A 121,896-nucleotide genomic window follows, 5' to 3' on the forward strand; every position below is an offset into this window, starting at 1 on the left:
GCTGATCCATCAAGTGCAGGGTCTGCAAAATATCTCAAACACTGATCTTAGGAGCAGTTTAGGGAGGGTCAGAATCTTGTGGCCTCCAGCTGCATGACTCCTAAACCATAATTTCTAATCTTGTGGCTACTATTAGTCCTATAAAGGCAATCTAGTCCCCAGGCAAGAAGGAGGTCTGCTTTGAGAAAGGGCTGTTACCATCTTTGCTTAAACTATAAACTATAAAGTGTCCCCCAAAGTTAGTTCAGCCTATGCCAGGAATGAACAAGGATAGCTTGGAGGTTAGAAGCAAAATGGAGTTGGTTAAGTTAGATCTCTTTCACTGTCTCAGTCATAATTTTGCAAAGGCAGTTTCAATCGCTCCCTTTGGATTTTATAATACCTTAATCTTAAGATCAACAGCCACCTTTTGGCTGTTAGGTTCAACCTCTTCCAATTACAGTTTTTAAGATTAATGTTAATAAAGGTGTGGGTAAAAAAGCACATTCACTGCATGTGAGGATATAAATTATCATTGCCTTTGGGGAAGGCGATTGTATTTCATTCATAAAAAATTAAAATAAAAGCCAGGCATGGTGGCTCACCCCTGTAATTCCAGCACTTTGGGAGACTGAGGCAGGTGGATCACTTGAGGTCAGTAGTTTGAGACCAGCCTGGCCAACATGGTGAAATCCTGTCTCTACTAAAAATACAAAAATTAACTGTGTTTGGTGGCTCATGCCTGTAGTCTCAGTTCCTTGGGAGGCTGAGGCAGGAGAATTGGTTGAACCCAGGAAGCACAGGTTACAGTGAGCTGAGATCATGCCACTGTGCTCCAGCCTGGGCAACAGAGCAAGACTCCATCTCAAACAAACAAATAAACAACAAACAAAACCATGGAAACTTTGACCAAGAAAATTTACTTTATGAATTCAACTTACGTATATTCTTTTTAATGTCTGTAAAGATGTATATATGTAAAAGATGTACAATTTTACATTGTTTATAAAAGATTAGGAAAACCCAGAATACTTAAGAAAATGATGATACTATGCTTATGCAATGTCATTCTATGCAAGTGATATGGTTTTGCTGTGTCCCCATCCAAATCTCGATTTGAATTTTATCTCCCAGAATTCCCACATGTTGCGGGAGGTACCCAGGGGGAGGTAATTGAATCATGGGGGCCAGTCTTTCCTGTGCTATTCTGGTGATAGTGAATAAGTCTCACAAAATCTGATGGGTTGATCAGTGGTTTCCACTTTTGCTTCCTCCTCATTTTCTCTTGTTGCCACCATGTAAGAAGTGCCTTTCACCTCCCACCATGTGGAACTGTAAGTCTAATTAAACCACTTTTTCTTCCCAGTCTCTAGTATGTCTTTATCAGCAGCATGAAAACAGACCAATACAGTAAATTGGTACCGGGAGTGGGGCATTGCTGAAAAGATATCCGAAAGTGTGGAAGCAACCTTGGAACTGGGTAACAGACAGAGACTGGAACAGTTTGGAGGGCTCAGAAGAAGACAGGAAAATGTGGGAAAGTTTGGAACTTCCTAGAGACTTGTTGAATGGCTTTGCCCGAAATGCTGATAGTGCTATGGACAATAAAATCCAAGCTGAAGTGGTCTCAGATGGAGATGAAGAACTTGTTGGGAACTGGAGCGAAGGTGACTCTTGTTATGTTTTAGCAAGGATACTGGTGGCATTTTGCCCCTGCCCTAGAGATTTGTGCAACTTTGAACTTGAAAGAGATAAATTAGGGTAGCTGGTGGAAGAAATTTCTAAGCAGCAAAGCATTCAAGAGGTGACCTGGATGTTGTTCAAGGCATTCAGTTTTATAAGGGAACCAGAGCATAAAAATTTGGAAAATTTGCAGACTCTGTGATAGAAAAGAAAAACCCATTCTCTGGGGAGAAATTCAGGCCAGCTGCAGAAATTTGCATAAGTAACAAGGAGCCTAATGTTAATCCCCAAGACCATGGGGAAAATTTCTCCAGGCCATGTTAGAGACCTTCACAGCAGTCCCTCCCATCACAGGCCTGGAGGCCCAGGAAGAAAAAGTGGTTTTGTGGGCCATGCCCAGGGTCCTCATGCTGTGTGCAGCCTTGGGAGTTGGTGCCCTATGACCCAGCTGCTCCAGCTGTGGCTGAAAGGGGTCAATGTACAGCTTGGGCTGTGGCTTCAGAGGGTGGAAGCCCTAAGCCTAGGCAGCTTCCATGTGGTGTTGAGCCTGCGGGTGCACAGAAGTCAAGAATTGAGGTTTGGGAACCTCTACCTAGATTTCAGAAGATGTATGGAAACACCTGGATGCCCAGGCAAAAGTTTTCTGTTGGGGTGGGGCCCTCATGGAGAACTTCTGCTAGGGTAGTGCAGAAGGAAAATGTAGGGTTGGAACCCCCACACAGAGTCTCTACTGGGACACTGCCTAGTAGAGCTATGAAAAGAAGGCCACCATCCTCCAGACCCCTGTTGATGTTAGATCCACCAACAGCTTCCACTGGGAAAGCCACAGACACTCAATGCCAGCCCATGAAAGCAGCTGGGAGGGAGGCTGTATCCTGCAAAACCACAGGGGCAGAGCTGCCCAAGACTATGGAAACCCATCTCTTGCATCAGTGTGAGCTAGATATGAGACCTGGAGTCAAAGGAGATCATTTTGGAGCTTTCAAATTTGACTGCCCCTCTGGATTTTGGACTTGCATGGACCCTGTAACCCCATTGTTTTGGCCAATTTCTCCCATTTGGAACTGCTGTATTTACCCAATACGTGTACCCTCATTGTATCTAGGAAGTAGTTAGCTTTCTTTACAGGCCCCTAGGCAGAAGGGACTTGCTTTGTCTCGGATGAGACTTTGGACTGTGGACTTTTGGATTAATACTGAAATGAGTTAAGACTTTGGGGAACTGTTGGAAAGGCGTGATTGGTTTTGAAATGTGAGGATGTGAGATTTGGAGGGCCAGGGGTGGAATTATATGGTTTGCCTCTGTCCACACCCAAATTTCAGCTTGAGTTGTATCTCCCAGAATTCCCACGTGTTGTGGGATTGACCCAGGGTTGATAATTGAATCATGGGGGTTGGTCTTTCCGGTGCTATTCTTGTGATAGTGAATAAGTCTCACAAGATCTGACGGTTTTATCAGGGGTTTCTGCATTTGCTTTTTCCTCATTTTCTCTTGTTGCCACTATGGAAGAAGTGCCTTTTATCTCCTGCCATGTGGAACTGTAAGTCCAGTTAAACCTCATTTTCTTCCCAGTCTTTGGTATGTCTTTATCAGCAGCATGAAAACAGACTAATACAACAAGTGACTTAATAAATGGTATAAGCATGCTGGTAATAATAATTGATATTATAAGAGCTTTGTAATGTGTTTTAAATATTGGTCTGAAACTGTGAAATATTATACAAAATAAGTACCGTTTTTATATTTCTTACTAGCAGATATTTATGCAGTAAAAACTGCATTTTGGTTTCTGCTGCTAGAAGAGAGATGCACTCAGATTTTTAAAAATGGAACATGAGGCAGTAAAATATAATCTTAGCTTTATAATCTATGATACAATAAATAAGATAAAAATAACTTGAGTATAAGTTGTACTGTGTAGTTTCTACTTAATAAAAATGTGAACTAACAAAAAGAAAAATTTAGTGCTCCGTGAAATGCATGCTATGAGGCTGAATCTACTGTACAATGTCTTTTTACTTATATTCATTACTTTATGAATAAAATTTTAAATAGTTATGATAATGATGACTGATCTAATTTATTGAGTATTTTCTACATGCCAAGTGTTGTCATAAGTGCTTAACAGGTAATGTCACTTGATCCTCTCTATGATTCTGGAAAGACTTGTAAAGGTAATATTCCTATGTGATGAAATTGAGAGTAAGGGAGGTTAAGTGAGTTGCTAAAGATCACACAGCCTGAGTGGTCAACTCAGGACTTACGCCCAAATATTCTGAATTTATATGAAACGTTTTTTCGATTATACCAGAATGGGTCAAAAGGGAAAAAATAGTGCAAATGCCTATATTAGAATGTCTGGTAATGTATATGAAGTACTTAACTCACTGTCTGGCACACAGTAAGTACTGAGTAAATGTTGAGTCTTCTTCCTTCTTCCTTTCTCCCATTATCCTTCTCCTTCTCCTTTTTCTCCTTCTCCTTCTCCTTCTTCTTTTGGAAACAGAGTCTTGCTCTGTTGCTCAGGCTGGAATGCTGTGGCATGATCTCGGCTCACTGCAACCTCCACCTCCTGGGTTCAAGCAATTCTCTTGCCTCAGCCTCCCTAGTAGCTCAGATGACAGGTGCCCACCCCCGCACCTGGCTAATTTTTGTATTTTTAGTAGAGACAGAGTTTGACCATGTTAGCCAAGCTTGTCTTGAACTCATGACCTCAGGTGATCAACCCACCTTGGCCTCCCAAAGTTCTCGGATTACAGACATGAGCCACCATGCCTGGTCCTCTTCTTCCTATTATGTTGAAAGAGAATAAGAGTAGGTCTTTTTCTAGTGATGTCGACAAGAATCTTTTCCACTCAGCCCTTTCACTGAAAATCCTGAAGGGCATTTTCATGTTTTCACACGAATATGCAGTGTAAGTCCCAGGAGAGCAGGAACTTTGTCTGTTCTGCTCACTGCTATATTCCTGAGGCCTGGACAAGAGCCTTGCTCACATTAGGTGCTCAGTAAACATTTGACAACTAGATTGAGAAACCATAACATTTTCCTGTTTCTTTTTTCATCTTTTTGACTGTGACCTTATTGACCTATTCTAGGTCTGCTATTTTGCAAACTTTGTGTGCTTTAGAGTAGTACTTTTCAAGTTGCAGTGGTGGATGAAACCTCCTCGGCACTTGGATGGAGTACACAATGCTTTATGTCTCTGTTTTAGTTATTTCTTTATTACTAAAAAAAATTTTTGGCCTGGTGTGGTGGCTCACTTCTGTAATTCCAGCACTCTGGGATGCTGAGGTGGGTGGATCACTTGAGGTCAGGAGTTCAAGACCAGCCTGGTCAACACGGTGAAACCCCATTTTTACTAAGAATACAAAGATTAGCTCAGTGTGGTGGTGGGTGCCTGTAATCCCAGCTACTTGGAGAGGCTGAGGTGGGAGGATCACTTGGACCCAGGAGATGGAAGCTGCAGTGAGCCCATTGTACCATCGCACTCCAACCTGGGTGACAGAGCAAGGCCCCGTCAAAAAATTTTTTGGGGGGGTTGTTATTCTATCAAGTTCTTTTTTTTTTTTTTTTTTTGAGATGGAGTTTCACTGTTGTTGCCCAGGCTGAGTGCAGTGGCTGACCCTCGCTCACTGCAACCTCTGCCTCCTGGGTTCAAGTGCTTCTCCTGCCTCACCTCCTGAGCAGCTGGGATTACAGACGTGTGCCACCATGCCCGGCTAATGCTGTATTTATAGCAGATGGGGTTTTACCTTGTTGCTGATCTCGAACTCCTGACCTCAAGTCATCCACCCACCTTGGCCTCTCAAAGTGCTGGGATTACAGGTGTGAGCTACCATGCCCAGCCAGGTTTTTTTTTTTTTTTTTTGGGACAAAGTCTTGCTCTTGTTGCCCAGGATGGGGTGCAATGGCATGATCTTGACTCACTGCAGCCTCCACCTCCCGGGTTCAAGCAATTCTCCTGCCTCAACCTACCGAGTAGCTGGGATTACCGGTACCTGCCACCATACCTGGCTAATTTTTGTATTTTAAGTAGAGACAGGGTTTCAACATGTTGGCCAGGCTGTTCTTGAACTCCTGACCTCAGTTGATCTGCCCGCCTCGGCCTCCCAAAGTGCTGAGATTACAGGTGTGAGCTACCACGCCTGGCCTTCTGGCCTGTTTTTAGACAAGGTCTCACTCTGTCACTCAGGCTGGAGTGCAGTGGCATGACGATCAGGGATCACTGCAGCCTCAAACTTCCAGGCTCAAGTCATCCTCCTGCCTAAGCCTTCTAAGACTTGGGACCACAGGCACATACCACCATGCCTGGCTAATTTTTAAAATTTTTTTGCAGAGATGGGTTCTCCCTATGTTGCCCAGGCTGGTCTCTAACTCCTGGGCTCAACCAATCCTCCTGCCTCTGCCTCTTAAAGTTTTGGGATTACAAGCGTGAGCCACCATACCTGGCCTTGCCTTGTGCCTTTGGACAGGAGTCAGCAGCAATCTGTTTGCTCCTAGTAATCGGTTGCATCTGACAGAGCAGCTTAACCCAGTTAATTGAACCACTGGAGTCTTGGAGACAGCAGTGGTGGTGATGTTGCAGCCTAGAAACCCTTTGCAAAGTAGATGACCAGTTCAGTCACAGCAGCAGAGTGAACTGTAGGAGAAGGTGAGGTCAGAGTGGAAATTTTGAGAGCCAGAGGTGTTGGCATTACTTGCTTGGCCTTGCCACAGCTGAGACTGAAAGACGAATACACTGCTTAATTGCTTTCCTGTCTTTCCCTTATTCCCTGATATAATTTGGATGTTTGTCCCTTTCAAATCTCAGGTTGAAATGTGATCACCAATGTTGGAGGTGGGGGGCCTAGTAGCGGATATTTTGGTCATGGGGGCAGATCCCTCATGAATGGCTTGGTGCCCTTCCTGTAGTAATAAGTGAGTTTTCACACTGTCAGTTCACACGAGAACTGGTTGTTAAACAAAAGAGCATGGCACCTCACCTCTCTCTCTTGCTCCCTCTCTTGCCATGTGACACACTGGCTCCCCTTGACTTCCCCCATGAGTAAAAGTTTTCTAAGCCTTCACCAGAAGAAGAGCAGATGCTGGCACCATGCTTCTTGTACAGCTTGCAGAAGCATGAGCCAAATAAATCTCTTTTCTTAAATAAATTACTCAGCCTCAGGTATTCCCTTATAGCAATGCAAAACAGATGAACACACCCCTCTTTTCTCTTTTCTTCCACATGATCAGTACTCTTTTCTAGTATAATACTTTTAAGTTGCCCAGACTGGAGATGAATTGTTTGAAGCAAAGAATAAATTGTTGAGGCTATAATGCCAGACCTCACGAGAGAGAATAGTTAAGTCAGGGGTATCTGGAAAATATGCCTGAAAGTGCATGAAAATTTACATGGAAGAACTTTTTGGTTGAAAGAGAAGCAAAAAAAGGGAGGGCAGGGGACAGAGGCTGGGTCACAGGTAAGTCTTTTCAATGAACTTGTGTTACCAATAACTCATGAGAAACACTGCTTTAATGTATCCCAGAATAATCAGGCTCAATAGCACCTTTCATTGCCTAAGAGCTTGATTCATCAGTGGCATTCCTCTCATGATGTTTTTGAAGGTTGCTCTCAGATGAAATATAAAATGCTTAAGAAACCCAATTTTAGTTATAGGCAGTGTCATATTTTTTGTATTCTTGCTAAAGGGACTTAGGGTGAATAGAGGGTCAATTTTATCTTTTTGCACTAGAAGGGCACACAGGCAATTACTCAGCAGAGTATTTACTAGTTATGAGAGTGAAAAAAGTTCCCTTGGTGTAAGGTATGAGGAATTTATTGGATTAGATCATATAATAAGCTTTCTTGGAACGGGCCTCATCAATATATTTTATAGCGCTTTACTGGGATCATTCATCAATAATGTATCAAGCTCTAGGTAAAACTTTTCCTAGTTAGAAACTCTCTGGCTGAAGTTGCAGCCCTGAAATCTGGGATTGTGTCTATGAATGTTAGTCAATGTGCAAAATGCTATGAGCACCTACTATGGGCCCAAAGGCAAAGCATAATTGAGTCTTAAAATGCAGCTTGTTTGGAGGAATGCTTACAAATGTTTGCTGGAGGAAGGGCCACATAATTTCCCTGCCATGCAAAATGAATTGTGAAGGGAGTGGGGATGCAATCTCATGTGGTGCAGGGCTGTTCCTGAGCAGAGGTTTTAAGATGGATGAAGGCTGGCTTTTCAGGTTTGTGAATGGACAGGATGGAATCTGGTATACAAATGGAGGAATTTGCCTCAGCAAGGAGCACGTGGAGTTCACCCACAGTGACAAAAGGTAAGGCAGAGTATTTTGGGCACAGATGTTGGTGGGTGGATTGATAGGAATGTGTATAAATACTCTTGCAATGGATTCCATTTTATCAATGAAATAAGAAAGTTATTGGCTAAGAATGAATATGAGACAGTAGATATTAGAAGTATGAGGGAAAAATGAAGTGTGAAATAGTTATCCACAGTCTTTCAGTGTAAGAATTCTTAGATTCTTTCAGTCTAAGCTATACTCATCAACTTTCCCCATCACATTCACCTATCCCTGGCATCCAAATTATCAACATTATATAGAAACCAGTGAAGAACGATTCACGATGATGAACAAGAGAAGAATATCACAGGGCACAGACATGCAATGATTAAGCTCAGTACCGATTCTACTAAGTCCCATGGGACTGAGAGGGCGCTCTGTTCCTGTCACCTAAAGTCTTGGTAGCATCAATTAACCCATCTTCATGCCCATCCCAGTGCCCCCCAAAGACATCAGCTTGATTACATGGGTAGGAGTAGGGGCAGAGGCATTTTCCTGTCTGGAATGCCTGCCCAAGAGTATTGTTTTTTTTTTTCAGACAGGGTCTCACTCTGTCACCCAGGCTGGAGTACAGTGGTGCAATCTCAGTTCACCGCAACCTCTGCTCTCAGGTTCAAGCGATTTTCGCGCCTCAGCCTCCTGAGTAGCTGGGACCACTGACATGCGCTACCACACATAGCTAATTTTTGTATTTTTAATAGAGACAGGGTTTCACCTTGTTGGCCAGGTTGGTCTCGAACTCCTGACCTCAAGTGATCTGCCCACCTTAGCCTCCCAAACGGCTGGGATTACAGCATGAGCCACCATGTCCGACCCTGCCCAAGAGTATCCTTAACCAATTTGCTCTGATAAGTACCCCAGGAATTCTGAAGATGGAAAAGATGCAGTTTGAGTCCAGACTCGTCTTCCTTCCATTCAGGGCCTCTCAAGGAGAAACATGAGACAGAATTTCTAGCTACTGAGTTAGGAACACAGAGAAGTAATTCACTGTAACAGGAAGAAAGGCAGGGTGCATTGATTCAGTGGGAGTAGGTGCAAGTTTTTTCAGTTTGTTTTGCTTAATGAAGTAGGAAAAAAGATTATTACCAGAAAGTGGGCTTATGGGAATAGGTTTAGAGAAGAAAGTGTGAAATAATCATAGTGAATGGCTCGGTGGACTAGGCAAAGTGGTGTGATTCCCACTTGAAGGTCCACTTGAAGTTCATAATCATGAATTTAAAGTAAGACCAATCACAGAGTATAGTCAGCAAACAGGTGGACTGTATTGAAATAGGGTTGTGATTTAGACGTACTGCATTTTGACATGTTAGTTAGCATGGTAGAGATAAATGAGGGGGTGGAATGAGGATAATTAACACGAGTAGGTTAGACTGAAAGAATCCAAGGATGCTTAGACTGAAAAACTTATGGCTGTTTCATGCTTTTCTTCTCTTCTCATAACTTCAAACTCTCTCTCTCTCTCTCTCTCACACACACACACACACACACACACACACACAAAGACATAAATACAGGGAGTTTGCATATACAAATTATGTGTAAGAGGAGAAATAAAAGCATATATTTGTATTTTTTTTCTTTTCTTATTTTTTTTTAGATGGAGTTTTGCTCTTGTTGCCCAGGCTGGAGTGCAATGGCGTGATCTCGTCTCACTGCAACCTCTGTCTCCTGGGTTCAAGTGATTCTCCTGCCTCGGCCTCCTGAGTAACTGGGATTACAGGCATGCACCACCATGCCCAATTAATTTTGTATTTTTAATAGAGACGGGGTTTCACCATGTTGGTTGAGCTGGTTGTAAACTCCTGACCTCATGATCTGCCCTCCTCGGCCTCCCGAAGGCATGAGCCACTGTGCCTGGCCTTGTATTTTCTTATATTTGTATGAAAGGAACACTGAAAGCGTGCCCCAAAACGAACACAAGTGTTTACTAATGAGAAGATAGGGAGGAGGATAGAGATGGGCAGAAATGGAGTCCTTTCAATCCTTTGCAAACCCTTCTAAAAAACAGAAGAGGAAAGAACATATTCCAACTCATTCTACGAAGCCCATATTACCTTGAAACCAAAAGCAGAAAAATATATCGGAAGAAAAGAGAACTACAGACCAATATTCCATATTAGTATAGACATAACATTCCTCAAAATACTAGCAAACGGAATCAAACAGTGTATAAAAAGGATTATACACCATGGCCAAATGAGGATTTATTTTAGGAATGTCATGTTGTTTCAACATGAACACCAATCAATGTAATGCACCATATTGAGAATAAGGGACAAAAAACACATGATATCTGAATAGATGCATACAAAATTTTGACAAAATCCAACAGCCTTTCATGACACAAACATTCAACAAAATAGAAATAGAAGGGAACTTTCTCAACATTATAAAGGGTGTCTATGAATAACTCATATCTAAAATTATACTTAATGGTGAAGAACTTAAAGCTTTCCTTCTAAGATGAAGAACAAGACAAAGATGTCTTGTTTCAATTTTTATCTATATAATATTGTACTGTAGTTTCTAAACAAAGTTGTTAGGGCAGAGAGAAAGAGACAGAGAGAGAGAAAGAGAGAGACAGAGAGAGAGAGGAGAGAGAGAGAGAGAGACATCCAGATTGGAGAGGAAGAAGTAAAATTATTTCTACTTGCAGATAACATGATTTTAAATATAAAATTATAAGGAATTCACACACAAAATACTATTACATCTAACAAACCAGTTCATCTAGGTTGTGGGATACAATGTCCACATACAAAAATCAGCTTTATTTCTGTACACTATTAATTAACAATCTGATGAAGTTTCCCTCTGTCTCCCAGGCTGGAATGCAGTGTTACAATCTCGGCTTACTGCAAGTTCCACCTCCTGGGCTCAAGCAATTCTCATGCCTCAGTCTCCTGAGTAGCTGAGATTACAGGCATCTGTCACCACATCTGGCTAATTTTTGTTTTTTTAGTAGAGATGGGGTTTCACCATGTTGGCCAGGCTGGTCTCAAACTCCTGACCTCAAGTGATTTGCCTGTCTCGGCCTCTCAAAGTGCTGGGATTACAGGCATGAGCCACTGTGCCTGGCCAGAAAAAAATTTAAATTCCATCTATAATAGCATAAAACAGAATAGAATAAAATGTTTGGGAATAAATTTAGCCAAACATCTCAAAATTTATACATTACAAATTTTAAAACGTTGCTGAAAGAAATTAAAGAAGTCTTAAATAAATAAAAAGACATATCATGTTCAAGGATTGAAAGACCTAATATTGTTAGAATGGTAATACTACCCAATGCAACCTAAAGATTCAATGCAATTCCTATCAAAATCAAAATGGTGTTTGTTGCAGAAATGAAATAACTGATCCTAAAATTCATATGGAATTGTAAGTAACCCCAAATAGCCAAAACAAACTTTAAAAAGAAGTATGAGTTAAAAGATTCATACTTCTTGATTTCAGACTCTATTACATAATTGAAGTAATTGAAATAGTGTGGTACTAGCATAAGGATAGACATTTAGATAAATGGAATAAAATTAAGGGTCTAGGAATAAACCCATATTCTTATAGTCAATTGATTTTTGATAAAGGTGCCAAGAATATTCAATGGGTAAATAAAAGTCTTTTCAATAGATGGTGCTGGGATAACTGGAGATCCACATGCAAAAGAAAGAAGTTGGACCCCCTATCTCACAACTTACGCAAAATGAACTCAAAATGGATGAAAGACCAGAAAAGAGCTATAAAACTCTTTGGAAAAAAAAAGGATTAAATCTTCATGACCTTTGATTTGTCAATACATTTTTAGATATGACAACAAAAGCATAAGCACCCACAGACAAATTAGATAAATTGAACTTTATCAAAATTAAAAACTTCAGTCCGTCAAAAGTCTATTAAAACTTTTCTCATCAGAAAGTGAAAAAAGAGCCCCCAGAATGAGAGAAAATACAAGCGTATTTCATTTTATTGTGCTTTGCTTTATTGTGCTTTGCAGATATTGCAAAAATATTATTTATTTAAATTTATTTATTTATTTATTTAAATTTATTAAAAAAAATAAATTGAAGGTTTGTGCTAAATTCTGTGTTAAGCAAATCTATCAGTACCGATTTTCCAATGGCACATATTCACTTCAGTAGCATTTTTTAGCAATAAATTATTATTATTATTATTATTATTATTATTATTATTATTGAGATGGGATATCACTCTGTCACCCAGGCTGGATTGCAGTGGTATGATCTTGACTCAGTGCAACATCCACCTCCTGGGTTCAAGACATTCTCATATCTCAGCCTCCCAAGTAGCTGGGATTACAGGCATATGCCAGCATGCTCAGCTAATTTTTGTATTTTTAGTAGAGATGGGGTTTCACCATATTTCCCAGGGTGGTTTTGAACCCCTGGCCTCAAGTGATCTGCCCACCTTGGCCTCCCAAAGTGCTGGGATTATAGGCATGAGCCACTGTATGTGGCTGAGAGTTTGATTGTTACATGCTTTGGGATAGTCTTATTTGAGTTGAATCTGTTTGATATTCTCAGATCTTCTTGTGCCCGGATATTTTTATCTTCTTCAAGTTTTGGAAAGTTTTCTGTTATTATTTCTTTGAATAAGATTTCTATCCCTCGCTCTTGTTGAGCTCTGGATTTGTTCATTTAAGGTAATTATCTGTGTCTTGTAGGTGGTCTTTTTTCATTTTTGTACTTTTTTCTTCTTCTTCTCTGACTGTCTATTTTCAAATAGCTGGTCTTTGAGCTCATTAGTTTTTTTTTCCTCTGCTTAATCCATTCAGCTCTTGAGAGTCTTCAATGAGTTCTTCAGTTTAACAAATGTATTTCTCAGTTCCAAGATTTCTGTTGGATTTTTTTCGTTACTTCAATATCTTTGTTAAATTTCTCTGATAAATTTCTGAATTGCTTTTCTGTATTATTTTGGAGATCACTGAGTTTCCTTAAAAGTGTTGTTGAATTCTTGGTCAGGGAGCTCACAAATTGCCATTTCATTAGGGTCAATCACTGGATTTTTGCTTTGTCCTTTCGGGGATGGTTGTAGTTCCCTGTTCACTGTTGTTTCTCATGGGTATACATTTATGTCTTTGCATTGAAGAATTTATTTATTCCAGTGTACTCTCTCTGGCTGGTTTTGGTTTTTATTGGATGTATTTTCTTAGCAAATTGTTACTACTTGGTCACTGCCTTTTTTCAGCTTTAAGTGGCACCTTAAGGCCAGGTTCTCCTTGGCTCTAGAAAATGACTGAAGTGTTACCTATCCCAAAGGAACTGTCTTGGTCATGTAGGTAAGCTTACTAGGGGTATGCCCAAGGGGACCTATGAAACATACTTCCTACAGTGTGGTGCTGCTGAATACCCACTCTAATTTGGCATTTCCTTTGGCCAAGTCATAGAGCAGAGTTTCCAGGGCTGGGGATGCTAGTCTTGCCTCTACTTTTTGTTGCTGCCCATCCTTAGGTATATTTCTCCCTTTGGAGAGCTACAATGCTTCTCATGGGTTAAGGCAAGGACAGGTCTCCTCCCAGAAAATCTAAAATGTTGGAAAAGCTGGTTGACCACTTCAATCTCAGTTTTTCTAGTGTAGAAACCATGCTTTGGGGGGAAGATGTTTTTATGCACTTGTTGTTGGGCAGAATGGGGTGGGCCTTGCAGATGAGGAAGAATCATCTCCTACGACCTGCTCAGATTTTCTTTTTTTTTCATTTCTCTGTAGCCCCAGGATCTGTCTCATTCTCATATTTAAGTTCTGGATTGTTGCTGGCGAAAATCTTAGTGCTCTACATTTGTTTTAAGTTTTCTGTGGGGAGTAGTGAAGCCAGTTTACTTCTACACCACTATTTTAAAACCTTCTTCCTGACTTATTCACAAATGAGGTAGCCTCTTCTTCATCCTGCATTGGGCTACATGTTTTGAGATACTTTTTGTTTGTTTGTTTGTTTGTTTTTTGATAATAAAGCATTTATTAACATAATTTGTTTCATCTTTTGCTTAATCAAAGTTATAGTATACATAAGTGTTAACTGGACCTTCTGATTAATGTGAGCCATACCATCACTATTACAATGCTAGTTGATGTAATCTTCAATCCAAAGAAAAGAGTTTTGATACTTTAATAGGCTTCTGCACTCTCATTTTGGATCATGTAAATTTAAAAACAGCCCTAGGTACACAATGACTATCTTCACAAACTCTTATGAATCTAATTTCATATAGTTGGCAATTATCCTGGTAGTAATTACAGTTGGGTTCTTTCTGGACTCCTGGACTAAGTGTTTGTTAGTTGATTTAATTGTGTATTATTGAAGGCGTATCTTTGGATAAACTGTTTTTTTGTTTGTTTGTTTGTTTGTTTGTTTTTCAGAGACAAAAGTCTTGCTCTGTCACCCAGGCTGGAGTACAGTGGCATGATCATAGCTCACTGCAGCCTCAAACTCCTGGGCTCAAGCTATCCTCCCACCACATCTCCCAAGTAAGTAGGATTATAGGCATGCACCACCACTATATCTGACTTTTTAATTTTTTTTACTTTTTGTAGAGATGAGGTCTCACTATGCTGTGCAGGCTAGTGTCAAACTCCTGGCCTTAAGCTATCCTCCTGTCTGGGTTTCCCAAAATGCTGGCATTATAAGCATAAACCACTGTGTTTGACTAATAAACTGGTTTGAGACGGAAGGAGTGAAGATGGCTGAAGAGGAGCAGCTCCGGTCTGCAGCTCCCAGCATGATCAATGCAGAAGATGGGTGATTTCTGCATTTCCAACTGAGGTACCTGGTTCATCTCATTGGGCCTGTTTCGACAGTGAGTGCAGCACACAGAGGGTGAGCTGAAGTGGGGCGGGGCATCGTCTCACCTGGGAAGTGCAAGAGGTCGGGGGATTTCCCTTTCCTAGCCAAGGGAAGCCGTGACACACTACCTGGAAAAATGGGACACTCCCACCCAAATACTGTGCTTTTCCCGAGGTCTTAGCAACCGGCAGACAGGAGATTCTCTCCCGTGCCTGGCTCAGCCGGTCCCATGCCCATGGAGCCTTGCTCACTGCTAGCGCAGCAGTCTGAGATCAAACTGTGAGGTGGCAGCCTGGCTGGGGGAGGGGCGTCTGCCATTGCTGAGGCTTGAGTAGGTAAACAAAGGGGCCAGGAAGCTCGAACAGGGTGGAGCCCACCACAGTTCAACAAGGCCTACTGCTTCGAGACTCCACCTCTGTGGGCAGGGCATAACTGAACAAAAGGCAGCAGACAACTTCTGCAGACAAATGTCCCTGTTTGACAGTTCTGAAGAGAGCAGTGGATCTCCCAGCACAGCATTTGAGCTCTGCGAACGGACAGACTGCCTCCTCAAGTGTTTCCCTGACCCCCATGTAGCCTAACTGGGAGACACCTCCCAGTAGGAGCTGACAGACACCTCATATAGGCAGCTGCCCCTCTAGGACGAAGCTACCAGAGGAAGGACCCGGCAGCAGTATTTGCTGTTCTGCAATATTTGCTGTTTTGCAGCCTCCACTGGTGCTACCCAGGCAAACAGAGTCTGGAGTGGACCTCCAGCAAACTCCAACAGACCTGGAGCTGAGGGACCTGAATGTTAGAAGGAAAACTAACAAACAGGAAGGAATAGCATCAAAATCAACAAAAAGGTCATCTACACCAAAATCCCATCTGTAGGTCACCAACATCAAAGACCAAAGGTAGATAAAACCACAAAGATGGGGAGAAAAGCTGAAAAATTCTAAAAATCAGAGTGCCTCTTCTCCTCCAGAGGATCACAGCTCCTCACCAGCAATGAAACCAAGCTGGATGGAGAATGAATTTGATGAGTTGACAGAAGTAGGCTTCAGATGGTTGGTAATAACAAACTTCTCCGAGCTAAAGGAGGATGTTTGAACCCATCGCAAGGAAAATAAAAACCTTGAAAAAAGGTTAGACAAATGGCTAACTACATTAAATAGTGTAGAGAAGATCCTAAATAACATGATGGAGCTGAAAACCATGGCATGAGAACTTTGTGACACACACATAAGCTTCAATAGCCAATTCGATCAAGTGGAAAAAAGGGTATCAGCGATTGAAGATCAAATTAATGAAATAAAGTGAGAAGACAAGGTTAGAGAAAAAAGAGTAAAAATAAGTGAACTAAGCCTTCAAGAAATATGGGACTATGTGAAAAGACCAAATCTACATTTGATTGGTATACCTGAAAGTGATGGGGAGAATGGAACCAAGTTGGAAAACACTCTTCAGGATATTATCCAGGAGAACTTCCCCAACCTAGCAAGGCAGGCCAACATTCAAATATAGAGAACACCACAAATATACTCCTTAAGAATAGGAACCCCAAGACACATCGTTGTCAGATTCACCAAGGTTGAAATGAAGTAAAAAGTGTTAAGGGCAGCCAGAGAGAAAGGTCAAGTTACCCACAAAGGGAAGCCCATCAGAATAACAGCGGATCTCTCGGCAGAAACTCAACAAACCAGAAGAGAGTGGGGACCAATATTCAACATTCTTAAAGAAAAGAATTTTCAACCCAGAATTTCATATCCAGCCAAACTAAGCTTCATAAGTGAAGGAGAAATAAAATCCTTTACAGACAAGCAAATGCTGAGAGATTTTGTCACCACCAGGCCTGCCTTACAAGAGGTCCTGAAGGGCGCTTTGCAGATGCTGCCACCCAGGAAAGTCCTGTACTACTAGCCATGGTCAACCCTACTGTGTTCTTCGACATTGCCGTCGACGGCGAGCCCTTGGGCTGCGTCTCCTTCGAGCTGTTTGCAGACAAGTTTCCAAAGACAGCAGAAAATTTTCGTGCTCTGAGCACTGGAGAGAAAGGATTTGGTTATAAGGGTTCCTACTTTCACAGAATTATTCCAGGGTTTATGTGTCAGGGTAGTGACTTCACATGCCATAATGGCACTGGTGGCAAGTGCATCTATGGGGAGAAATTTGAAGATGAGAACTTCATCCTAAAGCATACAGGTCCTGGCATCTTGTCCATGGCAAATGCTGGACCCAACACAAATGGTTCCCAGTTTTTCATCTGCACTGCCAAGACTGAGTGGTTGGATGGCAAGCATGTGGTCTTTGGCAAAGTGAAAGAAGGCATGAATATTGTGGAGGCCATGGAGCACTTTGGTCCAGGAATGGCAAGACCAGCAAGAAGATCACCATTGCTGACTGTGGACAACTTGAATAAGTTTGACTTGTGTTTTATCTTAACCACCAGACCATTCCTTCTGTAGCTCAGGAGAGCCCCCCTCCACCCCATTTGCTCGCAGTATCCTAGAATCTTTGTGCTCTCACTGCAGTTCCCTTTGGGTTCCATGTTTTCCTTGTTCTCTCCCATGCCTAGCTGGATTGCAGAATTAAGTTTATGATTATTGAAATAAAAACTAAATAACAATTGTCAAAAAAAAAAAAAAAGAGGTCCTGAAGGAAGCACTAAACATGGAAAGGAACAACTGGTACCAGCCACTGTGAAAACATGCCAAATTGTAAAGACCATTGATGCTAAGAAGAAACTGCATCAATTAATGGGCAAAATAACCAGCTAACATCATAATGATAGGATCAAATTCACATATAACAATATTAACCTTAAATGTAATGGGCTAAATGCCCCAGTTAAAAGGCACAGACTGGCAAACTGGATAAAGAGTCAAGATCCATTAGTGTGCTGTTTTCGGGAGACCCATCTCATGTGTAAAGATGCACATAGGCTCAAAATAAAGGGATGGAGGAAGATCTACCAAGCAAATGGAAAGCAAAAAAAAGCAGGGGTTGCAATCCTAGTCTCTGATAAAACAGACTTTAAACCAACAAAGATCAAAAGAGACAAAGAAGGCCATTACATAATGGTAAAGGGATCAATTCAACAAGAAGAGCTAACTATCCTAAATATATATGCACCCAATACAAGAGCACCCAGATTCATAAAGCAAGTCCTTAGAGACCTTCAAAGAGACTTAGACTCCCACACAATAATAATGGGAGACTTTAACACCTCACTGTCAATATTAGACAGATCAATGAGACACAATGTCAACAAGGTTATCTAGGACTTGAACTCAGCTCTGCACCAAGCAGACCTAATAGATATCTCAGAACTCTCCACCACAAATCAACAGAATATACATTCTTCTCAGCACCACATCACACTTATTCTAAAATTGACCACATAATTGGAAGTAAAGCACTCCTCAGTGAATGTAAAAGAACAGAAATCACAACAAACTGTCTTTCAGACCACAGTGCAATCAAATTAGAACTCCGGATTAAGAAACTCACTCAAATGCAAAAACTGGAAGCATTCCCTTTGAAAACAGGCAGTAGACAAGGATGACCTCTCTCACCACTTGTATTCAACACAGTGTTGGAAGTTCTGGCCAGGGTAATCAGTCAAGGGAAAGAAATAAAGAGTATTCAATTAGGAAATGAGGAAGTCAAATTGTCCCTGTTTGCAGATGACACAATTGTATATTTAGAAAATCCCATCATCTCAGCCCAAAATCTCCTTAAGCTGATAAGCAACTTCAGCAAAGTCTCAGGATACAAAATCAATGTGCAAAAATCACAAGCATTCCTATACACCATTAATAGACAAACAGCCAAATCATGAATGAACTTCCATTCACAATTGCTTCAAAGAGAATAAAATACCTAGGAATCCAACTTACAAGGGATGTGAAGGATCTCTTCAAGGAGAACTACAAACTACTGCTCAATGACTTAAAAGAGGACACAAACAATTGGAAGAATATGCCATGCTCATGGATAAGAAGAGAGTCAATATCGTGAAAATGGCCATACTGCCCAAACTAATTTATAGATCCAATGCCATCCCCATTAAGCTACCAATGACTTTCTTGACAGAATTGGAAAAAAATACTTTAAAGTTCATATGGAACCAAAAAAGAGCCCACATTGCCAAGACAATCCCAAGCAAAAAGAACAAAGCTGGAGGCATCATGCTACCTGACCTCACACTATACTACAAGGCTACAGCAACCAAAACAGCACGGTACTGGTACCAAAACAGGTATATAGACAAATGGAACAGAACAGAGGCCTCAGAAATAACACTACACATCTACAACCATCTGATCTTTGGCAAACTTGACAAAAACAAGAAATGGGGAAAGAATTCCCTATTTAATAAATGGTGCTGTGAAAACTGGCTAGCTGTATGTAGAAATCCGAAACTGGATCCCTTCCTTACACCTTATACAAAAACTAATTCAAGATGGATTAAAGACTTAAATATTAGACCTGAAGCCATAAAAACCCTAGAAGAAAACCTAGGCAATACCATTCAGGACATAGGCATAGGCAAGGACCTCATGACTAAAACACCAAAAGCAATGGCAACAAAAGTCAAAATTGACAAATGGGATCTAATTCAACTAAAGAACTTCTGCACAGCAAAAGAAACTACCATCAGAGTGAACAGGCAACCTACAGAATGGGAGAACATTTTTGCCATCTACCCAGCTGATAAAGGGCTAATACCCAGAACCTAGAAAGAACTCAAACAAATTTAAGAGAAAAAAACAAACAACCCCATCAAAAAGTGGGCAAAGGATTTGAACAGACACTTCTCAAAAGAAGACATTTATGCAGCCAACAGACACATGAAAAAATGCTCATCATCACTGGCCATGAGAGAACTGCAAATCAAAACCACAATGAGATACCATCTCACCCCAGTTAGAATGACAATCATTAAAATCAGGAAACAACAGATGTTGGAGAGGATGTGGAGAAATAGGAAAGCTTTTACACTATTGGTAGGGGGTGTAAATTAGTTCAACCATTGTGGAAGACAGTGTGGCGATTCCTCAAGGATCTAGAACTGGAATTACCATTTGCCCCAGCAATCCCATTACTGGGTATATACCCAAAAGATTATAAATCATGCTACCATAAAGACACATGCACATGTATGTTTATTGCGGCAATATTCTTAACAGAAAAAACTTGGAACCAACCCAAATGTTCATCAATGATAGACTGGATTAAGAAAATATAGCACATATACACCATGGAATGCTATGCAGTCATAAAAAGGGATGAGTTCTTGTCCTTTGCAGGGACATGGATGAAGCTGCAAACCATCATTCTCAGCAAACTATCATAAGGACAGAAAACCAAACACCGTATGTTCTCGCTAATAGGTGGGAATTGAACAAGGAGATCACTTGGACACAGGGCAGGGAACATCACACACCAGGGCCTGTTGGGGGGTAGGGGCTGGAGAAGGGATAGCATTAGGAGAAATACCTAATGTAAATGATGAGTTGATGGGTGCAGCAAACCAACATGGAACATGTATACCTGTGTATCAAACCTGAACGTTGTGCACATGTACCCTAGAACTTAATGTATAATAAAAAAAAAAACTGTTTTGATAAAATTTTGTCTTTGGCTCACATTTACTCATGCATATTTAAAAGAAACTCATTTATTGTTCATGAGTGTGGAGCCTATATGTGCTCAGGATGATGTAGTATGTTTTTTATATATCTTGAATCTCATCAATCCTATAAAAAGTTTCATTATCCTTTTTTATGTAAGAAAATTGAGGCTTATGAGGATAATACAGATAGCAGATTGTGAACTCTAAATTTGAGACAAGATTTGTTTGATGCCTTTTTTGGCAAGCCACAATTTCTTTCCAGAAACAGGCCCACATCAGTAGAAGATGAAAAGGAGCAAGAAGAGAATGGAACCAATTTCTTTGTGAGTCTGGGTAATTTATTAAATTTCATGTATATTTAATTACATAGGAGCAGTGATGTTTACTCATATGCTCACTTTGAGAGCTTGCATTTGGAAACTTGGTCACATAAATATCAAAGAAATAGACTGGTGGTGCACTAAAGTAAAGATATATGAATCACTATATCTACCTTCCAGACCATCCTTTTGGTCCCAGTGACCATGAAGCATTTTAGTAAGATTGCTGTTTCTTTTAGTGCTATGTGTATCCCTACAGTATCCCATGATTCATTCAAATAAACAAATAAGCAAACAAACAATCAAAGGACAAAGAATATATTAGGATGCTTATTTTTTTTTTTTTTTTTTTTTGAGGTGGAGTCTCACTCTGTCGCTCAGGGTGGAGTGCAGTGATGTGATCTCGTCTCACTGCAACTTCCACCTCCTGAGTTTAAGAGATTCTCCTGCCTCAGCTTCCCAAGTAGCTGGGACTAAAGGTGTGCACCACCATGCCTGGCTAATTTTTTTTTTTTTTTTTTTTGTATTTTTAGTGGAAATGGGGTTTCACCATGTTAGCCAGGCTAGTCTCAAACTCCTGACCTCAAGTGATCCACTTGCCTTGGCCTCCCAAAGTGCTGGGATTACAGGCGTGAGCTACCACATCCAGCCATGATGCTTATTCTTTTGTACTTTGAATTATAAAATAATAAAAGCTAACAAAATAAAATTAAATAATTTTATTTTTTAAAAATCAGAAATACATTCATTAATGTATTAAAACTATAAAATAGTGTAAAGTAAAAGTCTTAGTCCCATCTCTTTTTCTATTCATTCTGTTTTCATCTCTTCACCTAGTTTCCTTCCCACATTAATCCTCAGATAAGAACTTTTATTAGTTTCTTTGTGTATCCTATGAGAGTTTTTTTCATGCAAATACAAACAAATAGAATATATACTCTTATTCTTCTCCCTTCTTTTAACCCCCAAATACCATACTGTTCTGTACCGTTTTTTTCACCTCTATATTTTGTAGATCTTTTCATATCAGTGCATAGAGTGTTTCTTCCATTTTTTTAGCTGAATAATATTCCATTTAATACTTGTACATGCTGTGGTTGGGCGCACTGGCTCACCAGCTTGTAATCCTAGCAGTTTGGGAGGCCAAGGCAGGTGGATTGCCTGAGCTCAGGAGTACAAGACCAGCCTGGGCGACATGGTGAAACCTTGTCTCTACTAAAAATACAAAAAAAATTAGCCTGGCATGGTGGCACACGCCTGTAGTCCCAACTACTCAGGAGGTTGAGGCGTAAGAATAGCTTGAACCTGGAGTGGAGGTTACAGTGAGCCAAGATGGTGCCACTGCACTCCAACCTTGGCAACAAAGCAAAAAAAAAAAAAAAGTGTGTACATGCTATACATTATTTAACCAATCCATCATTGATGACTCTTTGGATTGTTTCACTTTTTAAAAATTTTTTATTTTTTTGAGATGGAGACTCACTCTGTCACCCAGGCTGAAGTGCAGTGGTGCAATCTCAGCTCACTGCAACCTCCACCTCCCAGGTTTAAGCGATTCTACTGCCTCAGCCTCTCAAGTAGCTGGTACTACGATGCACGCCACCATGCCCGACTTATATTTGTATTTGTATTTTTAGTAGAGACAGGGTTTTACTATGTTGGTTAGGCTGGTCTTGAGCTCCTGACCTCAGGTGATCCACCCACCTTGGCCTCGCAAAGTGGTGAGAGTTTTACAGGTGTGAGTCACTGCACCCAGCCCTTTTTTTTTTTTTTTTTTTTTTTGAGACAGAGTCTTGCTCTATCGCCCAGGCTGGGGTACAGTGGCCAGATCCCAGCTCACTGCAAGCTCCGCCTCCCGGGTTCACGCCATTCTCCTGCCTCAGCCTCCCGAGTAGCTGGGACTACAGGCGCCCACCACCTCGCCCGGCTAGTTTTTTGTATTTTTTAGTAGAGATGGGGTTTCACCATGTTAGCCAGGATGGTCTCGATCTCCGCCCGTCTCGGCCTCCCAAAGTGCTGGGATTACAGGCTTGAGCCACCGCGCCCGGCTGCATTTTTTTTTTTTTTGAGCCATGTTCTCACTTTGTTGTCTAGGCTGGAATGCAGTGGTACGATCATGGCTTACTGATGCCTCAACCTCTTGGGCTCATGTGACCCTCCCACCTCAGCCTCCTGAGTAGCTGGGACCAGAGGCATGCAAACACCATGCATGGATAATTTTTAAAATTTTCTTGTAGATGTGGGGTCTTGCCATGTTGCTCAGGGTGGTCTTGAATTCCTGGCCTCAAGTAATCCTGCTGTCTTGGCCTCCTAAAATGCTGGGATTATAGGAGCAAGCCACTGTGCCCAGCTGGATTGTTTATAATAATTTGCATACTAGTTCATATTTATTGGACTAAGCTTACTATATTCTGGGCATGATGCTAATTGTTGTATTTGGACTATCTCATTTAATATAATAACCCTAGGGGTTAGATAATATGATTTTCACCTTTCAGATAAGAAAACAGAACGTCAGAGAGGTTAACAAACCTGCCCAAGATTTGAAACCGGATTATCTGTTTTCAAAGCACATATTTGTATAAATGAAACACAAATTAGAGGCCCACAGTACTTTGGAAGGCCAAGGCAAGAGGTTCACTTGAATTCAGCAGTGTGAGACCAACCTGGGCAACATGATGAAACCCTAGCTCTACAAAACATACAAAAATTAGCTGAACATGGTAGCATGTGCCTGTGGTCCCTGCTACTCAAGAGGTGGCTAAGGTGGGAGGATCACCTGAGCTCAGGAGGTTGAGGCTGCAGTGAGCTGTGGTCACATCACTGCACTCCAGCCTGGGTGACAGAGTGAGACCCTGTCTCAAAAAAAATAAAAATAATAATAATAATAAAAAAACCAAACAAGGGAAATATAAATTAGTACTCTTTTTGCTTTTAGAAAAATTTTCCTCCTAAGAAGTTTCTAGTTAGATATTCATGACTATTCTTCTCTGGTTACTAAGATTTTTTCACAAACATTTTAAGAGGTTGCACAATTCAGGATTTTACTTTTTTTTTTTTTGAGACGGAGTCCCTCTCTGTCACCCAGGCTGGAGTGCAGTGGTATGATTTTGGCTTACTGCAACCTCCGTCTCCAGAGTTCAAGCAGTTCTCCTGCCTCAGCCTCCTGAGTATCTCGAACTCCTGACCTTGTGATCCACCCGCCTAGGATTTTACTTTTTTTAACCACATTATTTATTCTTTCTTGGCCTGTGGAATATTTAGTGATGAATCTGATATTAAAACATATCTGTTTTAAGATCATTTAAAGAGTTAAAGCTTAAAACTATGGGGTGGCCTGACATTTTCTGAGTGATTGATTTTTATTTTATGTCTATTGCATGCTGAGCTCTTGGTCTGAAAACAAAAACAACTTTCTATTTAGGCATCACAAGTTTGAAGTGTAGATCAAATAAATGACCTTGTCCTTTTTCACCCTTCCTCCACAGGACTTTACATAAGGCAGTTACAGAACCACTGAAATCTTTGTATTTTATGTCTTCCTTCTCAGAGCTGTTTGACTTAATTCAAATTTAAGCCAAATGAAATGTATCTTGTACTTGCAGGCTACTGCTACAATGTGCATTGCAATAACTGAAAAACCCAGATGCCATTCAGAAACTCAAACAAATCTGGGCCTTCTCCTAAATTTAGCAAATGCCTGTCGCTATTAAAAACCATAACGACAAAACTTCTTATCTCGTCGTGATTGTAATTTGATTCTTGCCATCTGCAGCCATCAGGGTCACCAGGGCAAAGGCTTGCCCAGTGTGGAAAAGCAGAATGGCACCTGTCCAGAAGTCTGTCCAGAAGGGAAGTGTGAAACCTTGTATTTCCTAAATATTTAAACCTTAAACAACTTTCTTATGAAGAACTGGATACCAACAGAGAGTATTAATCTAGTAGCCTCACTTTAAATTAATGCACAAATCACAGCATTTAATGCAGTGCTTCCAGCAGAGACAGACAGCAACTTATTATGTGTAATGATAAAGCATTTAATAATCATCATTTTACTGAAATCTTTCTTTGAATAAGGCATTGCTTGGCAGCCATTTTTCATTCTCAAACTGTTCACAGTGTGACATTTTAAATGGAAAAAGCAATACCACCTGGAGTACTTATTAGCTTAGCAAGCACTTGCCTGGGAGCCTAGGAAGATTCACTGTGTTTCACTCCCTCCTGAGTGGTTTAACTCCAGAGCTTAACAGTGTTCTCTGACTCCAGGGCCTGGAGCAGTCTGCCACTAGGGGATGCTCTTGCTTCTTCACTCCAACTCCCCGCAGGTTCAATTCTGACCTTATCAGCCTCAATACAAGAGAGGAGGAAAAAGGAGGCTTTTACTTTTCCCCAGTGAGTTTGTTCCTCTGAAACCCCCAGAGTCAGCTAAATCTGTTGGAACAATTCAGAGCAAAATGAAATGACTAGTAAATGAAATAGCTTCGTTAAAATGTTTTCAAATATCTCCCTGTGGTGGACCAGAATTGCTTCCTGATATAATCGGTGGCCTAATAGTTTCATTAGGGTTTGGGGATGTTAACAGTGTTTGAGGAGCTGCCAAGGGAGGTGAGGGCAAATGGGGAAGAGCTGGTGTCACAGGAGGTGAGGAGAGGGCTGTGCCCTTACTGACCCTTCCCCAGTCTGGCAGAAATCTGCTTTACCCCTCTACTGACTTAGCTTTGGCTTAGACACCATTTATTTGCCAAAGCATGCCCATATACCAGTTTTGGGGTTTGTTAGAAATAAAAGTCCAGGGGTTCACATGAACTTGAGAAATTCTGGGTTGAAAAAGTTAAAAAAGTTTTACTTGTTACAGATCTTTCAGAACATTTAATATACAATGCACTGTGCTTTGCAAATCCAAGACTGGGCATTTGCTGGGAGTAACTGTTGACTGGGCTCTTCATCTTGAAATTCTCCTGACTTGGCTTGATGTTGCATTGTTTTGGTTTTGCTTCTTTCTCTGTAACCTCTCCTTTTTGGCATTTTTTTTTCTTCCTACTCCCTGAACAGAGGTATTTCTTGTGGTTTTATGGTTCATTATGTTCAATCTCTAGAAGATTCGCCCAAGTCCATGATTTTAGTTATGTACTTCCATGCTAGGGGCTCTACCCAGGTACCCCTCCAAGAGACATAGGTGAAGCCTATCTCTTCCCAAAGAGACCTATATTTTCAGTTATATGTTGGATGCTTTCCCCAAAGTAAAAATGTCCCCTCTCCAAAACCATCTCTTCCTTTTTGACTTTCAATTTTCTTCCTCCTTTACATTTTTCTTAAATTCTTTCAATTCTCTGAATCAATCAGACTTGAAAGCATATTTAATTACTAAACCCTGTGAATTCTTCTGGCTCTTTTGTCTATCCTCCTTTTTTTTTTTTTCCTGAGACAGAGTGTTGCTGTGTTGCCCAGGCTGGAGTGCAGTAGCGCCATCTTGGCTCACTGCAATGTTTGCCTCCCAGGTTCAAGTGATTCTCCTGCCTCAGCCTCCCAAGTAGCTGGAATTGCGGTTGCCCGCCACCATGTTTGGCTAATTTTTGTATTTTTAGTAGAGGCGGGATTTCACCATGTTGGCCAGGCTGGTCTTGAGCTCCTGACCTCCAGTGATTCACCTTCTTCGGCCACCCAAAATGCTGAGATTACAGGTGTGAGCCACCGTGCCCAGCCCCTTCTTTTTTTGTTGTTTCTGTTTTTGTTTTTGAGACAAGGCCTCGCTCTGTCACCAAGGCTGGAGTGCAGTGACCTGATCGCAGCTTACTGCAGCCTCAACCTTCTGGGCTACAGTGATCCTTCCACCTCAGCTTTCTGAGTAGTTGAGAGTACAGGCATGTGCCATCATGCCTAGCTAATTTTTGTATTGTTTGTAGACACAGCTGTGTCTATCCCTTCTTAAATGAGGCCTTGATCCCCTTGTCTAAACTACTGAAATAAATTCCAAGTCATGCTTCCTGCTTCCTTTCCTTACCTATTCTATGTAGGCTGCACACAGCTACTGTTTCAATCAATCTAAAGCACTGCTTTGATTCTTTCTTAAAAACTTCCAGTGGGTGAGTTCTCAGTGACTCATTGTGTGAATAAAGTCCGTACAACTTATGCCGGCAGTGAAACTTCCCACAGTATTGCTCCCACGTGCATTTAAAGCCTTTGTGCTAATGGTTCCTCTATTATAATTGCAGACAGAAGAAATGCTCTTATGACATTACAGATGTGAAGGTAGGAGTGTGCAAGGCATTTGGGGAAAGGAAGTTTCTGTAACCCTTTCAGAATCGAATAATCTATGGGATACCTGAGCCGAACAATTCAAGTTCTAAATTACTACAAATAAATCCACATCATCCTCTAGATTAAGGATATTCTGTAAATGGGCTAATATGGTCCTTTATAGCATGTAAAGAATAAAAATAAGGAAGGATATAGCTTAAGGCTTCTACCTGTCAAAGCTGATAGCCTATCATATTACACATTTTACAAAATATTGATCAAATTCAGAATGAAAAAATTCATACATGCATGTGTACATAAATAAAAAGCTACTGTAGAAGATGCTGTTGGTACCCTACCCATATTCCTTCATTGCTCGCCTCTAAATGACAAAGGTAAACACCTGCAAATATTGCAAATGCTGCAATTCCCTGCTTCAAAACCTTTATTTATGGCTGTAGATGTGTGCTTAGCTTGCCCCCAGGGCAAGCTGGTAGTGCCAGAGAGCCAATGGGTTCAGAAGCTACCTTAATCAACGATGGGTTTCCTTACCCCTTAATTGGACTAACTCTTTTTTTTTTTTTTTTTTTTTTTTTTTTGAGACAGGCTCGCACTCTGTCGCCCAGGCTGAAGTGCATTGGTGCAATCTCACTTCACTGCAGCCTCTGCCTGCTGGGTTCTGGTGATTCTCGTGCCTCAGCCTCCCGAGTAGTTGGGATTATAGGCATGAACCACGACGACTGGCTTTTTTTTTTTTTTTTTGGTATTTTTAGTAGAGATGGGGTTTCACCATCATGGCTAGGCTGGTCTTGAACTCCTGACCTCAAGTGATCCACCCACCTCAGCCTCCCAAAGTGCTGGGATCACAGGTATGAACCACCACACCCGGCTGGACTAACTCTTAATTGCAGAGTTGGTCTGCTATGTCTTTCAGAGTTCCTAATCAGAACTGAACTCAAATTGCCCACTGGAGTCTCTTGCTTGATAAAACACCCTTTATTGACTTTCTTTTCTCCCCATCTCACTTTCCCACCTCTAGCAGTACTTTCTAGGATTGTCTCTTAAAACAAAAACAAAAACAAAAACAAATTACTTGCAATTGAATTCTTGTCTCTAAATCTACTTCTGGGGGAACCCAAACTAAGACAGCCAATGGACATGAAATTGCATATTGAGAATTTAAGATGAGTCTATGGAGTTTATGCAGTTGGAGCTGAATAAAAAATATTTCTTCCAGGAGTCAGGATCTTTGTCTCTGTGACGAAATTTCTTCCACACAAATCACTAAAGGTTTGAACAAAAGATGCGGAAGCTTTGTCTCTGGAAACCACCATTAATTTATGAGGGGAGGATAGGGGTTGTCTCTATTATTCCAGCGCTTTGGATATAGGAAGAAAAAAAATCATTAAAACTAGAAAATCTTCACTAACGGAATGTTTACTTATAAAAATTATTCTTAACTTAAATTTTCTTTCCCACTTAACACTTATTCTACCTCACTGATAATGCACTAGCAGCTAGTGTTAGAATATTTGGTCCAACAATACAAATAAAACTGTAGCTCATTTTTTTTTTTTTTTGAGATGGAATCTCACTCTGTCACCCAGGCTGGAGTGCAATGGCACGATCTCGGCTTACTGCAACCTCCACCTCCTGGGTTCAAGCAATTCTTCTGTCTCAGCCTCCTGAGTAGTTGGGACTACAGGTGCGTGCCACCAAGCCCGGCTAATTTTTTTGTGTTTTTAGTAGAGACGGGGTTTCACCATATTGTCCAGGCTGGTCTCGAACTCCTGACCTCATGATTTGCCTACCTTGGCCTCCTAAAGTGCTGGGATTACAGGCATGAGCCATTGTGGTCGACCAACTGTACCTCAATTTCAATAGGAAATCTGAAATCTTGCAAAATATACAGCATTGTATCAAATGTATGAAGGTGATGTTGGGGACCTTCTAGAATCAATGCAAAGCTATGGACAAATGAAGACTTGGTAGACTAAGACAACATAAAAAGCGAAGGAGAAAAAATGGATGTGGATGATGACCCTGAGAAGAACTTTCCAACACAGTGATCTGATTAGCAAAGGATTAAGTGAAATTCTTGAGAAAATTAGTGATGTCCTCGAATATGTTTGCAAAAATTGATGCTCTTTGTGGTTATTCTGTGAAAGTTAAGCATGAAGGGATGACTATTAGGTTGTGTTAGGCTGTACTTTGGGGAAAAATTCTACTCCAGAACATTCCATTTACCTTTTGAGTGACAGAACTGCATTTAGATATTTTCGCTCACAAAATATTTAATCTCGAAGTCTGGCGTGTAATACCCTTTAAGAGAATCATGAAAACATCCACGTAGTTTGGTAGATTGAAACAAGAAGGAGGCTCATCCCTTGCCTTACACAAAGTCTCCTTTGGTTGAAAATCACTTAAACATTGAACTGAGAACATTTGCTGTGTTTCCTGATTTATAGATATGTTTCTAAGAAACATATCTGTAACTTCCAAACAGTCCCAGCTGGCGTAGCTAAGGCTGTGTAATTGATAAGATGCATCTGGCTTCAAAGCACAGATTAAGTACAAGGGCAGGCTCTTGCTGTCGCTGGAGAATCCGGTTGGGGTAGGAGCTACATCTCAGGACCACTTGCTCTATATATGAGTGCCAAGATAATCTAGAGCAGGGAGAGGCAGAGAGGCAGGCAGCCTGCTGGGTTCTTCCTGCTGTTGAAAACTTACCTGGCCTTTACAGAGGAAATTTTCCCCCTCTCTTCTGCCCTGAATGTTTTCCCAAACATGAAGGTAAGAGAATAATTTCATTACTTTTGTAAGTGAAGCTATCTTTTCAAATGAACAGGGGTAATATAAATGTAATTTAAGTGAGGAGGGGTAATACTTAACTGAAAGACATCAAGTAAGTAGAAGGCCAGAGAAAAATACAGAAGAAAAAGATCTGGGGGTGATTTTTAGAAATCCTTATTTAAACATATTTAACAGTTCAGCCAAAGTGAATTCCTTTTTCTTATCTTGTGGTTAAATTATAGGTCCAGAGGTCTGGGAATCAGGAATTGGAGGCAACGTTTCTGAAAGTCCCGACAAAATCATAAAGAAATACAATAGTACTATTGTTATTTCTTGGGAAAAACTTTCCTCTGGTGTGTTTTTTTTTTTTTTTTTTTTGCTTGTTTGGATTTGGAGCCATGCAATAGGGTCCTGCAATTTATCTAAGAGCTAATAGAAAAGTAAATTTGCAGACTTGGAACTTGAGAATTTGAAATATTGGATGAAAGAGTCAGCATCGTGAGAATAGAAGACACGAGTAGATGGAGTAAAACTAAAGGTCTACCAAGTATACATGTTGGCCCAATGCAAAAAGGCCAAATATTAAAAAACAAAACAAAACAAAACAAAACACAACCAAAAAAACTATTCAACTAAAGACAAGACCAAAGACAGAAATCACTATCATAGGCTAAATCTCTGGAATGCAAAAATAAGTTGAGATTGCTATTAAAATTTTATTATTGTAAATTTTGGTATTTAAACTTCAAAAATGTTGCATTGTGAGGAATAATTTGACAGCTCTGTCAGTGGCTAGATTGCTTCCATAGTCACTGTATTGTCCATTGCAGCACCGAATCCAAGCTCGCTCATTATTGGGGTTAGAGGAGGAGCAAGATATGGGTCTTGATTAACCCATGCCTTCTGTGAAATTAAATAATTAAAAATTAAACACAAATCACAAAGTTAATATGTTTAAAGTTATGATGGGCAGTCTTAAAAAAGAATGAAATCATGTCCTTTGCAGCAACATGGATGCAGTTAGAGGTCATTATCCCAAGAAAATTAACACAGGAACAGACAACCAAATACCACATGTTCTTAATTTTAAGTGGGAGCTAAATATTGGGTACTTATGGACATAAAGATGGCAACACTACACACTGCACTCCAGCCTGGGCAATAGGGTGAGACTCTGTTTTGAAAAACAAACAAACAAACAAACAAACAAAAAAAGAATATGATGTTCTTCTGAAAGTCATCTAGCCAAAATGTTTTTTCCTAATATTTGTGTTAACTGTTAATCTTTTACTGTATTTTACAATGAGAAATCTTAATAATTGATTTGTGCTTAAAAACATGTTCACAATCATTGATTATTATAATATTTTACTGCTGTAATAATAAATACACTTTATCCTTTAATTGGTTAACAAAATATCAACAAATAAAGCAATCAATTTTTAAAAAATTTTACATATAGGGGCTTTCCAGCAAAAATTGGGAAGCCTGCTAGACAAATTCTAAAAGAGCTGTAACACTAAAGCGATTATTTCACTCCAAGTTGCATGCAGAATTCTTACCTGTACTTGAAAGTGGACATTCATATTTTACAGTAAACCTGAAGGACATGCTTTGGGGATATGTGACAAAGAAGGACACTTGTGAAAGCCTTGGGCTATCAAGAAGCTAGATATGGTTTTTATGTCAGACCTTTTAAAAGGAAGCAATATTTTGGCTCCACAGTCCCTGTGTGAACTAAATTCAGAGAGACAGTCACAGGATTCCCTTTTGTTCTCTCTGTGTTCTTGGATAGGAAATAACTTGGGTCTGAGGCGTTTGAGAAGATGTCAAGGCCAAGGAACTTCCCTCGGAGCTGGTTGTGGCCAGCCGTTTGTTCTGTCCGTCCAGGACTGAGCTTAGCGTGGGACCTGTGAACCTAGGGAATGGTCATCACAGTGCCTAAGCACAGTGATATAGTCAAGCCCAGTAATGTCTCAAATCAGGATTGTAGCTGGGACATATTCAAAGAAGGAGGTAGAGCTAATGCTCATTCAGTCATGAAAAAGAGGAGAATATGGTTCAGGGGAATAGAGTTCCAGCTTAGCTACATTGACACAGAACAAAAATACCATACACCTTTTCTTTTTCTTTTTTTTTTTTTTTTGAGACAAACTCTCACTCTGTCGCCCAGGCTGGAGTGCAGTGGCATGATCTCAGCTCACTGCAACCTCCGCCTCCTGGGTTCAGGTGATTCTCCTGCCTTGGCCTCCCGAGTAGCTGGGAATACAGGTGTGAGTCACCATGCCTGGCTAATTTTTGTATTTTTTTTAGTAAAGATGGGGTTTCACCATATTGGCCAGACTGGTCTTGAACTCCTGACCTTGTGATCCACCCACCTCAGCCTTCCAAAGTGCTGGGATTATAGGCGTGAGCCACCACACTTGGCCCTATAAACCTTTTCAACCAAGCAATTCTTTTATGGAGTCAGTTCAGATGTATGTCTATTACTGTCATTCATGTGATTTATTTGTGTTTCTTCTATCTCTCTTGTTCATTTATAAGGTATTCTTTACAAAGGTAAGGAAGCATAACTGCTTCCTTTCAGAGACCAGGCTAGCAAAATTTCAAGAAATGCTTTTGGCTAATAGATTCACTTTGTATAACTCATTAACAGAACTGGTCTTGTAATAAGCAGACTTTGATGGGTTATAATGAGTATGTATATGAAGAATGTGATGGCAAAGGCATCCATGATGATAAAAAGCATATTTCCTAAACTTTCATTGAAATTCTTTATTTTAAAAAGTGCTTTTAAATGTGAGACAAGATCTTGCTCTATTGCCCTGGCTGGAATGTAGTGGTGCAATCATGGCTCACTGCAGCCACTACATCCTGGGCTCAAGTGATCCTTCCACCTTAGTCTTCCGAGTAGCTGGGACTACAGGTGCCTGCCACCATGCCTGGCTAATTTTTGTATTTTTTGTAGAGATGAGGTCTCACTATGTTGCCCAGGCTGGCCTCAAACTCCTGGGCTCAAGTGATCCTCCCACCTTGTCCTCTCCAAATGCCAGGATTACAGGCATGAGCCACCAAACCTGGCTGAAATTATTTTAAAACACCTGTGACAGAATGTTAGAAATAATTATTTTTGGTATCCACATTTTGGCTGAGAGTCAAAGGCCAAGAACAAGACTCAATATTTTTTGAAATTTTATTCTATTTTTGAAATTTTATTCATTTAGTTATTTTATTTGTATACATTTAAGGGGTACAAGTGCAATTTCGTTACATGGATATATTGGGCAGCATTGAAGTCTGGGCTTTCAGTGTATCTGTCTCCCAAATAATGTACATTGTACCCATTAAGTAATTTCTCATCACTCTTCCCTTTCTATCCCCAACTCTTCTGGGTCTCCAATGTCTATTATTCCATACTTTTTGTCCATGTGTAAACATTATTTAGCTCCTACTTGTAAGTGAGAATATGAGGTACTTGATTTTATGTTTCTGAGTTGTTCCATTTAATATAATGGCTCCATTTCCATCCATGCTGCTGCAAAAGACATGGTTTCATTCTTTTTTAAAAAATTGAACAGTATTTCATTGTGTATATACCGCATGTTCTTTATCCAATCATCTGTGGATGGACACTTAGGTTGCTTCCATATCTTTGCTATTGTGAATAGTAGTGAGATAAACATATGAGTACAGGTATCTTTCTGATATAATGATTTCTCTTCCTTTGGGTAGATACCCAGTAGTGGGATTGATGGATCCGATGGTAGTTCAATTTTAGTTCTTTGAGAAATCTCCATACTGTTTTTTATGGAAGTTGTACTAATTTACATTACCACCAATAGTATATATTGGTGGGAATATATACTATTCCCTATTCCCACTTATCTCTGCATTCCTACCAACATCTGTTATTTTTTGACATTTTTAAAGAGAGATGGGGTCTTGCTCTGTTATCCAGGCTGAAGAGTAATGGTGCAATCATAGCTCACTGCACCCTTGAATTCCTGGGCTCAAGTGATCCTCCTGACTCAGCCTCCTGAGTGGCTGACTGGCACTATTTGGTCATGTGCCACCATGCCCACATAATTTTTTTTTTGAGATGGAGTCTTGCTCTGTCTCCCAGGCTGGAGTGCAGTGGCACAATCTCAACTCACTGTAACCTCCGCCTCCTGGGTTCAAGCGATTCTCCTGCCTCAGCCTCTCACATAGCTGAGACTACAGGTGTGTGCCACTGTGCTGCCATGTCTGGTTAATTTTTTGTATTTTTAATGGAGACGGGGTTTTACTGTGTTAGTCAGGATGGTCTCGATCTCCTGACCTCATGATCTGCCCACCTCTGCCTACCAAAGTGCTGGGATTACCAGTGTGAACCATCGCACCCAGCTGCCCAAATAATTTTTTAAGAATTATTTTATGTAGAGACAGAGTCTTACTATGTTGCCTAGGTTGATCTCAAACTTCTGGCTTCAAGCAATCCTCCTGCCTTGGCCTCCCAAAGTGTTGGGATTATAGGTGTGAGCCATCACATTCAGCCAATTTTTTCACTTTTTAATAGTAGCCATTCTGACTGTGTAAGATGATATCTCCTTGTGGTTTTAATTTAAGTCTCTGATGATTAGTGATGTTGAGCACATTTTCATATGCTTGTGAGCCATTTGTATATCTTCCTTTGAAAAATGTCTATTCATGTCTTTTGCCCACTTTTTAATGTTTTCATTGTTGTTGTTGTTATCATTGTTTGAGTTTCTTGTAGATTCTGGATATTAGTCCTCTGTCAGATGCATAATTTACAGATATTTTCTCCCATTCTGTAGGTTGTCTGTTCACTCTGTTGATTATTTCTTTTGTTGTAGACAAGCTTTTAATTTTAATTAAGTTCCATTTGTCTAATCTTGTTTTTGTTGCTTGTGCTTTTGAGGTCTTAGTTATGAATTCCTGGCCTATACTAATGTCCAGAAGAGTTTTCCCTAGGTTTTCTTCTAGTGTTGTTATAGTTTCAGGTCTTACATTTAAGTTTTCAATCCATGTTGAGTTGATTTTTGTATAAGGTGAGAGAAAAGAGGATCTTCACATTTTTTTTTTTTTTTAACAAATCTACTTTAATTCTAAAAGAAATTAATCTAGAACTGTCAGTAATACATAACATACTTTTATGTTTCTTTTATAGGTATCTATCTAATAAAAGTTTATTTGTATATAGACAATGCATAATAACTCTATCTTAGATATGAATCCTAACAGGATGAAAATATTTTCTTGCAACTTACTTTATGCTATGAAGGGTGTGAACTTTTATGTCTCTAGGCAAGTTAATGACAGTGCCCTCTCTCAAAACTTTTCATAAATTAATAATTACCTAATTTCATTTAAAAAATGGTTTCAGCAAATGTAAACAGAAAGTCCGTTATTTGTCCATTCATAATATGAGAAAAAAAAAGATGATACGATCCTCTACAGAAAAAGTGGGTTTGAGAACAGTTCTGTTAGTATTTCACATGGTAAAAGTATCCAAAGGTCTAATGAGCAGCCCTCTCTTGCTCAGGGAAAAACAATGATACGATGTGTTTCTCTTCCAAATTGCTTAGTAACTCCAAGTGATTTTCAAATTTGAGCGAATTACTGGCACTGAGTTCATCAAATTTAGATCTGTCGAGACCGGATNNNNATCACGTAGCCTTCGTTCAGTTACGTATTGCCAGATTTGGGTTGTCAGAGACACTGCCTGTGAGAGTGCTTGTCTGCAGGATGAAGCAACCCCAAGAAATAGCATTAGTTTGGAAAGGACCCCCAGGAAGCAGGCATGGGTGAGAATCGAAAGTGATTAACAAAGGGATGAATCATTTGTGCCAGAGTACAGTGGCTACAGAGTAGTAGGAAGACATCCAAAGAATCACAAAAACACTGCGAGAGGTAAAGAATCAGCAGTCAAATGTCTAACATTGATTTACTATCACCAGACTCCAACTGGATCAGTCAAGCACGACTCTGTTTTACTCTTGTCTCTCTCATTCCTGTTGGTCTGATTTTGGAGAGGACAGAGGCAGCCTGGGGAGGTGGGGAAGAGGAATAAGGTGGTGCAGTTTTGAAGTGGACTCCACTCCTCCCTCATTACAAGCATCCAGAAACTGAAAGTAAGAGAGAGATTTAAAATTGGAGGATAAATTGAAGTTTGTATATTATAATAGATTGTTTTCTGAAAACATGACTAGTGGTTAATACCTAATAATGACTAGTAAAGCTGTGAGATAGGCTTTCCCAGGGACAAGAAAAAAAATGAGCTGACACAGCACAGAGGAAAGCCACATTGTAGAAAAAGAAAAAAAAAACCCCACATAGCTTATAATTTAAAACAAAAAAACTTAAAAATTATATGCTCTACGTGTTTGTTGAAGTCAGAAAAGTATTCATAATCTCACCCAAATAACCTCTCCCAGCATTGTTCACAGTTTCCCAACTCCTTGGCAGCTTTTCACCCTTTCAGATATGCTAATCAGCACAATAAGCTTAAACATTTTTAGAACTATAACAGCCAGAAACAGGCAGGTAGAATTTTACAAGTGAGAAGAAGATACCTAATAAGAGAATGGGTTATCTAAGAAGATAGTGGAAATATCCAGAAAATAATGTTAAAAAGACTTTTCATAGGTACATTGAGAAAAAGAGTTTTGGGGAGTTCAAGAAGAAGAGAGAAAATATTGGACTATTAAAATGTGACATGATTTTAAAGTCCTTTATCCAGAGTTATAAATTGGATGCATTTGATATTCTTAGAGAATCAGTAAAGATGTGAATTGCATTTTCTCCATCACCTTCAGCTGTCAGTTAAAGTAGGAAAATACATACAGCTAAAGTAGGAAAATATATAAAAGAAACTACTTATAATTTGACAACCAGAAATAAACTGTTATGCTTTATTATTTTTGTTTGTAGATTTTGTTTTTCAATGCACATTTGATTTTTCAAACAAAACGTGATCACATTTTATGTGCAATTTTGTAACCTATCAGATCCTCAATATTTAGGCTTGTGCTATCACATAAAGATGATTATAAAAGGCCTTAGGAGTGTTTTATTTTAAACACCAAAGGGACCACCCACAGTACTAAGGAATAACTTGAGAGTCACCACCCCCTGCCTAGCGCTGTGCTTCAACCTTGGTTACCGACTTAGGAAGCTTGGTTTCTTTTTAAAATCAGCCATTCACACTGCTGCTTCTTTCAGGTTTTCTCTCCTCTTGGTATCCTCCGGAGTGCTGTAGTCAGAGAGAACGGGAGTGGAATAAGAGATTAAAAGATGATGGGACCTTAAGGAAATGCTTGAAACCATTTAAGTCTGCTGAATATTTTCAATTTGTGTGTCCATGGCATCACCCAACCCTTACTTGTCTTTACAGAATTCAATGGTAGGAGATAGAGTTTGATAGGATTATACCAAATTTTTATTTTAAAAAAAAACATTTATTTATCTTTGTAATTTATTTCTTTCTTTTAACTGACAAATAAAAATTGTATGATTTATCATGCACAACATGATGTTATAAAATATGTATATATTGTAGAATGGTTCAATTGAGCTAATTAACCATATGCATTACCTCCCATACTTATCATTCGTAGGGAGAATACTTAAAATCTACTCTCTTAGGAGTTTTTAAGAATATAATACATTGGTTCTAGAGCAGCCTGGCCAACATAGTGAAACCCCGTCTCTACTAAAAATACAAAAATTACCCAGGCATGGTGACGCTCACCTGTAATCCCAGCTACTTGGGAAGCTGAGGCAAGAGAATCACTTGAACCCGGGAGGCAGAGGTTGCAGTGAGCTGAGACTGCACCAATGCACTCCAGCCTGGGTGACAGAGCAAGACTCCATCTCAAAAAAAGAAAAATAAAAAGCAAATAATACATTGGTATTAATTAAGTCACCATTTTGTATGCTAGATCTCTTGAACTTATTCCTTCTGTGTAACTGAAGTTTTGTATCCTTTGACCAACATCTGTTTAACAATCCCCACCCTGACCCCACAGCTTTTGGTAACCATTTTACTCTTTACTTATTAGAGGTCAACATTTTTAGATTCCAAATATAAGTGAGATCATTCAGTATTTTTCTTTCTGTGCTTGTTTTATTTCACTTAACATAATGTTATCTGGGTTAATCCATGTTGTCACAAATGACAGAATTTTCTTCTTTTTTAAAGGCCAAGTACTATTTCATTGTGTCTCTTTACCACATTTTCTTTATCCCCTTATCCTTTGATGGACACTTAGGTTGGTTCTGTATCTTTGCTATTGTGACTAATGCATCAATGAACATGGGAGTGCACATTGCTCTTTGATATACTGATTTCATTTACTTCGGATACATACTCTGTAGGGGACTGCTGAATCATATGCTGGTTCTATTTTTAATTTTTTGAAGATCCTTCAAACTTCTATTTGAAATAGAAACTGAAAAGACAAGCAGAGTCACTTAGCCTTCTCCCTGGTTCTTTCACTTTTTATACACCCAAGTCACAAATCTTGACTTGTACAAATGTATTAGTTTTCAAATCATTTAAGAAATGTAAGCTAAAGAAAAAACTATTAATGACAACTATAGTAACACTAAAATAACTTATCAAAGGATATACATGATGTAAATTCTGACATCAAAAAATATGAACTGTTTGATGAGAGAGTAACAATGTAGAGTTGTATGCAAAGTTAAGTTGTAATCACTTTGAAATAGGTGTTGTGATTAAAAGACGTTCTCTGGAAGCCTCATGATAAGCACAAAGCAAAAATCTTCAGTAGAAGCACAAAACAGAAACAGTATTCAAAGAATACCAGGACTGAAAACCGCGAAACCACAAAAACAGCAAGAAAGAAAGAAAGAAAAATGTATCTTCCAGCCTGGGCAACATAGGGTGGCCCTATCTCTACAATAATTTTTAAAAAATTAGCTGGATGTGGTGGCACATGCCTGTGGTCCCAGCTACTCACAAAGGCTGAGGTGGGAGCATCGTTTGAGCCTGGGAGGTCGAAGGTGCAGTGAGCTGTAATCACACTACTGCACTCCAGCCTGGGCAACAGAGGCCCTATCTCCAAAAAAAGAGTATGTACAAAACAACAACAGCAACAACAACAACAACAACAAAATAACAAAATGGCAGTAGTAAGTCCTTATCTATCAATAATTACCTTGAATGTAAATGAATTAAGTTCTCTAATGAAAAGACATAGAGTAAGTGAATGAATAAAAAACAAGACCCAACTATATGTTACCCATAGGAAACTCACCTCACTTTTAAGGGCACACAGACTGAAAGTTAGGCGATGGAAAAAAAGATATTCCACATCAATAGAAACCAAAAGAGAGCAGGGGTAACTATACTTATATAAGATAAAATAGACTTAAAGTCAAAAACTGTAAAAAAGAAATAAGAAGGACATTATATGATGATAAAGGAGTCAACTCATCAAGAGGGTATAACAATTGTAAATATATATGTACCCAACCTCAGAGAACCTAAATATATGAAATAAATATTAAGGATATGATGGAAGAGACAGATTGCAATACAATGATAGTAGGGTATTTCAATACCCCACTTTCAGCAATGAAAGATAATCCAGAAAATTAGTGAGAAAACATTGGATTTGAATAACACGTTAGACCTAATGAATCTAACACACACAAACACACACACACACACAGAGAGAGAGAGAGAGAGAGAGAGAACATTCCATCCAACAGCAACAGAATACACATTCTTCTCAAGTGCACGCGGAACTTTCTCCAGGACAGATAACATGTTAGGGCAAAAAAACAAGCATCAGCAAATTTAAGAAGACTGAAATTATATCAAGTATCTCTTTTTTTTTTTTTTTGAATTGGAGTCTTGCTCTGTCACCCAGGCTGGAGTGCAGTGGTGCAATATCAACTCACTACAACCTCCGCCTCCCAGGCTCAAGTGATTCTCCCACCTCATCCTCCCGGGTAGCTGGGACTACAGGCGTGAGCCACCACATCCAGCTAATTTTTGTATTTTTAGTAGAGACAGGGTTTCACCACGTTGGCCAGGCTGGTCTCAAACTCCTGACCTCAAGGGATCTGCCTACCTTGGCCTCCCAAAGTGCTGGGATTACAGGTGTCAGCCAAGATGAAAGGGAATAAAGATTTAAAATAAATAAGCTAATGTCATACCTCAAGGAAACAGAAAAAGAAGAATAAACTAAACCAAAATTAGTGTAAGAAAGGAAAAAATAAAAATTAGAGCAGAAATAAATGAAATAGAGACTAGAAAAACAGTACAAAAAGATAGATAAAATAAGTTCTTTTTTGGAAAGATGAACAAATTTGACAAACTAGATTAATTTAAAAAAAGAGAGGATTCATAATACCACAAAAATACAAAAGATCATCAGAGACTATCATGAATAATTATACACCAACAAATTGGATAACTAAGAAGAAGTGCTTAAATTCTTCTATCCATTTAGGTCCTTTAAGTGTTTCTGTAAAGTGTTGTTCAAGTTTAATGTTTTCTTATTAATTTTCTGTCTGGATGATCTTCCAGCATTGAAAGTGAGGTATTGAAGTTTTCTACTGTTATTATATTGCAATCCATCAGATCCTGTGGATCTGAAGAAAGAGATGGGTTGCAATATAATATTTATATTTTGTATAAATATAAATATTTGTTTTATGTGTTTAGGTGCTCCAGAGCATACAATATACAAAGACTGAATCATAAAAAAATAGAAAATCTGAACAGAACAATAATGAGTAAAAAGATGGAATCTGTAATCAAAGATCTTCCATTAAAAAAAAAAAAAAAAAAAAAAAAAAGCCCAGGACCTGATGGCTTCATGGCTGAATTCTACCAAACATTTATTTTTTATTTTTCCTCACTGTCACCATTTTTATTCAGCATAATACTGAAAGTCCTAACCACAGCAATTGGGCAAGAGAACAAAATAAATGGTATTCAAATTTAAAGAGAAGAGGTCAAGTTGTTTTTGCTTTTAAACAACATGACCTTATATTTAGGAAAAACTGTAGGCTGGGCGTGGTGGCTCACACCTGTAATCCCAGCATTTTGGGAGGCCAAGGTGGGTGGATCACCTGAGGTCAGGAGTTTGAGACCAGCCTGTCCAACATGGGAAAACCCCATCTCTACTAAAAATATAAAAATTCACTGGGTGTGGTGGTGCACACCTATAATCTCAGCTACTTGGGAGACTGAGGCAGGAGAATTGCTTGAACTTGGGAGGCTGAGTTTGCAGTGAGCCCAGATCGCGCCACTGTACTCCAGCCTGGGCGACAGAGCAAGACTCTGTCTCCAAAAAAAAAAAAAAAAAAAATAAGTAAAGACTACACTAAATACATCTTAGCAGTGATAAATGAATTCAGTAAATTTGCAGGCTACAAAATCAACATGCAAAAATTAGTAGCATTCCTACAGGTTAACAGAGATGATTCTGAAAAGAAAATCAAGAAAGAAATCCCATTTATAAAAGCTACAAAATAAAATACCAAGGAATAAATTTAATCAAAGAAGTTAAAGATTCTACAAAGAATACTATAAAACACTGACGAAAGTAATTTAAGAGAACATAAAAAAGGAAAGATATCCCATGCTCTTGGATTGGAAAAATTAATATCATTAAAATATCCATGCTCCCCTAGTGATCTACAGATTCAATGCAATCTCTATCAAGATATCAGTGAAATTATTCACATATATAGAAAAAATTCTAAACATTTATAAAACAGCAAAAGACCCCAAGTAGCTAAACAAATCCTGAATAATAACAATGCTAGAGGTACTACACTACCTGCTTTTAAATTATACTACAAAGATACAACAAAAGTAGTCTGTAAAAAAATAATAGTTTATACAAAAACAAGTAGTATGCTAACAAAAATAGCATACTAGTGTCCTAAAAACAGACACATAGATGACTGGATCAGGATAGAGAACCAAGAAATAGATTTGTGTACTTACAGCCAACTCATTTCTGAAAAAAGTGGTAAGAACATACATTGGGGCCAGGTGTGGTGGCTTATGCTTGTAATCCCAGCACTTTGGAAGGCCAAGGTGGCTGAATCACAAGGTTGCGAGTTCGAGACCAGCCTGACCAACGTAGTGAAACCCCGTCTCTACTAAAAAAATACAAAGATTAGCTGAGTGTGGTAGCGCATGCCTGTAATCCCAGCTCCTCAGGATACTGAGGCAGGAGAATGGCTTGAACCTGAGAGGCAGAAGTTGCAGAGAACTGAAAACATGCCATTGCACTCCAGCCTGGGCAACAGAGCAACTTTGTCTCAAAACATACAAACAAACAAAAAAACAAAACAACAACAACAAAAAACCAAAAATACATTGGGGACCACGCGCGGTGGCTTGTGCCTATAATTCCAGCATTTTGGGAGGCCAAGGTGGGTAGATCATGAGGTCAGGAGTTCAAGACCAGTCTGGCCAACATAGTGAAACCCCATCTCTACTAAAAATACAAAAATTAGCCAGGTATGGTGGCACATGCCTGTAGTCCAGCTACTTGGGAGGCTGAGGCAGGAGAATTGCTTGAACCCAGGAGGCGGAGGTTGCAGTGAGCTGCGGCCATGCCACTGTGCTCTAGCCTGGGTGACAGAGTGAGACTCTGTCTCAAAAAAAAAAAAAAGCAGGCCAGGCATGGTGGCTCAGAGTTGTAATCCCAGCACTTTGGGAGGCTGAGGTGGGCAGATCACGAGGTTAGGAGTTTGAGACCAGCCTGATTAACATGGTGAAACCCCGTCTCTACTAAAAATACAAAAATTTAGCTTGACGTGTTGGTACATGCCTGTAATAATTTCAGCTACTCAGGAGGCTGAGGCAGGAGAATCGCTTGGACCCAGGAGGCAGAGGTTGTAGTGAGCCGAGATTGCACTACTGCACTCCAGCCTGGGCAACAGAGTGAGACTCTGTCAAAAAAAAAAAAAAAAGAAAAAAGAAAAGAAACACTGGGGAGAGGATAATCTCTTTAAGAAATGCTGTTGGGAAAACTGGGTATTTATAAGAATAAAACTAGATTCCTATCTTCTGCCATATACAAAAATAACTCAAATGAATTAGACTTAAATGTAAAATGTGAAATTATGAAGCTACTAGAAGAAAACATAGGGAAACATCATAGATCGATGGTTCAGGCAATGTTTTTTGGGGTAAGATCTCAAAAACACAGAAAACAAAAGCAAAAATGGACAAATGGGATTATATCAAGCTAAAAAGCTTCTACAAAGCAGAACACTCAAAACAGTAAAGAGAGACAACCTGTGGAAATAGAGAAAATATTTGTAAGCTATTCATCTGACAAGGGATTAAGAATCAAAATATATAGGGAAGTAACTCAGTAGTATATATTAATACTAATCTGATTAACAATGGGCAAATGCCCTGAATAGACATTTTTCAAAAGAAGACATACAAATGGCTAACAGGTATATGAAAAAATGCTCAATATCACTAATTGTATTAGGCCGTTATTTGTGTTGCTGTAAAGAAATACCTGAGACTGGGTAATTTATAAATAAAAGAGGTTTATTTGCCTCATGGTTCTGCAGGCTGCATAAACGTGGCATCAACATCAGCTCAGCTTTTGGTGAGGCACTCAGGGAGATTTTACTCATGGCGGAAGTGAAGCAAGAGCAGGCGTGTCACATGGCAATAGTGAGAGCAAGAATGAGTGAGGGGACCAGGTACAGTGGCTCATGCCTGTAATCCCAACACTTTGGGAGACCGAGGCGGGCAGATCACATGAGGTCAGGAGTTCAAGACCAACCTGTCCAACATGGCAAAACCCTATCTCTACTAAAAATACAAAAATTAGCCAGGCCTGGTAGCAGGTGCCTGTAATTGCAGCTACTCAGGAGGCTGAGGCAGGAGAATCACTTGAACCCAGGAGGTGGAGGTTGCAGTGAGCAGAGATTGTGCCACTGCACTCCAGCCTGGGCAACAGAGCAAGACTGTCCAAAAAAAAATAAAGAATGAGTGAGGGGGAAAATGTCATACACTTTTAAATAATCAGATCTTAACGAGACTCACTATTGCAAGGGTGACGCCAAAGGGATGGTGCTAAACCATTTATGAGAAATCCACCCCTCCCAACAAGCCCCACCTCCAACACGGGGATTACATTTCAACATGAGATTTGAAAGGGACATCTAAAGTATATCTTTCCACCCCTGGGCCCCTGAATCTCATGTCCTTCTCACACTAAAATAGATACCTGCCCAATAGTCCCCCAAAGCCTTAACTCATCTCAGCATTAACTGAAAAGTCACAAGTCTCAAGAACAAGGTTCAATCTAGAGGTAAGTTTCTTCTACCTATAAGGTTGTAAAATCAAAAAAAGTTACTTACTTCCAAGATATAATTGGGGTACAGGCATTGGGTAAATGCTCCTTTCCCAAAGAAGAGAAATCAGCCAATAGAAAGAAGCTACATGCCCCATGCAAGTCTGAAACACAACAGAGCAGTCATTAAGTCTTCAAGCTCCAAATAATCTCCTTTGACTCCAGGTTCCACATCCAGGACACACTACTGTGAGGGGTGGGCTCCACTTCACCTCTTAGGCAGCTTTACTTCTGTGGCTTTGCAGGTTTCAGCCACTATAGTTGCTCTCATGGGTTGGAATTGAGTGCCTGAAGCTTTTCCAAGCTCAATATGTAAGCTACTGGTGGATCTGCCATTCTGGGGTCTGGAGGACAGTGGCCCCCTTTCCACTAATTCACTAGGCCGTACTCCAGTGGGGACTGTGTGTGGGGGTTCCAACCCCACATTTCCCCTCTTTACTGCCCTTGTAGAGGTTCTCTGTGAGGGTTCCACCCCTAAGCAGACTTCTGCCCGAGCAACCAGGCTTCCTCATACATCCTCTGAAATGTAGGTGGAGGCTGCCAAGCCTCCTTCACTCTTGCACTATGTGTGCCTATGAGCTTAACACCACACGGAAGCTGCCAAGGCTTACAGTTTGTACTTGTTGAAGCAGCAACCCAAGTATCTGGGGTTCACTGGGCTAAGGCTGGAGCTTGGAGAGTGGCCTGCATGCAGGGAGCAGTGTCTTAAGGCTGTGCAGGGAAGCAAGACCCTGAACCTGGCCCCTGAAGTCATTCTTTCCTCCTAAACCTCCTGACCTGTGATGGGAGGGGCAGCCTCAAAGATCTCTAAAATGCCTTTGAGGTCTTTTCTCCATTGTCTTGGCTATTAACACTTGGCTCCCTTTTAGTCGTGCAAATCTTTCTAGCAAGTGGTTGCTCCAAAAACCCCCTTGAATTCCTCTCCTGATGATGCTTTTTCTTTCTCTGCCGCATGGCCAAGCTGCAGATTTTTCAAACTTTTATACTGCGCTTACCTTTCCTATATGAATTCCAACTTTAAATCATTTCTTTGCTCCTAAATCTGGCATAGGCTGTTAGAAGCAGCCAGACCACATCTTGAAACTTGCTGCTTAGAAACTTGTTCTACTAGATACCCTAAGTTATCACTCTTAAGTTCAAACTTCTACAGATCCTTAGGGCATAAACAGAATACAGCCGAGTTTTTGCTAAGACATAACCAGGTGACTTTTGCTCTAATTCCCAATAAGTTTCTCATTTCCATCTGAAACTTCATCAGCCTAGACTTCAGTGTCTCTATCACTATCAGCATTTTGGTTACAATCATTTAACCAGTCTGTAAGAAGTTTCAAGCTTTCTTTAATTTTTCTGTCTTCTTTGGAGCCCTTCAAACTCTTCAAACCTCTGCTCATTACCCAGTTCCAAAGCTGCTTTCACACTGTTAGGTGTCTTTATAGCAATGCCCCAATTCTCAGTACCAGTTTTCTGGATTAGCCTGTTCTTTGTGTTGCTATAGAGAAATATCTGAGGCTGGGTAATTTATAAAGAAAAGAGGTTTAATTAGGTCATGGTTCTGTAGGCTGTACAAGGATGACATCAACATTTACTCAGTTTCTGGTGAAGCCTGCAGGGAGCTTTTACTCATGGCAGAAGGCAAAGTGGGAACAGGCATGTCGCATGGCAAGGGTGAGTGCAAGAGATAACCCAGACATTCAAAGTAGAGCTAATACTAATCCTTCTCAAACCCTTCCAAAAAATTGAAGAGGAGGGAATACTTTCACATTCTTTTTATGAGGCCAGTGTTATCCTGATACCAAAGCCAAAGAAGTACGTTACAAAAAGAGAAAACTACATGCCAACATTCTTGATAAACATAGTTAATATAGATACAAAAATCTCAACAAAATAGTCGCAAACTGAACAACACATTAAAAGGATCATCTACCATGACCAAATGGGATTTATTCCTGCAATGCAAGGATGGTTCAACATACACAAATCAATAAATATGTTGTATGAGTTTAACAGAATGACAAAAACTATATGATCATCTCATTAGATGCAGAAAAACGTTTGACAGAATTCAACAACATTTCACGATAAAGACTCTCACCAAGTTAGGTACAGAAGAAAAGTACCTTGACACAATAAAGGCCATATATGAGAAGCCCACAGCTAACATTATACCCAACAGTGAAAAATTGAAAGCCTTTCAGTTAAGCTTTGGATCAAGACAAAAAGGCCCACTTTTGCCACTTTTATTCAACATAGTATTGGAAATTCTTGCCAGAGTAATTAGGCAAGAAAAAGAAATAAAAGGCATCAAAATAGAAAGGAAGAAGTGAAAATGTCTGTGTTTGCTGGTGTCACAATCTAATATGTAGCAAACCCTACATACTCCACCAGAAAACTGTTAGAAATAATAAATGAATATAGTAAAATTGTAGAATATAAAATAAACACTAAAAAGTACATTTCTATAAACTAACAACAAACTATATGAGAAAGAAATTAAGAAAACAATCCCATTTTCAATAACTACAAAAAATATTTAGAAATAAATTTAACCAAGCAAGTTAAAGACCTGTACATTGCAAATTACAAAACACTGATGAGAAATTGAAGAAGACATAAACCAATGGAAAGATATCCCTTGTTCATGGATTACAAGAAAATATTGCTAAAATGTCCATACTACCCACAGTGATCTAGAGTTTTAGTGAAATCTTTAACAAAATTCTAACATCATTTTTCAAAGAAATAGAAAAAATATCTTAAAGTTTCTATGGAACTGCAAAAAACCCCAAATAGCTAAGGCAATCATGGGCAAAAAGAACAAAGCTGGAGGTATTACTTTCCCTGATTTTAAACTATACTACAAAGCTATAGTAATTAAAACATCATGATCCTGGCAAAACCATATACCCATCAACCAGTGGAACAGAATAGAGAACCCAGAAATGCACCCCACATGTATGGTCAATTGATTTTTTTACAAAGGTGCCAAGAATACACAATGGGGAAAGGATAGTCTCTTTAGTAAATGGTGTTGGGAAAACTGGATATCCACATGCAGAAGAATTAAATTGGACCCTTATCTAGCATCATATATAAAAATCTACTCAAAATGGGATGAAACCTTAAGCATAAGACCAGAAACTGAAAAATTGCTTGAAAAAAATCTAAGGGAAAAACTGTATTGTTCTAGGTAGGGTTTTTTTTGGATCTGAATCCAAAAGTGCAGGCAACAAATGCAAAAATAGACAAATGGGATTATAACAAACTAAAAGCTTCTGCATAGCAAAGGAGACAATCACCAGTTTTCAGAGACAACCTGCAAATTGGGAGAAAATATTTGTAAGTCATGCAGTCAATAAGGGGCTAATATCAAAAATATATATGGAGCTCAAACAACTCAATAACAAGAAGACAAAAAACCCAATAAATTATCGGCAAAGTACCAGGAAAGGGAGATGGAAGTGAAGCAAAAATAAAAAATGGACAAGAGACCTGAGTAAACATTTCTGAAGGGAAGACATGCAAATGACCAACAGATATGTTTAAAAAGTGCTCAACATTGCTAATCATTAGAGAAATACAAGTTAAAATCACATTGAGTTATCATCTCACACCCGTCAGAATGGCTACTATCAAAAAGACAAAAGGCAACAAACATTGGTATGGATGTGGAAAAAAGGGAATCCCTGTACACTTCTACACTTGGTAGGAATGTAAATTAGTACAACTATTATGGAAAACTGCATGGAGGTTTCTCATAAAACTTAAGAAAATTATCATATGATCTAGCAATTCTACTTTTGGGTATTTACAAAAGTAAATGTTCATTGCAGCACTACTCACAATAGCTGAGTTATAGAATCAACCTAAGTGTCCCTCAACAGATGAATAGATAAAGAAAATGTGGTGTGTGTACACAATGGAATAGTATTTAGCCTTAAAAAGGAGGAAATTCTGTCATTTATGACAACATAGATGGAATTGGAAAACATTATGTTAAGTTAAATAAACCAGGCACAGAAAGACAAATAGCACGTGTTCTTACTTATATAATGTAAAACAATCGAACTCGTAGAAGCAAAGTAGAATGGTGGTTACAGAGACTGGGATAATAGGGCAATAAAGGTCAAAGGGTACACAATCTCAGTTAGCAGAAATATATTTTGAATTCTATTGTACAGTGTGGTGAATGTAGTTAATATTGGTGTATCATACATTTCAAAATTGCCAAGAGTAAATTTCAAATATCTTTACCACAAAAAATGTTGAATATTTTAGGTGATAGAGATGTTAACTGGCTTGATTAAATTATTTCACACTATATTTAGAAATCATAATATCACTTTGTACCTCATAAATTTACACAATTATAAATTGTCAATTTGTAGTTATAAAAAGAAGTGCAAGCTAAAGTAATACTTTATTGTTTTTCTTCTCCAGGCGATAAGCTTATTCATTTTGGTGGGATTTATAGGAGAGTTCCAAATTTTTTCAAGGTGAGGACTTTTTGGGTTGTGTGTAAAAATCATTAAATTAAAAAAAAGTTTTAGAAATTCTTTAGTCTAATTTTGACATTGCAGTTTGAATCTGTGTATCCCTCTAACATATTTTCTCTTTCCATATTTTTATAAAAGACAATGGTAACAAAAGTGTGTTTTAAAAATTATTCTTCTTTTACTTAATCTTTCTCCCTGTAAAATGGAAGACTAAAAGTATAAGTTTTTTGTACCAGTGCTGTGGTTTTATCTGTAATGCAGATAATCACAGTGGACTTATATATCTTAGAGCAATATTTGGTCTTTAAATGTAACCCTTGCAAAACATCCTCTGGATTTTAAAGGTTGAGAGTTTTTTAAGAAAATAGTCTTGTCAGTTCTTGAGGCCTGGAGAAAACCCTGTATCGTTTATCCAAGGCTTTGTTATTCTCTCACTGTGTCAGATTGACAAGACAGAGCCAGGTCAGTTCACTTTATGGAACGATCAGAAAATGTGTCAGGGGCTGTGCTAGGTAATGGGGATACCGCAAGGAGCAAGAAGGCACTGGGAGCATGCTGAGTGATTCGTATCTTGAACCAGTTCATGGCAATATGAATGTGCTAAGGGCTCGGACAGAGGCCTGCTCAGGGTGATGTGGGAGCATAGCAGGAAGGTCAAGCAAACTTCCTCTCCTAAGCCTCCATGTTTGGGGAAGCCTTCTGCATTTCCCCAGGACAGAGACTAGAAAAATAACAATAAGTTCAGATTGTTCAAGGTTGTCAAAAGTATTCAGGTATTTTGATCATTGGTACCCTATGAAAACCACAGGTTGGCAAGATTGGCCCTGTGAAAGCATCCGAGGCACACACTACAGAATGAGAGTCATTACTTTCAGAGTAACCTGACCCTCTTAAGACATGCAAGAATCATCTTGACTCGGGATATCGCCCAGCCGAGGAATGTGCTGGGAATCCAGAATTCAGGAATACTAGTTCTTTTATCCTTCATAGAGCATCATTTTAGGCAAGGCTTCCTTAGTCTCTTAAAGCTGACTCGGGTAGTCTTTTCCATATGACACAGCCAGAATGTGAGCATTGTATGGGAGTCAACTCTCCATTTGTACATGTACTTTATTTTAGTGGAGCTGTTTAAGCTCAAATTGCCCTCCTTGGTTGTGTGCTTGAGAAGTGGCCTAAATGAACAGGGGATGCCTTTAAATAAATTCCTGTCCATTCAGCCTCTGCCAATTTTTAGTTTTCCACTTCTCATGGGGACTTTTTGTAGTTTCTTGTCTCTCAGTTAAGTGTTTCTGGATAACTCTTCAACTCATCATTCAGAATCTCTTCAAAGGCCATAAAACCTTCCTCCCTTCAAAGGTCATAAAACATATTTACATATGTTTTCACCTACCCTCCCAACTCAAACTCTCCCTTATCTATATTCCCGTAACACATTATATTGAATGCATTTCTGTTCTGAAATCCATCAAATGAGATATATTGTACTACGATTATTTGTTTATACATCTGTGTCTCTGTCCTTCCTTCTATCAATAGTCAATGACCTACCTCTTTTTTTACAATTAAATTAAATTTTATTTTTTATTTTTTTCTGAGATAGAGTCATGCTCTGTCACCCAGGCTGAAGTGCAGTGGTGCAGTCTCAGCTCACTGCAACCTCTGCCTCCCAGGTTCAAGCAATTCTCCTGTCTCACTTCCCAAGTAGCTGGGATTACAGGCATGCACCACAATGCCCGGCTAATTTTTGTGTTTTTAGTAGAGACGGAGTTTCACCATCATAGCCCAACTGGTCTCAAATTCCTGACCTCAAGTGATCTGCATGCCTTGGTCTCCCAAAGTGCTAGGATTACAGGCATGAGCTACCATGCCCGGCCAATGACCTACCTCTTTTATTATTTCTACAACTCTAGTGTCTTTAGAATCTGGCATATAATAGATTTTTTTTTTTTTTTTTTTTTTTTTTTGAGACGGAGCCTCCCTCTGTCACCCAGGCTGGAGTCCAGTGGTGCAATCTCTGCTCACTGCAGCATCTGCCTCCTGGGTTCCAGTGATTTCTTTTGCCTCATCCTCTTGGGTAGCTGGTATTACAGGCACGCGCCACCCTACCTGGCTAATTTTTTTGTATTTTTAGTAGAGATGGGGTTTCACCATGTAGGCCAGCCTGGTCTTGAACTCCTGACCTCAGGGGATCTGCCTGCCTCAGCCTCCCAAAGTGCTTGGATTACAGGTTTGAGCCACTGTGCCAGCATAATAGATGTTTAGTAAGTGTTAATCTCTAAGTCAGTGGGGCTCCCTCCATTTTTATATATTTTAGGATGCTTTTAGTGTCTCTTAGGAAAAATATTTGAGGCAACATTTAACTATTTTTGACTGTTTTCACTATTCTTTGTGTTCCCTTGTGTATCTTTCTACTTGCTTTATGATGGACAATTTGACACTGTGGCAGTGCCTCCTCTCCAGTCAACTGTCAGTGGGACTCCTATGCCCCTTGGTCAGAATGCAATGGCTGTACCAAGACTCAGGTAGGAACACGCAAAACTTTGTATTTGATTATTTATGTGCAGAAATACTTAGGCATGGCCAAAATGGTATTATCTTTTGAATGTTCATTAAATAGTGTCAATGTTTTTTGAAAACCATGTTAGTAATTTTGAGGGGAGAAAAGTATGATTTGTTTAATAATTAATATTGTAATAAAGTAACTTGTATATTCATTTTTCTTGAAGGACTTTTCTAGATCTTATCTTGGAGCTAGAAATGTAGATAGGCTAAAAGTTCAAGGCAATTTACTAACTCTTTAACTATGAGAGAAATAGGAATAGCAGAACGAAATTTTTAGATAATTTAAAATGTTTCATATTCACTGAATTCAACTTTTCTTCTCATCTCAAACACACACTAGCAAATAGCAAAATGGCTGCTTGATTTTACTTCACAAATAGCGAACAACCATGAAAAAAAATTTTGCAAAATATCTTAAAACTTAATTGCTAAGTAATACAAGTACAATGTTGAACTTAATCTGAGTATTATAAAAAGCTTCTAAAAATGTTTGTATTCCTTATAAAATGTTCATTGGAGAAAATACAGAAAATTATAAAGAAATAAAGCATTATTCATAATTCTGCCTTTTTCTTTCTTTCTTTCTTTTTTTTTTTTTTGAGTTGGAGTCTCGCTCTGTCCCCAGGCTGGAGGGCAGTGGTGCGATGTTGGCTCACTGCAACCCCCGCCTCCCAGGTTCAAGTGATTATCCTGCCTCAGTCTCCCAAGTAGCTGGGACTACAGGCGCGTGCCACTACACCCGGCTAATTTTTTGTATTTTTAGTAGAGACAGGGTTTCACCATCTTGGCCAGGATGGTCTCCATATCCTGACCTTGTGATCAGCCCGCCTCAGCCTCCCAAAATGCTGGGATTATAGGCCTGAGCCACTGCACCCGGCCAATTCTACCATTTAGAAGAAACAAATTATATAACAGCATTTGGTATTTATTCCCTCAGCTCTGTGTACTTTTTCTCTGTGTATGCTTATAATTTAAAAAAATGAGATTATTTTATCATAGCTTTGTGTTCTGCTATTTTAATTTAACATTATACTATCAGCAAAATAATTTATAACAGCAGTATTACATTCCATGATATGAATATAGCCTTCTTATTTTTCCACTTTTTTATTGTTTGATTTATTTATTTATCTTTTTTATTGTTTGATATTTAAATTGTTTCCATTTTTGTTATAAAGAAAACTTTAATAAACATTTTGAATGTAGATATCTGTCCTCTTTTCTCACATTTTTCTGAGAATAGTCCTAGAAATAAAATGTTCATCTTAAACTTTCTGAACATTTGAAGAGTTAAATATTCTAGAAATAGTCCAGTTTGGGTAAAAATATATATTTTAAAATCACTTCTAATTAATAAAATTACAGAATCATACCACAGAAGATAATGATTATTTTGAAGCATCATCATTATTATCAGGTATTTATTTAGTACCTACATGGTGGTATTTTCAAAACAAATTGCCTGAATAAAGCATTTGGCTTCTAGCAACTATAATACATAACAGCTCTGATTACAGGCAAACAGGTACATGAATAACAAGCAAAGGTCAAAGAAACATCAAACACGTTAAATATTTTTATCATTTAAAAAGAAGAAAGAACACTAAACAGAAGCAGAGAGATAGAGGGTGTTTTTCATACAAGCAATTTTTTTCTTTGAGTGAAGGTGCGATGGGTACATCCTAGATTATAAAAACAAACTTTTCATTCAGAGAGAGACAAGCGAAAATGAGAAAGGGCTTGTAGGGTCAGACTTTGACAGGTGAGAATGAGACTGTGGAGAGTGGCTGCCATCAAGGGCTCCCTGGTAATATGGAGAAGAAAAACACTTTCTTATGCAAACAATGCCATCTGTGCTCTGGAACTTCACAAAGGACACTGTTAAGTCACACATGAGCGGCATCTTCATCACTTACAAAGAGACTAAAAACGGTATCAAGAAACCTTACCGAGTTCTGTTCCCACTCATATTCCTCTGTGGCTCCTTTGCTTAAACAAATGAAAGGCACTAGAGCCATGCTAGGGCTGGTGTGTACCTGCTCAGAGTTAAAATTAAGCCACTGTGACCCCTCATGATAAGGAATTCCCACTTCTAACCCAATTTAGGATGGATGAATAAGTTCGACATTGATAGGTACAGCAACTCTTCCCTGCTGATCTTCACTCAAGGTTTAAATCCTCAGGATGCTCAGTTTTGGTTCCATTTTTGTTTTGTTTTGTTTTTTTAATGGAGAAGAGGTGAGTACAGGAAGAGGCCTGGAAGATGCTCACTGATTGCCAGGGGTAGCTCTTTCTTTTTGTTTAAACATTAGATACATGTCTTCGTAGTGAATGAGGATTAAATAAACCTTAGTATGCATTAGTTCTAAGTTTCTCATTTAGTTTGATAATTTCTTCAGTTTTCCTATATTCTTTTCCCTCAAGAGGTTTGTATTTTACATATTCCTTTGTAGACGTAGCTTCATCTTTGGATTACTTAGGTTTCTGTTTTGTAAATTTGACTTCCATATTCATGTACTTCTCTCTGAATTGTTTTGTTTGCCTTTCTTCCTGAAGAAGGCTTACAGTTTAGCTGAAAGGAATTGCCATTACTCTTCTGAAGGTTTCCCTAACTCTGCTCCGTCTTAACTCTTTCCCAGTACCCTTATCCTCTCTCCAGAAAAAGTCATTTCACTTTCTCTAATGAACTCTTGGAACACAGATTTGGTAAATATATTAATCATTCTATGCTCTAATCTATTTGCTTATGTGTCTACCCTCTAAGCTTTACTCAGGTTACTTTCTTTTTTCTTTTCTTTTTCTTTTTTTTTTGAGACAGCATCTCACTTTGTCGCCCAGGCTTGAGTGCAGTGGTGTGATCTCAGCTCACTGCAATCGGGTTACTTTCTTAAAGATTCACTAACATGTTTTTGTTTTTTCTTTTTTTTTTTTTTTTTTTTTTTGCATTTAATCCTGAAAGTCAATATATGCCTGGGAGCTCTCTATAAATAATAGCCAAAATATTGCTGAACTCAAGGACAAGTACATCTGTGGATTCATTGATTTTTGAGGTTTTATTTCTGTAGAACACCAGAACAAATTTCCAGACATTGTTTGTCTAATTGTATTACTTTCTCTCAGATTTTATTACTCAGATAAAGGAAACTAGAGATATCTTTGAAAACAAACAAACAAACAAACCACTGCCTGCTTTGTGTTTAGACGCGCAGGCGGTCAGTTGCTGTGTATGGGCAGTATGGGGGCCAACCTTGTGTTGGAAATGCTTTTGAAACACAGTCCTGTGAACCTACAAGAGGATGTCCAACAGAAGAGGGATGTGGAGAGCGTTTCAGGTGTTTTTCAGGTAATTTGTTTTCCATAGGCTCAGCATGCAGATTGTAAATTCAAATGTTATTTGGTGAACTTGCTTATTATATATTTGTTAAATTTTACTGAATTTATATTGGCCTAAAATTAATTCCCCCAAATATCATCAGGATTTTTGTTGGTATGTTAATCACACACTCAGCTATCATTTTTTCAAATGCAAGGGGAAGCATCTGGTAATAAACACAGGAATGCTCTTTGTCTCTTTGAATGGAGCTCTGGCTACTGACAGACCCAAATAGTTCTTGACAGTGTATTTTGAGTAAAGATGCAGAGTGAGTCTTGTACGTACATTGAGATTAGACAAAAACAATGTTACTGCCTAAATTATTATATCTACAAGAAAAGCTACCCTAATGAACGGGTTAAGGAGCAATACAGTTCTCTCTTATGCATGGGGTAATTGAAACATAGTTTTGGCATTGAATATTATTTGACCAATACTCTATGTTGTATTTATGCAGTCAGATTAATGTAATAACATTAGTAAACATTTATGATTCTTGTTTCAAATAGTAGTGAGGGTTGTATATACAAGTGAAACACATGCCTCTTCCCTCACAAATGTTAAAGTTTTATGGGCAGAATAATACATAAATAATCCCTGTGTTAGAAGTGCTCCTCAATGATACCTGTTGAACGCTTATTTTACTTTCAAAATCCAAATTAGATAACAAATCCTTCAGGAAGCCTGCCCTAAATCCCCAACTGATAGAAGTAATTAACCAATCACTTCCGTATGTTCCTTATGCGTATTGTACCATCTGTCATTTGGATTATTTGTTGGCCTGAATGTGTCTCATGGTGAACTGTGAACTCCTTGAAGACATGAATTATATTTCTTTCATGTTGGCTTCTGGAGTCCCTGGTACATAATACGTTCTCAACAAATGTTTGCTGCATTGGATTGAGTGGCAGTATAGCAGGGCACATGTCCTATAAGGACAGCTGTGCACCAAACATCCTATGAGGACATAGAGGAAGAACATGTATCAGGGCCTGTGAGGCAGGGATGGCTTTCAAGAGGAGATAATGTTTAATTTGATTCTTGAAGGACAAGTAAGAGATAGGTAGAGAAAACCCTTCTAGGCAGAGAGAACTAACTAAGTGCAAGATCACTGGAGATGACAGAAAGCTTAGCTTTTTATTCATGCAGGTAGTCCGGTATGACTAGCGTATAAGAAGCTAGTAGGAGAACGGCTGGAGATGATGCTGGGGAGGTAGACCGGAACTGGATCATCTGGTACTCTCCAGTGCTTCCTTGGTATAGATTTATTGCTATCATAACGATTATGATCTATGTCTTTGTAGTATTTCCTATTAGATTGTAAAGTATATGAAAAGTCTGGCAAAGGCCATTTTTATTCATGTTTGTATCCCAGCCCCTATTGCGCTAAAGAAATATTGAATTTTAACCTTTTGATAAAATTGTCCTGCTCTTAAAGCTTATAAATTTAAATTACCAAGAAAAACTCAACTTCATCATCTTAGAATGACAGAAACAAACTGAAAGTTGAAGGTCAGGAAGTCAGTCTATCTTCCCAGTAGTTGGAATTATATACTTTAGACAAGCTGCTTGATGATTATGTGTGAGATCCTGAAATTCTGAATTCAGATCCTATTTTCAATTTTGTGTCTAATTGAGTTAAGAACCATTTCCGTGTGCCACAAAATGGAGACAAAATAATCACTAGTCCTTTCCTGGACAGTCTGAGGATTTATCTCCCATTTACATTGGCATATCAGTGCAGTGTTGCAGGTGGCAGGAAAACCCCTTTTGGTCCTGGGTAGTGTTTCTCGTCTTCCCTCTTTTACATTTGCGCATGGATTTTTCTTGTGTTCAGGTCAGTGCATCAGCAAATCGTTGGTCTGCAATGGGGATTCTGACTGTGATGAAGACAGTGCTGACGAAGACAGATGTGAGGACTCAGAAAGGAGACCTTCCTGTGATATCGATAAACCTCCCCCTAACATAGAACTTACTGGAAATGGGTAAGGTGCTGGGCAGTCTCCTGAGTACATCAACGAATTACAGTTTTAAATTTTGTTTTATTTTATGGTTTGGTAAGTCTAAGAACAAGTCTTCTAATAGGCAAGATTCTTCATTGTCTCAGAGCTCTTTGCCACATCCTGAGACAGTATTTTTGTTCACACATGTGTACCTATAGATACATGTGGCGAGATGTAGAGTGACCCCTTGTCCTGGGATGGTCCTGGTTTTAGCACTGAAATTCTAATTCTGAGACACCCCTCAGGCCCAGGGAAACCTGGACAGTTGGTCACTTCATGGGGATTGGAAGGGGGAGAGAGAGAGAGAGAGAGAGAAAAGACTGATTCAATAATGTGGGACTATTCAAGAGAATGAAGAGACAATAGAATGAGAACAGGATGAGAAGAGAGACAGAAGCAAGTGTGTTGTAATACCCAGGCTGAACAGCAATTGTCTAAACTAGTCAAGAAACTTTGTTTCCAACTGAAGATTGGAAAATACTGTGTTTATCTTATCAAAGAGAATTCCGAAGAAGTTTTAAGGGTCATATAACTTGTTAAGGTTTTGAGACCTAAAAATAGCTTATTTTAGAGTGAAAGAAGTAATTTTTCTGAAATATTTTAAAATTTATTAACAGAGAAATAGGGTAAAATTATTTGAAAGAGTATACCATTCAGTATGCTAAGAGGCAATTACTTAAAATTTATTACAGAGCGCTCTCCCTTCTTAAGAGTAACCTTAATTGTATTGGTTTTATCTGCAGATTCAATTCAAAACCAGCTGTTGCCATAGATACAAAAGAGCCATGTGTTTCCCCAATATGTTCTTAGATGGAAAGAATGTTGGACTTTCCGAGCTATTAGTTTTAGTGATTATACCAATCTGGGGAAGCTGGATAATGCTTAGTATGCATTAGGATGCTGTGCTCTTCATTTGAGCTCTCTCAAAGAAGTATTTAACTGTAATGCATTTTAAGAATTTCTAGAGTTCTCTAATAAATTTTTTTTTTTTCCACCAAGTGGTATTTCTGTTTTTTAATGGCTTTTTATCTCCTCCTTCTCCTCCTCCTCCTTTTAACAGTTACAATGAACTCACTGGCCAGTTTAGGAACAGAGTCATCAATACCAAAAGTTTTGGTGGTCAATGTAGAAAGGTGTTTAGTGGGGATGGAAAAGATTTCTACAGGCTGAGTGGAAATATCCTCTCCTATACATTCCAGGTACTTACGACGTTATTGATTTCTAATCTGGAATTGTCAGAGAGCATTATTTATATGATATTGACTTTTAGGTATATGTTGAGAATTTACTTATAGTCTAATGTGTGGTCAATTTTTATAAATGTTTTATGTTGACTTAAAAAGTATACACAGTGTTTTTGCTTTGGGGTACAGGGCAACGATACTTTTAACATGTGTCATTCAAACTGACATATCCTTATACCTCATTTTCAACTTCATGTTCTATATGGGCCCAAGACCTTATTGTCTGTGCCAGTGCAGGCATTAAAACTTAAGGCCCCATCCATGACTGGTAATGATAGTCTCCTGACACTGCTACAGTGTCAGCTCACTTAAAATGCTTTTATTTTAAAATTGTGGACTATTTCATATATACAAATGAGTGTGGATAACATATATGTGTAATTTGAAGAAAACTGCCCTTATATGCCCACCATCTGCCTTAAGTGACTTAAAGGCACCTTTACGCCCCTCTCTGATCACATCCCTCTCACTCCTCAGGCAACCACTGTCTTATATTTTGTATTAATTATCCTTGTTTTTTCTATAAATGTTTATTCTTTATATGTCTTGGTCCCTAAATACAAATTTGTGATTTAGTTTTGCCTATTTTTTCCATTTGTATTAACAGAATCATATCTATTCTTCTGTAACTTTTTTCACTAAAAGTTATGGTTTTGAGATTTACTCATGCTATTGCAGGTGGCATTTTTATTGCTGTTTCCAATTTTTTCCTGTGAAAATGTCTTGAACATTCTTGTGCCTGAGTCCCATACAAATGAACTAGAGCTTCTCCAGGGCATACACCTGCAACTCAAATTGCTACCTCATAGGATATATATGTATTAAATTTTACTAGGTAAAATATGCAAAATGGCTGGATCATTTCATTCGCCAGCAGTGGGGATGAGTGGCTTCCACTTCACATTCTTGCCAACAGTGATATTGCCTAACATTTTAATTTTGCTTATGATCGCAGATCTCCTCTGGCTCCAGGCTTCTGTTTCTCAAAAGCTATTTCTGTCATACACACCTAAACTCACCTATGAGTAGGTTTTGATCAAAGCAAAACGTACTCATGCAAAACAGTTATGGCTTTAGGAAACTTTACAGAAGATTTAGAAGGAAGATAGAGGAGAGATTTTCTGTTGCAGTAATGCAAATATGTTGAAGCAATAGCAGTTGGCATCTTCTATCTTAAAACAATGTTCCAGAGCCTTAGCACAATGAAATTTCTGGTCTCATTGGGTGTTAGCTTCTTTCTTGCTCTTGTCTTTCAAGATCTCCTCTCTCATTCCTTTTTCTTCCTTTGTCTCCAAACTCCAAAAATGTCTAATTCAGGTTTTAATATTGATTACTTCTAAATTTGTAAACCCAAACTACTGAAATGTTCAGACAAAAGGGCCTTTTGCTTACCCAAATTAACCTTCTCCAGAAAGCAGCTTTGATTATAAATAGCAAACATACCATCTTCCAATTTACCATAGAAAAAGTTAGTTGCATTTAAGAGTTGTGGAGTAATATAAATGAAAAGTAAAACAGATCTGAAAAATAATTGTAGCTACCAGTTTTTGAATACCTACTGTGGCATCTGCATTATTTTAGGTGATTAGCATAGGTTTAATTCTCACAGAAGCTTTGGAAAGTAAGCAATATTTTACTATTTTATATATGTAGAAACTGAGGCTCAAGAGGACTTCAACTGACATAGTCGAAGTCACCAAATTAAAAAATTGTAGAGCTTAGATCTAGTCTGTCAGATTTCACAGCCTTTTATTTTTCCATTACATTTTACTCGCCCCATGTATTTCGTTTAATTTCTTTTCCAACTCTATTCAACATGGCATATAACATGTATTACAATTTAACCTTTGGCCAGAAAGGAGAATGTAAAATAGGCATATACAGATAATTTTTTCTCACTCTATTCCTTAGAGAATGTGTTTCTAATTCTTTCATAATTATAATGTGGAGACTTGCGTGTATATTTTTAAAAGGGTCAAATTTAGAAAGCTACAGAGCAGAGAAAATAATAAGAAAGAGTGTTTCTGACTTCGTTGCAAGGTAGACAGGCAGGAAGTCTGCATTTCTGAAGAAGAGGGATAATTTAATAACAACGTGATCCTGACATTCATTTTCTTCAGCAGAACTTGGTCTTTAGATTGACATCTGAAATGCCTTCCCCATTACTGAATGTGAAGGTGTGTGTCAGAGTAGAGGGAAATTATAGCCTGTTAAAGAGTGAGGAACAGAGATGTTTTGAGGAGTCAGTCTGAGGGAAGTGAAGTGGAAGCAATAGGCAGTGAGTCAGTCATGCAAATGCTAAACCCAGGTGTGGACGCAGAGGTGGTGAATGTCCTCCATGGTTCAAATAAATTCATCTTGGGTCCACTGGGTATTCAGCTCTCTTTGAGGTGGAAAGTGATTTTTGACTTATTGGAACATAACTATTAGTAAATAAACATAAAATAGAATAAACAAACATAAATAAACATAGAATAAATAAACATAAAATAGAATCGGCCATTCTCTCTTATAATCCCTGTTTTGGTTTCTAGCATTGTGGTTTATCCAGGGCAAACCCAATTTCTTGTTGAGTAAGCTACTTAACTTTGATCTTGTGCACATTTTCTGTCTACTTGTATTTTTTATACAACAAGGAAGGCATTTGTGGCTTGGGAAGGTTCCCCTCTGGCTAGTTCAGCCTGAGAGATGGCAGAAAGACTGTTGTGTGTATTCTCAGTGTGGGATGAGTTGCAGAAGGGAATGGATTATGATCCAGGTGGAGAAACTTCATGGCTTCTTCTGTGTTTGGTCTTGAATATACTTCACTTTATATTTTGAAGAGAAATCCTAAGTGCATATCAAATGAAAAACAAAAACAAATTCTAAAGCCAATTTTAATGAATGCTACATTATCTAAGACTTTGCTTCCTCTATTGATATGAGGACTAGATACCTGAGATTTCTAAGTCTACCTTGTTAGCTAGGAATAATTTAAATGATAGTTAAAAATATCTCACATATAAGAACCCTTTATATACTAAGCACTGTTTCAAGAGCTTTACATGGATCTGTTTTCCTTAGAATAACCTAAGGAGGAAGTTACTGGCATCTCATTTTACAAATGAGAAAACAGAGGCAAAAAAGCTAAATAGCTTATCTACAGTATAGAAGATGACAAAGGTGGGGTTTGAACTTTAGAATTCTGGCTCCAAATCCCCTCTTAGCAGACATTATACTTATAAGCATTTTATATAGTATGTATATGTATGTATGTACGGTGAATATCTCTATCTACATGTGTATCGTGTCTCATTCTATATGTGGGTGGGAGAGAGAGAGAAAATGAAAAAACAGGAGGGCAAGAGGAACACTTTTTTTTTTTTTTGAGAGGGAGTCTCACACACCCATTTCCCCAGGCTGGAGTGCAGTCATGTGATCTTGGCTCACTGCAACCTCTGCCTCTTGTGTTCAAGCGATTCTCATGCCTCAGCCTCGCAAGTAGCTGAGATTACAGGTGTGTATCACCATGCCTGGCTAATTTTTGTATTTTTAGTAGATACAGGGTTTCGTCATGTCAGTCAGTCTGATTTCGAACTCCTGTCCTCAAGTGATCCACCCATCTTGGCCTCCCAAAGTGCTGAGATTACAAGCGTGAGCCACTGACCCTGGCCCGAGGAGCGCTTTTGAATAACTGAATGAAGTTCAAACTGGCTGGATTACAGAGTGAAGTGTGAAGAGTTGTAAGAAATGAGGTTATAAGTGATCAGGAAAGTAAATAAAAAAGACTTTTTTTCTGGTTAGTTAAGGAGTTTGGATTAAAAAAGTCATTAGAGAGTTTAAGAAGGGTTGCTACTTATATGAACAGTGGAGAATAGATTGGAAGGTGGCCAAAGGGGGGAAAGAAACCTGGTTAGAAAACTGTTGTAATAATCCCTGAGGGACATAATAGCGGCCTGAGAAAACTTGGTGAGTTGCTGAATGTGGGTTATGATGGAGAATGAGCAGTCTGGGATATGAATGGGTTTCTGGGTTTCTGACTTGGACTAATGGCCAGACGAAAATACAACCCTCTGAGATGGGTAAAGAGTCATTTGCAGGGAGAAGACAAATTCAGTTTAGTTATCTAAAGTATGTCCAAGTGCTCAGGAGAAAGTGTTTGAGCTGGAAATATACATTTGGTGATTATTAGTATAGGAATGGTAATTGAAGGCACAGAGTAGAGAACACTGTTGCTCTTGGAATCAGCATAGAAGAGTAATAGAAACAGATGCATAGAGGAGTCTTAGAAGGAATAGCCACAGAGAAAAAAAGAAAACTAGAAAGCCAACAGAAGAGAGTATTTCCGATAGGAGAGAGTGGTCAACAGTGCCAAATATTGTTGAGAGAAGTGTTCACTGTCTGGTGAAATAAGGAAGGTGCCAGCAGCATTGTTGGAATTCAGACCATTGTAGGTGGAAGAGGGAATGGGAGGTGAAGAATTTAAGATAATTAATTATAGTCAACTCATTTAAAGTATTGAGATGGGAAAGTAGGAAAGTAGGAAAGAAGGACTGTATAGTAACAGGTAAAGCCTTTCTTATTTTAGTTGGTTGTGTTAGAACATGTATAAGTTTTGACAAAAAGGAGCAAGTAGAGCAGGAAAAATGGAAGCTGTCGGAGAGGGAATGATCAATCCATGTAATCCACCCTTTGAAGAGGTCAGAGAGGCTGCAATACAGAGAAGAGACAGAAAATTTAGCCCCAGACAAGGGGAGGGACACCTATGGAGAAAAAGAAGGAAAGAAAAGTTAATAAGTTTGTAGATTTGTTAGCCAGCAGTTTAAGGGGTCTCTGAAGATGGGAGTTTTTGTAAAGAAAGAGGTAAGATCATCTTCTGAGAGTGAAGGAAGTGGCTGTAGAATTGGAGAACTGAATTTTGAAAAATCTTCAAAATTTTGCAGAATATAAAAATAGGTAATATAAAAATAGAGAATGGGAGAAGGAGAGGACTGACTAGAGAAATAAAGTATTGTTGGATGGTATTGAGGATTCTACTGAAGTTGAAAAACACGAATGGATTTGTAGTGGCACCAATCTGTACAGTTGTGCGATTTTTTTTTTTTTAGATGGAGTCTTGCTATGTCACCAGGCTGGAGTGCAGTGGCCCAATCTCGGCTCCCTGCAACCTCCCCTTCCTGGGTTCAAGCGATTCTCCTGCCTCAGCCTCCGGAGTAGCTGGGATTACAGGCATGTGCCACCATCACCAGCTAATTTTTGTATTTTTAGTAGAGATGGGGTTTCAACATGTTGGCCAGGATGGTCTTCATCTCCTGACCTTGTGATCTGCCCACCTCGCCCTCCCAAAGTGCCGGGATTACAGGCATGAGCCACCGCGCCCAGCCAGTTGTGCGATTTTCTGGAGTAGTGCTAAAATGCTTGACTTAGCAAGCCTGGGCTGGGTTTTTGCCAGGAAAACATGATAGCAGGTCATCTAGGCAAGGAAGTTAAATCCATTGGCAAGAGAATGGTTGAAGTCATGAGCCAAGACGCCTAAGCTGAAACAGGAAGGAAGTGAAAAAACTTAAAGTACCGAGAGCGAGAAAGGGGGAGAATAAGTGGAAGGACGTGTTTCTATAATGTTAAATAATAGATGTGGCAATAATAAAATGAGAGTTAAAAGAATAAGAGATGTTGGAATATAGGATGGTTGAATTTGGGATTTCAGAGGAAGAATCAGTCTTGGAGAATTCAGGATCTAAGCTGGAAGAAGGAGGGTATTAATTAAGGAAAATTTAATAAGACCACATCACTTTGAGAAAGATGATTCCTGCAGCGATGTGTAGGTAGATAGGAGTGAGAAGCTGCTGAACTAAAGAGAGGCTTATTTGTATTTGAATTGTGGCTATAAAGATAGGGGGAAATAGGCTAACTGGTTTTTTGTTTTTTGTTTTTTTGCATTGAAAGGGATATATTTAACTTCTCTTTCTCCAAAGAGATGATAAACTAATTTTTTAAGTCAATAATGTATATGTGTGTATGTGTATACATGTATATACGTATATATACACACACACACATATATATATATTCTCCCAGCCCAAGCTGAATTTTTGCATCTAACTTTTAAACAAACCAATTTCATAATGTAATGGAAATACTACTCTAATAAAAGATTTGTTTAAATCCATCTTCTTATCTTTTTAGCATGCATATCTAATACTCAATAGGGGGTAGTGATAACAGTCATATTATATTTTCTGGCATTTTGGTATATTTCTTTCTTGTATTTTTTGACTGGGCATATACTTGCATGATTGTAGTTAATAGCATTTTCACACTTATACCTGTTTTCTTATTTCATGTGACAACATGAATATTTTGCCTTCACAAGCATTATTTAGTATGACTGTGTAATATTGTCATTTTCTTTCCTTTTAGTTTTCAAAAAAGTATATCATTTCCATCAGTTCAATTTTCTCCGTCCTTATGCTTTGATCTCAAACACAGACGTATATATATATATGTATAAATAATTAAAACACAAATGCTTGTGGAAGGAGAGTTCCCAATTTAAATATTTATATAGAACAAACACAGTGAGAGGGAGTCTTTTTGCTTGTTTTGTTTTATTCCCACAGGGACTGACATTTTTAGCAAATTAGTTGTCTATAATTTTACCAAATCAAGAGATTTTTACATAAAGAGTCAAATTTATCCCTTGGAAAAAATCAGACAATTTGTCAATACTAGAACCTGTAGTTACACCTAGTGACTGTCTAGTGGATTTGAGTGTTGTGTGTCTCTTTTAGACAGGGTGTGTGTTCACTTTTTCATCACCACGCTGTCCACTGGAGGTTTCCAACATTGATATTACTTGCCAGGGATGTGGGCATTTCATTTTGACACTTGATCTGGAGTAAAATAAAGGATAAATGAATGATGTCTCTTCAATAAAAGCTGAAGCTGTCACTTCCCATTTAGCTACATGTGACTAACCTATTGTCTACTTTAAAATTCTTTTGGGGTGGCCCTTTCTTCTATCTAGCAAAGAAAAAAATGCAATTTTAGCATTTATCCAAGTGAAATAGAATTAGAAAATTAAATCCACTACAGATCACACACAACATTCCAAAACAAAGTCCAAAAGAGCTAATTGTTTCATATCACCTATTTGCATCTCTGTTCCCCTTTATTAGATGAAAAATCAAGAACCAAATTCTTTCTAGTTCTCTGTCAGTGTAACTTTTGTTAATTTGCTCATTTCTGGGCCAAATGTTGACATTAAAGGAACACAGAAGTTGTTTGTACCTAAACGTGTTTTGTGAATCACTTGAGATTGCCATTGTTGGTACCATGTCTCCTGCTTAATAAAAAATAATCATGGAATGAACTCTTTCCTTATAATCATACAGGTCTAGTCTTAATGAGAGTCACAGTTGCTTTCTGCCAATGAAGAGCTTTTCTCTTTGGTAAGATTGCATGAAGAAAGTATCCATGATAAAGCATACAAAAGTATCTTGGGTATTTCCAAGCCTTAATTTAGTCATAGCAAAATTTTTCATTTTCTTTGTAGGTGAAAATAAATAATGACTTTAATTATGAATTTTACAATAGTACTTGGTCTTATGTAAAACATACGTCGACAGAACATACATCATCTAGTCGGAAGCGCTCCTTTTTCAGATCTTCATCATCATCTTCACACAGTTATTCTTCACAGACCAATGAAATCCATAAACGAAAGGTTAGTATAAAATGTCAACTAACTTTTCCATGTTCCCCTGTTCTTAAGTATTGCTTACATTAATAAACTTGTATTTATCAAAAGGATCAGCTTTCATATTAAAATTAGTAATAGTAATAGCATTTCCTTTAAGAGACAATGTAGTATCTGTCTCTAAAAGTACAATATTGTCTCATTAAATCTCTTTGATAATATATTTATTTGTACTGGCCAGGCTCAGTGGCTCACGCCTATAATCCCAGCACTTTGGGAGGCCAAGGTGAGTAGACTGCTTGAGCTTGAGCTCAGGAATTTGGGAACAGCCTGGCAACATAGCAAGACCCTGTCTCTATAAAAATACAAAAATTAGCTGAGCATGGTGGTGCACGACTGTAGTCCCAGCTAGTCAGGAGGCTGAGGTGGAAGGATCACTTGAGCCTTGGAGGGAGAGGATGCAGTGAGCCAATATCACGTCACTGCACTTCAGCCTGGGCAACAGAGTGAGACCCTGTCTCAAAAAAAATACACACATATATATATGTATATTTATTTATAGTTTTAAACTTCTCATTAAAAGTATTTGTTTTTATTTGAAGATGTTTACAAAGCCCTTATTACCTTGAAATCTTCTATTTTAAATGATCTTAAATTTCTTAAATTTGTGATTACTGGTAATACTATTTTAAGTGTCATATACAATTTTAAAAATATAATTAATGCTTATATATACTTCTTAAATGCAAATGCTAGAGTCTTTTTAGAAGGTGCATGAAGATAAAAGAGTTTAAAAACACTTTACTAAAGATAAAAGACTTTAAAAATAGTTTATTACTTTTGAGATACCAACATTTTTATCTAAGAAAGTTAAAAGACTTATTTTTAAATACTTCATTGTTTTGAAATACCAAAACTTTCCTCTTGAGAAACCTGAATAGTAGAGATGGACTGTACTAATTGATATACAGTTATGGCTGAATAACTTTTTAGGCTGATCATTATTCACAATCTGAACATTTCATCTCATTCTTAAAGTTAGTAATTTGAATAATAAATCACTTAGGAAAATATAAGGTATATTGGTTTTATTCGTTTTATGACTAAGAAGCTGACTATGGAACTATGAGTTGTAAAAACATTTACTGTCTCCACATTACATTGTTTACACAGTGGGGATTTGGCAAAAGTAGATCTGTGATCTGTCTTGGATGTAATGAAAAGATGCTTAGGAAGTGTTTAAAAGACCTCATTATAAAGTAGCTTAACCTGCAAATACGCTAGCATGGGAGATAAATGATACCTACAAGTCATTGTCAAAATGTGGACCATAGGGACACATTATTTTATATACTTATATTTATCAGTTGATGGATTCATTCTCCTTTTCTAGTTGAAGATGGCATAGCAACTTGGTCTTGGGATTTTGGAGGTTATATAGGAAATTACCATACAATTTCTTCACCTGTAATATCAGACTTTGGGAGGCTGAGGCAAGCAGATCACTTGAGGTCAGGAGTTCAAGACCAGCCTGGCCAACATGATGAAACCCTACCTCTACTAAAAATACAAAAATTATTTGGGCATAGTGACGCACACTTGTAATTCCAGTTACTCGAGTGGCTGAGGCAGGACAAAGCTGAATTCTCCTGAATTAATTCTGAACCCTGAATTAATGCTTTGTTGATTTCATATTGAGAGAAGGGTCCTCACTATCTGTCCAGATGTAGGAGGGGATGGTGGTGGCTTAACAGGGTGTTACTCCGATTTTTCTTTCTTTTTTCTTTTTTTTTTTTTTTTTGATATGGAGTCTCACTCTGTTACCCAGGCTGGAGTGCAGTGGTGTGATCATGGCTCACTGCAATCACTGCCTCCTGGGTTCAAGCGATTTTTCTACCTTAGCCACTTGAGTAGCTGGGATTACAAGCATACACCACCGTGGCATGATAGTTTTTGTATTATTAGTAGAGACAGGGTTTCATCACGTTGACCAGGCTGGTCTCAAGTGCTCTGCCTGCCTCAGCCCAACAAAGTGCTGAGATTATAGGAGTGAGCCACCTTGCCTGGCCATTACTCAGATATTATTAGTATTTGAGACTCCAAGTATTCCTGATTGCATCCAGTAAGTGGGTCCATAGGAGTGCTCATCATGCATCAAAAATAAAAAATTCATGTAGTCTGGGTTGATTGGAGGTGAAAGTTGATGAAGATATAGAACAGAGAACTATTTCCATTGCCTTTTTATCTTCCACCTAAAACTCCTTGTACTCTTTCTTCTTTCCATAGAGTTATCAATTGTTGGTTGTTGAGAACACGGTTGAAGTGGCTCAGTTCATTAATAACAATCCAGAATTTTTACAACTTGCGGAGCCATTCTGGAAGGAGCTTTCCCACCTCCCCTCTCTGTATGACTACAGTGCCTACCGAAGATTAATCGACCAGTATGGGACACATTTTCTGCAATCTGGGTCATTAGGAGGAGAATACAGAGTTCTATTTTATGTGGACTCAGAAAAATTAAAACAAAATGGTATAGTATTAAAAAATTTGTTGTCTAAAAGCATTTCTGGGATTTTAATGAGGAAATAACATGTAGTTAATGTAACTTTTGAGCTTTAAAATTTGACAAATAGAGATTTAAATTGCAAAGGAATCCAAAATTGCAAGAAAGTATTATTCTCTACTTAAAATCTTATATGGTTTAAGAAAAGCCTGTATACTCTTTTGTATAGTACCTTGAAGCTAAATTGTTATCATTATTGGCTATTTCTAGAGGGTACTGGCTGGGTTTTTAGAATGCTTTTTAAGTTTTCCACTTTCTCAGACAAAACAGTATTTCTCAAGAAAAATTAAATGAGGAATTTAGTAATGTTTCAGAAATCAAAATGTTTAAATAAGTATTTCATTTACCTTTGTTTTTTACCACTCACATTCTTTTAAAAAAATCTGCTTTGAGTATCATAAGTTTGTTTACTACTTAATACTTGTAACAATAGCTTAAATTGATGGGTTACCTTCCTCATGACAAGTGAGTTACATATGTTAGTAATAATCCTTACTACTACCCAATGAGATGGGCATTATAATCTCTGTCCCACAGATTGAGAAATAGAGACTCAATGCTGTTATGAGATTTATCCAAGGTCACGAAGATTGCAAGGAGGGTATTTAAGGCTGGGTCTAACTGGCCTCAAAGTCAGTTTAGCTTATTCCTTATGCTATGTCATTGCTAAAATTGCCTGATTTTGGTTAGAATCAGGACATGCCCCTGAATTAATGCTTTGTTGATTTCATATTGAGAGAAGGTTCCTCATTCTCTGTCTAGATGTGGGAAGGGATGGTGGTGGCTTAACATCCACTCCTCCAAGTCAAACCTTTTTTTCCCTAACTTTGTCTTTTAGCTGATGCTCACATTTCCGTCTCTATTCCAAATCCCTTCTTCAAGGTCTTTCTCTTCAGAAAAGATTCTGTTACAACCTTGGAGAAGAATAAGATCTCTTACATAAGATTCAGAAGAAGTCTTAATAGCTTTTTAAATGGGTAAACTATAATATTTTTTTCGTTTCCATTGAGCTGTTTTTTTGTAGGTCTCTACCACATAAAATTTCACTAGAATTTGATCTTTTCAAATCTTATAGGTTGGAAATAAGTGCACAAGTACAGGTTTTTGTAGCAAAGAGGAAGGACACTATTTCTTGGAGAATCAATCCAGCAAGTAGCTCAATCTAAATTCAGTTTTACTTCTTTTTATTGCACTTAAAAGAAATGGAGGGGATTAAAAAAAAAACATTCCAAGCTGCTAAAATTTTATTTTTCAGTAAAAATTTTACTCTTGAGCAGTTTATGTTTTTCCTAAAATTTTTATTTAAATATAACCATAACTTCTGGGATACAATGGTGCCCCAAATAGTTGTTCTTTAAGAGACATTAAGGTTATTGTAATATAGTTAGTAAAATGAGAAAATACATTTGCACATTTTATTATTTTCTATCCTGGTTTTAAAAAATGCTTTGGCAAAACTCTACTTGATAATGAGTAGAAATGATCACATTCTAAGGTTATAAGTAATGGAAAGGAGTTGTTGGAAGTCACAGATGTTAAAGATGGAGAGACTGAACTTGAGTTTTAGGAGTTAATTCCTGTGGAAACAGAAGCCAACTTTGGGAGCTTTAAGTAGATTTGCTGGAAGAAGCTGTCATGCTGCTACTTTTATCGATTTATTTTATGCCTAAGAAACTGACTGTAAATGGGTGAAAGATGTCACTCTTTGGGGTCTTCAATTTCTACTCCCTGCATCTTTTTATGTAGAAATCCCTCCTGCCTCCCCTCTGAAGCTTATAGAAGGAAAATAACAAAAGTTGAATACCATTTTTTCTGATCTTTGACTCTTCTACAGCGCTTGAAAATGTTCATATCATGAGACTCTTGATTAGATGGCCATAGTAGCAGGGCTACTTATCCCTACTCTCATATCTGAAGATCTTCAAGGAATGCAGAAATTAAACATGCCTCTTTTACATTTTTTCCCCTAGATTTTGGTTCAGTAGAAGAAAAGAAATGTAAATCCTCAGGTTGGAGCTTTATCATTAAGTTTTCAAGTCATGGATGCAAGGAACTGGAAAAGGCTTTAAAAGCTTCTTCAGGTAAATGAAAAAAGAGCAATTTGCATTGCAAGCTTAACTTCTTTTTTTTAAAACTTTTAAGTTCAGGGGTACATGTGAAGTTATGTTGGTAAACTTGTGTCATGGGGCTTTGTTGTACAGATTATTTTGTTACTCAGGTATTACGCTTAGTACTCACTTTTTTTTTTCCTGATCTTCTCCCTCCTCCCACTCTGCACTCTCCAAAAGGCCCCATTGTGTGTTGTTCACCTGTCTATTTCCATGTATTCTCATCATTTAGCTCCTGCATATATGTGAAAACATGCAATGTTCAGTTTTCTTTTCTTGCTTTAGTTCACTAAGAATAATGGCTTCCAGCTCCATCCATGTCCCTGCAAAGGACATGATCTTATTCTTTTTTTATGGCTCCATAGTATTCTATGATGTATATGCACCACATTTTCTATATCCAGTCTATCATTGATGGGCATTTAGATTGATTCCATGTCTTCACTATTATGAATAATTACAAGCTTAACCTCTACTCCGGTCTTCTATTGTTAATTCGGCTTTTGAGGCTTTATCAGGTGTTCTACTTTGTGTTTTAAAAAAATCTATTTGGCAATTTTTGCCTCTGCTTTCTCTTTCATATGTCATGGTAGTGAGACATCACACAGGTTAAGAAGTTCACCAGGTTATCTCCTCTGTATTATAAATATGTTATCAGTGTGCAGCCCTTTTCTCCCTTATGATGATTGGCAAACAAGCCTAGACAAGTGACATTATCAAGAGACGGTTCAGTTTCACTTGCTGACATGGCTACTCCGTGGAGGTCAGGTTTTTGGTGTATGCTGGTTGGCAGTGGAGACGGAGGAAAGGTGGTATGCTAGTCTTTGGGTGATTGAAGAGGGACTGAAAGGGTAAACTGATCTATACTGTGAAGGTACCATGTTAAGGAGTTTGGATTTCATTCTGATGGCTATCGGGTTCCATTAAAAGATTTAATACATTGAGTGATGAGATAAAAGATTACCTAAGTAAAGTTATAGAGAATAAAGAACAGTGGAGAAAGAAACATTTGGCAGGATTGAAAACCAAGAGATGGAAAGTAAAGGAGGAGTGAGGTCAACAGAGTGAAGATAAGGACCGAAAAATGTTCACTGGATTTGGTGATTAACACTTAGTTGCTTTTGAGAAGTGTCTGTTCATGTCTTTTGTCCATTTTTAATGGGGTTATTTATTTTTTACTTGTTAAGTTGTTTAAGTTCCTTATAGATTCTGAATATTAGACTTTTATCAGAAGCATAGTTTGCAAATATTTTTTCCAATTTTGTAGGTTGTCTGTTACACATTGATAGTTTCTTTTGCTGTGCAGAAGCAGAAACAGGAAACCGAATACTGCATGTTCTTACTTTTAAGTGGGAGTTAAACACTGGATGCTTATGGACATAAACATGGCAACAATTGTCACTGGGGACTGCTAGACAAGAGAGGGAGAGAGGAATCAAGGGTTGAAAAACTAACTGTTGGGTACTTATGCTCACTACCTGGGTGTTGGGATCAATCGTACTCCAAAGCTCAGTATCACATAATCCACCCAGGTAACAAACCTGAACATGTACCCCATGAATCTAGAATAAAGGTTGAAAAGAAAGTTACTTTTAAAGGAAGAGATTCCGTAGTATAGTAGGGATGGAGGTGAGACTGCATTTCATTGTGTGAGGCCATAGATTGAGCAGTATCAGAGCTTAAATCCTCTTGGGGTAATGGCAAAGGTGGACACTGATCCATGTGTCATAGTTCTCGGTGAAGAAGCAGGGATTCTTGGGCTATTGGTAGATGAGTGCAAGAAGGAGGATGATGAGTAGTAAAACCAGGTTTATGTACTCATTCACTTACTTCATTCATCAACTATTTATGGAGTCTGTGGTATGTGTCAGGAATTGTTTTAGACACTCAAGATATAGCCGTGAATATGCCAGAGAAAGTGCTTGTCTTCATGGAGTTGACATGTCAGAGGAGGAAAAGGTTTTGAATGAAGTGGAAAAAGAAGGATCTGAACATGGAAATGGAAGTGAGAGCTTTGAGAAGATGTTGACATCAGTCCTCAGCTGGGCTGGCAATTGGAAGCCGCTTACCAATTTTATTTTATTTCACATTTAACAAACACAGGGCACCTACTATGTGCCAGCACAATTTTAAGTGATTTACAAAAATTAACCAGTGTACTCCTCCTACCTATGTGTTAAGTATTATTCATATTCACATTTTACAGACAGGGACACTGAGGCCCAGAAATGTTGTCCAAGATTATAGTTCATAAGAAATAGATATGAAATGCAAATGCATAAAATCTGGCTTAACAGTCTGGGGTCTTGACTGTTGCACTGGGCTGCCTTTTCTAGGGGAAAAGAGTTAGCTGGAACAGAGATCTCACTGGGGTATGGAAAGGGAGGCTAAAGCCTTAAAAAAAACAACGTAATGGTAGAATCTGTAATTCTTAAATAGGTGTGCTGGCTAAGGCAGTGATTCTCAAACTTTAGTATGCATGACGATTACCTGGGGGATTCTCTTAAAGTGCTGATTCCCAAGGTTGTTCATTCTCTCAGATATTCTCCTGTAGGTCTTGATGTGGGCTAAGAAATCCGCAGTTCCCTCAGATGATTGTGATTCAGTAATACAGGGATGGGACTTTGTGATTCACTGCATTATAAAGGGTAACTATGTATATATTTAAAACACAGCTAAGAATGAAGATGAGGAAGCATCAGGTAATTTGTTAAAACTATGAAGATTTACAGGCACAGAAAGTCAAATATTGCATGTTCTCATACGTGAAAGCTAAAAAAATTGATCTTATGGAGATAGAGTAGAACGATAATTATCAGAAGTTGGGGAGGAGGAGGGGTCAATGAAGAGAGGTTGCTTAATGGGTATAAACCTGTAGTTAGGTACAAGGAATAAATTTGGCCAGGTGCCACCTGCAATCCCAGCACTTTGGCAGGCTGAGGCGGGTGGATCATGAGGTCAAGAGATCGAGACCATCCTGGCCAACAAGGTGAAACCCCGTCTCTACTATAAATACAAAAAATTAGCTGGGTGTGGTAGCGCATGCCTATAGTCCCAGCTACTCGGGAGGCTGAGGCAGGAGGATTGCTTGAACCTGAGAGGCGGAGGTTGCAGTGATCTGAGATAGTGCCACTGCACTCCAGCCTGGCGACAGAGCAAGACTCTGTCTCAAAAAAAAAAAAAAAAAAAAGGAAATAAATTCTAGTGTTTGACAGCACAGTCAGGTGGCTATAGTTAACGATAATTTACTGTGTATTTTAAAATAGCTAGAAGACAAGATTTGAAATGCTCTCAACACAAACAAATGATAAGGTGATGGATATCCTAAATATACTGATTTGATCATTACACATTCTATGCATGTATCAAAATATCACATGCGCCCCATAAATATGTACCATTATTATGTATAAATAAAAAATAAAAAAGCAAAAAAAAAAAAACCAAACACTGTCAGGCTTTAATGATTTCTGACTATGAGTACAATATGATCATTTTATGAAATTACAAAATTTGGACAATTACAAGGAAATGAAAACCACTCAAAATCTGATCTACCAGATTGGAAATTTCTTGTCATGACCATTACAAATGGAGATAAAGTATTTCTAAATTTATGAGGCACATAAATGGGAAAAAAGCTTCCATTAGCATTTCACACTTTTCAGAACACTTTTCATGTGTTAAGTAATAGATTCCTGTTAATTAACAGCTTATTTTACTCCTTGTTAGTATACCAGATGCAATAAACTGTTTTCCTTCTGATATTTTATTATGAAAATTTTAAAACATATAGACAAGAATGTTGTAGTAAATACCCATATACCCATTTCCTATATACAATTAGCAGTTTGTAATTTTACTACATACATGTACATATATTATTTATAATATTGACTGATTATTTGAAATATATATTATGTATTTAAAGTGTTTATAATATTTGCTGAACTCTTGGGAAGTAAGTTTCAGATATCATAACACTTCATCACTAAATATATGCATGTATCATCTAAGAAGAACATTCTTTTGCATAATGTGATGCTCACACTAAAAATATAAAGAGTACGAACAATAATTCCCTAATATCATCTACTCTCAGGCAAGAGCTGTTTTTCTTTTTAAAAAAATATACCTTAGTTTTGGCTGGGCGCAGTGGCTCACGCCTGTAATCCCAACACTTTGGGAGGCTGAGGCAGTCAGATGACTTGAGGCCAGGAGTTTGAGACCAGCCTGGCCAACCTGGTGAAACCCCATCTTTACTAAAAATACAATTAGCCAGGTGTGGTGGCTTACACCTATAATCCTAGCTACTCAGGAGGCTGAGGCAGGAGAATTGCTTGAACCCAGGGGGCAGAGGTTGCAATGAGCATGCCACTGCACTCCAGCCTGGGCTACAGAGTGAGACTCTGTCTCAAAAAAATATATATATATATAAAAAATAAAAATAAAACCACCAAAAATAAAATAAATATACCTTAGTTTTTAGAGCAGTTTTAGGTTCACAGCACAATTGAGTGCAAAGTACAGAGAGTTCCTGTATGTCCTCTGCTCCCACACAGGCAAAGCCTTCCCCACTGTCAACATCTCCCATCAGAGTGGAACATTTGTTACAGTGGATGAACCTACATTGACACATTGTCATCCAAAGTCCATAATTTACATTAGGGTTCATTCTTGGTGTTGAGCATTTAATGACTTTTGACAAATGTATAATGACATGTGCCCTCCATTGTAGTATTATACAGAACAGTGTCACTGCCCTAAATATCCTTTGTGCTCTGCCTATTCATCCCTCCCTTCTTCCTGGCCACAATTTGTCTTTTGACTGTTTCCATAGTTTGGCTTTTTCCAAGATGTCATACAGTTTGATAGATTTTTTTTTTTTTTAATACTTGATAGACTTTTCACTTTTCATTTGCTTTCTTCTGTATAGGAACCCAAAACAATGTGTTGCGAGGAGACCCGTTCATCAGAGGGGGAGGTGCAGGCTTCATATCTGGCCTTAGTTACCTAGAGCTGGACAATCCTGCTGGAAACAAAAGGCGATATTCTGCCTGGGCAGAATCTGTGACCGATCTTCCTGAAGTCATAAAACAAAAGGTATATCATGCTTTGTTTAAAGCAATAGGAAGCAGTCATGTTTATTTGCATGAGGAAAATGAAGGTGGTTAAATCAAGATGGTTAAACAGACATGGCTGTAATTAGCATTTTCTGTATCCCAATTATATTTTGTAGAGTAAAATGAATGAACACATAAATAATAAGAAACAGAAGGTGTGTTATTCAATTTTAGTAGCAAATGTTAAGTGTCTTGAAACTTCCAAGAGAAATTAATGACAAAATTTGCATTTTTAACTTTCAATCTAAGTTTGATTATGTTTTCCTTGGTCCTAAATTCAGAGGAGTTATAGATTCTTGCAAGGGGAAGGCATGTAAGTTTGCCTTCTGTTATGTTCCTATCACCTTTCTTTGTGTGGCCATGGCTTGTGGGCTCCTGAAGTCATACAAATTAGGATAGTAACAAGTTGGCTGGCAGAATTTTAAGATGTTTTATTGTTATCATCAGTTCTTTTATATTGCAACATACGTGTTTCCAAAAATCATTGAGCTATGCAAAATTGCACAATAAAGGGCTTATAGAAAAAAAATCAGGTTAGAGACACAGCACTGAAATTTATCATCTGTGACACTCATATGAAAAAGATAGGTGCCAATAAAAATAGTTGCCTGGTTTTATACATGTTAAATTATTAAAAATGTATCTATACTACAATAAGTGTGGTGCATTACTTAGAAAAAGACCTGAAGCTTTCTGGGTGCTGGAAGGGTTACGGCTTGTGAGTTACCATGAAGTGGTAGAAGAACAGCAGTCAGAAACCCGACAGACGTTTGTAACAGCAGATGTGAACAGGTATAGTTTATAATGCAGGAAATGAACTGACATAGATGTTGAGGGGTGTGTGAGTGAGTGTCTGTGTGTGTCCACGCACATGAGTACGCATGAGTTTTGTGTATTCCTATGTGGCTTGTTTCAGCTGTGTGAAGCATTTTGTGTTCACCCTGTGTTTCATGTGGATATAGTTGTACATAAGAAAACCCCAAATCTGTGCTATGCTCAGAATTTTCACAGTATATCAATCTCAATGGAAAAAATTCACCTTATCAAAACAAACATTATAGCAGAACCGATTCTATGATCTATTCCCTGCATGAAAGTCAATGTCCCAGGCAAAGCCTGATTTTCAGAGATATATTTTATAAACTCAAAAATTGCAATAGGTCCTCAAGTACTCTCCTAACCCCCATACAGTACCCATTGGCTTCCAAATACGGGTGAGGGAGGTAGGATGAATTTTTCCTAGAAAGTCTTATCTTAAAGGACCATCTGTTAATATTCGAAATGGCCTATATTCATTGTCAGCATCCCATACAAATCTTTAGAAACTCTTGATTAGATTAAATTATTGATTAGAGAAAGACACATGTTCTTTAACAGTGTCTACGTACTTTTCCACATAGGACTATAAATTTTCATATTTATGCTAACTTTTTAGCAGGGCAAAAAAGGAACAGAGAAAGAAAAGGCACTATGCAGGTACAGGTATATGACTATGCAAAGCCATTGTGTTCGGAAGAGCTTGGGCTCTTAGGAACCAATGGTGCCTATCTCTTCCCAGTCCAGGCATCATGGTGGTAGCCTGAAATTGACTATGGTGAGAGTAGCTACACTGCAGAAACTGGTAAATGCTACAAACAAAGCAAAGACGTTTTTGTTCCTGGGAGAGCAGACTGTTAAAGTTGAGTTAGTACATCTGTGATTTCACAGTTGCTTTTCTTCTGAAATAGCCAACGCAGAGTAATAATGTTTACCTGTTTTAAATTTCTCCTTGAGGAAAGAATCCATGATTTCCACTAAGAGATATGTTAAATCTCTCAGTCAGGAAATTTAATTCTAAATTTAATTTCACTTGCTTCTTTGCTGTAATTTAAGTACATTTCCTTTTCTTCTGTCTTCAGTAGGGGTGGTAATGTATTATTATCTTCAAAATAATCTTCCATTAACTAGAAAATGAATGACCTTTTTTATTTTATTTTATTTTATTTGAGACGGAGTTTCACTCCTGTTGCTCAGGCTGGAGTGCAATGGCACAATCCTGGCTCACCGCAAACTCTGCCTCCCAGGTTCAAGTGATTCTCCTGCCTCAGCCTCCTGAGTAGCTGGGATTACAGGCATGAGCCACCACACCTGGCTAATTTTGTATTTTTAGTAGAGATAGGGTTTCTCCATGTTGGTCAGGCTGGTCTCGAACTCCTGACCTCAGGTGATCCCCCCTGCCTCAGCCTCCCAAAGTGCAGGGATTACAGGTGTGAGTCATAGCGTCTGGCCTGATTTTTTTTGTTTTTGTTTTCGTTTTTTTTTTTAATCTTATGCATGCACAAAAGATACATAAAAAATTCTTCCCCCATCTGGCCCTAATTTTCCTTGTTTGTCTTGATTTTGTTGCAAAGAGAGTGCACTGTTTTCTTTTGTATTTGAATAAAAAACAATTGTAACAAACTTACCAGTGGCTTTTGATTTTGTTTTAATGAGAGTCGTGCCTAAACATGAAAAGCAAAATATTCTTGCCTAAATCCCTGATTACTGACTATGATGTCTTTATTTCTATAGCTGACACCTTTATATGAGCTGGTAAAGGAAGTACCTTGTGCCTCTGTGAAAAAACTATACCTGAAACGGGCTCTTGAAGAGTATCTGGATGAATTTGACCCCTGTCATTGCCGGCCTTGTCAAAATGGTGGTTTGGCCACTGTTTCGGGGACCCATTGTCTGTGCCATTGCAAACCATACACATTTGGGGCGGCGTGTGAGCAAGGAGTCCTCGTAGGGAATCAAGCAGGTCAGTGGGGTGAATTTTCTCTAGTCACCCTGTACACACTGAAAGGGAATTACCCTGTTTCTCTGCTCCTTGAGATGCTTCATCTTTGAAGAGATGAAATCTCAAATGAATTTAGAATCCTCCTTCCCTTTCCTACTTTCAGATTATAGCTACTGTGATTAAGGCTCTTTGCTGTTATCTCTATTTATCCATCTGAACTAACAGCCCCACTGTGCCCTCCACTTCCCATTCTCTATTAGAAGAGTTACGATTAAAACACCTTCATCCTCTGTAATTATCTCAATAAAATTTTGCTGTAACAAAGGTCTGTGAACTTGTATATTTGCATTGCCTAACCTTTCTGATGGCATGCTCTTTGAAACATTTCTATTTCTTATCTGTATGATGTACTATCAATCACTCACAAATATTTGTTGAACATCTACTTTGTGCTCTACAGTGTACATGGTGCTTCAAGCACTTGGTACAGGGCTATGTGAAATTGACTTTATGAGTAGTCAAAGTATGACTACAATCTATATACTTTTGTTTCTATGGTTATTTGCATGTCTGTCTCTTCTAGAACGCTCATTACTTAAGGTCAGGGTTGTTTGATTTCTTTCTTTATTCCCAGAGCTTGACAAAAGGCTTCATTCATAGAAGTCCCTAAATGAATGATAAATGAATAAATATAAGACTAGACTAAAGAGGCTTATAGACAAGCATTACAAAGGCATCTTTATCCCCAAATGTCTCTCCAAGTGGCCTGTTCTGGTAAATTAAAATTGTACAACTGTGATTCATTCCTTTGTGGCTTGGATTTCCCCTTATCTGTTAAAATGGAAGCACCCCCTTCTGCTATCTAATTAAATAGAATGGTAACAGATTTCCAGCCCATCTCCATTCACTGTTGTGAGAAGTAAATAAATAATACAATGTACATAAAAGTGCTTTGAAACAGTTGTAAAATAATCAACAAATAAAGGATATTATTGCAAGAGGTTCACTAAGGCAACCTTAATATGGACATTCCTAGTCTGTGTGTAGAGCCATTCTGAACATTGTAGAAAACCTCAATGAAGGTGAAGGTAATCAATATCCAGAATGATCTCTTCCTCCAGTTAACTTGTTAGCAGGAAGCATAGCACTAAGTTCCCAAGTCCTCTTTAAGAACTTATTGATCAACCTCTTTCTCATCTTGTAGGAGGGGTTGATGGAGGTTGGAGTTGCTGGTCCTCTTGGAGCCCCTGTGTTCAAGGGAAGAAAACAAGGAGCCGAGAATGCAATAACCCGCCTCCCAGTGGGGGTGGGAGAACCTGCATTGGAGAAACAACAGAAAGTACACAATGCGAAGACGAGGAGCTGGAGCACTTGAGGTAATGGAGACCCGACCCCCTGGCAGTTGCATAGAACACAGTGCCCTCTTCAGTTAGCGTGGAACACATGATTGCTGCTGTCAAGAGATAGAGAGATAAAAAAGTTAAATGGCTATTTTTCACCAGGGACTGCTTTGTCCCTCAGCACTAGGGTGAGTTGAAGGAGCTTGCTCTGTGTGCTTCAGGTTTTCCTGAAACAAGTGTTACAAAAGGCTGGGTAATTGGGAAGTAGTCCAGCTGAGTGGATACGATCATTCAATCGTTTGTTTTGGCCACCTACTTGCTGTGTGACGTTGGGCAAGTTACTGGCCACATCTCTAAAATTAGCGTGATAATAGCAGATAAACTGATACTAAGATTATCTGTTTATTGTTATTGTCAGAATTAAATGAGATTAGCACCCAAAGTTTGTATTACTTTTCAGATATACCATTCTTACTCATTTATTTTTTGGATTAAGCATAGAGCCAGTTGCTTGAGATGGAGAATATCTTGGTGGGTGAACCCAGTAGCCTGGCACTAACTTCCCATTTGTCAGGACCCTGCAAAAGCCATCTCAGAAATGCTCAGTTGATGAATCATAGCCCTGGGTCAGAATTCTTTATGCCGCACCCTACATTCTCCTTAGTAATTTTTGCAGACTGGAGTTGGCAATATGTTCTAGTAAGATAATTTGAAGGTCATGTGAATTGAAGAAAGAGATGAGGTGTTTGGGTATCTGGTAGAAGCATAGGGAGGTGGGAAGCCTTATTCCTAAATCTTCGGTGCCTTGTAATCCAGCATTCATCAGTATATCTTGACTGAGGAAGCTGACAAGCACGTGAATTATGGTGGGAAGAGGATGCTGGCTGCTGTGCTCATGTTTCTGGGAGGATGAGGGTCTGGGAGGAGATCTCTGAGAGGATGCATTTTTCCTGCTTTTCAACATAAAGCTAGGGGGAGAGGCACATCCTAAGAAAGGCATTGAAGAGATTTTTCACTCTTGGTGCTCAGGGGAGGGGAAGTATCTTCCTTCTCAGTACGAATAGGAAAATTAAACTTGCCACAGTTTCCTCAAAGTGTGGCAAGATTATAAGGAACTCAGCTGAGAAGGAGCCCACACTCCCAGTCTATTTGTACTACTTTCTCTCAGATTTTGTGTCTCTGGAGTGGAGATAATATTAATGTTATTTTGACCTTAGAGGCATCATACATTTACCTTTTAAAGAAGTTTATATAATTTCTTGAAGTATAATTTGATCTATTAGTTATTTTTTGATCTTGCAGTTTTTTTATTGCTGTTTTCCATGCAGAAGCTGATAAGGACAGTATAAAAACAAACTATTAAAAATGTTAAAAAAAAAAAAAGAAAACCATTGTTTAATGACAGATGTCATCGTTATCAGTATCTTTATTACAGGCTCCCTCAAGAGATGGTCATAGTGATGGTAAAGTGTCAGGATTGGCATTTGTGGGATGATATTAGGACTTCTCTTCTCCCATCTTACTTTTACGTTTAAGATTTACTCCAAGCCTTACTAAAACTTGCCTTCACCAAATAATGTGCTTTCATTTATACACGTTCAGAAAGAAATGTAGACACTAAGACTTCCTATTTCTTTATTGCCTTGTGAGAGGTAGAAGGTGCACAATTGTAGGAGCCTAATTGACTAGATGCAAATCCAATTTTGGTATTTATTAGTTCATAATCTTGGACAAGTTATTCAAACTTTCTGTGCCATTGTTTTTTCCATGTATCTCATGGTGTTGCTGTATGAATTGAGATAATACACATGTGCAGAGCAACTGCCATGGTGCCTGACATATAGTAAATGCTTAGTAAAAGGTAGTTATAATTTTGTGTTACCTCTCTTTTGGGGTCACTAACTCTAATTAATTACCTTCCTTTTTTTTTTTTTTTTTTTGAGATGGAGTCTCGCTCTGTCACCCAGGCTGGAGTACGGTGGTGGGATCTCAGCTCACTGCAATCTCCGCCTCCCAAGCTCTGGAGATTCTCCTGCCTCAGCCTCCTAAGTAGCTGGGATTACAGATGTGCATCACTGTACCTGGCTAATTTTTGTAGTTTTAGTAGAGATGGGGTTTTACCTTGTTGGCCAGGCTGGTCTCGGAACTCCTGACCTCAGGCTATCTGCCTGTCTTGACCTCCCAAGGTGCTGGGATTACAGACGGGAATTGTCGCTCATCGCCCAATACCTTATTTTCAATACAGAATTAATTCTGTATTAAATGAATTTCAGACCCAAACAGCAAGAGGAAAAGTAGGTTTTGAAGCAGGTGACCTCTAGGAAGCAGAAAGTACTATGCTGGCCAAGAGACTTTCTTTTTCTTTTCATTCTTTCTGTTTGTTTTTCATACTACTGACCCAGCAGCTATTGAAATCACTGTCTTTTGTTAGCTTGAGTTTATGTTTGAGTTTTCTACCACAGGATGTAAGCAGATATTTGGTTCTAAGAATGACAAAAATATTACACCAATGTACTTAAATGAATAGAGTTCCTTCAGATACAAAGGAGAAATCCAATGGAATGCAAAATAATTATTATACTGTGCAAATCAATCATATTAATTCCTTTTTTTTCCTTCCAGGTTGCTTGAACCACATTGCTTTCCTTTGTCTTTGGTTCCAACAAAATTCTGTCCATCACCTCCTGCCTTGAAAGATGGATTTGTTCAAGTTGGTTATGAAAGATATTTTTTTCCTTTATAATGCTCCAACTTCTATCTCTCTACTGAGCCCATAACCTATTCTCTTCTTTCATGGTGAAGCCGTGCAAAAAATATTTTATATGTGCATATTAGTTTTAGTGGTGAGGGTTTTAGTGTGTGACTTTTTTTCTTTGGCCCAAGGTGATCTGAACTCTGCAGAAGGCAGTGTATCTTCTGTGGTGTGGGAAATCAATACTGCCACTCAGTGAATCAAAAATGTCATCATGCCAGAGGGCTGCTAAACATTGCCACTGGAAACATCAAACTGCGAATCTGCAAGCTTACTCTTTAACTTACAGAACTTCTCTTATTTTTGCCACTGAGAGAAGGCTTTTCCCCTGCTCATAACTGTAGGCCCTGGGATGAAGTATTAGGTTTATTCCAGGAGTCAATAAGACAGTTAGCTAGTATCTAGTGAGATATGCATCATTCTACTTTGAGCAATTGAAGTTTCCTGTTCAGGAAAGAAGAGTAGTCATCTGCCATTTGTCATTCTAGGGACTTTTGTTGTTCTTGGCTTTTGGGACATTTTAGTTAATGCTACTCTCAGTCTTTATGATGAGGCTTTGGCCTGAAGCCCCAGTGGTGCCTCTTCATGGCTCACACAGGATATTGTTCTTGAGGACTCTCTCTGTTACCAGCACTGCTTTGCTCACGAGGGCTTTTGCTTTTCAAATCTCAGGCCCTTTACCATGCATTCACTGAAAATTTACTGAGGTTTCCCCAAATGTAGGCTCTATTGGGAGATGAAAGTTGTGTGTTCGTGGTGTATGTGTTTGTGGAGAGAGAGAGAGAGAGAGAGAGAGAGAGAGAAAATGAACCTAGCATCTCTACCACGCATTCTGTCCTACCACAGTCACCATGGAGCTCCTGAATGAAACATATGCTCAGAGAATAGGCCAAGAAAACTCATGCACGTTAGCAAGCCATGAGGCTGCTGTCCCCAACTGCAGTGCATGTGGTGTCCTTTTAGGAGCCAAGAGTCCCAAGTATTGCTCTATGGACTGGCTGCATCCGAATTTCTCAGGGAACTTAAAACTAGAGATGACTGTTTCTCCCTTGTCCTCCACATTTTCTGATTTGATAGGTTGGGAGTACAGCCTGAGAGTCTATTTTTTAATTTCTACAAGTGATTATGATCTACAGCCGTGTTTGTGCACTGTTGAATCAGACTTCCTCATATAAAAGTTTTTGTTTTGTTTTGTTTTTGCAAGGTAGAGGAAGGAATAGGATCATGAGTCAAAAGAGAAGATGTGCTCCTCCCCATTTCCCTCAAACCTCAGCATCAACCTGGCCCATTCTGTTTCCTACTAACTTCCATGATTGAGCCAGACTGGGCCAGGAAGTGCATACTGACAATGGGAAGGAGATACCAGGAAATCTTGTTTAATCCCTAAAGCAGAGCTGGTCAAGGTCTGAGTTCTAAGCCCTCTCCTAGGCTTGAGTTTTTTCACCATCCCCTTGGGTGGAAGAAAATGAGAAGGGTAAGGAAAGAGAGACCCCGAGTGAGTGTGATTACCCTTCATTCCACCCCCAGGCTCAGACTTCAAATTCCTCCTTGCTTCAACATGAAAGCTCACTTCCTGGCATTATAGGCTAGTGAAATGTTCTTGAATCTGACCCAGCCCCAGCAGCATTCCATATATATGGTGCGGAGTAGGAGGTTAGGATGGGAGAAGATCAACATTATGCTTCCCCTAAAAGTTATCAGTGAGAAACTTAAACTTTCATGAACATACTGATAGGACTGGAAAATTTCTGGGTGTTCATGCTGGCATTTTATAGGCAGTATTGTCAATGAACAGCTCATAATACCTTTTTTTTTTTTTTTTTTTTTTTTCAGAGAGTGACAGAGTCTTGCTTTGTCACCCAGGTTGGCATGCAGTGGCACTATCTCGCCTCACTGCAACCTCTGTCCCCCGGGTTCAAGTGATTCTCATATCTCAGCCTCCTGAGTAGCTGGGACTACAGGCATGCACCACCAAGCCCTGCTAATTTTTGTATTTTTGTTAGAGAAAGGGTTCTGCCATGTTGGCTGGGCTGGTCTCAAACTCCTGACCTCAGGTGATCCACCTGCCTGGGCCTCCTGGAGTGCTAGAATTACAAGCATGAGCCACCATGCCCGGCCTGGTAATACCTTAATATGAAGAGCTGACTGACAAAGATGTTCTCCAAATCTGATAAAGAACTGATTTTTCCTAAAAGTAAAAGAAATTAATTGGACAGTGTCCAAATAATTTTAATAGAATGTAATTTTAGTAGAATGCTTAGTATAGTCCTTGGTATTATGGGAGCAATCAATACATTATAGACAGTGGTATTAATAGTTTTATTTCAATTAATGGTGGTGCTAGTCTTATTGACTATATAGAGGAAAATGTTTTTATAGACACTTTTCTGAATCAGTTATTTAAATGCAGCTTGCCAGATGATTATGATTTATAGACCAAATGTACGTAAAGAAAACTTTTATTAATGCAAAATAGACAAACTCTTTCTTTTTCCATCTTTTACTTTTGTTTAGGATGAAGGTACAACGTTTCCTGTGGGGAAAAATGTAGTGTACACTTGCAATGAAGGATACTCTCTTATTGGAAACCCAGTGGCCAGATGTGGAGAAGATTTACGGTGGCTTGTTGGGGAAATGCATTGTCAGAGTGAGTGGTGTCAGTTGTATATAATTTAAGATGAGAAAATTACGTGGAAGAGAATGAATCAAGCTAAATAACACTCACCATATGGCCCATGTGTTGGCCTTCCTCTCCTGTAAGTCTGATATGATCCTGTTCAAGTTTTAGAAGCCACTTGAATAAGCCCTCCGCCTTCTTTAGTTGGTAATGTTTCCGTTCAGTGAGGTCAATTTTATTGCAATATAAAACTTTCTGGTGCAAATTAGAATAGGCCAGGGAACTCTCTTTAGATGAAGACCATAAGGATATTCTTTAGAGTTCAGTTACTCAGGATGTACCACAATCAATCAACTTTCTTAAATGCTTTGCATCCTATTCTATTCGGAGAAAGGCATCTGAATAATAGCTTCTGCATGCTGCACCACCCTAAGACTACTCTGGCTTCCATCTCACTTGCAATATAAGTTTGTTAGCAAATAAATAGGTCAAGCTGTAGGGATACATTTTTCCTAAATCAGTTGCTCTGTGCTATATGAGGAAAGCCCTAGTGTACACACACACATATATATATTTCTCCCTTTGGGAATATACCTATTGTGAAATTTCTGAGTAATTGGGTATTCATACATTGGGTATATATACATTTAGATTTAGTGGAGGCTTCCAGCCTTCCAAGTGGTTGTACTGATTTACATCTCTAGCATAATCTGATACGTCAAGATTGCTTTATGTCCTTACACTTGATAGCATCAGCCTATAGTGGTCAGTGTATAGTGATATATATATGTGTGTGTGTGTGTGTGTGTGTGTGTGTGTTTATTTGTTTTTTTTTTTTTTGAGACAGAGTCTCACTCTGTTGCCCAGGCTGGAGTGCAGTGGTGCCATCTCAGCTCACTATAACCTCCACATCCCAGGTTCATGTGATTCTTGTGCCTCAGCCTTCCGAGTGGCTGGGACCACAGTTGTGTGCCAACACACCCTGCTAATTTTTTGTATTTTTAGTAGAGACAGGGTGTCACCACGTTGACCAGGCTAGTCTTGAAGTCCTGAACTGAGGCAATCCACCCATCTTGGCCTCCCAGAGTGCTGGGATTATAGTCGCGAGCCCCTGTGCCCGGCCTATTTTTATATTTTTTCTAATGACTAATAATGTTAAGCTTGTTTTCATATGTTTGTTGGCCATTGGTTATATTCTTTGGAGAAATGGCTGTCCATGTCTTTTATCTATTAAAAATAATTGGTTTGCCTGTCTTTTTCTTTTTTTTAATTTAATTTTTAATTTAATTTTTTTTTTATTTCCATAGGTTTTTGGGGAACAGATGGTGTTTGGTTACATGAGTAAGTTCTTTAGTGGTAATTGTGAGATTTTGATGCACCCATCACTCAAGCAGCATACACTGCACCCAATTTGTAGCCTTTTCCCCCTTATCCCCTTCCCACCGTTTCTCCCTAAGTGCCCAAAGTCCATTGCATCACTCTTATGCCTTTGCATCCTCAGAGCTTACCTCCCACTTGTGAGTGAGAACAATGTTTGGTTTCCTTCCTTCCTTCCTTCCTTCCTTCCTTCCTTCCTTCCTTCCTTCCTTCCTTCCTTCCTTCCTTCCTTCCTTCCTTCCTTTTCTCTTTCCCTCTTTCCCTCTTTCTCTCCTTCTCTCCTTCCTTCTCTCCTTCTCTGTCTCTCTTTTCTTTCTTTCCTTCTTTCTTTTCTTTTCTTTTCTTTTCTTTTCTTTTCTTTTCTTTTCTTTTCTTTTCTTTTCTTTTCTTTCTTTGAGACAGAGTCTCTCTCTGTCACCCAAGCTGGAGTGCAGTGGCATGATCTCAGCTCACTGCAACCCCTTGCTCCTGGGTTCAAACGTTCAAGCAATTCTGCCTCAGACTCCTGAGTAGCTGGGACTACAGGCGCATAATGCCACAACCAGCTAATTTTTGTATTTTTAGTAGAGACAGGATTTCGCTATGTTGGCCAGGATGGTCTTGAACTCTTGACCTCTTGATCTGCCTGCCTCGGCCTCCCAAAGTGCTGGGATTACAGGTGTGAGCTACCGCGCCTGGCCCAATGTTTGGTTTTCAATTCCTGAGTTACTTCACTTAGAATAATAGTCTCCAGTCTCATCCAGGTTGCTGCGAATGCCATTAATTAATTCCTTTTTATGACTGAGTAGTATTCTGTCATGTATATATACCACAGCCTTTTTATCCACTTGTTCATTGACTGATGGGCATTGTCTTTTACTTATTAATCTCTCTCTCTCTCTCTCTTTCTCTTGGAATCCTTAAGCAGAAACAAATGAAATACAATATGAATATAAATATTTGCTAGTTGGGAGTAATAAAGCCAAAAGTTTATTCTTAGAAAAGATTAATAAGAAACTTCTACTTGAAGGGCTTTTCCTTTATTATAAATCTACTGATGAAACATTGTCCCAGTTTTTGTTTATCTAAAGTGTCTGTCTTTCACCTTGACTTTTCAAAGGATTTTTTTTTTTTTTTTTTTTTTTGAGACAGAGTCTCACTTATCACCAGGCTGGAGTGCAGTGGCGTGATCTCGCCTCACACTGACCTCCGCCTCCTGGGTTCAAGTGATTCTCCTGCCTCAGCCCCCTGAGTAGCTTGGACTACAGGCATGCACCACCATGCTCAGCTAATTTTTGTACTTTTAGTAGAGACAGGGTTTCACTATGTTGGCCAGGATGGTCTCTCCATCTCTTGACCTCGTGATCTATCCACCTTGGCCTCCCAAAGTGTTGAGATTACGGGCATGAGCCACCACGCCTGGCCAGGATATTTTTATTAGGTAAGACATTCTAAGCTAGCAGTTGTTTTTTATTTTAATTAATTAATTAATTACTTATTTTTTTTTTGAGATGGAGTTTCATTCTTGTCTCCCAGGCTGGATTGCAATGGTGCGATCTTGGCTCACTGCAACCTCTGCTTCCCAGGTTCAAGTGATTCTCCTGCCTCAGCCTCCTGAGTAGCTGGGATTACAGACACCCACCACCACACCCAGCTAATGTTTGTATTTTTAGTAGAGAGACAGGGTTTCTTCATGTTGGCCAGCCTGGTCTCAAACTCCTGACCTCAGGTGATCCCCACCCCTCGGCCTCCCAAAAGACTGGGATCCCAGGCATGAGCCACCATGCCTGGCTGCTAGCAGTTATTTTTTTTAAAGTCGTTTGAAGATATTATTAATATTACATTGCCCTCTGACAATTGTTTTCTAGGGAAAAGTCAACTTTTAGTCTTGCAATTTTTTCTTTGGAAATGATGCCTTTTCTCTCTGACCACTTTCAAGAAGATTATTAGTAATTATTATCATTTTTTGCTTTTTCAATAAGTTTATTGTCCTTATCTGAAAAATCCTCATGAAAAATTGTTTGGTTTAGCTCTCAGCAGCCTGCTCCTGAGCTCTGAGGAAGTTTGCCTTATTTTGAGCTAACCTATCTTTCTTCTGGGCAAGTGACATTTTGGGAAGGTTCCACTTCTTTTTAACTTCTTTCTTGGTCTTCTTTTCATAGACTGGAATGTCTCGTATAGCACCATGAACCTTCTTATACGTCTTCTCCATCATGTCTGGAATTACACCATTCTTTATGTATTGAGAGAACTTTTTCTTGTAAGCATCTTCGTCTTCTTTCCTTAAGTAGTGCATGCAATCTGCAACATTCTGGCCCATGATGTGATTCCGGTGTAGTTCTGCATTTAATTTCTTGCTTTCAGAATCATAACCAGGGACTTGTTTGGTACTGTAAGGGATAGATAAGCCTCTATCCACAGCTCCCTTTAGGGTGTTAAAAACTTTATTGCCACTGGTAGTTCTGGCCAGACCTGCATCCAGATAGCAGGTAAAGGCACCCAGCTGACCATCGATACTTTTCACATTGTATTCATCTCCAGTCAACTCCACTTGGCCTTCATAGATCCTGTCCATGCCAAACCTATTGAGAAGCCTGCGGGCCAGCAGCAGACCAGTACAATATGTTTTAGCATCATTTGTCAGGCCAATCTTCACACCGTATTTTGGCAGTTTATGTGCATACACTGCACAGACTATCATGATACAGGACTAAGCATTCTGACAAATGATACCTCTGTTTGTTACACAAAGTATCATCCTGTATTTGGGTGTGCTGTATTTATTTTTATCCGGTATCACCAAGCATTTCCAAACATAGTAATCAGTTTTACCCTCTTGTCATCTTCTAAATTTCACTTAGTATCTTTTAAAGTAGGCCTTATTATTAACAACTTTAACAAACCCCATCCTGTGGAACAGAGACCTGCATTTGTGGTTTGACAGAGACCTGCAGGCCCAGTAGTGCTAGTGTAGGAAAGGGGTATTATTAATTATTTTTTGCTTTTGGTTTTCACCAGCAACTTTACTCTGGTGTTCCTAGGTATAATTTTCTTTACATTTTTCCTGGCTGATATTCAAAGCACTTATTGAACCTGTGCTTTAAGTCCTTTGTCAGTTTTAGACGATTACTTAACCATTACATCCTAAAACATTGCTTCTGTCCCATTCTTGCTCACTTGTCCTTATGAGACACAAATTATACATTTTTTGGACCATTATATATATATATATATTTTATTATATTTTAAGTTCTAGGGTACATGTGCACAATGTGCAGGTTTATTACATATGTATACATGTGCCATGTTGGTGTGCTGCACCCACCAACTCATCATTTACATTAGGTATATCTCCTAATGCTATCCCTCCTTGCCCTCCTCCCCACAATACGACCGGTGTGTGATGTTCCCCTTCCTGTGTCCAAGTGATCTCATTGATCAATTCCCACCTATGAGTGAGAACATGTGGTATTTGGTTTTCTGTTCTTGCGATAGTTTGCTGAGAATGATGGTTTCCAGCTGCATCCATGTCCCTACAAAGGACACAAACTCATCCTTTTTTATGGCTGCATAGTATTCCATGGTGTATATGTGCCACATTTTCTTAATCCAGTCTGTCACTGATGGACATTTGGGTTGATTCCAAGTCTTTGCTATTGTGAATAGTGCTGCAGTAAACATACGTGTGCATGTGTCTTTATAGGAGCATGACTTATAATCCTGTGGGTATATCCCCAGTAATGAGATGGCTGGGTCAAATGTTATTTCTAGTTCTAGATCCTTGAGGAATTGCCACACTGTTTTCCACAATGGTTGAAGTAGTATACAGTTCCGCCAACAGGGTAAAAGTGTTCCTATTTCTCCACATCCTCTCCAGCACCTGTTGTTTCCTGATTTTTTAATGATTGCCATTCTAACTGGTGTGAGATGGTATCTCATTGTGGTTTTGATTTGCATTTCTCTGATGGCCAGTGATGATGAGCATTTTTTCATGTGTCTGTTGGCTGTGTGAATGTCTTCTTTTGAGAAGTGTCTGTTCATATCCTTTGCCCACTTTTTGATGGGGTTGTTTGTTTTTTTTCTTGTAAATTTGTTTGAGTTCTTTGTAGGTTCTGGATATTAGCCCTTTGTCAGATGAGTAGATTGCAAAAATTTTCTCCCATTCTGTAGGTTGCCTGTTCACTCTGATGGTAGTTTCTTTTGCTGTGCAGAAGCTCTTTAGTTTAATTAGATCTCATTTGTCAATTTTGGGTTTTGTTTACATTGCTTTTGGTGTTTTAGACATGAAGTCCTTGCCCATGCCTATGTCTGTTCATATATATGCCCACTTTTTGATGGGGTTGTTTATTTTTTTCTTGTAAATTTGTTTGTGTTCTTTGTAGGTTCTGGATGTTAGCCCTTTGTCAGATGAGTAGATTGCAAAAATTTTCTCCCATTCTGTAGGTTGCCTGTTCACTCTGATGGTAGTTTCTTTTGCTGTGCAGAAGCTCTTTAGTTTAATTAGATCCCATTTGTCAATTTTGGCTTTTGTTGCAATTGCTTTTGGTGTTTTAAACATGAAGTCCTTGCCCATGCCTATGTCCTGAATGGTATTCTCTAGGTTTTCTTCTGGGGTTTTTATGGTATTAGGTCTAACATTCAAGTCTCTAATCCATCTTGAATTAATTTTTGTATAAGGAGTAAGGAAAGGATCCAGTATCAGCTTTCTACTTATGGCTAGCCAATTTTCCCAGCACCATTTATTAAATAGGGAATTCTTTCCCCATTTCTTGTTTTTGTCAGGTTTGTCAAACATCAGATGGCTGTAGATGTGTGGTATTATTTCTGAGGGCTATGTTCTGTTCCATTGGTCTATATCTCTGTTTTGGTACCAGTACCATGCTGTTTTGGTTACTGTAGCCTTGTAGTATAGTTTGAAGTCAGGTAGCATGATGCCTCCAGCTTTGTTCTTTTAGCTTAGGATTTTCTTGGCAATGCGGAGTTTTTTTGGTTCCATATGAACTTTAAAGCAGTTTTTTCCAATTCTGTGAAGTCATTGGTAGCTTAATGGGGATGGCATTGAATCTTTAAATTACCTTGGCAGTATGGCCATTTTCATGATATTGATTCTTCCTATCCAGGAGCATGGTATGTTCTTCCATTTGTTTGTGTCCTCTTTTATTTCACTGAGCAGTGGTTTGTAGTTCTCCTTGAAGAGGTCCTTTACATCCCTTGTCAGTTGGATTCCTAAATGTTTTATTCTCTTTGAAGCTATTGTGAGTGAGAGTTCATTCATGATTTGGCTCTCTGTTTGTCTGTTACTGGTGTATAAGAATGCTTGTGACTTTGCACATTGATTTTGTATCCTGAGACTTTGCTGAAGTTGCTTATCGGCTTAAGGAGATTCTGGGCTGAGACAATGGGGTTTTCTAAATATACAGTCATGTCATCTGCAAACAGGGACAATTTGACTTCTTCTCTTCCTAACCGAATACCTTTTATTTCTTTCTCTTGCCTGATTGCCCTAGCCAGAACTTCCAACACTATGTTGAATAAGAGTGGTGAGAGAGGACATCCCTGTCTTGTGCCAGTTTTCAAAGGGAATGCTTCCAGTTTTTGCCCATTCAGTATGATATTGGCTGTGGGTTTGTCATAAATATCTATTATTTTGAGACACGTTCCATCTATACCAAATTTATTGAGAGTTTTTAGCATGAAGGGCTGTTGAATTTTGTCAAAGGCCTTGTCTGCATCTATTGAGATCATCATGTGGTTTTTGTCTTTGGTTCTGTTTGTATGCTGGATTACGTTTATTGATTTGCATATGTTGAACCAGCCTTGCATCCTAGGGATGAAGCCCAGTTGGTCATGGTGGATAAGCTTTTTGATGTGCTGCTGGATTCAGTTTGCCAGTATTTTATTGAAGATTCTTGCATCGATGTTCATGAGGGATATTGGTCTAAAATTCTCTTTTTTTGTTGTATCTCTGTCAGGCTTTGGTATCAGGATGATGTTGGCCTCATAAAATGAGTTAGGGAGGATTCCCTCTTTTTCTATTGATTGGAATAGTTTCAGAAGGAATGGTACCAACTCCTCCTTGTACTTCTGGTAGAATTCGGCTGTGAATCCTTCTGGTACTGAACTTTTTTTGGTTGGTAGGCTATTAATTATTGCCTCAATTTCACAGCCTGCTATTGGTCTATTCAGGGATTCAACTCCTTCCTGATTTAGTCTTGGGAGAGTGTAAGTGTCCAGGAAATTACCCATTTCTTCTAGGTTTTCTAGTTTATTTGCATAGAGGTGTTTATAGTATTCTCTGATGGTAGTTTGTATTTCTGTGGGGTTGGTGGTGATATCCCCTTTATCATTTTTCATTGTGTTGATTTGATTCTTTTTTCTTCTTTATTAGTCTTGCTAGCAGTCTATCAACTTTGTTGATCTTTTCAGAAAACCAGCTCCTGGATTCATTGATTTTTTGGAGGATTTTTTGTGTCTCTATCTCCTTCAGTTCTGCTCTGATCTTAGTTATTTCTTGCCTTCTGCTAGCTTTTGAATGTGTTTGCTCTTGCTTATCTAGTTTTTTTAATTGTGATGTTAGGGTATCAATTTCAGATCTTTCCTGATTTCTCTTATGGGCATTTAGTGCTATAAATTTCCCTCCACACACTGCTTTAAATATGTCCCAGAGATTCTGGTGTGTTGTATCTTTGTTCTCATTGGTTTCAAAGAACATCTTTATTTCTGCCTTCATTTCGTTATGTACCCAGTAGTCATTCAGGAGCAGGTTGTTCAGTTTCCATGTAGTTGAGCAGTTTTGCTTGAGTTTCTTAGTACTGAATTCTAGTTTGATTGCACTGTGGTCTGAGAGACAGTTTGTTATAATTTCTGTTCTTTTACATTTGCTGAGGAGTGCTTTACTTCCAACTATGTGGTCAATTTTGGAATAAGTGTGATGTGGTGCTGAGAAGAATGTATATTCTTTGATTTGGGGTGGAGAGTTCTGTAGATGTCTATTAGGTCTGCTTGGTGCACAGTTGGGTTCAATTCCTGGATATCCTTGTTAACTTTCTGTCTCGTTGATCTGTCTAATGTTGACAGTGGGGTATTAAAGTCTCCTATTATTATTGTGTGGGAATCTAAGTCTCTTTGTAAGTCTCTAAGGACTTGCTTTATGAATCTGGTTTCTCCTGTATTGGGTGCATATATATTTAGGATCAATTCCTGATGAATTGATCCCTTTACCATTATGTAATGGCCTTCTTTGTCTCTTTTGATCTTTGATGGTTTAAAGTCTGTTTTGTCAGAGACTAGGATTGCAACCCCTGCTTTTTTGTGTTCCATTTGCTTGATAGATCTTCCTCCATCCCTTTATTTTGAGCCTATGTGTGTCTCTGCCCGTGAGATGGGTCTCCTGAATACAGCAAACTGATAGGTCTTGACTCTTTATCCAATTTGCCAGTCTGTGTTTTTTAATTGAACTATTTAGTCCATTTACATTTAAGGTTAATATTGTTATGTGTGAACCTGATTCTGTCATTATGATATTAGCTGGTAATTTTGCTCACTAGTTGATGCAGTTTCTTCCTAGCATCGATGGACTTTACATTTTGACATGTTTTTGCAATGGCTGGTACCTGTTATTCCTTTCCATGTTTGGTGCTTCCTTCAAGATCTCTTGTAGGGCAGGCCTGGTGGTGACAAAATCTCTCAGCATTTGCTTGTCTGTAAAGGATTTTATTTCTCCTACACTTATAAAACTTAGTTTGGCTGGATATGAAATTCTGGGTTGAAAATTCTTTTCTTTAAGAATGTTGAATATTGGCCCCCACTCTCTTCTGGCTTGGAGAGTTTCTTCCGAGAGATCTGCTGTTAGTCTGAGGGAGTTGCTCTTCTTGAGGACTATCTTTGTGGCATTTTCTGTATTTCCTGAAATTGAATGTTGGCCTGCCTTACTAGGTTGGGGAAGTTCTCCTGGATGATATCCTGCAGAGTGTTTTCCAACTTGGTTCCATTTTCCCCGTCACTTTCAGACACATCAATCAGACGTAGATTTGGTCTTTTCACATAATCCCATATTTCTTGGAGGCTTTGTTCATTTCTTTTTACTCTTTATTCTCTACACTTCTCTTCTTGCTTCATTTCATTCATTTGATCTTCAATCGCTGATACTCTTTCTTCCAGTTGATTGAGTCGGTTACTGAAGCTTGTGCATTTGTCACATAGTTCTCGTGTTATGGTTTTCATCTCTATCAGTTCTTTTAAGGTCTTCTCTGCATTGACTATTCTAGTTATCCATTCATCCATTCTTTTTTCAAGGTTTTTAGTTTCTTTGCGCTGGTTATGTAGTTCCTCCTTTAGCTCTGAGAAGTTTGATCGACTGAAGCCTTCTTCTCTCAATTTGTTAAAGTCATTCTCCATCCAGCTTTGTTCCGTTGCTGACGATGAGCTGCATTCCTTTGGAGGGTGAGATGCGCTCTGATTTTTTGAATTTCTAGCTTTTCTGCACTGCTTTTTCCCCATCTTTGTGGTTTTATCTGCCTTTGGTCTTTGATGATGGTGACATACTGATGGGGTTTTGGTGTGGGTGTCCTTTCTGTTTGTTAGTTTTCCTTCTAACAGTCAGGACCCTCAGCTGTAGGTCTGTTGGAGTTTGCTTGAGGTCCACTCCAGACCCTGTTTGCCTGGGTATCAGCAGTGGAGGCTGCAGAAGATAGAATATTGCTGAACAGCGAGTGTTGCTGTCTGATTCTTGCTCTGGAAGCTTCATCTCAGGAGTGTACCCTGACATGTGAGGTGTGAAGTGTCAGTCTGCAACTCAGTTGAAAATGCAGAAATCACCCATCTTCTGTGTCACTCACACTGGGAGGTGGAGGCTGGAGCTGTTCCTATTTGGCCATCTTGGGCATGCCGACCATTATATTTTTTAACGTCTTTTTTTGTTTATTTGTTTTCCATCTTTTCCCCCTCTGTTTCATTCTAAATATTTTCTTTTCCTTTTTATTATTTTTTATTTGTTACAGTTTATTGTGCAGGCTGTAGTGCAGTGGTGTGATCTCGGCTCACTGCAACCTCCGTTCCCAGGTTCAAGCGATTCTCCTGGCTCAGCCTCCTGCATAGCTAGGACTACAGGTTGCAGCACTGCATCTGGCTAATTTTTGTATTTTTAGTAAAGATGGGGTTTTGCCATCTTGGCCAGGCTGGTCTTGAACTCCTGACCAAAAGTGATCTGCCTGCTTTGGCCTCCCAAAGTGCTGGGACTACAGGCATGAGCCACCACACCTGGCCTCATTCTAAATATTTTCAATTGACCTATCTTCCAATTTATTAATTATCTGTATATTTCTCTATAATCTCCTTTTAAGAACTCTATTATAGAGTTTGAAATTTTATCAATTTTATTTTTCAACTTAAAAAACAATTTTATATATATGTATATTTTCAAGACAAGTTTTACCCCTGTCACTCATCCTGAAGTGCAGTGGTGCCATCTTGGCTCACTGTAATCTGTGCTTCCTGGGCTCAAGCAATTCTCCTGTCTCAGCCTCCTGAGTAGCTGGGATTATAGATGCTTGCCACAGTGCCCAGCTAATTTTTGTGCTTTTTAGTAGAGACAGGGTTTCACCATGTTGCCCTGGCTGTTCTCAAACTCCTGAGCTCAAGTGATCTGCCTGCCTCAGTCTCCCAAAGTGCTGGGTTTATAGGTGTGAGCCATCGTGTCTGGCTATTTTTCAACTTTAGAGGTTTCATTTGTCTACTTTGTTATTGCATAGTGAATTTTTAAATTCATAACTTCATTTTTAGAGCAGTTTTAGCTTACAAAAAATTGAGTAGAAAGTACAGAGAGCTCCCATCTACTTCCTTACTTCCCAGTCAGTTTCCCTATTAGGTATTAATATCTTCCATTAATGTGGTTTATTTATTATAATGAATGAGCATATATCTTACATTATTATATTTAAAAATATTAAAATTTTTTCTTAAAGTATTTTTAAGCGATATTTTGATATGTGCAAATAAGAGTAAATAACACACTAATTACTTCAAACATTTATGTTTACTGTTTTATATTTTCTAATTCTCTGTTGTAATTTTCCATCTTGTCATTTAAAAAAATATATTAATTTCAGTTGTTTCAGGGCCTGTATCTGTTAATTTCATTATTTAGATAAGTCTGTTACTCTAAGTCTGTTTCTATTTTTTTTTTTTGGTTAGAATTTGGCCAATTATTGTCTTTTTGAATGTTAAATTAGTTTTAGTTGAATGTCATACTTTACATATGAAAATTTAAAAATTGGATGATGCTATCTTCCTCTAGAGAAGACTAACTTTTGTTCATGGCAACCAGTGAGGATGGCTTATGTCTGGGTTATCTCTATTCCAAGGATGTGGCCATTAAGGGATTCCAACTGAAGGTATGGGCTTCTACCTGGCCCCTTCTTTTTGACAGGACTGTACTCTAAGTTTTAAAACCCTGGTCCTGTCAGACTGTTAAAAACTTTTTATCTTTTTAGCCTCTGAGCTGAAGTTTTCTCCTCAGTCTAGCAGCTTTTCAGCATATTTTCTTTTCTTTTTTTTTTAATTTACAAATACCTCAAGGAAAAATGTGTTACCAAATGTAAATGTAATCACCACATTAGATTTCCCTTCTCTCTGAAATCTTGGACTTTCAAACTTACGCTGCCTTGTTAGTGTTCCAATTCTTTCAGAAATATTTTTCCTTTTCATTTTGTACAGTCTTTCTATTGTTCGTCTTGGTAGGAGATTTATTGTTAAAACAGCAAACGCATTGGAAACAAGCAAATTCAATACTAGATTATGAAGTTTTGGAGGGCATAAGATGTGACTTGTACCTTGCTGTGTCCCAAGCAGTACCCAACATATTTGGCAAAATATGGGCACTCAAAAAATGCTGTGGATTTTTGTATATATTCATGGGGTACTAGCTCAATTTTGCTACACTGATATATCTCATTGTGGTGAAGTCAAAGCCTTCAGTGCATCCATCAAATGCTGTTTTTGAATGAATAAATGAATGAATGGGTTTTCTGATGACAATGCTGTAAAGATACAGCAATACTTTGTAGAATATTGTCCAAAGTCCGTTAGAGATATTAGCGAGATTTTTTTTTTTTTAAATCGTGAATTCTGACTTGCTGTTTATACTATGTGTCTTTTTTCTTTTTCTCCGTTCTTTTTTGAAGTAAGCAATTTGAGCTAATGAATGTAATTGAGTGAGAAAGAATATGGATGAAGAATTAGGGAACACTGAACACTTTTATGTCTGCAAGGTTAAAGGTGGTGCTTTAGCTGTGTGTGGTGGCATGTGCCTGTGATCCCAACTACTCAGGAGGTTGAGTCAGGAGGATTGCTGGAGCCTGGGAGTTTTTAATTAAAAAAAATTTTTACTTTAAATTCTGGGATACATGTGCTGAACGTGCAGGTTTATTACATAGGTATACATGTGCTGTGGTAGTTTGCTGCACCTATCAACTCATCATCTAGGTTTTAAGCCCCGCATGCATTAGGTATTTTTCCTAATGCTTTCCCTCCCCTTTCCCCCATCCCTTGACAGGCCTCAGTGTGTGATGTTCCCCTCCCTGTGTCCATGTGTTCTCATTGTTCAACTCCCACTTATGAGTGAGAACATGCATTTTCTGTTCCTCTGTTAGTTTGCTGAGAATGATGGTTTCCAGCTTCATCCATGTCTCTGCAAAGGACATTAACTCATTATAGTATTCCATGGTGAATATGTGCCACATTTTCTTTATGCAGTCTATCATAGATGGGCATTTGGGTTGGTTCCAAGTCTTTGCTATTATAAATAGTGCTGCAATAAACATACATGTGCATGTGTCTTTACAGTGGAATGATTTATAATCCTTTGGGTATATACCCAGTAATGGAATTTTGGGTCAAATGGTATTTCTGGTTCTAGATCCTTGAGGAATCGCCATACTGTCTTCCACAATGGTTGAAGTAGTTTAAACTCCCACCAACAGTGTAAAAGCATTCCTATTTCTCCATATCCTCGCCAGCGTCTGTTGTTTCCAGACTTTTTAATGATCACCATTCTAACTGGTGTGAGATGGTATCTCATTGTGGTTTTGATTTGCATTTCTCTGGTGATCAGTGATGATGAGCATTTTTTAATATGTTTGTTGGCCACATAAATGTCTTCTTTTGAGAAATGTCTGTTCATATCCTTTGCCCACTTTTTGATGGGGTTGCTTGTTTTTTTCTTGTAAATTTGTTTAAGTTCCCCATAGAGTCTGGATATTAGCCCTTTGTCAGATGGATAGATTGCAAACATTTTCTCCCATTCTGTAGGTTGCCTGTTTACTCTGATGATAGTTTCTTTTGCTGAGCAGAAGCTCTTTAGTTTAATTAGATCCCATTTGTCAATTCTGGCTTTTGTTGCAATTGCTTTTGGTGTTTTAGTCATGAAGTCTTTGCCCATGCCTGTGTCTTGAACAGTATTGCATAGGTTTTCTTTTTGGGTTTTTATGGTTTTAGGTTTTATATTTAAGTCTTTAATCCATTTTGAGTTAATTTTTGTATAAGGTAAAAGGAAGGGGTTCAGTTTCTGTTTTCTGCATATGGCTAGCCAATTTTCCCAGCACCATTTATTAAGTAGGGAATCCTTTCCCCATTGCTTGTTTGAGCCCAGGAGTTTGAGACTGTAGTATACACTGATTAAACCTATGAATAGTCACTGCTCTCCAGCCTGGGCAACATAGAGAGACTCTGTCCCTAAAAAATAAATAAATAAATAAAAGTGGTGTTTTAATAATTTCAGATGGCAAAATATCTAACTGGATGAAAGTTAATGAAACTGAAATGAATACAGCCCAGGAAAATTCTGATGGAACATCACTAGAGTACAGAAATAAGTGACAGTTGTGAAAAGTTTGGTTTCAACAGTAGGCTGGGCATGAGGACTCTACTGGGGCTGTTCATTTTAAGTTGTCACATCGTTTTGAGGGGAGGGATGGGAGAGGGGGAGCTGTTTTGGTTTTAGTTATTCATTGGTCAATTACATGCCAGGCTCTGTGTGATATGTCTTTCAGTCCACCCTAACAGTGAACCCACGTCTTCTTCCTTGTCCTCTAATATGAAAAAGCAGAACAAGCGTATCAGCATCACATAAGCCTTTTTAAAAAGATGGTTTAGGAGAGCAATGACCCTTATATTTTGCTCTCTTTTATCTTTAGAAATTGCCTGTGTTCTACCTGTACTGATGGATGGCATACAGAGTCACCCCCAAAAACCTTTCTACACAGTTGGTGAGAAGGTGACTGTTTCCTGTTCAGGTGGCATGTCCTTAGAAGGTCCTTCAACATTTCTCTGTGGCTCCAGCCTTAAGTGGAGTCCTGAGATGAAGAATGCCCGCTGTGTACAAAAAGGTGAGTGGCTTCTGTGTCTATCCAAGGACACTTGTACCCAGGCAAGTGAGAGTCCTTGTGGCGACCTTCATGGTACTGTATCTCCATAGCTGTGAGTCATTCCCTCCATTCTTGCTCCCTAAAATGGAGGTCAGCTTGTAGACTGAGTAACAGATTTTCTTCACATGGCACAGAAAGACTCATGAATGTAAAGAAAGGCAAGGATAGCCTGGTGATTCTGAAACTTTTAACTTAAACCCTCCTTGTGAAAGATTAGCTTTATATCTGTTATGGTGCCAAGACAATAAAAGATTTTTAAATCCTGTTTTTTGTTGTTGTTTCCTCTTGATTTTTTTTCCTCTGCATTTTTCTTAAGTACAGAGTTGAGATCATAATTTATTTAAAGTTCTGTATGTTTCATTTTTGGGCTTTCAAAGAGTTTATCAGTATTTCTGAAATTGAAAATTTAGAAAGCATTTTTATTTAACACTTTAAAGCAGACATTATTGAAGGAAAAGTGTTGTGATTCATGAAATTGTTCTTAATGTGGAAACCCAAAAATCCAGTATTTTAACACCAATAAAATTTTAAAAAATGGTCTTTTAAGAACCTAAGGTAGAAAGGGTTTAGAAAGCCAAATTATTTCTTTTTAGAGGTAATTTTAGATGAGATGGATTTGTTTGAAAATAACCCATTTATTCTCTGTTTACATTTTTTAAATAAATGGAAAATATTATATTTGTGACAAAAATGAGAATGAAGAAAAACTCACTTGCATACTATTTTATTGATGTTATCTCTCTAGTATGTGATTTTTAATTAAGCACTGAAATTTATTTATTTTTTATTTTTTTTTTTTAATTTATTTATTATTATTATACTGTAAGTTGTAGGGTACATGTGCATAACGTGCAGGTTTGTTACATATGTATACTTGTGCCTTGTTGGTGTGCTGCACCCATCAACTCGTCATTTACATCAGGTATAACTCCCAATGCAATCCCTCCCCCCTCCCCCCTCCCCATGATAGGCCCCGGTGTGTGATGTTCCCCTTCCCGAGTCCAAGTGATCTCATTGTTCAGTTCCCACCTATGAGTGAGAACATGCGGTGTTTGGTTTTCTGTTCTTGTGATAGTTTGCTAAGAATGATGGATTCCAGCTGCATCCATGTCCCTACAAAGGACACAAACTCATCCTTTTTTATGGCTGCATAGTATTCCATGGTGTATATGTGCCACATTTTCTTAATCCAATCTGTCACTGATGGACATTTGGGTTGATTCCAAGTCTTTGCTATTGTGAATAGTGCTGCAATAAACATACGTGTGCATGTGTCTTTATAGCAGCATAATTTATAATCCTTTGGGTATATCCCCAGTAATGGGATGGCTGGGTCATATGGTACATCTAGTTCTAGATCCTTGAGGAATCGCCATACTGTTTTCCATAATGGTTGAACTAGTTTACAATCCCACCAACAGTGTAAAAGTGTTCCTATTTCTCCACATCCTCTCCAGCACCTGTTGTTTCCTGACTTTTTAATGATCGCCATTCTAACTGGTGTGAGATGGTATCTCATTGTGGTTTTGATTTGCATTTCTCTGATGGCCAGTGATGATGAGCATTTTTTCATGTGTTTGTTGGCTGTATGAATGTCTTCTTTTGAGAAATGTCTATTCATATCCTTTGCCCACTTTTTGATGGGGTTGTTTGTTTTTTTCTTGTAAATTTGTTTGAGTTCTTTGTAGGTTCTGGATATTAGCCCTTTGTCAGATGAGTAGATTGCAAAAATTTTCTCCCATTCTGTAGGTTGCCTGTTCACTCTGATGGTAGTTTCTTTTGCTGTGCAGAAGCTCTTTAGTTTAATGAGATCCCATTTGTCAATTTTGGCTTTTGCTGCCATTGCTTTTGGTGTTTTAGACATGAAGTCTTTGCCCATGCCTATGTCCTGAATGGTACTACCTAGGTTTTCCTCTAGGATTTTTATGGTATTAGGTCTAACATTTAAGTCTCTAATCCATCTTGAATTAATTTTCGTATAAGGAGTAAGGAAAGGATCCAGTTTCAGCTTTCTACTTATGGCTAGCCAATTTTCCCAGCACCATTTATTAAATAGGGAATCCTTTCCCCATTTCTTGTTTCTCTCAGGTGAAATTTATTTTTAATAGTGAGGATGAAGGACTAGATTTCATATGTGATGGTGTGAGATGAATTAGATGTTTCTAACTAAGTTCTCCATGCAGCAGGGTATGGAACACTCAGATACTGATGGTAGATATGGGTTGTGATGTTAAGTGGATGAGAGGCAGAACAATGGGCAAGGCGCAAGTCCTTGGAGTGCCCTTCCTGCCTGTCCTGATGTGCTCTTAAGTTGTCAAAGCCCCATCACAGGGGACAGTTGTTTTGTGTTCTGTAAACACTGAAGTATAAATATGAGTTTACTTGGGATATTTAAAGTAATGAACCAGTACTTATAATTCTAAAATGAAAGAGAACAATATACAGTTGATGAGGTTGCACTTTTGTTCCGAATGAGATTGTAGACTAGTCTGTCTAAAATGCTACTTCAGCTATTTTATGGCACAGCTTGGTATGAAGTTTCTTTTACCCAGTAGAAAATTCTATTAAAGTGGGTTTTAGTTAAGGATGTTTTTCAGATCTGTGTGTTTTTCTGAAGATGTGAATAATAGTAACTACTTTCAAGCCTATAACAAACAAAAAAGTCCAAGACTTACTAGCCTCCAAAGTTGATGTTTTAAAATGTTGGCTGTTCTAGTATTTAGTCTTTTTTTTTTATTGTAGTGAAACATACATAACATAACATTTACCATTTTATCCATTTTTAAATGTATAGTTCAGTGGCATTATGTAATTCCCATTGTTGTGCAACCATCACCACATTTTTTTTCATCTTCCAAAACTGAAGCTCTATATCCATTAAACATTAATTCCTCACTTTCTCCTACTGTCCTTGTAGTTAGTCTTGATGGGAAGAAATTTGCTTTGAAAATAGCAAAAGCACATATTTTGGTGGACCTTAAGAGTGTGTTTATTTGGTTAACCAAGTTCTAAAGTAACAAAGCTATGTTCTTCTTAAATGCAAAAATTCTTTGGGCTAGGTAATTCTATCAATTTTTTTTCACAAAGACATTAAAGACATTATACATATATACACACTTTTTTTTTTTTTTTTTGAGATGGAGTCTCGCTCTGTCACCCAGGCTGGAGTGCAGTGGTGCAATCTCAACTCACTGCAAGCTCTGCCTCCCGAGTTCACACCATTCTCCTGCCTCAGTCTCCTGAGTAGCCGGGACTACAGGTGCCCACCACTATGCCCAGCCAATTTTGTTGTATTTTTAGTAGAGACGGGGTTTTACCGTGTTAGCCAGGATGGTCTCGATCTCCTGACCTCGTGATCCACCTGCCTCAGCCTCCCAAAGTGCTAGGACTACAGGCATGAGCCACTGCGCCCGGCTCGACATTAAAATAATTTAAGCAAACTTTTAAAATCTAAAATTTCAGGATTTGTCCTAAATTTTTAACCACAGTGCAGAACTAATTTACATGGCTTGATCATTGATCTTAAGTTTTGGTACATCTAGATTAAGGCTTCTCAACCTCAACGCTATTGGAATTTTAGTCTGATAACTCTTTGCTATGGGAGCCTCTTCTGTGCGTTGCAGGGTATTTAGCAGCATCCCTGGTCTCTACTTACCAGTAGCATCCTCCTATGCCAATAACATTCTGCAGTTGTAAAAACCAAAGATGTCTCTAGTGATTTCCAGATGTCCCCTGGGGCACAAAACTGCCTCTGGTTAAGAAGCACTGATGTAGATAATACCATTTTTAAAAAACTTCATTTTGGAATAATTTTAGATTTCAGCAAAGTCACAGATATAATTTCTACACACCCTTCACCCATCTTCCTTAATATTAACATCTTATATAACACAACTTGGTTAAAACTAAAAAATTAATATTAGTACAATGCTATTGACTAAACTACACACTTTATTCAAATATCTCCTTTTTTACCACTAATGTCTCTTTTATGTTCTAGGGTCCAGTTCAGGGTACTATGTTGCATTTAGGATAATACCATTTTAAAGAGAAGTGTTTTTTATTTGTTTGTTTTTTGTTTTTTGCTTTTATTTTGAGACAAGTTCTTGCTTTGTTGCTCAGGCTGGCTGGAGTGCAATGGCGCAATCTCGGTTCACTGCAACCTCCACCTCCCGGGTTCAAGTGATTCTCCTGCCTAAGCCTCCTGAGTAGCTGGGATTACAGACACATGCCACCATGCCCGGCTAATTTTTGTATTTTTAGTAGAGACAGGGCTTCACCATTTGGCTTGGCTAGTCGCAAACTCCTCACCTCAAGTGATCCACCTGCCTCGGCCTCTCAAAGTGTTGAGATTACAGGCGTGAGCCACCGCACCCAGCCAAGAGAAGTGTTTTAATAATGAGTCCTGTTATTGAGACTGCTAGCCATGGCAGGCATACTTCACATTGCCACCATTTTTACAGGTTTATGAATGTTCACAAGATTGTAATGTCATGTCCAAAGCTCTTGAATTTTCCAAAGGCAGTATTCCATAGTCTGTGTATACATAAAAACATGCTCTTCAGATAAACTACCTTTATAGATATAGTAAATGACTATCTAGTTTTATGATGCAAAAGTATATGGCAATGAATTTCATTGTAATAAAGCTGTTAGGAGGTGAAAAAAATCAGGATGTTTTTAGATCATTCCCATTGCAATCAGGGATAGGTGAGGGGATGGCAGTCACATTATGCTCTTCTAAGCTGGACCAGGGTGTTTACCTGTCAAAATGGAAATGTTGACTGAATTGTCATTTTCTACAAAACACAAAGTTATAGAAAGGATTTTATTAATGTAAGGACCTCCAGACATTTATTCACTGTTGAGGGAGACCACTTAGACATTCATATGTAAAAGGCTATTGTAGATCTTCTCGGCATTCCGGGGAGTTCTCCATGTATAAGTCAAGTGATGTTGCTGCTTTCTGCCTCATTATGGGCAAAGCAGGCAGAATACAGTCCATACAACAAACAGTTTATAAGCACCAGCTTCTTGAAAGGGAACCACTTTATTTTCCTTGGATGCAGATCAGTGTAGAATTAAATCCTGCCTGGGCCAATTTGTTAAATGTGTGAAGTAGTAACAACTTCCTAACTTTTTTTACTCTTAATTTTCTGATTTCTTAGGTGGGCATTTGTTAGGGAGGCATAAATATCCCCGTGTATAAAAAGTGCATGACAATTATAAATGCTCACGAGACGGTAGCTATTACTACCAATGCAGTTATTTGTAATGTGGCTCTTGAAACTCTCTATAGCTTGCAAAATGTATTACAGCTTGATTATTATTACTATTGTTACGCGCAAATGCATTGCAGTTTGAGAATACTACAGACCCTGGTCCAGCAATTCAAATAACACCTTGTTTACTATGAAGAAGCTTTTCTCCTAATGACCACGTCTCCCCTATCCTTTTTCAGACAATCCTTTAACACAGGCAGTGCCTGAATGTCAGCGCTGGGAGAAACTGCAGAATTCAAGATGTGTTTGTAAAATGCCCTATGAATGTGGGTAAGTGCCGCCTTATCTCACTTCCCTGTCTTATTTTATTCATGATAAGGGATAATTTGTTAGATGCTAGTCTCTGTTGGATGGAAGGTGTAGCTTACCAAGAGTTAAGGGTCTTTGTTTGCATTTTGACGTAGTCCCATCTGCTGCCTGTTATTTGCCTGGATCACTAGGGTTGACAGCCATGACATTAAGCGTGTTCTAATCTGGCTAGTGGAGAAGGCTGCAGGACTACTTGAGCACTGCTTGTTTCATATATAAAATGGAGCAAAATGACAAAACTGTCAGCTGAGGATTTAGAACTTTAGAGGATTAGAGGATTAGAACTGAAATTCCTTTGGGACATAAACTCTTAAAGCGATACTGATAGGGAAACAGCAGCTTCTTTTGTTGATTCTTGAACCATCTTCTCTAGATTTGCACTGTTAAGAATGCCACCAACTTGAAATCATTCCATTGTAGGAGGATATCTGAAGTAGTTAGTACATGTCTGAGTCATGGTCCTAGTAGAATAGAGATGGCACAATTAAATTAGGACAAGAAAAGTTTTATTAGTGGGAATATTTACGAAAATGTGAAGAGAGGAAAGGAAATTACAAGTCCCATGGCAGTATTCCTAGACTGCTAACAGCTGGACCGTATAGTCGTATCCGGGTCCAAGGAGTAAGGAGAGGGACATTCAGGAAAAACTGGAGACAGAGAGGGCTGTGTGGAGATGGCCCTGAGGAGGAGCTGACACTCTCATTTTAGGGACCTCAGAGATCCCACAGGCATGAGCCAGGGAAATAAACACCTCAACTGCACTCTCTTTCCTGCCCCGAGTCTCCTGCTAGTTAACACTCACCACTGATCAAACTAACTGAAGCTAGATGCCGAGGAAGCCCACAGTGTGGCCCACACACGTCAGCCTCCCAGGCAGGTGGAGAAGAGTGGAAAGTGGATCTGGGGAGGAAATAAGAAATATCCAGCCCCTAGACTTACTGGTCGTTTTTAAAATTAAGAACTGACACATGACCTGGTGCGGTGGCTCACGCCTGCACTCCCAGCACTTTGGGAGGCCAGGGTGGTCCAATTGCTTGCACTCAGGAGTTCAGGACCAGCCTGGGCAACATGGTGAAACCCCTTCTCTACAAAAAATACAAAAGTTAGCTGCGTGTGGTGGCACACTCCTGTAGTCCCAGCTACTCAGGAGACTGAGGTGGGAGGACCGCTTGAGGCCAAGAAGGTTGAGGCTTCATTGAGCCATATTCATACCACTGTACTCCAGCCTGGGTGACAGAGCCAGACCCCATCTCAAAAAGAAAAAAAAAAAAGAACTAAAACACTAATTACTTGGTTGTGAATGATTTTAGTTATCAAAACCTATACCCAACTTCTTGAAGCTACAGTGGTTAATAGTTATCGTATATAGTAATTTCTGGTGTGAAGAAGAATATAACTAAATGGCGTGATGGAAATAGTGGTCAGCCTAGATACATTCTGATTCTAACATTCTGACTTTGCTGCTAATCTCTAACAATTATTGTTTATTTTGAGCCACTTTCATCCTCTTTCCAACTTCCCCATTTCATTTAGTTTATCTGCAACTCATTGTTAATAGTTATGGTATAAATTTCCATGTCATTCCATGGTCTCAGATACTGATGACAAGGTGGTATTGTAAGTTCTTTGCCCTTTCAGCTGTTGTAAGTAGTTCTATTTAAAGTTTAAATAAACAGATGAAAAGATAGACTCAAAACAACAGGATTTGTTTCTGTTTTATAAATAACTCCAAGTAAATTTAGCTTTTGGTAGAAGAGGAAAATATTTGAACTAAATAAAGCGTGTGAATATAGACTCTTTCTGACTCTATCTGGTATACAAAAATGCTGTGTTGTCTAAGGTTTCAGTGACAGTAATGTCCTCCTTGTCTATCAGCATTCAGAAATGTGGAGTTTTCTGATAGTGATGTTTCTAAATGGCTATTTTTTCCCCACTATTTTAGCACCAATACTTATGAAAAAGGTAACATATTTTATGGAAATATTTCTTTCTTTTTTTTTTTTTTTTGAGACACACTTTCATTCAGTCATCCAGGCTGGAGTGCAGTAGTGCAATCTCAGCTCACTGCAACCTCTGCCTCCTGGGTTCAAGTGATTCTCATGCTTCAGCCTCCCGAGTAGCTGGGATTACAGGTGTGGGCCACCCCACGCCCAGCTAATTTTTATATGCTTAGTAGAGATAGGGTTTCGCCATGTTGGCCACCCTGGTCTTCAACTCCTGACCTAAATGATCCGCCTGCATCGGCGTCCCAAAGCACTGGGATTACAGGATCCCAACCTTATGGAAATATGTCTAAACTATTTTGTAAACATAGATACTTTTAAAAGTAACATTGAAAAATACAGTTTCATCTTCCCATGATGATTTAGGGCCATCCATTTTTGGATGATGCTGTTTTATGGACATGAACTCTTGGCTGCTGGGCTGGGATGAGCTCATTTCTCCTGCAATTAGTGGTCCCATTTGACTATGATCACATTGAATGCTTGGTCTCCGCTGGCTTTCTGACTCCTTCTTTGTCAGCTGTTGTTAGCAGACCTTGCCTTCTCATCTAATTTGCTGTACCTGATCTGTTCTAGATGGAACTAGATCAATACTAGATATCTACACTTAGAAAAACTGTGAGCAAATAAACAGTAAATACAAATATGTTCATTTTGAAGACCTAAGTGAATTGGACCTAGGAATGAAGGGGATTTGAGTTTCCATCCTTTTTTTTTTTTTTTTTTGGCTGTGGGTGATAACATCTGGGGGCACCGAGCTCAGAGCATCACTTTTCATTTCTCCTCAGCTTTTAAGAACAAAAATCTTGTAAATAATGTCATTAAAAATTCTTTTCAGACCTTCCTTGGATGTATGTGCTCGAGATGAGAGAAGCAAAAGGATACTGCCTGTGACTGTTTGCAAGATGCATGTTCTCCACTGTCAGAGTAGAAATTACACCCTTACTGGTAGGGACAGCTGCACTCTGCCTGCCTCAGCTGAGAAAGCTTGTGGTGCCTGCCCACTGTGGGGAAAATGTGATGGTAAGGGGCCTTTCATATTTGTAAGTATAAGAATGCTAAAGTCACAGTACTGAGGATTTTAAAAATGTGGTTTCTAGTTTAGCAGTGGGCCGAAGCAGATACTTGAGGATGTTAAAGACTCAGAGTGATTTGGCAGTGCACTGACCTCTCCTATACCCCTCACTGGAGAGGGACAGAGATCACAGACCTCAGAGGATAAGAGTCCATTCCTGATGTGGGAATGTTCTCCCAAACAGGGGTGATTCCATGCCACCATCATGATTTTTACTCTGTCCTTGTATTATCCATATTGTGTACTCATTTTTTAAAAGTCTGGCATAAAAGTAACTTTAAAATGAAAACTTTATATCACGTCCTTAAAAGGAGGTATCGCTTGCCATAAATACTAGGTAACTATAAAAGTTATATGTAATGGAACAAAATAAAGTTGTGGATTCTAGCCAGATACTGGTCCAATATTGACTGTACTGTTTCTCTGTGAGTTTAGCAAGTGTTAGAGGGGTGTTAAAAACATACTAGGACCAAGCTGACACTTTCTTCTGGAAGTAATCAGACGGATTTGAAGAGAATAAAAGAGGTTACTTTCTCATGTTGTGATTCAATATTTGCTAATGCTATGTTTAAGTAGCACTTACAGTGATCTTGCCTTACCCCCAAGGGCACGGCAAACCTCCCATGGTTTGGGCAATACTATGAAAGGGGAACAGCTGGATCTCCAGAGCCAAGTTACTGCCTGGGCTTCCCTATCTATAAATTTGGGAGCTGGACTCTATGACTTGTAAGGTGTCTGTTGGCTCTTCACTCTCTGCCCTCTTGGCCAGTACCTGCTGGCACCTGTCCCCTCACTCCCTCACGGTTTGCAGCACAGACTGATGACATATGTGACTCTAGCCGTGTCTGGGACACTTTTGGTTAGGCGGTCACCACTGTCTGCTGGCTGACCTTGTTACTCATCTTTGAAAGACTCCTGGCTGGCGTATTCCAACCATGGACTTTCCATGCACAGACTCCTTGTCTCCCTAACTCATTTCTGGTTTGTTTTTCGGGATTTGTAGCCTTTTGCATGTCATACTCTCTCTCAAAGCAAGTTAAGTTCTCTTTTTTCCTCTCCTCTTTAAGTCTTGATTTGGTTCTTTGTTGAGGGCTTCTCATTTGACCTTCATTGCTGGCTCATATGGACAGCAGCATGTATGTATGAGATAGTTAAAGAGCTCTTGACTTGGATAAAACCACCCCATGTGGGTCTAACCAATAGAAAGCCTGGTACCAACTTCAAAACCTATTCCTTTGGAGTGGAGCAAAATGCCCCAATTTCCTGGTCCTACTGCTTTTTCAGGGGATAATTTATTATATCATTCCAGGCAGGAGCTTCGATAGCTCTGGTCACCACATTATTACTTTGGAGGTGATGTGCTTTGACTCCCCCACCTCCATAATGTGCCATTAAGCCTCTTTCACTTACTTTTCCAGCTGAGAGCAGCAAATGTGTCTGCCGAGAAGCATCGGAGTGCGAGGAAGAAGGGTTTAGCATTTGTGTGGAAGTGAACGGCAAGGAGCAGACGATGTCTGAGTGTGAGGCGGGTGCTCTGAGATGCAGAGGGCAGAGCATCTCCGTCACCAGCATAAGACCTTGTGCTGCGGAAACCCAGTAGGCTCCTGGAAGCCCTGGTCGACTTGCTCAGAATCCAGCAGGCAGCTGGGGCTGAGTGAAAACATCTGCACAGCTGGGCACTGGACAGATTTCCTTCTTCTCCAGTATCTACTTTCCCCCTCAGCTCCCAGCCATCTGTAAAAACACAACCCTTTGTTCTCCCAAATCTGAATCAAATTACTCTTTTGCCTCCTTTTTAATGTCAGTCAGGATATCAGCCTTTGCACAGGCTGGCTGCGTGTTCTTGAAAAACATGTTACCTTCTGTGAGCCTTGGTTTTTTCAAATCTGTAAAATTAGAGGATTGCGCTAAAGAAACTTGAATGTTCCATTTAGGCCTATCATTTTATTAAGTATGATTGACACAGCCCATGGGCTAGAACACACTCTACAAAATGACTAGGAAAACAGAAAGAATATGATTTCCTGATTAGAGAGGTTGATTTTCCTCAATGAAACCAAATACAAGGAGGACCTTGAACAAAAATGACAGATACAAAGTATTTCTATCCTGAGTAGTAATCTCACACTTCATCCTACCGAGTCAACCACCACAGATAGGAATTCCTTATTCTTTTTTTTTCTTTTTTTTAAGACAGAGTCTCACTCTGTTGCTCAGGCTGGAGTGCAGTGGCGTGATCTCATCTCACTGCAACCTCTGCCTCCTGGGTTCAAGCGATTCTTGTGCCTCAGTCTCCCAAGTAGCTGGGATTACACATGCCCGCCATCATGCCCAGCTAATATTTGCATTTTTAGTAGAGATATGGTTTCACCATGCTGGCCACGCTGGTCTCCAACTCCTGACCTCAGGTGATCTGCCCACCTTGGCCTCCCAAAGTGCTGGGATTACAGACGTGAACCACCACGCCTGGCTGGAATACTTATTCTTGTTGGGAGAATGAACCACTAAAATGTCAAAGCAGAATTCATTATGCGATGGTCACAGAGGTGTCTTGTCTGAGAACAAATACAATTCAGTCTTCTCTTTGGGGCTTTAGTATGTGTCAAACATAGGACTGGAAGTTCGCCCTTCTTTTTTCTTTTGAAAGAACATCAGTTTCTTTTGAAAGAACAATCAGAGATTGTGCATTTGGGAATAGTTTTCCCTAATGTGGATACAGTCCCAGAGTTTTCAGCGAGTACACAGGTAGATTAGTTTGAAGCATTGACCTTCTATTTATTCCTTATTTCTCTTTATCAAAACAGTGTCTGTGGGAGGAGAAATGAGAGAGCTTAAATGAAATGTAAAATATGCTTTATTATACAAATACTGTCTCTGTATTGTTCTGACCCTGGTAAATATATTTCAAAACTTCAGATGACAAGGATTAGAAAACTCATTAAAGATACTATTCTTCAGAATTGTTTCATTTGTATTATGTTTCATTTTAGAGAAGATTTTCATGATGAATGGTTAATGTGCTCTCGCCTGAAGTTTTATGTCTGATCCAGATCTAGCTTTTTGTATCAAAGTGTGCCTTAAGGGAAGATGCAGACACAATATGTTGAAGTTATAAGGAGGCAGGTTTCAACTGGTTAAAAACAATGGCATTCAGACATTGCAACTGAAATTCTTAGAGGTTATTACAGAGTTAATTTCTACCCCGGATGGGAGGACGCATTTGAAAATGCAGACCCTGAGACAAAAGGTTGAACAAGTAATTCATTTGGAAGGAAATACCTCAGTATCCTTCCAATAATTTCTCCTCTTAGCTTAAGCTAGTATGAAGTTAGATTCCTACCGCTTATGTATTACCATACCCCCTTCCTAAATAATACAGAGGATAGGGTCAGCATATCAAATATCATCAGAGATTGAGGTCTGAAAAAAAAGGAAATGATTAAATGTAACTAAGAGGTTTGAGAAGGGAATTTTAGCAGAGTTATTGAAGGAGAAGTCAAGGATTAATGAATTGTTGGCGAAGGAGAGGAGCAGTGAATGTGGTCATGAAGAGGTGTTGTCTTGAAATACTGTATTTTTTTCTCCTTTTCTTTGCTGAGCATTCTTGTGCTGACCTTTCCTCTAGTTCGACAGAGGCATTCACAATTGCCTACGGAGAATTAGGATTGTTGCAGCAGGTCAGCAAGGGGAAAGTCATTTTTAAGATTAAATTTTTAAAAATGTTTTGAAACTTCCAAAATAAGTTCTTGAACACCTATGGAGAGGCTTTGAGGAAAGCTAAGAGAACGGCTTTATACCACAAAAATCAATGGAAAAAGAATAAAGAGTGTGAGAATTCCATCTGCCTGCCCTTCCCTGTGCCTCAGATCAGGTGAGGGTCATCTGGGTTGGAAGGGGATAGAGCCTTGGAGGAGGCAGAGGGCAGAAAGCATTGCTGAGATTAAAGTCATTTGGCCCTCAGAAGGAACAGATAGAGAGAAGGAAATTGGCTGGTGCGTTAATCATCACTAGCTGCAGGGAGCTATGTGGAGGCCAAGGCACATCCTACAGATCATCGCTTACCACTCATGAGGATGCTACAAGTTACCTGGGCAGAGAAGGTGCCTGGGAACGTTACATTGTTAAGAGACTGAAGACACTTTGGAAGGCTCATTATCATCATGCCAAAGCTACTTAATCCTATAGGGTCACAAGGGGGTCCAGTCAGTGGGCTTGAATGCAGCTTTATATAATGCCTGACTTCAGGAGTTGCTTTTGGTGCTATCTGTGCACAGAAGAGTTTCGGGACTTAGAGTTCAGTTGTGGCCCCTTATTAAATACTTTCACAATGCACACGTGGGTTGTTTATAGCCTAATGATACACCAGTCGTGAGCCCGTCATGTTAATCCCTTTTCTCTTAGGGATGCCAGGCAAAACTTTTTCTGTAAAAAGAAAATTCTATTTTACTATTGCTGAAAATTCCTTGACCTCTCTGTATTCCCAGTTGACTTGGGTAGCTGATTATTTTGTAATAGACCCTCAAGCCAACATCACATGTACTTTGCTTTTAGGTCAATGTCTCTCTGTCTTGGACATCATTGATCTGCCATGTACCTAAGTCCCCTTCCCTGGAATTCAGTGCAAGTCTCCTCTCATAGAGATGCATGGAAATAACAGTGATAAAAGAGCATTTCCTAGGTTTGTCTTTTCACAGGAAATTGTCCTCAGCCTATGAATCAAAAAGAACATTTTCACCTTCCTTCTTCTCTGCGTACCTTCTCACCTCCAGCCCACCCCTTCTGAAACAACGGCACACTGGTCTTGTTAACCCTTGGTTGAGAAAGCCAATTTTTCTATGTGATTGATATCTTGAATGTAAATCTAGAGCTTTGCCTTCACAGCCTGACAGGAATAAATAAAAAGACAAATCGTAGGCTCTTTGGTTGTCACAGCAGGGGCTCCTATCATGGCATCAGCTTTGTGTCTACAAATGTGTGAATGGCCTGAAAGGCCAAGGAAATTGAAAGTCAGGCATAAACCTTTCTGTTTTCTCAGATATTAACGGAAATTGCCTCCTACTGAGAGGTTGCTTTTCTGGCTTAGCGTTCTGAGAGAAAAACAGGCCATTCTGTTTCTAACACAAATATTGAGTACACTTTAACTAGTCCATCAAGGAAGAAAAATCTCAGTAATGATTGGCTGTTTAGCATGGACATGGGCACAGATTCATTACATGTGGCAGAGAAAGGCACTTTTGAGGAAATCCGGTTCCCAAATCCCCTATAGCTTGGTGAAAATAGTGACTTATCCTTATGGTTCTAAGCTCCTCATTGCTCAGTACACTGGCTGTATATGCTTAATAAAATGCCCATTTTACAGTCACTTTCCAGTCTCACAGCTAGTTAGCAGAAAGTCTAGTCTTAAAGAATCTGTTTATCTCCCAGAGTAGAGCTCATCCTGTTTCACTCCAGCACTGGCCCCTTTACTATCTTGTAGACCTTGTGGATATTTTATGCTAGTTGTGTCTTGCCAGACAGCAGCATAGTTAATGAGTCGTGTAGGGGTGATTTCTTGCTATAGTATAGTGCTAGTATTATGAAATGCCAGCATAGACTTAAATAAGCAAGACTTTTCTTTTGTTCCATGGGTAGTATGATCCTCCTAATTATCTTCCTTCCTTGTGTTGAATATAGATGGAAGTTTCCTATAAATTTCCCTGTGGGGCATTGATTGAGGGTGAGAAAGTTGAAAATTGTGGTAGACAAGGAGCCAGAAGGCTTAAGGAGGAAGCTTAGCAATTACTGAGATCTAAACAATGTTGACAAATAGGCCTAAGTTTTGGAAAAGTTGATCTTGGGACTTTGGCTTATGAAGAGACTGCTAGTCCTGCTTCTAACAGTGGAGGTGACTGCAGCCAACAGTTCTTTTGGATGTATACTGGGAATTATGATCCTGCAATAAACATTCTTTCCCTTTAGATGGGAGAAAGGAGGGGACTGTCTTAGTTGGTTCAGGTCTCTATAACAGAATAACACAGACTGGGTGGCTTAAACAACATTTATTTTTCACAGTTCTGGAGTCCAGGAAGCCCAAGATGACAAATTTAGCATCTATTGAGGGCCTGCTTCCTAGTTTGCAGATGGCCACCTTCTTCCTGTGTCCTCACATGGTGGACAGAGAGTGAGCTCTGGTTGCTTACTCTCCTTATCAGGGCACTAACCTCATCAAAAGGGCCCCACCCTCATGACTTCATCTATACCTAATATCCCCCAAAGAATCTACCTCCAAATACCATTGTATTGGGGATTACAGCTTTAACATATGAATGGGTAGGTGGACACAAACATTCAGTCTGTAGTAGAGACTGTGAACTGGTGTGATTTTTTGGGTGAAACTATTGCTTCATTCAGTGAGTTTGTGAGGAATTTTGCTTCAAAGGTTGCCCTTTGGCAATCCTGGCAAGTAATGCAAAGAGATCAAACTAAATTTGTAAATCTGATATATTGTGTCTGCAGATGATGGGGAGACAGTTTTCTCTCATATTGAAATAGCAGTGCCTCAGGGAACTAGTCCAGGTCCTCAGCAACGTAGGCTGGAATTACCATCTCTTCTGAGACAGAACACAGGTCTTCAATCTTCAGATGTGTAATGCAAAGACCTGAATACCAGAAAAGAGCGATGTTAACATTTAAAGCTAAAACTTCAGTAGTGCTTATTATGTGCCAGTAAATGCTGCTAGTTGCCTAGTTCCTTGCTTCTTATAAGTGGTTGATCAGAAATATCCAGTGCAGTTATTTCATGTATCTCTATTACCAGTTCATGCCATAGTGTATAAGTGCTCTCTTTACTACTGGAAATAGAGTCATTAGCATCTTTAAGCTTAGATCCAAATCAGAAAACTTGTCCTTGAAATTCTGTTTCTCTAGAACCACTCTCAGTAAATAAATCTTTATTAGGGTTCTTCAGAGAAACAGAACCAGTCAGATAGATGTAGATATATGATATCATATATATCCTAAAGGATATATATAATATATATCTATATAATTTATTAATTTTTTAATATCTTCTATATTTGTCCTCATTGTCTTGAGCATATGGAGCACATTTTTAACAGCATTAAAAGTTTTAATATATTAATTCAATCAATTTTGGCATTTATGGGTCCATTTCAATTATTTTTAAAACGTTTCTTCTGGTTAATATTATTTCTTTTTTGAATGACATAATTTTTTGACAAATTTTACGTTCTTTCATGTTGGATTTGATCCTAATGCACAGCTAACTTACTTAGAATACGTTAGATCTTTTAGTACAATCAAGAGCTACCATTATTATAGAGTTTATATTACATCCTTCCATTCTGGTTGGTACAAAATCCCTCCTTGTGTGAGTTAGGAATTGTTAGACTTAGTGGTTTTTGGTGCTTCTCTCCCTCACTTGTACACAGCTCAGCTTCCAGTCAGCACTCAGCATAGATCAGCAAGAGCCCCCCTCTGCTGAGCTCAGGAGCTCTCATTCCTCCTTGTGCAGCTCCTTTGTCTCAAGCAGTTTGCTCTCTAAATTCTAATGCCTTGACTCCCCAAACTGAGATTTTAGCTCTTCAATTCAGTGAAGCCAATGGACACTGTTTGAAATCCACCTACCTGTGCAGTGGCCTGGAAATCGCCACAAGGAAGTAAGCCGTGGCAAGTCTAAGTCTCGCCTCATTTGTTTCCCTTCTCTTGAGGATCACAATCCTTCAATGACTGTTGTCAAATGTTGTCAAATCAACTAGAAGTTGATTAAGGTGGAAGAGGAAATCTAATTCCTATCACTCCATATTGGTCAAAAGCAGAAATTTCTTAAATATAATAGCATTTAAAATAAGCCTCTCATTCAAGTCCAAACATGAACTGTGTGGTGGTCTGCTTCCCAAAAGTGGAATGCAGCATCAATAAGGGTACTTTTTTATTTGTTTGTGTTTGAGACAGAGTTTTGCTCTGTCACCCAGGTTGGCGTGCAGTGGTGCCATCATGGTTCCCTGCAGCCTCAACCTCCTGGGCTCCAGTGATTTTCCCACCTCAGCCTCCCGAGTAGCTGGGACTACAGATGCATGCTACCATGGTCAGCTAACTTTTTAAATTTTTGGTGGAGATTTTTAAATTTTTTAAATTTAAATCATTATGTTGTCCAGGTTGGTCTTGAACTCCTGGGTTCCAGCAGTCCTCCCCTCTTGGCTTCCCAAAAGGCTGGGATTATAGGCGTGAACCACTGCCCCAGCCTCTGAGGGTATTTTCTGATTTCCACGCTGTTCAGTTTTGGGAACAAGCACTTCTCTTGGGAAGAAAGTAGCTTCATTTTATTATCCTAGTCATTTAAGCTTAAATTCTCAGAGTTTTCTTTGATTCACCGCTTTAAATCTTTCAAGCAAAATTATCTCTGTCATTTATCTTTTTTCTTTTTTTAAAAAATTATACTTTAAGTTCTACAGTACATGTGCACAATGTGCAGGTTTGTTACATATGTATACATATGCCATGTTGGTGTGCTGCACCCATTAACTCGTCATTTACATTAGGTATATCTCCTAATGCTATCCCTCCCCCCCTTCCCCCACCCCACGACAGGCCCTGGTGTGGGATGTTTCCATTCCTGTGTCCAAGTGTTCTCATTGCTCAATTCCCACCTATTGTGAGAACATGCAGTGTTTGTTTTCTGTTCTTGCGATAGTTTGCTGAGAATGATGATTTCCAGTTTCATCCACGTCCCTACAAAGGACATGAACTCATCTTTTTTATGGCTGCATAGTATTCCATGGTGTATATGTGCCACATTTTCTTAATCCAGTCTGTCATTGATGGACATTTGGGTTGGTTCCACATCTTTGCTATTGTGAATAGTGCCGCAATAAACATACGTGTGCATGTGTCTTTATAGGAGCATGATTTATAATCCTTTGGGTATATACCCAGTAATGGGATGGCTGGGTCAATTGGTATTTCTAGCTCTAGATGCTTGAAGAATCGCCACACTGTCTTCCACAATGGTTGAACTAATTTACAGTCCCACCAAGAGTGTAAAAGTGTTCCTATTTCTCCACATCCTCTCCAGCACCTGTTGTTTCCTGATGTTTTAATGATTGCCATCCTAACTGGTGTGAGATGGTATCTCATTGTGGTTTTGATTTGCATTTCTCTGATGGCCAGTGATGATGAGCATTTTTTCATGTGACTGTTGGCTGCATAAATGCCTTCTTTTGATAAGTGTTTGTTCATATCCTTCGCCCACTTTTTGATGGGGTTTTTTTCTTGTAAATTTGTTTGAGTTCTTTGTAGGTTCTGGATGTTAGCCCTTTGTCAGATGACTAGATTGCAAAAATTTTCTCCCATTCTGTAGGTTGCCTGTTCACTCTGATGGTAGTTTCTTTTGCTGTGCAGAAGCTCTTTAGTTGAATTAGATCCCATTTGTCAATTTTGGCTTTTGTTCCCATTGCTTTTGGTGTTTTAGACATGAAGTCCTTGCCCATGCCTATGTCCTGAATGGTATGCCCTAGGTTTTCTTTTTGGGTTTTTATGGTTTTAGGTCTAACATTTAAGTCTCTAATCCACCTTGAATTAATTTTTTTATAAGGAGTAAGGAAGGGATCTAGTTTCAGCTTTCTACTTATGGCTAGCCAGTTTTCCCAGCACCATTTATTAAATAGGGAATCCTTTCCCCGTTTCTTGTTTTTGTCAGTTTTGTCAAAGATCAGATGGCTGTAGATGTGTGGTATTATTTCTGAGGGTTCTGTTCTGTTCCATTGGTCTATATGCCTGTTTCGGTACCAGTACCATGCTGTTTTGGTTACTGTAGCCTTGTAGTATAGTTTGAAGTCAGGTAGCATGATGCCTCCAGCTTTGTTCTTTTGGCTTAGGATTCTCTTGGCAATGTGGGGTCTTTTCTGGTTCCATATGAACTTTAAAGCATTTTTTTCCAATACTGTGAAGAAAGTCATTGGTAGCTTAATGGGGATGGCATTAAATCTATAAGTTACCTTGGGCAGTATGGCCATTTTCACAATATTGATTCTTCCTATCCATGAGCATGGTATGTTCTTCCATTTGTTTGTGTCCTCTTTGATTTCACTGAGCAGTGGTTTGTAGTTCTCCTTGAAGAGGTCGTTTACATCCCTTGTCAGTTGGATTCCTAGATATTTTATTCTCTTTGAAGCTATTGTGAATGGGAGTTCATTCATGATTTGCCTGTCTGTTACTGGTATATAAGAATGCTTGTGATTTTTGCACATTGATTTTGTATCCTGAGACTTTGCTGAAGTTGCTTATCAGCTTAAGGAGATTTTGGGCTGAGCAATGGGGTTTTCTAAATACACAGTCATGACATGTGCAAACAGGGACAATTTAACTTCTTCTCTTCCTAACTGAATACCCTTTATTTCTTTCTCTTGCCTGATTGCCCTAGCCAGAACTTCCAACACTGTGTTGAATAGGAGTGGTGAGAGAGGGCATCCCTGTCTTGTGCCAGTTTTCAAAGGGAATGTTTCCAGTTTTTGCCCATTCAGTATGATATTGGCTGTGGATTTGTCATAAATAGCTCTTATCATTTTGAGATACGTTCCATCAATACCAAATTTATTGAGAGTTTTTAGCATGAAGGGCTGTTGAATTTTGTCAAAGGCTTTTTCTGCATCTATTGAGATCATCATGTGGTTTTTGTCTTTGGTTCTGTTTATATGATGGATTATATTTATTGATTTGCATATTTTGAACCAGCCTTGCATCCCAGGGATGAAACCCACTTGGTCATGGTGGATAAGCTTTTTGATGTGCTGCTGGATTCGGTTTGCCAGTATTTTATTGAGGATTTTTGCATCGATGTTCATCAAGGATATTGGTCTAAAATTCTCTTTTTTTGTTGTATCTGCCAGGCTTTGGTATCAGGATGATGTTGGCCTCATAAAATGAGTTAGGGAGGATTCCCTCTTTTTCTATTGTTTGGAATAGTTTCAGAAGGAATGGTACCAACTCCTCCTTGTACCTCTGGTAGAATTCGGCTGTGAATCTGTCTGATCCTGGACTTTTTTTGGTTGGTAGGCTATTAATTATTGCCTCAATTTCACAGCCTGCTATTGGTCTATTCACGGATTCAACTCCTTCCTGGTTTAGTCTTGGGAGAGTGTAAGTGTCCAGGAAATTATCTATTTTTTCTAGGTTTTCTAGTTTATTTGCATAGAGGTGTTTATACTATTCTCTGAAGGTAGTTTGTATTTCTGTGGGGTTGGTGGTGATATCCCCTTTATCATTTCTTACTGCATCTAATTGATTCTTCTCTCTTTTCTTCTTTGTCTTGCTAGTGGTCTGTCAATTTTGTTGATGTTTTCAAAAAACCAGCTCCTGGGTTCACTGATTTTTTGGAGGATTTTTTGTGTCTCTATCTCCTTCTGTTCTGCTCTGCTCTTAGTTATATCTTGCCTTCTGCTAGCTTTTGAATGTGTTTGCTCTTGCGTCGCTAATTCTTTTAATTGTGATGTTAGGGTGTCAATTTTAGATCTTTCCTGCTTTCTCTTGTGGGCATTTAGTGCTATAAATTTCCCTCTACACACTCCTTTAAATGTGTTGCAGAGATTCTGGTGTGTTGTATCTTTGTTCTCATCGGTTTCATAGAACATCTTTATTTCTGCCTTCATTTTGTTATGTACCCAGTAGTCATTCAGAAGGAGGTTATTCAGTTTCCACGTAGTTGAGCAATTTTGAGTGAGTTTCTTTTTTCTTTTTTTTTTTTTTTTTTTTGAGACGGAGTCTCGCTGTGTCGCCCAGGCTGGAGTGCAGTGGCCAGACCTCAGCTCACTGCAAGCTCCACCTCCCGGGTTTTTACGCCATTCTCCTGCCTCAGCCTCCCGAGTAGCCGGGACTACAGGTGCCCGCCACCTCGCCCGGCTAGTTTTTCGTATTTTTTAGTAGAGACGGGGTTTCACCGTGCTAGCCAGGATGGTCTCGAACTCCTGACCTCGTGATCCGCCCGTCTCGGCCTCCCAAAGTGCTGGGATTACAGGCTTGAGCCACCGCGTCTTAATTCTGAGTTCTAGTTTGATTGCACTGTGGTCTGAGAGACAGTTTGTTATAATTTCTGTTCTTTTACATTTGCTGAGGAGTGCTTTACTTCCAACTATGTAGTCAGTTTTGGAATAAGTGCAATGTGGTGCTGAGAAGAATGTATATTCTGTTGATTTGGGGTGGAGAGTTCTATAGATGTCTATTAGGTCTGCTTGGTGCAGAGCTGAGTTCAATTCCTGGGTATCCTTGTTAACTTTCTGTCTCGTTGATCTGTCTAATGTTGACAGTGGGGTATTAAAGTCTCCCATTATTATTGTGTGGGAGTCTAAGTCTCTTTGTAAGTCTCTAAGGACTTGCTTTATGAATCTGGGTGCTCCTGTATTGGGTGCTTATATATTTAGGATAGTAAGCTATTCATGTTGAATTGATCCCTTTACCATTATGTAATGGCCTTCTCTGTCTCTTTTGATCTTTGATGGTTTAAAGTCTGTTTTATCAGAGACTAGGATTGTAACCCCTGCCTCTTTTTGTTTTCCATTTGCTTGGTAGATCTTCCTCCATCCTTTTATTTTGAGCTGGTGTGTGTCTCTGCATGTGAGATGGGTCTCCTGAATACAGCACACTGATGGGTCTTGACTCTTTACCCAATTTTCTAGTCTGTGTCTCTTAATTGGAGCATATAGCTCTTTTACGTTTAAGGTTAATATTGTTATGTTTGAATTTGATCCTGTCATTATCATGTTAGCTGGTTATTTTGCCCATTAGTTGATGCAGTTTCTTCCTAGCATCGATGGTCTTTATATTTTGGCATGCTTTTGCAGTGGCTGGTACCGGTTGTTCCTTTCCATGTTTAGGGCTTCCTTCAAGAGCTCTTGTAGGGCTGGCCTGGTGGTGACAAAATCTCTCAGCATTTGTGTGTCTGTAACGGATTTTATTTCTCCTTTACTTATGAAAGTTAGTTTGTCTGGATATGAAATTCTGGGTTGAAAATCCGTTTCTTTAAGAATGTTGAGTATTGGCCCCTACTCTCTTCTGGCTTGTAGAATTTCTGCCAAGAGATCCGCTGTTAGTCTGATAGGCTTCCCTTTGTGGGTAACCTGACCTTTCTCTCTGTCTGCCCTTAGCATTTTTTCCTTTATTTCAACTTTGGTGAATCTGACAATTATGTGTCTTGGAGTTGCTCTTCTCCAGGAGTATCTTTGTGGTGTTCTCCGTATTTCCTGAATTTGAATGTTGGCCTGCCTTGCTAGCTTGGGGAAGTTCTCCTAGATAATATCCAGCAGAGTGTTTTCCAGCTTGGTTCCATTCTCCCCATCACTTTCAGGCACACCAATCAGACATAGATTTGGTCTTTTCACATAGTCCCTTGTTTCTTGGAGGCTTTGTTCAATCCTTTTTACTCTTTTTTTCTAAACTTCTCCTCTTGCTTCGTTTCATTAATTCGATCTTCAATCACTGATACCCTTTTTTTCAGTTGATTGAATCAGTTACTGAAGCTTGTGTATTTGTCATGTAGTTCTTGTGCTGTGGTTTTCAGCTCTGTCAGGTCATTTAAGGACTTCTCTACATTGGTTATTGTAGTTAGCCATTCATCTAATATTTTTTCAAGGTTTTTAGCTTCTTTGCCATGGGTTCGAACTTCCTCTTTTAGCTCGGAGAAGTTTGATCATCTGAAG

At 38.9% G+C, this 121,896-nt stretch overlaps 1 protein-coding gene, 1 non-coding gene and 2 pseudogenes across 3 annotated transcripts; 2 read left to right on the forward strand and 2 right to left on the reverse strand.

Moving 5' to 3' along the window:
- The first annotated feature begins 16,689 nt into the window (after positions 1–16,689).
- Positions 16,690–17,401, forward strand: LOC101016058 (annotated as a pseudogene). The gene has a single exon (XR_160959.4). The product of XR_160959.4 is annotated as a peptidyl-prolyl cis-trans isomerase A pseudogene (transcript).
- Positions 17,402–29,411: 12,010 nt separating this feature from the next.
- Positions 29,412–111,168, forward strand: C7 (complement C7). Its single transcript, XM_003899617.5, has 18 exons — positions 29,412–29,770; positions 48,586–48,641; positions 51,088–51,163; positions 54,405–54,546; positions 56,414–56,561; positions 57,640–57,778; positions 65,358–65,528; positions 67,788–68,031; positions 70,035–70,145; positions 75,109–75,275; positions 77,846–78,074; positions 79,258–79,429; positions 82,016–82,103; positions 84,660–84,792; positions 99,309–99,500; positions 105,001–105,091; positions 107,972–108,156; positions 109,627–111,168. Exons 1-18 carry the CDS (start codon positions 29,765–29,767, stop codon positions 109,806–109,808), a joined length of 2,532 nt encoding a protein of 843 aa, XP_003899666.3. The 5' UTR covers positions 29,412–29,764; the 3' UTR covers positions 109,809–111,168.
- Positions 31,231–31,292, reverse strand: LOC116275113. Its single transcript, XR_004184073.1, has one exon. It is a non-coding gene; the product is annotated as a U7 small nuclear RNA (small nuclear RNA).
- On the reverse strand, positions 88,145–89,038 carry LOC103885047 (annotated as a pseudogene).
- Positions 111,169–121,896: the final 10,728 nt, after the last annotated feature.

The sequence above is a fragment of the Papio anubis genome, chromosome 5 (genome assembly GCF_008728515.1).
Source record: "Papio anubis isolate 15944 chromosome 5, Panubis1.0, whole genome shotgun sequence".
Taxonomy (NCBI): domain Eukaryota; kingdom Metazoa; phylum Chordata; class Mammalia; order Primates; family Cercopithecidae; genus Papio; species Papio anubis.

Excerpts from the sequence above, each read along its gene's own strand:
- C7 (XM_003899617.5), top strand. Across the intron at positions 68,032-70,034 it reads AGAAAAATTAAAACAAAATG|ATTTTGGTTCAGTAGAAGAA; the intron begins GTATAGTATTAA and ends TTTTTCCCCTAG. Across the intron at positions 99,501-105,000 it reads TGCCCGCTGTGTACAAAAAG|ACAATCCTTTAACACAGGCA; the intron begins GTGAGTGGCTTC and ends ATCCTTTTTCAG.